The following is a 140,389-nucleotide window of genomic DNA, read 5'->3' on the forward strand; positions in this document are numbered from 1 at the left end:
GGCTCAGCCTGCCCCGGGACGTCTTCCTGTGGGCTCAGATGAAGCCTCGGACCTCTCCGCCGTTCCCGAGGAGTACCAGGATCTCCGAGAGGTTTTCAGTATGGCCCGGGCCACTTCGCTTCCTCCACATCGACCCTATGACTGCGGGATCGACCTTCTCCCGGGCACTATACCATCCCGGGAATGGCTGTATTCACTGTCGGGTCCGGAGACCAAGGCTATGGAGATGTACATCGAGGACTCCCTGGCTGCAAGGGGTATCCGTCCTTCTGCCTCCCCTGCCGATGTAGGGTTCTTCTTTGTGGAGAAGAAGGACAAAACTCTGCACCCATGCATCGACTACCGGGGCCTCAATGACATCACGGTTAAGAACCGCTACCCGCTACCACTCATCGCCTCGGCTTTCGAGCCGCTCCAGGGTGTCACTATCTTCTCTAAGTTAGACCTGCGGGATGCCTACCACCTGGTATGGCTACGGGAAGGTGACGAGTGGAAGACAGATTTCAACACTGCTAGCGGACACACTGAATACCTGGTGATGCCATTCGGTTTGACCAATGCTCCTGCTGTGTTCCAGGCCCTGGTTAATGACGTTCTCCGGGATATGTTGACCCGGCCGTGTACGTCTACCTCAACGACATGCTCGTCTTTTCCCGCTCGACTCAAGAACACGTCAAGAACGTGTCTCCTGGAGAACCAGCTGTTTGTCAAAGCTGAAAAATGCGAGATCCATCACTCCACCATCTCCTTCCTTGAATACATCATCACTGCTGGGAATGTGCAGGTGGATCCGGGAAAGGAGAAAGTAGTGGTGGATTGGCCCCAACCCACGTCCAGAGTGCAGCTGCAACGTTTCTTAGGATTCGCCAATTTCTATTGCCATCTTATCCGGGGGTTAACAGCATCCTGGCTTCCCCCCTGTCAGCACTCACCTCTCCCAAGGTCCCGTTCATGTGGTCCCCAGCTGCTGACCGGGCGTACCTGGTCCTTAAGCACCGTTTCCCCACAGCTCCCATATTGATCCATCCGGATCCATCCCGTCAGATTGTGGTGGAGGTATACATTTCTGATGCCGGAGTGGGGGCCATCCTGTCCCAGCGTTCTGACCTGGACCTTAAGCTGCATCCCTGCGCCTTCTTCTCCCATCGCATTAACGCCACGGAGAGGAATTATGATGTGGGGAATCGAGAAATACTTGCGGTGAAGATGGCCTTGGAGGAGTGGAGACAGTGTTTAGAGGGGGCAGAACTTCCATTCATAGTGTAGACAGATCTCAAGAACCTGGAATATCTCGGCACCTCCCAACTCCAGGCAAGCTCGATGGGCCCCGTTGTTCACCCAGTTCAACTTCACCATCTCCTACCGCCCGGGGTCTAAGAATGTTAAGCCGGACCCGCTTTCACGCTGCTATTGACGCTTCTACACCCTCTGACCCCAAGATCATTCTTCCTACCTTGTGCCTGGCGGCTACCCTCGTCTGGGGAATAGAGAACCATGTTCGTGAGGCACAGCGTTCCCAGCCAGGGGTGGCCCGGCTAACCGGATGTTTGTTCCCGACCCTGCCGGCTCCCCGGTCCTGGAATGGGCTCAGACCCTGGACACTTTTGGTGGCCCACCATGGTTCCGGACATCTCCACGTTCGTCACCGCCTACATTGTCTGTGCTCAGAACAAGTCTCCTCAGCAAGCTCCGGCTGGCCTCCTTCAACATCTTCCTGTCCCTCACTGTCCCTGGTCACATATATCCCTGGGCTTCGTCACTGGTCTCTCACCGTCTGATGGCAACACCACTATCCTCACGGTGGTGGACAGGTTTTCCAAGCTGCCCATTTCATTCCCCTCCCCAAGCTACCTTCAGCCATGGTGCAGCACGTCTTCCAGATCCATGGACTTCCGGTGGACATGGTTTCCGACTGTGGTCCTCAGTTCACGTCCCGGTTCTGGAAGGCGTTCTGCACATTAATTTGGTCGTCGGCCAGTCTGTCCTACGGTTTTCATCCCCAATCCAACGGCCAGTCAAAGCGTGCCAATTAGGACCTGGAGACGACTCTTCGGTGCCTCGTCTCGGCCATCCCCACCACCTGGAGCCAGCAACTCGTGTGGGTGGAGTCCTGAGGTCTGATAGCTGTCATTTATTGGGTAAATCGCCAACGTTTCGGCATCACTATGCCTTCTTCAGGATCATTAATCATTCAACATAAACTTTAACTGCAAAGCTAACATTGGCATTAACTTTGTAGGTTTCCCCATTCAGCTAAAATAAATATTTCTAAAGCCAACTTTAGGACTAGTGCTACCCTCCAGCCACACTGCATGGAGGGTAGGGTGTCAGCTATATAAGATACTTTTCCACATCATTCTGAAAAGCCTTTTGGTCCCCCATTAGCATAAACATTCTCATGGATATTAGCCAATGAAACGCTCTTATTGCACTGAGATGATAGAAGACCCATTATCATGAGCCAGTAGATGCTTGGCAATCCCCAACACCAGGTAAACAAGGATAGACGGTTAAGAACCGTAGTTTGTGGATCAATCCACAAACTACTGATCTGGACACATATTCCATGAACGAGACAAGGTTCTGCCACAGTTGACGTCACTAACATTATCTCATGCACAAACAAACATGAAGACATACTGTGCAATGAAATGTCTGTACAAACCTTGAATAATGGCAGCAGTAGTAGCTATATGATTGTGGAAAACAATGAACTCCTCTAACATTTCCGCCATTGGCAATGACATATGCTGCGTAAAGTCAACTCTCTACAGTAAGTACTTGACATGAAGACAATGGATGCGGGTTCAATGTGAACAGCTATGTCAGAAGGCCTCTGTCAGTCTGGTCTCGATGGAAAGCTGTGCCTACCAGTGCCTGCCAGTGTTCACACTGAAAAATTGAGATATTTCCTTTTATCTTGTCTTTCTTTCTTTGCTTCCAGGACTGTAATTATGTAGGATTTGGAGTGCTTGTACGTTTGTAAAGTGCATGTTTCTGAAGTGATTACTAATCTTCTGCATACTGGTGACTAACTGTATGTGCTGAGTGTTTGATGAGAAAAAATCTGAAGACAAGTCTCTTCTTTTTCAATGTGTTATTTCCCCTTCACCTTAAGTGGATTCTGTGATGAGTCAATTTGTGGAAACAAAACAGAAAAACAGATGAGTACAGCCTACTTACAAGTTGCCTTTAAAAAGCTCTGAGAAAACTGCCTCAAAAGCATGGTCAGGCAATTTTCCCCTCCTTAATTCCAGTCATGAACAGAGAGGCTTTTATTAAAGGGTAATCAATTTTGTAGACATGATAGACTATAGATATTTATGTACTGTATATTTTGGGGATGAAAAAGCGCACTGTGACTTTTGACTGTGTGGAAGAAATCAATCTTAAAATAAAACGGAAGAACGATTAAAAGGAATATTCATTATTATCGAATACTGTGTTACCACTTGCCGCAACACATAATCTCAACCATAGGTGTCAGCAGCTTGAATGTCAATTAGCTCAGTCTCGGAAACAGGAATTCATCCTTGTGAATGATTTGACAACTGAGCTGCATTTTCTCACACTTCGGTAATTTAATACAATAAATATGAAGGAGGAGTAGAATCCAGGTAGAATGTCATTGGTATTTGGAAAAGGTTCAACCCTGTTATCGCCAACCATTCATCACAGCACTGACACCGGTCATAGGGGCTTAGCAGTTTGTGCAATGGATGATCAGATTTTTATGACAATAACCCTTTTTTTGTCTATCCAGCCTGCCTCTTTTCATAGAATGGGCCAACCATATAATTTGAATTCTAATTATATGTGTGCTACAGTCACTGTCTGCAGTGATTTACAGTTTATTTTTGCATTTGTTATCATAAATGTGGTACACACTATACTGATTGCAATTTACAAGACAACAAAAGTATGCCATGAAACAAAGATTAATGCATTGCATTGCCAGTAAATGCAGTAAATATATTGTCAAATAGTAAACTGTCAAAAGATGATAGTTTGTGTGACAAAGATGAAGCTTGTATGTTGCATTTGAATAATTTCATTTTTTTCTCAAATCAAAGAAAACCCCTTTTCTGTCTTAATGAGCTCAATTTATTTTCCAAAACTCGAAATAATTCATGTTTCTCTGATCATCTCCATACATAATGAATGCCACCCATAATGAATTATTTAGCCAGTCATGCTTTTGGACTCAACCGATCCCTTTGGCCATGTGCAGGCAGAGACACAAATGGGTCTTTGATATCTTACAGTAACATGCCGGGGTCTATGCATCATTGCCGGAAAAAGCAAGGCAACATTTACTCAACTGAAGCAAAATAACTAATTGTCTAGAGGGTGAACCTGCAACATTGTTGTCCCAAGTTCTACATAGAATCACTGTGTCTTGTTTTTCATAGATGTGTATGTACACCTTTGTCATGTACACCTTTGTACACCTTATTATGCTGTCTCTTCATCAACTCCCTTTTCATTGGGGTCAACATGTTCATGGGACAAGCCACATGCACTCAATACATGTTACGCGTAATTTATGCTATGCATTATAATCCACCCACTGTCAGTATTACACCAATAAACCACTAAATAATTTTAGTGCTTGTATTGAGCAATGTGAACAATGTGGACTGCAACTCCTTCAATTCCAGTAAATATGAAAAAAAGTCCACCTGATATTGCAAACAACATGAATATACCCTAACAACAATTCACTCATCCCTGAGGAACAGTATTAGCAGCATAATTAACCTGTAATTAAGCAAAGATCTACATTGCTTGTTCTTATTGGTAATTACAGTGATACAGTTTAATCATGTTTACTTGATGTATTGTAACACAGAAATGATAGTATTTTCAAGTCAAATGTACAAGTGGTCTCTTCTAAAAAGAATGAAGCATTATCATACATTTAAACATTTTAATGGCAACTTCCAGCATTGACAAATGTAAAGTGATCGGTTGACAATGTTTTAAAATACATGCAGTAACAGTGCCCCCATGAGCTCAGTTAAGGAATTGACTCTAACGTACAGTGTAAAATGAATACAACTCATGTTCAGTAATGTTCAGTAATGCTCATGTTCAGTAAATATCTGCCAAAAACAAGCCATGATGGGAGTAGAAACTGAATTGAGCCTTCATATTCATTATATGTGTTTGAGTTTATGGTAACAATGTACTGAAACACAGTAGGCTTACATGCCGAGTATTAACCTGTTACATCATGGTACTCATTCTCCCATTAGCAGAACAACTATGGCAGAGACTAGCTTGACACGGTTGTGTAATACCGAATGGTCTGCCAGCTGCCTTCTCATACACTGTTTCTCAGGAGGAAGATGTTGGGAGCAACAGCTGCTCCTCATCCAAACAGCTCTCTACTCAGCTTCAGGTATGGAAACCTTCATCATTCATTGAATTCTGTGTAAAATTCTATTAAATATATACAATCAAGGAAACTTGGGCACCATGGTCCACTTTTACCAATGTTGCAATGTTGATCAATTGCTCCAGGTAAATCTAGCTTGACGATGACATGTTTTGATACTTGGATTTCAAACAGATGAATGACATCTCTTTCCATCTGACATCTCTCTCTCCACGTGACATATCTTTCCACTATATCTAAAAAGCACAATGTGCTGAAAACATTACTAGCCAGTGGAGCGATAACTAGACTGCTGTTGTGCTGAACTCGCTGCGAGAACTGACAGACATTCTACAGAAAAAAAACAGTTAAGAGTCCCGAGCAAAACACAGATCTGCAATAATAATTATGCTGCTGATAAAGACTTTATTGGCTACGAATAAGCTATGGCAGAGCGAATGGCCTCATTTTGCGCAACCCATAATTACATTGGCTTTACTTTGTGTCTTTCTAAAGGTATTGCGTAAGTAGTTATTGTGTTACTGTATATGTTTTCCTCATATAGTTTGCAAGGAGGTTGAGCACAAGCAGTGTCCAGCTGCAGTAGCCCAGAGTAAAGGAGGAAGCGTTAATGTAAACCCATGAGCAATGAGGTACTCCTTCCTGTAACATCACATCCCTATGAGCTAAAACCTCTGGCACAAATATTCAGTATGCTACAATAGGCTATGCCTTTACATAAAACACAAACAGTTTCAAAAAAAAAAAATTCTACAAAAAAAACTTTAAGGAATAAGAAATTAAAATATAAATGTTTGGTTCTTAAATCATTATTTGCCATATTTCATTATAATTCATTACACAGGGCTATGTGTTAAATATTCCACCTGTACAAGCTGTGCACCATCGCCTTTCTGTGGAGTTAAAGAGAACCTTTACAAAAGATTTACAGAGGGGACTTGCTGTTGCAAAAGGCCAGCTTGTTCCCGCCAATGTAATGGGTTGTCCATTTGTGTCTGGTGTCTGTACTGCACTTCTCATACAGACGACTTCTCCTGAAGAACACAAAATCATAAAACATCCTCTAATTCTGTTGTAAGGTCTTAAAAGGCACAGGGCAGTCAAAAACGTGATTTTTCCTGTGTTTTATATACATTTCCACACTATAGGGTTGGAATATTATTATAAAAAATATATATGATATTTTATTGTAAGCTTTTTGAAAATACTTTTGGCGTGTCTGGTGACATCACCATGCAGTAAATTAGTTAATAGCCCAATACGAAGATTCCAAACCACTCTGCCAATAACAGCTAATTTTCAGTTTTCCCCTCCCAACTCAGACCACTCCCAGACAATCCTAGCGAAATTCTTGCTTGAGAAATTGAAATGATTTGATATCGAGATAAAAATGGCTGCATTGGACCTTTAAGTCATATTGAAATAAGGATGATGTTTCAAAGTCAATGCTTTTGAAAACTCCTAAGAATGTGTGTCCCTCTTTCTGTGCAGAATCCTTAAGAATCCTTACTTTCCAACGGAAAGAGTTGCAATGATTTTGAGGCTAAGCTCATTAAGCAGTTCATCAATGAGCTGAAGAGCACAAAAAAGCATTGACGGAGAGCCAGAATACACCTGTCTCGTCTGTGGATAACCATAACAGAGAAGAGTGAGACCAGAGGGGAAAGCTTCAGAGTTGGTCTTTCAATTTGCCAGAGATAAGATTAATTTTCCTCTGCTACGATAATCTTTGCACTATCACTAGCTGCTAACACTCAACATTAATGAGGAGAATAACGAAGAAGCTTGATATCATTGTGCTCAGCAGAACTGAAGTATGGAAGAAATGTTAATGAAATGAGGAGATTAATTTCTTGATGTCAAATGCACTTATTTTCCTCACCACTTTATTTTTCTGACTTGTTTTTCTAATAAATGTTTCTGTAGCAACATTACTTTGTGTGTCAATATTTCTCTAACAACCAGCACCTCAGGTTTAAGTGTCAGAGTGGGTGGATTCGCTGCATACATATTCACTTCTACTTTATTTCTTATCTGATGTGCTTCAAATTAAAATAAAAAATGCAGTTGTTAAATGGTCAGACTACTGCTATCTCAAAGGATTAAAAGAAGCATTTTCAAATCCCAGGTGATGTGAGGATTATGTTAGCAGAATACTGCCAGTACAGAAGCTGCAAACCACTTAGTCAAATGGCCTGATTTGAAATAATCCGGGTCATGCTCTGAAGTCAACAGAACAAAGACTCAAACGGGATTTGAACTCATTAACTATTACATCATAAGGCAATCAACTGACGGTCAATCAAATTCAGGGATAACATGAAAATTATCTGGAGAAGATACATGCCGGATCCCATAATCGTCAATTATTTTAATGAGTCATTGTGCTGGTACTAGAGTACTACATGAACAAGAACATCCTGGTTGGCCACCATGTGTGGTGTAAAATGGCCCCTAGAGGGCAGCAAAGAATACAACAAGCAATCTGCAAACATTTACAGTTTTAATAAGTTAGTCTTCTCTCTCTGTGGACATTAATGACATTTAATGAAATGTATAGCCAGGGATTACATTAGAATTTTGTAGGTGGTGTAAAAGTAACTCATACTATATTTTCTATACATTCAAAATGACATTTCAAGAAATATCACTGACACTGGCGGTTTTGAGGTTGAACACGGCTTATGTACCTGGAAACAGAGACCATTGACCAGCATCACATCAAAAACATGTTCACCACACCTTAGGCTGACACCATCATCTGATTCATTTGTATTCTCATGGAAAAACAACCAGAAAAGTCCACTTTACAGTGGAGTTCTGGATATGTTTTGATTATTTCTGTTATCTGATTCTAACTGCTGTTATTTCTTTCCTATTCTTTTCATAGTCCATATATACATATTTTATTGTCAACCTGGTTCAGTCAGATTTTGCTGTACAATGTGATACTGCAACTTCGATAATTTCCACTAGAGGGCAGTTTTCAGGGGTAAAGAATTACAGTTTTTGACAATTGCTTACACATGATTTCTGAAACTATGGCTCCTTTTCTCTAGACTCTACACACAAAACGTCACACATCTCTTGCAAAACCAAATACTTCATTCAAAATTATTTTAACTCTTCTCAAAATGGTGTTTTTCCAATAAAACTCTACACACAAACCAGCAAACGATTAGCTCTTGTACACGCCAACTATACACGGATGTGACAAATATAAAACACTACAATCTTGTGTCTTTTGCATGTTCCGTGTGCACAAATACATACAGTATGTATGCATATTCAGTATATATTTACACTATAAACAGAAATGCAAGGGGGGGAAATTAAAATGTATTTCTTTCTCAAAACATTGTATTTTCATCAAGATTTCAGGATGAACAGTAACAGACAAAACAAATACAGTAGAAGGTAAACAAAAGGCTTTTCATTTTCCTCCTCCTCCTTGTCGTCCCCCTCTTACTCACTCCTCTTCCTCGTTCTCCAAAATTGGCCTCCATTGTTGTCCAAATCAAGAAAGCCAACCTGAAGCCTATTTATAGTGCTCAAGCTCTGATTTCTAAGTGAAGAAATTAGCTATGTGTTTTCACACGTAAGCACTGGGTGTAGGTAATCGGTAAATGAGTGTGGTATTTGGAATGGCTGTAACGGTTCTCTTGTGGTGAAGGAGAGTCGGACCAAAATGCGGCGTGTAGATTGCGATCCATGTTTAATAAACAAACATAAAACACGAATCAATACAAACACTACAAAAAAACAAAGAACATAACGAAAACCGAAACAGCCCTATCTGGTGCAAACACAGAGACAGGAACAATCACCCACCAACACACAGTGAAACCCAGGCTACCTAAATATGGTTCCCAATCAGAGACAATGACTAACACCTGCCTCTGATTGAGAACCATATCAGGCCAGACATAGAAATAGACAAACTAGACATGAAACATAGAATGCCCACTCAGCTCACACCCTGACCAACCAAAACATAGAAATATACAAAGTAAACTATGGTCAGGGTGTGACAATGGCAGTGTTTTCCAAACGAAACACAAGACCTGTTAGTTTTGAATGATGTGTCTAATGTAGAGAACTGTGTTCAGTTTTACAATTGCAAACTGAGTGTAAAGCAGATAATATGCTTGCAGTTTGGCAGACTTGGTCTGAAGATTAGGTACATGAGGTAATGTTTTCACTGAGTATGCCTCACGTACCACTTATAGTGTGTAAGCGATTGTAAAAAACTGTAATATATGTTTTAAACAAATGCATGGGATTTGCTCTTGTTCTCTTGATCACTATAACCATATCATCCCGTCTCAACACCCTGGTCAATGGCTAAAATCTTATCATGTTTTGGTAACGATATGTTCGGTGGGTAAAGCCAAGACCTTCAATGAGCTGACAGTAAAGTAACACAAAATAAGTACTTAGTAAAATACACAATGTTTTTAAGACTGCTGGTATAATCAATCTCTCTCCTAACCTCTAACATACCTCTGGAATTTGGACACTATGTGAATTTCCTTGAGTATTGGGGAGTCTTCTGAGACAGTTTCTGCAATAAAAAATGTCATGTTACAATAAGAGCTATTGACATAATTTGAGGCTAATAGATTTGAATAGCTCAGAGTGATTACCGATTGCAGGAACAGGATTTCAGAGCTAAGTGCTTCTCTCAGCAGCTCCAGCTCTCCTTCTTTGTGCATCTCCAGCTCCTTTTTAAGTCTATGACACATTTGAAATGTTAAGTGTCTGAAAAGCTAGTCTCTCATTACACACAAGTCAAATGTAACATAAAACAATTATCTAACATGAATTTAAGAGTTGGAGCAAATAGTACAACCAAAAGTTTACCCTACCAGCAAATTGGATCTAGAGATATTATACAATGGGTGGTTCTAATCTTGAATGCTGATTGGTTAAAACCGCATTCCAGCCAGTGTCTATTCCACAAGTTACCACTGGCTAAGTCTATGACATTAAAATTGTATGGTTTGCACACTTACACTTTTAAAAAGACAGCACTAATTAAATTGACATGCATTCAATTTCAAACAATCAATAGCTGAGTAAAAAGCGTGATTAATGAACACACTCAAGAGAAATTATCATAACAGTGAGTGGGCCTCAGCTTCCCCAAAAGCCCCACCCTCAGCACATCCTGTGGACTAATCAGGCCGTCAGTAATGAAGGAGATTTGTGGAACAGAGGGACAGAACATGCTTCCCCCACGTATGATTTAAGAGCAGGAGGAGGCAAACACTTCCTCCCTGGGCCAGATTCTGTATCGATCCGTCCTTTTCATTAAGTTCCTAACATGAGAATCGTAGGACGTTCTTTTTTGACCAGATAATACAGGCAGCAGATCAAAGCCTTAATTCAAGAGATTGGGGTAATGTTGCTTTATTTAAGCATCCTGATCGGAAGAGTACAAGAAAGGCAGGATGGGTGCAGGTCCTTTCAGCACATTTCAAGCAGGATCATTAGCAGGATGAGACAGGAAGACTATAAATGTGCAATGATTTGTGACCCACACACCAAATACCCAGAGTCTTGCTGTTCTGTCAGAATTGACGATAGGATCCTTGTTATGTCTGTAAAACTCAGTCCTCACGTATTTATTGTATATGCTTCCGAGCACATTTTTGCTCTAACTTCTGACTCTATACACACCCCAGGATAAGCCTTGATCTAGCCATAACGGACCACTCTCCTCACACAAACGCTATCCACGAAATTGAACTAGTCAGTGAGGCTCTCCGCAGGCCCCGAACTGGGACCCTCGCCGTGGGCCCCGGACTGGGAACCCTCGTTGCGGGCCCCGGACTGGGGACCGTCGCTGGAGGCTCCGGACTGGAGACCGTCGCTGGAGGCTCCGTGCCCTGGATCATCACTGGATGCTTCGTGCCATGGATCATCACTGGAGGCTTTGTGCCATGGATCATCACTGGAGGCTGTGTGCCATGGATCATCACTGGAGGCTGCGTGCCATGGATCATCACTGGAGGCTGTGTGCCATGGATCATCACTGGAGGCTTCGTGCCATGGATCATCACTGGAGGCTTCGTGCCATGGATCATCACTGGAGGCTTCGTGCCATGGATCATCACTGGACTGGAGAAACACTCAGGAGGCCTGGTTCGTGGAGCTGGCACAGGATATACTGGGCCGTGGAGACGCACTGGAGGTCTGGAGAGCAGAGCTGGCACAACCCGTCCTGGCTGGATGCTCACCCTAGCCCGGCAACTGCGGGGCTAGGGTGAGCATACATTTATTTATTTATAATGTCGCCAACAAAAACAAGAAACAACAACACGACCGTGAAGCTTACGAGGGCTACAGTGTCACTAACAAAGACAACTTCCCACAATAACAAAAGGGAAAAAGGCAACCTAAGTATGATTCCCAATCAGAGACAATGATAGACAGCTGTCCCTGATTGAGAACCATACCCGGCCAAAACATTGAAACCTAAAACATAGAAATAAAGAACATAGAACACCCACCCAAATCACACCCTGACCAACCCAAATAGAGACATAAAAAGGCTCTCTAAGGTCAGGGTGTGACAGCGCAGTTGATTACCTTAAGCAAGTGCTGTCTGTGAGGGGCTTCTGGGTGACCATCAGACTCTCTGCACTTAAGGACTCGGTCATTGATTTAGCCTCACTCAGCTGGCTCTCCAGGTCTGAAATGAACAGCTCTTAATGTAAACATTACCTCCACATACCAGTCTGTTTTTCTCTAAAGAAAATGACACTAGGGGATGGATTCAGTTTAGTCTGCACGTTTTACTGTACGCTGTCTTTAGGATTGTTTGTTTTATCTGGTGGCGAGCATTCAAACGTCTGCCTGACAACAGAGCTGGATCTAATCTACCTTTCATAATATGTTCCAGTCCTTGTAGCTCCAAATGGAGACCTCTCTTTTCTTCTTGCATAGACTTCATCTGAGTATTTGTTCGGCCCATGGAATCCATCTCTAAGACAGGATGGAAAAAACAGTACAAGGGGTCACCATAAAGCCTCAGGGTTGGTCAGAACAGGGCATGGTTAGTGTAGCATCAGGTTATATAATGTAAATATATTATCCATTAATAAACTAGCAATACCCAATGAATATAAAATTACCCTACTTCACATGTTAATATAAACAGTGGCTTCTCTACCTTTGTTTAAAGAGCTAACCTCCTCCCCCAAGTTACGTATCTCAGATTGGGTTTGGCTCTCAAACACAGTCTCCATGTTATTCAAAAGGCTAAAGTCGCTGTTGAAAGTCATGATTTCTTTCATGAAATTCTCCTGTTCCTCCTTCGACGACTTCTTTATTTTCTCCTTCAAACATATGAGCACAGCAAAAAAAAGGTAAATAGATTAATGTAGCCTAGATCTATTGAATAACAATGTACTGTCATGTGGTATTTGTTTAACGTTTGAGTGTGCTTGAATGCCCTTGACAAGAATCACTCACCAAGTGTTTCCTGAGATCCCTCTGCTGTCTCAGAAGCTCCCCTGCCTGCTTTTCAACTTGTACTTGATGCTTTTTCATTAGGTCATGCTGCAGCTTTGTTTCTGATAGATGCTGAGCCTGGAAGGACACACTTTTAGCAGTTCCATAAAACAAAACAAAAATGATATTTTTGTTAGCCTGTCCCATTCCATGAAGTTTGATACGTGATTGAACAGTTAATATATTGAAATCAAGGGAAAATATGTTCTCATTTTAGTAGCTATACTATAGGCACACTGTATTGCCTAGCCTCAACATTCCCCTCACAATATTTATATTTTTTTTTATAAGCCATTCAGACCAAAAAAAGGCAAATGGTACCATTAGGGTAATTACATACTACCTGGCTTCAAATGATATAAGCAATAGTGAAGGTTAATTGTGCTAGTGGAAAGCATTGACAATTACCGTCTAAAATGCATGGCATTCAGGACAATTGGTTACTATGAGTGTTAAAGTTCAAAAATAAAACAGTAACCTTTGTGTCCTAAATATAATGAAGGGAACAGTTAAAGAGAGCTTGAAAGTAAACTGACTGGCTGAAGACAAATTTATGATTGAGCAAGCTAAGTGTCATAGACTATGGAACAACAAACACAAAGTTTGAGCTGTTTCATAAAGAGAGTGTGCTTAAAACACTTAGTGTGCTTAAAACACTTTATCAAACATGTATATGTATGCTATTAACCTACAGCGGCTCAATTTAGCATAATCTTAAATATCAGTAAAATAGATGGAACATATTGGCTGAATGTATATGTGATATTCAGCAGCAGCCTATAGTTCAGAGGTTATTGCATCTCATCTCAATGAATTACTCTTTTGATTTGACCCCTGTAATTGGCAATCTTGTTATGTTCCTTTTTGACATGTACAGGAAGTGCTCAACAATATTATGAAAAGTTAATGAATCTATCTTCCACACATAATTCATTTCAAGCATGTGAAAACGTTGCTTGCTATAATGCTAATGTAATCCTGCGGAAACTAGGAATTGATTTTGTAGTGCCATTTGCAATTGATCCACAGACTCTGATGAGGCCTCTAATAGATTAAGGGTTTTAATCATACAATTTAATCACCTCTTTAATGTGTCTCAATATGTATCAATATACTGCACTTAATCTGTCAACACACTCTCTCGGGACTAATTCATGTAGCTATTTGACTGTACAATCACTGTACAACTCTGTAGCCTACATTCACTGTTCAATGTAGTGTCTGTTCTTATCTCTGTCACTTCAACAATATTGTGTCAGACCATGCTTTGAGGTTCTCTCTCTCATACATAGGTAATGATAACAGCAGATTCACCTGTTCATCAAGTTCCTTGGAGAGACATTCTGATTTTGCTGTCAATGACTTGACCCTGTCTTGACATCTTGCAATAGCAGCCTTGACTGACAGAACATTGAATAGGGAAACACAACAGTGACCTTCATGACAAACACAACCAGTCACATTCTTTCCCCCAATTCCTGCAAAAGTCAATTGAAAACGAAAAGTTGTATAATTTACCTAACATTGTGTCAATAACAGCTAGCTTGATATTAGAAAGGAAATTATGTTTGGCAGCTCACCCTCTTGAGATTGTCGCGTTTTCTCCGATATTTGCTGTTCGGTTAGTAGAATTTGTTGAAACAGAGTATCCAAACTCATATCTTTATCGGATAAATATGCTATCTAGCTGTATTAACTTTTTAATTGTTTATTACATATGACACCAGGACAGCAGTAAAACATACAAGTGTGTTGAGATTCCAGTCGAATTCCCGCCAACAAATGTGCACGTGTTCTATAGCGCGCATGTAGTCCTATTCTAGGGTGCGCGAGCCTATTTGTAGGCATGAGAGGTCAGTTTACTTTTACCAGAAAACCTACTAATATCGTGTAACATTTCAAATGGTCCTCACCCAAGCGGATGTGTTTCTTAAACCCACAGAAATATGTTGAACCTGGGGGTAGCCTAGGGGGCTTTTCATTGTAGCCTACCACAATGAATACATCATGTAGGCCTAAACATACTGAGAAATGTACCAGTGCAGCCATTCTCTCAAGATCGCTTTCATTCATCACAGTTCTGCTTCAATGAACTATTAGTTCTGCCATCCACAGTATTGTTTGACGTTTGTAAGCACAGTTGGCAATCAATAGCTTTAATTCAGTGTCATTTGCTCCTTCAAGATTTGTCACATGGGCCTATAGAGGCTAATTCTTTACTTTACCCAATTTTCTCCTGAGCCCTGCTAGAAAGAATGGTTTGAGCCAGTGCCATGAAGAACATTAAAGTGTGAATGCCTGCCTCCTTATATGACCAGGACTATATCATTCTGACATTCATTTGCTAAATTAATAGTAAATATTGATTGAGGCTTTTCATAAATCCCAGATTGATGTTGCTCACCTTCATGAGGTTGGCAACCTTCCCTTTGAAATTAAAATAGCCAAGTTACCAAATGATATAGGTTTTCCAGACAATTAACTAACACTATATTTTTCCTTCTCAACATGCTTGTAATTTGGTCAAGGAGGATACATATTTTATTTTATTTGAACAAAACTATCATTTGAAAGCTCCCTTTGAAAAAGCCAATTAATTGTAAAATCATTTTACTTTTGGGCCGAGTCTATGCGGTTTTGCAATTTAGGACTAGGCCTATTTGTGTTCCCCTTATACATTCACTGAATTTATGTTGCTATTGTCCAGTATAATTACCCTAAACTGTAAAAAAGACCAGAAAAATATGTTTTTTAAATCCTGTTGTCTTTACCGTGACTTACTGACAGTGAGTCACTGTAAAAATGTACATTATGTTCCAAAGAAAAATGTGGTTTAACAGTACCCTACTGTAAACTTTACAGTAATGTACTTTTAAACAAAGTTTATTTGGAATATTTTTTAATGTTTTATTTTTTACTATAGTTACTATAAAAACAACAGGATATTTTTACATAATTTTCTGGGCTACCTAATAAACTCAGCAAAAAAAGAAACGTCCCTTTTTCAGGACCCTGTCTTTCAAAGATAATTCATAAAAATACAAATAACTTCACAGATCTTCACTGTCAAAGGGTTTAAACACTGTTTCCCATGCCTGTTCAATGAACCAAATACAATTAATGAACATGCACCTGTGGAATGGTCATTAAGACACTACTAACAGACGGTAGGCAATTAAGGTCACGATTATGAAAATGTAGGACACTAAAGAGGCCTTTCTACTGACTGGACAGAACGGACAGCTGATCGTCCTCGCAGTGACAGACCACTTGTAACAACACCTGCACACGATCGGTACATCCAAACATCACACCTGCGGGACAGGTACAGGATGGCAACAACAACTGCCCGAGTTACACCAGGTACGCACAATCCCTCCATCAGTGCTCAGACTGTCCGCAATAGGCTGAGACAGGCTTGACTGAGGGCTTGTAGGCCTGTTGTAAGGCAGGTCCTCACCAGACATCACCAGCAAAAACATCACCCTGGACCCGACAGAACAAATCCTGGACCCGACAGAACTGGCAAAAAGTGCTCTTCACTGACGAGTCGGGGTTTTGTCTTACCAGGGGTGATGGTCAGATTTGCGTTTATCGTCAGAGGAATGAGCGTTACACTGAGGCCTGTATTCTAGAGTGGGATCGATTTGGAGGTGGAGGGTCTGTCATGGTCTGGGGCAGTGTGTCACAGCATCATCGGACTGAGCTTGTTGTCATTGCAGGCAATCTCAACGCTGTTTTTTACAGGGAAGACATCCTCCTCCCTCATGTGGTACCCTTCCTGCAGGCTCATCCTGACACGACCCTCCAGAATGACAATGCCACCAGCCATACTGCTCATTCTGTACGTGATTTCCTGCAAGACAGGAATGTCAGTGTTCTGCCATGGCCAGCGAAAAGCTCGGATCTCAATCCCATTGAGCACGTCTGGGACCTGTTGGAGGGTGAGGGCTAGGGCCATTCCCCCCAGAAATGTCCGGGAACTTGCAGGTGCCTTGGTGGAAGAGTGGGGTAACATTTCACAGCAAGAACTGGCCAATCTGGTGCAGTTCATGAGGAGGAGATGCAATGCAGTACTTAATGCAGCTGGTGGCCACACCAGATACTGACTGTTACTTTTGATTTTTGACCCCCCCTTTGTTCAGGGACACATTGTTCCATTTCTGTTAGTCACATGTCTGTGGAACTTGTTCAGTTTATGTCTCAGTTATTGAATCTTGTTATGTTCATATCAATGTTTACACATGTTAAGTTTGCTGAAAATAAACGCAGTTGACAGTGAGAGGACGTTTCTTTTTATGCTGAGTTTACAAGAAGGTAGGCCTATGCACACTTAGCTTGCTTCTGTGTTTGTTAAATCATCATCTAAGCCTACTCTCGGACAAGCATTTGGTTTGTGGAATTTTATTCAGCAGATTGCATGGTCAGTTAATAGTTATGCATTATGCAGTCCTTAAACGTCTTTTATTAGGCTTACTTAATTCAGAAATGTTACTCGCCAGCTCATTCATGTGCTTCATTGTTTGCAGTCCGGCCGACATGCATTTCCTGTTCCTAGGAGTAGATGACACACCTGATTGGTGCCAATTCATACCCCGTTTAGAGGAGCCAATTTTGCCTCATGGGTTTAGTTTCTCCCTATTTGTTATTTTGAGATTACATAAATATATAGTCTTTGTGTCATTTGAGTTTATAAGGCCATTTTGTTCTATGGTGATTCATTTATTAATGTTATTTCACAGATGTAGGCTGAGAGGTTGATGTGCCTAATGTTACCTCTCTAGAGTTGTGAGTTGGTATGACCCAATCCAGGAGGGCTGTCAACAGGTATGTTGTCTTTTTCAGACTTTCAGTTGGGCGTGTTGCCCTGCTCAAACGTTGAATGCATTAACCAATGGTTGCGTGCAACGTCATTGACTGTGTCATCGACTGACAGATTGCTATAACATATGATGTGGTTAGCTGATATGTAAAATATCTATCCAGAAATGGTCAAATCTGGCAGGTGTCAACAACACCTGGGCAGAGGAATGCGCCCATTGACTTCTGATAGTCGCCTGCCTGTCTGGCAGCCATAATGTTAAACGACATGCTTGTTGCGAGGCCATATTAAGTGCAGCTTTATGGTTAAAAGCTGTAGTTCACAGTAAAAGTTTTTGCAAAGACAGTTTATTCTACATCCTTTCCATCCTTTTTTTTTGTTGGCACATTATTTGGGAAAGGATGGGCTCGTGGTAATGGCTGGAGCGGAATTAATACAATGGCATCAAATACATGAAACACATGGTTTGATACCATTCCATTTGCTCCATTTCAGACATTATTATGAGCCATCCTCCCCTCAGCAGCGTCCATTGCTTTGTAGGCCTATATATTCGAAAGATAGTGGATACATGATAGTTCACTCAGGCCGTTTATTGTTGGAAAAATGATCCGATTCGGTTTGCTTAACGGGGTAGCCCATAGACACCAATGTGATAGCATCTGGGTCTGGTCTGCTTAGTTCATTGACTTCAATTGTACCATAAATCATTAGCGGGTGAGATGTCTCGCTTCCTTTTCCGTGTCTGACGCAAAGCTTGCGTTCCCCTGCTTAGATGTTGCATGCATCAACCAATGATTGCATGCACGTCATTGACTGTGCAGCTGGGCACTAGATTGCTATAATATGTGGTATCATGTAAAATACCTATCCAGGTGTTGTAAGATCTGACATGCGTCAGCAGGGGAACACAACCTTAGTCTTCTCTTTCACACTATCTGTAAAAATGTAAATAGCCCTGCTCTCTCAGCTTCCCACTTGTGTATTAAAGGATTTAGTCCAGTTGATATGGTGGAGTGTAGGGGAACATTCATTTATTGTTGATTGTTTCGGTCAACAGTCGATTGGGTCTAACCATAGAAAATTCCTTTAAAATTCCTTTAAATTCCTTCTGTATTTAGCCTAGTGAAGGACTGAAAACGAATCAATAGGGCATATATTACATCTCACTTAATAGGATGTGTATCTGTGTTATTATATGGTCAACGCTAAAAGTGTAGGCCTAATATAGAAAAATATGTAAAATGAACCTAATAGGCCTAATGAAATATGTTAAAATGTTCATTATCATAAACCACTCCATTTTTGTGATTTGTATAGCCTCCAATTAATTTAGAGAGTTTCATATTACATTCGCCACGTCTAGGCTATAGTGATTGCATTATTTTGCCTATAATCAGATGCATGTTGAAGTTTTTTAAACCAACAGATGGCGATATTCACCCATGTTCACGTTTTATAGCCGATGTCAAGAGTGGATAGAAGGAGCGCACTGCTGGCTCTACACTCTCAGCTATGGTACTGTATGGTACTGTATGGTTTGCACTACAATCAGCAGCACACATCAGATAGACAATTTAGGCTCCGTCTCCTTTTTCATTACACGCTCCAAATGGGTGGCGAAAGCGCATCCTGAGCATAGCAAACACTAAGTCAGCATTAATACACGACGATCTGAATAGATTTTTCAATGTGAAAAAGGAACAGTGACAGGTTTCCGTCGAATTGGTGGGATAGCGTCGCACGTCAACACAGATATTCAATCGATAGTGTACTTGTAGGCTACAGCATATTATCTGTGCGCATGGGGTTGTCTCTTGCTAAAATTTGAGTGTGCTGTTTTGAACGGCCATAGCAGCTTTGGTTTTGACTAAGGTATTGGGAATAGTCACATAACACGTTGTTTAACCTCTACATGTTGTGAACTCTCTGTAACCCCATGAATAATAGAATATTGTAAATTATAATGGTGTAGCCTTGTCCTAGGGAATGAATCAAGACACTATAATATTTTGATACAATTTAATACAGAATCAACAATCAAAACGTTTGCAAATAGTTTCATACGATATGTTTTCACAAATAAGATATTGCGTATGTATTTAGCCTCACATCGACACTGTATTCCAGAAATAAAATGTGTCTGAAAGTTTGAATTGATCTACTTGTCATCACCGAAATCCACGTTGAAACGCAGAAGTTCCACTGCCTTGCCGCTGCTGCCGGATTGGAGTTACTGCACTATTGAGCAGTGGGCTACAGCATCCTCGCGCGCTAAGACACACGCGGACATCCTACGAGCTGGAGTTCCGAGAGCACTCACCGGTTCGTTTTGTCTCCTTGTGATCTCTCATCCAAGACTTTTATTTAGTTTTTAAACGGAATCATTCTGTGGTTGATGGTATCGGTTGTCTGTCGCAAAACATTGGAGTACTTTTGGGTCGGAATGTTTTACGCGTGAAGTCAGCTGGATGTGTTCTGTAGCCTATGTCGGACCTCATCCACCCGATATTTTCAATGGATTTGAATAGAGTGGAAATGCCTTGGGAATAAAATCACAAAGTTTTTTTCTATATGTTCTATAAATTCCATTGTAACAAGGCATCACACGGATACAAACGCAATGATTTTCATCACACTTTATGTCGTGCTGCCTCTTTTAGGTAAGTTTTAGTTTCTCAAGGCCTATTACTTATGAATATGACTAATATATGCTATACATGCCTAGTATGTGCATTTTTAAATGGACAATAATAAGAAATCAGAGGGCAGCTGAGATGAGTACATAGGAAACCTATAGTGATCTTTGTGGAGAGAGATGAGCCACCATAATGCGGACCATGCCCATTGACTACCGAAAAATCAAATACGAGCTCATGTAGCCTAATTGAAGTGAACTGAGTTCTAATTCTGTAATAGACACAACTAAACACAGTGGCATTTTATTATCCGTCTCTCATGTATAGCCTATATACACTACTATAGCCTACATTGAAAAATAAAAAGCATAACATGTTTTACCCGTTTCATATTTAATAACTTTACTTGTCCTCAGCTGATTTTTTTAATATTTCACAAATGTATAGGGTATGCGATGCATTGATCACTATGTGTAGACGAGTAGCCTATATGAGATGTTTGTGTTGTTGTTATTGTCACGGAGTTGCGCACTAAAATACACTTAGTACAGCGTTAATACAGTATGTTAATCTGTAAAGAAGCTTTCATTTGGATTAATCTCTGAATGTGTATTGTGACTAAATCCCGTATAGCCTACAATATTTAACATTTAAACGACAGAAACATTATTAGTATTATCACTATATATTCTCCCCAAACAGATGTATTGTATGCCCAGGAGAATGTCCTTTCTGGTCCCAACCGCCTCGACTGTGTCAAGGCGAGTGAGCAGTGTATGAAGGAGCAAGGATGCAGCACCAAGTATCGGACAATGAGACAGTGCGTTGCTGGGGGGAAGGAGAGAAACTTTAGCATGGTAGCCGGACTGGAGGCGCAGGACGAATGTCGGAGCGCCATGGATGCGCTCAAGCAGAGCCCCCTGTATAACTGCAGATGTAAAAGGGGTATGAAGAAAGAGAAGAACTGCCTTCGCATCTATTGGGGAATCTACCAGACTTTGCAGGGTATGCACTTTGGTATCATTGCAGTAGGCTACAACACAGCAATCACACATTGTCAGAAGTCAATCTGATGTTAATCAATGGTTTAAAAAACAAACATTTCCCAGACCTGCTGTATGAGTAATGTATTAACGGACCATGTAAACTGCTAAAGCAATACCGTTTCAGGGAGAAAACAACACATTATTGGGTGCGTAACTTTCCCGCCCGTGCGTAATGGGAAAGGAGTGGGGTAATGACCTTAAACAAATCTCTTAGAATGAATCGAGTGTAAAGCCCTTTGGCACACGTCATCTTGCAGTAGATCGTACACAAAAACTGTACTGCCTAATGCCAGTGGGGCAGTAGGGGTTCTCAGTTGCTGACCAATATGCCTAATCAACCGTAGCCTAACGAGTAGTAGGGCGTCATGGAAATTGACTGACCTAGATACCCATCTCATGTGTATGCGCATGTGAAGAAATGTCAAGCCATGGTAGTTTACAAACATTTAGTGAAAACAATAACCCACGTGCATGCTCTTTAAATAACATCTATATATCTTTATGTATGTGTGTATGTATGTATGTATGTCTGTCTAGCTGGTTGTCTGCAACATGTACGTGCCTATTAACACTACAAGAGTATGTTAAAAATCACATTGTATTTCAATATTCCTTTCAGGGAACGATTTCCTCGAGGACTCTCCTTATGAGACCATGAATAGCAGGCTGTCTGACATATTCCGACTGGCCCCCATTATTTCAGGTAAGGGCATGGATTTATTAAGAGTTTACTATGGTGCAACTTATTTAAAAGTTCACGAACGGACACTTGGCTTCTTTGTGAAAGTATACAGATGAAATGCTGGCTGTGCATGTTCTTAGTGAAATTGTGTTTCGATTTTTTTTTACAATCCTCACACTTTCCCTCTTTCGCCCCAATGAAATGCATGCCCATTGTTAGTGAATTTGCACGGGGAGCTATAGTTCTGAGTGTTCACTGAGAGCTCAACACGGAGTGTGGTGGTGTGGAGTTGTAAAAATGTAAAAATGCGTCCGGTTGTAGCATAGTTTATTGAGCTTTGTTTAAATTGTACATTGAATTGTGATGGTCATATCAAATCGATCATGAATGCGGGGAGGGGGTATCACATAGGACACCGGTACACGCATTGGTGGAGTGAGTTTATGTTCAATTATGAGCTGCCTCTAGATGGCAATATTTTCCCTTGTTCACGATCGCACAAATGCTATCCATAGAAGCAATAGCGGCCTTTGACTTTACCTTGGTCTTTGTTGTGAGAAACTACAATCCGGTGCTTGTGAGGTGCCATGTTGTGTGGCTGGTGATGGAGAATAAGAGAGCTTGAGATGAGTTTAATAAGCACATAGAAATGTAACACAGAGATTTGGCTCTATTTAGATTTGCAATCGGATTGTGAATATGAAGGGGAGCTAAACTTTTCATACATTTCCTGTCCTAATTCAAATGGCCAAGACAGTAACACTGAGCAAAAGTATTGTTCTTGCCTGCAAAAGGAATCACCTGTTATTATGTCACTTGTGGACATACTTGTGTAAATAATATAGTAGGCCTACATTTCTCAATTACACTAACCTGACCAAAGGTATTTATTTTTATTTATTTTACCTTTATTTAACTAGGCAAGTCAGTTAAGAACAAATTCTTATTTTCAATGACGTCCTAGGAACAGTGGGTTAACTGCCTGTTCAGGGGCAGAACGACAGATTTGTATGCTGCAAGAGCAACAAGAGCATTAGTGAGGTCGGGCACTGATGTTGGGCGATTAGGCCTGGCTCGCAGTCTGCGTTCCAATTAATCCAAAAGGTTTTTGATGGGGTTGAGGTCCGGGGCTCTTTGCAGGCCAGTCAAGTTCTTCCACATCAATTTTGACAAACCATTTCTGTATGGACCTCGCTTTGTGCACAGGGGCATTGTCATGCTGGAACAGTGAAGGGCCTTACCCAACTGTTGCCACAAATTTGGAAGCACAGAGTCGTCTAGAATATCATTGTATGCTGTAGCATTAAGATTTCCCTTCACTGGAACTAAGGGGCCTAGTCCGAACCATGAAAAACAGCCCCGGCCATTATTCCTCCTCCACAAAACTGTACAGTTGCGCTATGCATTCGGGTAGGTAGCGTTCTCCTGGCATCCGCCACACCCAGAGTCGTCCGTCAGACTGCCAGATGGTTTAGTGTGATTCATCACTCCAGAGAACGTGTTTCCACTGCTCCAGAGTCCAATGGCGGCGAGATTTACACCATTCCAGACAAAGTTTGGCATTGCGCATGGTGAACTTAGGCTTGTGTGGGCTGCTCGGCCATGGAAACCCATTTCCCTAAGCTCCCGATGCACAGTTCTTGTGACGTTACTTGCTGACGTTACTTCCAGGGGCAGTTTTGAACTCGGTAGTGAACTCGGTGGTCCCGTTCTGTGAGCTTGTGTGGCTTACCACTTCGTGGCTGAGCTGTTGTTGCTCCTAGACATTTCCACTTCACAATAACAGCAGTTAAAGTTGACCAGGGCAGCTCAAGCAGGGCAGAAATTTGACACACTGACTTGTTGCAAAGGTGGCATCCTATGACAGTGCCATATTGAAAGTCACAGAGCTCACTGGCCATTCTACTGCCAGTGTTTGTCTTGGAGATTACATGGCTGTGTGCTCGATTTTATACACCTGTCAGCAACGGGTGTGGCTAAAATAGCCAAATCCACTATTGGCAATGTAGTGTATATAACCTGGAAGCATAGACAATTATGGTTGTTCCTTTAGTTAATTATTTTTTGTATATTGATCACTAAACAGACAAAATCAAGGGGCAATTTCGTTAAATCATCAATGGCGATAGAGAGACATAAACTGCAGCAACATGATGTGTCCTAGGGCAAAGACCCACATAATGTTTCTAGGACAAATACTCTAATTTCAGAAAAGTGGAAATTACACATCAGCCATTATAGATGCCTGTCAGAATACAGCCAAACATCAAAGCTACATTTCTAGCTTCTTAGGAGCATAGTTCATATCAAGGCAAATAACAGCCCCAGATATTTTCCCCCCTGAGCTACCAGAACAGAAAGATTTATAGGAAAGCGCTCAGCATTTGAAGGTGCTCCTTATTCCCCTTTGAAAAGCTCTTTATGTTGATTGACGGTTGCACATTTCTCTCTTAGCTACGTGTCCCACAGATCATCCGTACTTGCTTATCATGGGGAATTTATGGGCCAGGCAGGGTGAGAGGGACACCTTATGGGTGAGAGGGGTGACAGGACGGGTGTCAGGGAGGTTTAGGTCAACACAGTGCCTTCCACAGGCCCTACTTCCAGGCAGCCCTATAAAATGGCTGTCTCCGTAAGGCTGAGAGGACTCATAGATCAGCTGACTGATTCATAGTGGGGAACAAAGGGAGGCATTGTGAGATGTAATTAATCTGTAATAGGCCCCTGCTTTGGCCCTGAGCCTCATAATCTCCAGTGACACTCTGGTCATTCTCCTCAGACCTTTCCTGATTATAGTGAGGTTTATTCCTGATCTTTCCTACACACTGACCCCCAGGTCCCACTGTCCCCATTCCCACCTCCACTCTGGGTACTGTAGGCCTCTGATGGACTGAACCAGACATAAAGCTAGAACAATATCAGTGAAGCTTATACTGTAGGGTACACAGCTGCCTTAAAGCACACTGGCTGTCCTTTATTAAGTCACATGAGAATAGAATAGAGTAGCATTAGAACTGCAGCTCAAATGTGTGAAGAGGATGTGGAAAGCCCAGAGCGTGATTGCATGGACACACACACATTTGCCCATACATACACACATACTTGCGCACAGCGCGGACATGTGCGTACTGACAGTCACACACACCCTATCAACGATTTTTAATGGAAGAGCTCCACAGGTAAGCAGGCAGGAGCCATCCAGGGCAGTCAATAGCTCAGGAATAAGGCTATATTCCACAATGTCTGGGACAGGGCCAAAGACTCATACTGCACACAAGTACACAGACACACACACATATGCACACACACACGCACACACACACACACACACACACACACACACACACACACACACACACACACACACACACACACACACACACACACACACACACACACACACACACACACACACACACAATAGGTGTGCCATTCAGAGGTTGAATGGGCAAGACAAAATATTTAAGAGCTTTTGAACGGAGTATGGTGGTAGGTGCCAGGTACACCGGTTTGAGTGTGTCAAGAACTGCAACGCTACTGGGTTTTTCACACTCAACAGTTTCCCGTGTGTATCAAGGATGGTCCACCACCTAAAGGACATCCAGCCAATTTGACACAACTGTGGGAAGCATTGGAGTCAACATGGGTCAACATCCCTGTGGAACGCTTTCGCCACCTTGTAGAGTCCATGCCCAGACAAATTGAGGCTGTTCTGAGGGCAAAAGCATGTGCAACTCAATATTAGGAAGGTGTTCCTCATGTTTTATATACTCAGTGTACATCCAGTTCTAAGTTAATTACATTATTTTCAAATATTTTCTCCAGGCAGGTAGAATGCTTTTAGCCTTATGTTGAGTCAGGGTGAGTCACTTCCCACTGGGCAAAAACTGGTTGAATCAACGTTGTTGTCACATCATTTCAAGCAAAAAATCAATGTGATGACTCTGAATTAATGTGGAAAACTGATTGGATTTGCAAAAAGTCATCAACGTAAGGGAATTTCTTTTTTCACCCAACTTTTAAACTTAATCCAATGACATGGTGATATCTTTTTTAATTTAATGTTGAATTCACGTAAATTGACAACTCAACCAAATGTAAATCAAAACTAAACATTGAAATGACGTCTGTTCCCAGTAAGTCAGTCTCTTAAAACCTCATAAATATAATAGCATAATGTAGATTTCTGCCTAAATAGACATACCCTAAAGTAACTGCTACTCATGTGTAATTACTTGACTCTGTATATTTGGAAAGAAAACATCTGGTAGAAGTTACATAGTTCAGAATACACAAGCACACACAAAATAACCTTTTCTTGTTTTTTTTATGTTAAAAGTAATCTTTCATTGACAAGCTATAAGTGAATGATTGATACCCAGAGCTGGAAACAAATCAGATGGCTTCTACAATATTTGAACAATATCCCCCCAAAAATGGGATTGATAGACCTAACAACTAGAAATGAGCAGATGTTTTAGTAAGTGGTGTCAGGTGTGGTCACAGGACGTTTCCAAGTGTCCCTGAACCTCTCCAAAGTGGCTTATGTCTGTAAATTAGATAATTGCAGTGCTATTACATATTTGCAATCCCTACATGCTATTTGTTCAATATAAAAACACAATTTCTACAATTTCAACCTCTCCAAAGTACCTGAACTTTTAGTCTAGGCATATCCACTGTATTGATCCCACATACAAATTACAGTTTTACAAAAACAGTGTAAAAGCAACAGGTATACAAAAAATATATCAAAAAATGTCTCAAACACCAACTTGGTTACACACGTGTCATTCACTAAAAAAAGGTGTAAAAATAGAAAAAAGCTGAACTATTTACAAATTGCATTTGTGTTTGTTTTACATCCCAGGTGTACATGATTGGATTTCACTATCACCGTAGCTTGTGCATATCGTGATAGTCTTTGAAGCAGTCCCTCTCTGCCAGGAAACAAAAAGCAAATTGGCATTTTGGACAGAAGATCTGGCATTTCCCCCTTTTTCCCCCGTGTTTTGTGCAATGCTTGCAGTTCTTCCTTTTGTCTTTTGGCATATGTGTTGGATAGTGGCGCTCACCTTGAGTGGGGGTGTCTTGTGATGGTTGTGAGGTTGCTTTGGGCCCCCAATTCAGCCATTTCCAACACCAGCTGCTCTCTGAAGGCCAACTGGGAGAGAGGGGTTTGACCTTTTGCTTTGGCCATCTGCTTGTGGAGAATGAAAGCATTTACTGTAGCAATGTCCACAAAGTGGTAAGAAAAAGTCTTATACCACTTCCTGGTCTGGTGGAGGACCTGGTAGTAGCCTATCTGAGCATCGGATAGGTCGACACCCCCCATGTTGGCGTTGGAGTCCTTCACAGAAATGGGGACATTCTTCCTTTTTCACCCTCCTTGAGACATGGTCGTTATTGAATGCCTTATGCTGTGTGGTGAGCATGGTTACTTTCCTAGTGTCCTTCCATTTCACAAAAAGCAGCTTGTTAGTCCTGATCAAACCTATGGTCCCCCTCTCGGCTGTTTTTACCCTGTTGTTTACCTTGATCTTCGGGAAACCAATTCTGTTAGGAGGAATGGTGCCACAAGCCCCAATGTTATTTTTTCAAGAGGTCTATGAAAAGTGGATATCGAACCATCAGACAGGGTGATTGACATAGCAGTGGGGGGTGAAGACCTTGACTGGCGGGTGCGCTTGCTGTGGAGGGGTGGCTCCCAAACGTCATCATCCAAATTCTCTGCATCTTCCACTCTGTAGTGAATAAAATACAGGGATATGTTGTTATAAGACACACAGAATTTCAGTTGACTAATTTACAAAACAACATTCATGTAAAGTAAAAACACCAAGCCTAAACTTTATCTGTACAGTGACTCACATAGAAGGTGTCAAGCACACACACAATGCAAAAGGTAACACTTTGGAGACAAAGGCAGAGGTCAGAACCACAAATTAAGAATGGCCATAAGAATTCAGTGGTCTCTCCAAAGTTACAAGGATGAAACTTAGAACAGCAAACAGTGAACTAATACGAAACATAGACAATAACTACTTTGGAATTATATAACATTAAAATGACTTGTTACATAGGTCTATGTAAATTAAATCAAAATCCTCGTAGTCCAAATCGCTCCCCTAATCCGAGTCTGACCAGTATTTATTTTAAAGTTTCTATGTCGGTATACTTATTCATAGCTGTCGGTATACTTAATCATAGCTGTCTTCTTTTTAGCTTCCTGTTCGATATTCTTAGTTTTGACCTTTATTTCCCCCCATGAAAAGCCATATTTTATGCTGAAGCTATGAAATTAAAGTGATTAAATCTGTTTACAATGTAATGTAGCGTGCTTGGTGCGTCTCGTCTCTGAGCCAGTTAACAATAGTTCACATTATGCATAAAAGGTTCTTGGCCTTGCTTTGTCCCACCCAGGTCAACTACATATCCCTGGAAAGCTTATCTCATTGGCTACAAGACTGTCAAGGTGCCATAGTTGCCAATACCCTGTGTAAGCAGGCAAAATCATATTTTTAATGCGCAGCGATATAGTCACTCGATATAGTCACTCGGTTGCCATTAAGTCACACATCATCAGATAGCATTGGCAATAGGCTCATTTCATACTCACCATGTAACTTTAGCTCAAACACAGACCAAATCGAAGTTAACCTAGTAAGATGTTTCCTCTTTGGTGTTAACGTTGTGTAAAATAAATGTATAGACTCTCTGGGCTGGTGATCAGTAACGGTAGGTCACAGGCAGACATCCTCATGATCTGTGGAGTCCCAGCTTTCGGTGTGTATCAATGTGTTCCGTGTTTATTTCATTTATGTTTCACAACGCTAACCAGAATGTAGCTAGCAGCCATCTTGAAATTAGGTAATCGGCTCGGCCTGTCCTTATACATTTGTTTCCCCATATATTGTAGTAGGTCACACCAAAGATTTTAAGGCACAGATCAATAGCCAAGATACTCAGATTTCCGCAGACACCCTGCTTTTGCAGATAGGAGCTACCGTTCACATTTCAGACTGAATTGAATAAAAATCTTCTAATAGGGTCCCCAAATATGGGGACTTTACATTCAAGAGGTTAATGTGGTAGAAGTTGCCACATGAGAAACTTAATCTGAAGAACAGAACAATCACATTTTTGATTTGATTTCCATTTTCCATTTCAGTCACATTGACAAAAAATACTTTAATAACATCTCGACACACAAATGAATAAAATCAGCAGATAGCGAATTGGGCCTTTTTTGATGCAACACTCATTTACCACATCAGTGACCACATCATGCTTTGAGGCTGTAGCTGAGTTATGTGTTTCTTCTTCTTCTTCTTCTTCTTCTTCTTCTTCTTCTTCTTCTTCTTCTTCTAATACAAGTGGTGCAGCTTGTTTCTTTCCCCTCCATTTCCTTACAGAAATCCTAAGTCTCTCTCAGGGAGAACTACCTGTATTGATGTCTGTGTTTCTACTCGATTAAATGGATCATTAAATGCTTCTGGGCTTCCGGTGTCTGCAGAGCTCGTTGCTTCTTATTAGCAAGAAGTGCCATGCTGTTGTCTGTGTGCCAGGTTAGGGTATCGGTAAAACATACTTAGTTTGGAGTGGTTCATGGGTAAAGGGTCACGAAAGCCACAACTGCTTTCATAAGACAGACAAGGTAGGTCATTTCAATCAAGGGAAATGGTTAACTCACACAGAGAGGTGGAATGCTCATGGATGAAGTACCAGACCATTGAATTTGTTTTGTACTCTAATTTGTGTATGTTGGCATGTTTGCATGTGTGTATGGGTGTATGTGTGTATGTGTGTATGTGTGCATGTGCGTATGTGTGTATGGGTGTATGTGTGTATGTGTGTATGTATGTGTGTATGGGTGTATGTGTGTATGTGTGTATGTTTGTATGGGTGTATGTGTGTATGGGTGTATGTGTGTATGGGTGTATGTGTGTATGGGTGTATGTGTGTATGTGTGTATGTGTGTATGGGTGTATGGGTGTATTCGTGTATGTGTGTATGTGTGTATGGGTGTATGGGTGTATGTGTGTATGTGTATGGGTGTATGTGTGTATGGGTGTATGTGTGTATGGGTGTATGTGTGTATGGGTGTATGGGTGTATGTGTGTATGGGTGTATGGGTGTATGGGTGTATGTGTGTATGGGTGTATGGGTGTATATGTGTATGGGTGTATGGGTGTATGTATGAGCGAAAAAGCAAACAAGGAATAGAGGAAGAGCATTCAATGAAATGGTTCCTTTTCCGCCCACCAGTTTGCCATCGTGTGATGCACTGATCCATAGAGAAGGCAGTAAGAACCAATTTCTCACAGATTCAAGTGGACTTCCATTATTCCCAGGCCATTTGCCCCTGCCCAAGAGGCAAGCAGTGGAGTAAATGGATGAATACACAGCAGAGTTACATATGAACATATTCAGGAACACTCACTGGCCTGGAGCCTTTCATACTGACCTATGTGCATACTTTTCTTTTCCTCGATCTTGAGAACTAGAATAACTAAAGGTTTGTTTGCTGTATGCGTGGCATAACATTGGAGGTTGACTCGTGAAAGTGTAAACTCATTGGAGGTTGACTCGTGGAAGTGTAAACTCATTGGAGGTTGACTCGTGGAAGTGTACTGTAGCTTTAAACTGAAGAAAACTCAAATATGTTATTAAATGGTCTGGCTTATCGCCATGGAGATATAGCTACGGTACAATCACTCTGTTTGTAGATAAAGCCCCTTTAAATGTCAGACTATTGTCATTTAATGTTCAGTGCGCCAATGAGAAAAATGAAACCGGGGGGAAAATGTGACACAAAATGGAATAGTGAGTCTGCTGTGCAGGCGAGACTGGCTGGACTGAAATTGCCTAAATGATGAGGTAGTGGTGAAAAATCAACAAATCTGTGAAGTACTACTATGAATGAAGATGAGTTTCTATATCACTCCATTATTTTCTGAGACCTGTAGATGACCTTTCCCTGTTAAGTTTTGTGGTCTGAGCTGATGTTGTATCAGGATGATGATTGTGAGCTCAGCACATGAACACACAACTTGGCATTTCAATTATTTTAATCGAAGGGTGGCTGTATTTGGGATAAAAGACGATTCTGACATTGTCTCCTAATTTCCTTGTCCTTCTTCTCCCTACTTTTCCCTCTTTCCATGTTTTCTTTTCCTTCAGCATAAATCGTTAGAAACGGTGCTAAGGAAAATACTACAAGTGTCATTCGCTGCTCAGAAGCAATATTTTGTCTCATTCTGTCAAACTGGAGCCAATCCTGTGCTCTCTCTCTCTCTCTGAAGTCCTCGACCTTGAGCTGTGTATGTGTGAAAACATCAGTAGTAGTCCCAACCTTGCAAACAGACCACACAACACCTTAAATCCCCGTACTGACATGATGCTGAGAGCCTGTCAACACAGCTCACTACTGTTGGAATGCCACTCTAATAATGAACTCAGATCCCAGCGGTGTATGAGAACAGACTGCTGCTAGGGGTTCTTACAGAGTGAGAGGAGGGAGAGCCCACTGGGCACACACTGGTTAAATCAACTTTGTTTCCAAATCATTTCAATAAATTAATTAGAACCAACTTGGAATAGACGTTTAATTGACGTCTGTGCCCAGTGGGAGGAATGGGAAAGAGAATAGCATATGTTGGTTGGACCCGGGAGTACCTCTGCTCTTAATGGGTCTCCCGAGTGGCGCAGCGGTCTAAGGCACTGCATCTCAGTGTTTGAGGCATCACTACAGATACCCTGGTTTGAATCCAGGCTGTATCCCAACCGGCTGTGATTGGGAGTCCCATAGGGCGGTGCACAATTGACCCAGCGTCGTCCGGGTATGGCCAGTGTAGGCCATCATTTTAAATAAGATTTTGTTGTTAACTGACTTGCCTAGTTAAATTATTATATATATATTTTAAATGGTGTGGTTGGACCCGGGAGTAGCTCTGCTCTTAATGGTGTGGTTGGACCCGGGAGTACCTCTGCTCTTAATGGTGTGGTTGGACCCGGGAGTAGCTCTGCTCTTGATGGTGTGGTTGGACCCGAGTAGCTCTGCTCTTGATAGTGTGGTTGGACCCGGGAGTAGCTCTGCATTTAATAGTGTGGTTGGACCCGGGAGTAGCTCTGAAATTAATAGTGCGTTGGTAGAAGTATTTTGTCAGTTTCAACCCTGGTTTCCAACAACCAACCAAAACCCTTCTCAATGGTATTGCTTTGGTGTTTGACTCTCTGTACTTTCCCCAACTTAAAAAGTTTGTGTGAGATAAAGAGAATTGAAAAGGAGACGTGTTTGAAAACCATCTGCAGCGTTTCCATATCGATATTCCATGTGCCAGCTGACATACAAATGTCATTAAAATGGCTACTTTGATAAAGCAACTCCCTTTGCCACTGTCTGGTTGTTTGTGTCAAGATGTGTCAATCACAGGCCAAGCCCGGGCCTCTGAAGTCTGGGTACAGCGGTGCTCTGTCTGTTAGAGTTGTGGCCTCAGCCTCCTTAGTGAGCATTGACTGAGATAGCGGTTCTATGTTAACGTTCCCTTACTCCCTCCTTCCAATTTTACAAGGTTATTCTGTTACACTAAAGACTTCCAAATCCTCCTAGAGTGTTTGCTGTCGAAGGGAGACATCGCATCTGAAAGCGAATCAATAGCCAGCCATGTTAAAATAGAAACTTGAGGCTGTGCGTACAAGAAACTATTGATTTGTCTTTTCGCCCTAGCTCTTCCGTTGGACTGGATAAAATTATAATCCCTCTGTTGCAGGGTGCACAATGCACATCGTTCTGGAGAATTGAGGAGTATCCACTGGGTTGTCTTGACTCCTCCATTCTTATCGGCCATATTTGTCACGCCTTGGTCTTAGTGTTTTGTGTTTTCGTTATATATTTGGTCAGGCCAGGGTGTGACAGGGGTTTACGTGTTGTATTTCGTATTGGGGTTTGTAGTATTTGGGATCGCGGCTGATTAGGGGTGTTGTATAGGCTTGGCTGCCTGAGGCGGTTCTCAATCAGCTGTCAGGTGATTCTCGTTGCCTCTGATTGGGAACCGTATTTAGGTAGCTTGAGTTTCGCTTTGTCTTTCGTGGGTGATTGTTCCTGTCTCTGTGTAGTGTTCACCAGATAGGCTGTAATAAGTTTCACGTTCCGTTTGTTGTTTTTGTATTTATAAGTTATTTCATGTATCACCGTTTTCTTCATTAAAGATCATGATTAACCACCACGCTGCATTTCGGTCCGACTCTCTTTCGACAAACGAAGAACGCCGTTACAGAATCACCCACCACACACGGACCGAGCAGCGTGGTAACAGGCAGCGACAGCAGGAGCAGCGAAAGGAGGACGTTATGGACAGCAATGGCATGGAGTATACGACGTGGGAAGAGATCGACAGGTGGGCGGCCGACCCAGAGAGAGTGCAGGAGCCCGCATGGGATTCGCTTGAGCAGTGCGAAGAAGGCTATAGGCGAATGGAGTTGGAGAAACAGACACTGCGGCGCAGAGCGAAACCCGAGAGTCACCCCAAAAAATGTATTGGGGGGGGGGGGGCTCAGAGGGAGAGTGGCTGAGTCAGGAGATGGACCTGAGCCAACTCTCCTTGTTTATCGTGAGGAGCTAAGGAGGAGACCAGAACCAGAGCCGGTGTTAGAGGTGAGCGAAGATGAGACTGTGAAGGAGTTAATGGGGAAAGTGGAGTGGAGAGTAATGAGGGAGTTGCTAGCTTGGTGCTATAGATATCATATTCGTCCGACGGATCGTGTCGGGGATTTGATGGCACCTGAGTTAGCGCTCCATACTCGTCCTGAGGTGCGTGTTAGTCGGCTGGTGAAGTTGGTGCCAGCCTCACGCACCAGGCCTCCTGTGCACATCCCTAGCCTTGCACATCCTGTGCCACCTCCACACACCAGTCCTCCGGTAGCAGCTCCCCGCACCAGGCTTCCTGTGCGTGTCCTCGCTCCAGTATCACCAGTGCCCACACCACGCATCAGGCCTACAGTGCGCCTCGCCTCTCCTTCTCTGTCGGAGTCTCCCACCTGTTCAACACAGCCAGAGCCTTCCTTCCCTCCTGCGCTGTCGGAGTCTCCTGCCTGTTCAGCGCAGCCAGCGCTTCTCTCCTCTCCTGCGCTGCCGGAGTCTCCCGCCTGTTCAGCGCAGACAGAGCTGCCAGCCTGCAGGGAGCAGCTGGAGCTGCCAGCCTGCATGGAGAAGCCAGCCTGCATGGAGCAGCCAGAGCTGTCAGCCTGCATGGAGCAGCTAGAGCTGTCAGTCTGCAAGGAGCTGCCAGTCTGCAAGGAGCTGCCAGTCTGCATGGAGCAGTCAGAGCTGTCAGTCTGCAAGGAGCTGCCAGTCTGCAGGGAGCTGTCAGTCTGCAAGGAGCTGCCAGTCTGCAAGGAGCTGCCAGTCTGCAAGGAGCTGCCAGTCTGCAAGGAGCTGTCAGTCTGCATGAAGCAGCCAGAGCTGTCAGTCTGCAAGGAGCTGTCAGTCTGCAGGGAGCTGTCAGTCTGCAAGGAGCTGTCAGTCTGCAAGGAGCTGTCAGTCTGCAAGGAGCTGTCAGCCTGCATGGAGCAGTCAGAGCTGTCAGTTTGCATAGAGCAACTAGATCCGCCAGTCAGCCATGATCTTCTAGATCTGCCAGTCAACCAGAATCTTCCAGATCTGCTAGTCAACCAGAATCTTCCAGATCTGCTAGTCAACTTGAATCTTCCAGATCCGCCAGCCAGCCAGGATCTACCGGAGCCTACTACCTACCTGAGCTTCATCTCAGTACTGGGCTTCCTCTCAGTACTGGGCTTCCTCTCAGTACTGGGCTTCCTCTCAGTACTGGGCTTCCTCTCAGTACTGGGCTTCCCCTCTGTTCCGGGCTGCCCCTCAGTTCCGGGCTGCCCCTCAGTTCCGGGCTGCCCCTCAGTCCCGAGCTGCCCCTCAGTCCCGAGCTGCCTCAGTCCCGAGCTGCCCCTCAGTCCCGAGCTGCCCCTCAGTCCCGAGCTGCCCCTCAGTCCCGAGCTGCCCCTCAGTCCCGAGATGCCCCTCAGTCACGAGCTGCTCCTCAGTTCTGTGGGGTTCTGGGTGAGGACTATTAGGCCATGGTCGGCGGCGAGGGTGGATTATCCCAGGACGCGAAGGGGAGGAACGAGGACATTAATGAAGTGGGGTCCACGTCCCGAGCCGGAGCCGCCACCAATGACAGACGCCCACCCGGACCCTCCCTTTGGTTTTGAGGTGCGTCCGGGAGTCCGCACCTTGGGGGGGGGGGTTCTGTCACGCCTTGGTCTTAGTGTTTTGTGTTTTCGTTATATATTTGGTCAGGCCAGGGTGTGACAGGGGTTTACGTGTTGTATTTCGTATTGGGGTTTGTAGTATTTGGGATCGCGGCTGATTAGGGGTGTTGTATAGGCTTGGCTGCCTGAGGCGGTTCTCAATCAGCTGTCAGGTGATTCTCCTCGTTGCCTCTGATTGGGAACCGTATTTAGGTAGCTTGAGTTTCGCTTTGTCTTTCGTGGGTGATTGTTCCAGTCTCTGTGTAGTGTTCACCAGATAGGCTGTAATAAGTTTCACGTTCCGTTTGTTGTTTTTGTATTTATAAGTTATTTCATGTATCACCGTTTTCTTCATTAAAGATCATGATTAACCACCACGCTGCATTTCGGTCCGACTCTCTTTCGACAAACGAAGAACGCCGTTACAATATTAGAAAATGTAGAGCAGGGATCATCAACTTGATTCAGCCGCGGGTACATTTTTTGATGAGCGGATGGTCGGCGGGTGGAAACAAAATGAATTATAATTTGTAGACTGCAAATTGACCGCAAGAATCCCAAACAGATATGTTTGACTGTCGAAACGTTGGTTATCAGGTTATTAAATTGTTGCATCTGAACTCCTAGAGTGGCTGGCTAAGGATTCTCCTTTTCTTTTTCAAGTGTTCTACTCCGCTAGCCAGCACCTCGCCTAAACAGGTGTTCTACTCCGCTAGCCAGCACCTCGCCTAAACAGGTGTTCTACTCCGCTAGCCAGCACCTCGCCTAAACAGGTGTTCTACTCCGCTAGCCAGCACCTCGCCTAAATAGGTGTTCTACTCCGCTAGCCAGCACCTCACCTAAACAGGTGTTCTACTCCGCTAGCCAGCACCTCGCCTAAACAGGTGTTCTACTCCGCTAGCCAGCACCTCGCCTAAACAGGTGTTCTACTCCGCTAGCCAGCACCTCGCCTAAATAGGTGTTCTACTCCGCTAGCCAGCACCTCGCCTAAACAGGTGTTCTACTCCGCTAGCCAGCACCTCGCCTAAACAGGTGTTCTACTCCGCTAGCCAGCACCTCGCCTAAACAGGTGTTCTACTCCGCTAGCCAGCACCTCGCCTAAATAGGTGTTCTACTCCGCTAGCCAGCACCTCGCCTAAACAGGTGTTCTACTCCGCTAGCCAGCACCTCGCCTAAACAGGTGTTCTACTCCGCTAGCCAGCACCTCGCCTAAACAGGTGTTCTACTCCGCTAGCCAGCACCTCGCCTAAATAGGTGTTCTACTCCGCTAGCCAGCACCTCGCCTAAACAGGTGTTCTACTCCGCTAGCCAGCACCTCGCCTAAATAGGTGTTCTACTCCGCTAGCCAGCACCTCGCCTAAACAGGTGTTCTACTCCGCTAGCCAGCACCTCGCCTAAACAGGTGTTCTACTCCGCTAGCCAGCACCTCGCCTAAATAGGTGTTCTACTCCGCTAGCCAGCACCTCGCCTAAACAGGTGTTCTACTCCGCTAGCCAGCACCTCGCCTAAACAGGTGTTCTACTCCGCTAGCCAGCACCTCGCCTAAACAGGTGTACTACTCCGCTAGCCAGCACCTCGCCTAAACAGGTGTTCTACTCCGCTAGCCAGCACCTCACCTAAACAGGTGTTCTACTCCGCTAGCCAGCACCTCACCTAAACAGGTGTTCTACTCCGCTAGCCAGCACCTCACCTAAACAGGTGTTCTACTCCGCTAGCCTGCACCTCGCCTAAACAGGTGTTCTACTCCGCTAGCCAGCATCTCGCCTAAACAGGTGTTCTACTCCGCTAGCCAGCACCTCGCCTAAACAGGTGTTCTACTCCGCTAGCCAGCACCTCGCCTAAACAGGTGTGCATTTTTTCCGCCTCCAGATTATAATGTTTGACTAAAACATAATCAATTCAAACCTTGCTTACATTTGTTCATGATTACGTGTTTCTCTATTATGTGTGGGAACAGATTTCTTATATTAAAATCACTTGGAGCTTATTTCCTTGTGTTTTTGCAGTCTTCTATGTCCAACAATGAAAAGAAAAAACATTTAAAAAAGCTTCTTTTTGATTTTGTTGCTCAGAAAACTTTCCAAATGAAACCAGTTGGGGAACCCTGATGTGGAGATTGATTATATATATATATATATTTCATTTTTCATTTAGCAGAGGCTCTTATCCAGTGCAACTTACAGTTTTCTCAGTTATAGTAAAAAGCCAGTGCTAGTAGGAAAAAGTAAAGTGCGAGTGTTAGTTCACGAAAGGCAAGGGTGGTTCAAGATTAGATCCCGATGAAGGTTTTAAATATGTTTTTTTATACCGAAGCTTTACATAGCTTCCAGGATGTCTGTTGTAGTCTGTCTGTCTTACTTTCATCCAAATGTCTATAGCTGTCCCTCCAAATCACACGGGGGATTTAGCCACAGGTCGTAGGGTCTTTAGCTGCTAAATGCGCATACCGTTCCAGACATTACTCTCACAGCTGCACCCTAATGGCAGAATAATGCCAACAGCAGCATCGGGTTCCAGCCTTGTCCCTGCGTCTAGCTCTATGCGGCCAAAAAATAATTGAGTTAAAGGTGACCAGAATGGAGTCCTGAGAGTTTTCTGATTGGATATAAAGTGGGAGAGTGATTCATCATAGTTAATTGACGCTCCTGACAGCTCGATTCACCAGGGGCATCACATGTGCCAGCTACCTCTAATGCCTTTCTGCCCAGATGCATGCACATTTGCATAATTACCTATACAGCAAACAGTGAGGTGTCAGTCTAAAGTCAGATAAATGTTGTGAGTAACCACGTTTGATCAAATTGTCAACCCCCCCCCCCCCCCCACACACACACACATTTAAAAAATATTAATTGGTACAATACAGTTAGTGATGAATTGGTTGGGATTCAATTGATCATTATGCAAGAGCATACATACTGCCAGACTCAGAGATGTTAGCCTTGGGTGGAGCGACATTCCTAAGCCCTCAAATGAAGTGAGAGAATATAGATGTTAATCCTTTTTTAAGGCTGCAGCTGTTTTGTTTTCCAGCCGAGAAGGAGGTAATGGTCTGTTTTTGTGTGTCTGTGACTTCTAATCATGGCTGGAAATGCTAGTAGTCCTCTGATTATACAAGACAATGTGCTGCAGCTCTTGTCTCGAGAGAACCCCCGCCCCCCCCCAACACTTTTAATCACATTTTCACTCTGTAAACTTCCTGGAAAACAGACGACCATGAAAAGATGCATATCTCCAGTATCCAGCTGTTTTTGGCTTTGCGACATTCTTGATCTCAAGCATGTTAAATGAGGGCATTGATACTAGATTTGCATCTGTGCTGTGTGCCACTAATATACAAACATCTTCAGATGTTCCATTTGGGTATAGTTTGTGTAAGTCCATCAATTGAACGTACAGTATACTTAACAAATATTTGTGTGTACATTTTTGTTTACATTAAAATACCTATCACATTACACATTTAGTAATGACAGGATGCATTTGAAACTTCACCCACAGTAAAACTTTTGTATGACTTATTTTATCGTGCTTGTGCATTGATAAGCACACCAAAGAACACCAAATCCGGCAATAACGCTACGTAATTAAAGTTGAACATGGCACTTCTAAAAGCCTATTTCACACCATAGCAAGATAAAGTTTCTTTCATGTTGATTTAGGAAAAAATGAAGACGTGGCACTGACTCACCTATGGATTGATGTCTCACCATAGTCTCGAGTTCAGCGTTCGACTAGCCACATGTGGCATGCACACGCAGTTACAAGCCTGCTAGAGTTAGCAGCAGGCATACGAGCAATATCCACAGTCGTAATACGGATGAAGCCTGAGCTGGAATGTGAGGCTAACTGAAGCTGCCTAGCTTTAGAAAACCCTGAGTAGATCTAGCTAGCATCGTAGTATACCACTAGGGTCTTTGATTTGCCACCAGCTACCATAAATTAACAACTTATGAGGGGGATATGAGTGGGTATTGTTGTGGGTGTTCATGGGTAGTATGGGTAGAAAATGCAAAAATACTTCATATACCTGTCTAGTCGCCATTGAGCTGTATCTCATGTTGTGTAATATACACTGAGTATACAAAACATTAAGAACACATGTTTGGTATACTCAGTGTAATTAGCAGGCCAGTGACCTGGGAATGGCATCTATCCTCCATTTCCTTGTTTTTGGTGCTACCAGCTTAACCAGAAACTGGCTGTTGTCAAAAAGCTGTCTCTAAGAACTATACTCCCTCAGCAAAATGCTGCCCAACGCAAGACCTCCTCTCTTCTCCTTTGTATTGTCCCAAACCTTCCACTAACAAGACCTCCCCTCTTCTCCTTTGTACTGTCCCAAACCTTCCACTAACAAGACCTCCCCTCTTCTCCTTTGTACTGTCCCAAACCTCCCACTAACAAGACCTCCCCTCTTCTCCTTTGTATGATACCAAACCTTCCACTAACAAGACCTCCCCTCTTCTCCTTTGTATGATACCAAACCTTCCACTAACAAGACCTCCCCTCTTCTCCTTTGTATGATACCAAACCTTCCACTAACAAGACCTCCCCTCTTCTCCTTTGTATGATACCAAACCTTCCACTAACAAGACCTCCCCTCTTCTCCTTTGTATGATACCAAACCTTCCACTAACAAGACCTCCCCTCTTCTCCTTTGTATGATACCAAACCTTCCACTAACAAGACCTCCCCTCTTCTCCTTTGTATGATACCAAACCTTCCACTAACAAGACCTCCCCTCTTCTCCTTTGTATGATACCAAACCTTCCACTAACCAGACCTCAGCAAGCTGTATTCCTCTTTAACACCTTTCCCTTCCCCACCTGGTGACTCTCCTGCCTCTGACCTGTCCCCTTTACCCTCTGAGTGTGGCCTGTCCCCTGGTCCACTGTACTGTGAGTTCTGTTCACCCTGTGGTCCTGAATGAAGCACATTTCTTGCAGAGGAAGGGGTCATCGGCGACCCCAGAAGCGGCACTGTCACAGTGCCCACAGGGAGGGGGCCCCAAGTCAGGGGCCGAGCAGTGGAAGACCCCAGTAGAAACAGGAGAGCTCATCCCAATTGGGCAATTCTGGGTAATTAACCTCAAGACTTACAGTATGCACGGCAGGAAGTGTGTGTGTAAAGGTGTGTGCACAGGTGCGTGTGTGTTTGTGTTTGTGTGAGAGATAGAGAGAGAGAGAGATGGAGAAATAAATAAAGCTGGGTGGGTGGGGGTTAATAAGGTTTTTCAGGAGTTGATGAGAACCAGTATTATATTACATGGGTTATGTTGATGAGAACCAGTATTATATTACATGGGTTATGTTGATGAGAACCAGTATTATATTACGTGGGTTATATTTATGAGAACCAGTATTATATTACGTGGGTTATAATGATGAGAACCAGTATTATATTACATGGGTTATGTTGATGAGAACCAGTATTATATTACGTGGGTTATGTTGATGAGAACCAGTATTATATTACATGGGTTATGTTGATGAGAACCAGTATTATATTACGTGGGTTATATTTATGAGAACCAGTATTATATTACGTGGGTTATAATGATGAGAACCAGTATTATATTACATGGGTTATGTTGATGAGAACCAGTATTATATCATGTGGGTTATGTTGATGAGAACCAGTATTATATTACATGGGTTATGTCAATGAGAACCAGTATTATATTACGTGGGTTATGTTGATGAGAACCAGTATTATATCATGTGGGTTATGTCGATGAGAACCAGTATTATAATACATGAGTTATGTTGATGAGAACCAGTATTATATTACGTGGGTTATAATGATGAGAACCAGTATTATATTACATGGGTTATGTTGATGAGAACCAGTATTATATCATGTGGGTTATGTTGATGAGAACCAGTATTATATTACATGGGTTATGTCAATGAGAACCAGTATTATATTATATGGGTTATGTTGATGAGAACCAGTATTATATTACATGGGTTATAATGATGAGAACCAGTATTATAATACATGAGTTATGTTGATGAGAACCAGTATTATATTACGTGGGTTATAATGATGAGAACCAGTATTATATTACATGGGTTATGTTGATGAGAACCAGTATTATATCATGTGGGTTATGTTGATGAGAACCAGTATTATATTACATGGGTTATGTCAATGAGAACCAGTATTATATTATATGGGTTATGTTGATGAGAACCAGTATTATATTACATGGGTTATAATGATGAGAACCAGTATTATATCATGTGGGTTATGTTGATGAGAACCAGTATTATATCATGTGGGTTATTATGATGAGAACCAGTATTATATTACATGGGTTATGTCGATGAGAACCAGTATTATATTACATGGGTTATAATGATGAGAACCAGTATTATATCATGTGGGTTATAATGATGAGAACCAGTATTATATCATGTGGGTTATAATGATGAGAACCAGTATTATATCATGTGGGTTATAATGATGAGAACCAGTATTATATTACATGGGTTATAATGATGAGAACCAGTATTATATAATGTGGGTTATGTCGATGAGAACCAGTATTGTATTACATGGGTTATATTGATGAGAACCAGTATTATATTTGAAGGGTTATGTCGATGAGAACCAGTATTATATTACGTGGGTTATGTTGATGAGAACCAGTATTATATTACATGGGTTATGTTGATGAGAACCAGTATTATATTACATGGGTTATAATGATGAGAACCAGTATTATATCATGTGGATTATAATGATGAGAACCAGTATTATATTACATGGGTTATAATGATGAGAACCAGTATTATATCATGTGGGTTATGTCGATGAGAACCAGTATTATATTACATGGGTTATGTCGATGAGAACCAGTATTATATTACATGGGTTATGTCGATGAGACCCAGTATTATATTACATGGGTTATGTTGATGAGAACCAGTATTATATTACATGGGTTATAATGATGAGAACCAGTATTATATCATGTGGATTATAATGATGAGAACCAGTATTATATTACATGGGTTATAATGATGAGAACCAGTATTATATCATGTGGGTTATGTCGATGAGAACCAGTATTGTATTACATGGGTTATATTGATGAGAACCAGTATTATATTACATGGATTATGTTGATGAGAACCAGTATTATATTACGTGGGTTATATTGATGAGAACCAGTATTATATTACATGGGTTATGTTGATGAGAACCAGTATTATATTGCATGGGTTATGTTGATGAGAACCAGTATTATATTTGAAGGGTTATGTCGATGAGAACCAGTATTATATTACGTGGGTTATGTCGATGAGAACCAGTATTATATTACATGGGTTATGTTGATGAGAACCAGTATTATATTACATGGGTTATGTTGATGAGAACCAGTATTATATTTGAAGGGTTATGTCGATGAGAACCAGTATTATATTACATGGGTTATGTCGATGAGAACCAGTATTATATTACATGGGTTATAATGATGAGAACCAGTATTATATCATGTGGGTTATGTCGATGAGAACCAGTATTGTATTACATGGGTTATATTGATGAGAACCAGTATTATATTTGAAGGGTTATGTCAATGAGAACCAGTATTATATTACGTGGGTTATGTCGATGAGAACCAGTATTATATTACATGGGTTATGTTGATCAGAACCAGTATTATATTACATGGGTTATGTTGATGAGAACCAGTATTATATTACATGGGTTATAATGATGAGAACCAGTATTACATCATGTGGATTATAATGATGAGAACCAGTATTATATTACATGGGTTATAATGATGAGAACCAGTATTATATCATGTGGGTTATAATGATGAGAACCAGTATTATATCATGTGGGTTATAATGATGAGAACCAGTATTATATTACATGGGTTATAATGATGAGAACCAGTATTATATCATGTGGGTTATGTCGATGAGAACCAGTATTGTATTACATGGGTTATATTGATGAGAGCCAGTATTATATTTGAAGGGTTATGTCGATGAGAACCAGTATTATATTACGTGGGTTATGTTGATGAGAACCAGTATTATATTACATGGGTTATGTTGATGAGAACCAGTATTATATTACATGGGTTATAATGATGAGAACCGGTATTATATCATGTGGATTATAATGATGAGAACCAGTATTATATTACATGGGTTATAATGATGAGAACCAGTATTATATCATGTGGGTTATGTCGATGAGAACCAGTATTATATTACATGGGTTATGTTGATGAGAACCAGTATTATATTGCATGGGTTATGTTGATGAGAACCAGTATTATATTTGAAGGGTTATGTCGATGAGAACCAGTATTATATTACGTGGGTTATGTCGATGAGAACCAGTATTATATTACATGGGTTATGTTGATGAGAACCAGTATTATATTACATGGGTTATGTTGATGAGAACCAGTATTATATTTGAAGGGTTATGTCGATGAGAACCAGTATTATATTACATGGGTTATGTCGATGAGAACCAGTATTATATTACATGGGTTATAATGATGAGAACCAGTATTATATCATGTGGGTTATGTCGATGAGAACCAGTATTGTATTACATGGGTTATATTGATGAGAACCAGTATTATATTTGAAGGGTTATGTCAATGAGAACCAGTATTATATTACGTGGGTTATGTCGATGAGAACCAGTATTATATTACATGGGTTATGTTGATCAGAACCAGTATTATATTACATGGGTTATGTTGATGAGAACCAGTATTATATTACATGGGTTATAATGATGAGAACCAGTATTACATCATGTGGATTATAATGATGAGAACCAGTATTATATTACATGGGTTATAATGATGAGAACCAGTATTATATCATGTGGGTTATAATGATGAGAACCAGTATTATATCATGTGGGTTATAATGATGAGAACCAGTATTATATTACATGGGTTATAATGATGAGAACCAGTATTATATCATGTGGGTTATGTCGATGAGAACCAGTATTGTATTACATGGGTTATATTGATGAGAGCCAGTATTATATTTGAAGGGTTATGTCGATGAGAACCAGTATTATATTACGTGGGTTATGTTGATGAGAACCAGTATTATATTACATGGGTTATGTTGATGAGAACCAGTATTATATTACATGGGTTATAATGATGAGAACCGGTATTATATCATGTGGATTATAATGATGAGAACCAGTATTATATTACATGGGTTATAATGATGAGAACCAGTATTATATCATGTGGGTTATGTCGATGAGAACCAGTATTATATTACATGGGTTATGTCGATGAGAACCAGTATTATATTACATGGGTTATGTCGATGAGACCCAGTATTATATTACATGGGTTATGTTGATGAGAACCAGTATTATATTACATGGGTTATAATGATGAGAACCAGTATTATATCATGTGGGTTATGTTGATGAGAACCAGTATTATATCATGTGGGTTATTATGATGAGAACCAGTATTATATTACATGGGTTATGTCGATGAGAACCAGTATTATATTACATGGGTTATAATGATGAGAACCAGTATTATATCATGTGGGTTATAATGATGAGAACCAGTATTATATCATGTGGGTTATAATGATGAGAACCAGTATTATATCATGTGGGTTATAATGATGAGAACCAGTATTATATTACATGGGTTATAATGATGAGAACCAGTATTATATCATGTGGGTTATGTCGATGAGAACCAGTATTGTATTACATGGGTTATATTGATGAGAACCAGTATTATATTTGAAGGGTTATGTCGATGAGAACCAGTATTATATTACGTGGGTTATGTTGATGAGAACCAGTATTATATTACATGGGTTATGTTGATGAGAACCAGTATTATATTACATGGGTTATAATGATGAGAACCAGTATTATATCATGTGGATTATAATGATGAGAACCAGTATTATATTACATGGGTTATAATGATGAGAACCAGTATTATATCATGTGGGTTATGTCGATGAGAACCAGTATTATATTACATGGGTTATGTCGATGAGAACCAGTATTATATTACATGGGTTATGTCGATGAGACCCAGTATTATATTACATGGGTTATGTTGATGAGAACCAGTATTATATTACATGGGTTATAATGATGAGAACCAGTATTATATCATGTGGATTATAATGATGAGAACCAGTATTATATTACATGGGTTATAATGATGAGAACCAGTATTATATCATGTGGGTTATGTCGATGAGAACCAGTATTGTATTACATGGGTTATATTGATGAGAACCAGTATTATATTACGTGGGTTATATTGATGAGAACCAGTATTATATTACATGGGTTATGTTGATGAGAACCAGTATTATATTGCATGGGTTATGTTGATGAGAACCAGTATTATATTTGAAGGGTTATGTCGATGAGAACCAGTATTATATTACGTGGGTTATGTCGATGAGAACCAGTATTATATTACATGGGTTATGTTGATGAGAACCAGTATTATATTACATGGGTTATGTTGATGAGAACCAGTATTATATTTGAAGGGTTATGTCGATGAGAACCAGTATTATATTACATGGGTTATGTCGATGAGAACCAGTATTATATTACATGGGTTATAATGATGAGAACCAGTATTATATCATGTGGGTTATGTCGATGAGAACCAGTATTGTATTACATGGGTTATATTGATGAGAACCAGTATTATATTTGAAGGGTTATGTCAATGAGAACCAGTATTATATTACGTGGGTTATGTCGATGAGAACCAGTATTATATTACATGGGTTATGTTGATCAGAACCAGTATTATATTACATGGGTTATGTTGATGAGAACCAGTATTATATTACATGGGTTATAATGATGAGAACCAGTATTACATCATGTGGATTATAATGATGAGAACCAGTATTATATTACATGGGTTATAATGATGAGAACCAGTATTATATCATGTGGGTTATAATGATGAGAACCAGTATTATATCATGTGGGTTATAATGATGAGAACCAGTATTATATTACATGGGTTATAATGATGAGAACCAGTATTATATCATGTGGGTTATGTCGATGAGAACCAGTATTGTATTACATGGGTTATATTGATGAGAGCCAGTATTATATTTGAAGGGTTATGTCGATGAGAACCAGTATTATATTACGTGGGTTATGTTGATGAGAACCAGTATTATATTACATGGGTTATGTTGATGAGAACCAGTATTATATTACATGGGTTATAATGATGAGAACCAGTATTATATCATGTGGATTATAATGATGAGAACCAGTATTATATTACATGGGTTATAATGATGAGAACCAGTATTATATCATGTGGGTTATGTCGATGAGAACCAGTATTATATTACATGGGTTATGTCGATGAGAACCAGTATTATATTACATGGGTTATGTCGATGAGACCCAGTATTATATTACATGGGTTATGTTGATGAGAACCAGTATTATATTACATGGGTTATAATGATGAGAACCAGTATTATATCATGTGGGTTATAATGATGAGAACCAGTATTATATTACATGGGTTATGTTGATGAGAACCAGTATTATATTACATGGGTTATGTTGATGAGAACCAGTATTATATTTGAAGGGTTATGTCGATGAGAACCAGTATTATATTACATGGGTTATGTCGATGAGAACCAGTATTATATTTGAAGGGTTATGTCGATGAGAACCAGTATTATATTACGTGGGTTATGTTGATGAGAACCAGTATTATATTACATGGGTTATGTTGATGAGAACCAGTATTATATTACATGGGTTATAATGATGAGAACCAGTATTATATCATGTGGATTATAATGATGAGAACCAGTATTATATTACATGGGTTATAATGATGAGAACCAGTATTATATCATGTGGGTTATGTCGATGAGAACCAGTATTGTATTACATGGGTTATATTGATGAGAGCCAGTATTATATTTGAAGGGTTATGTCGATGAGAACCAGTATTATATTACGTGGGTTATGTTGATGAGAACCAGTATTATATTACATGGGTTATGTTGATGAGAACCAGTATTATATTACATGGGTTATAATGATGAGAACCAGTATTATATCATGTGGATTATAATGATGAGAACCAGTATTATATTACATGGGTTATAATGATGAGAACCAGTATTATATCATGTGGGTTATGTCGATGAGAACCAGTATTATATTACATGGGTTATGTCGATGAGAACCAGTATTATATTACATGGGTTATGTCGATGAGACCCAGTATTATATTACATGGGTTATGTTGATGAGAACCAGTATTATATTACATGGGTTATAATGATGAGAACCAGTATTATATCATGTGGGTTATAATGATGAGAACCAGTATTATATTACATGGGTTATGTTGATGAGAACCAGTATTATATTACATGGGTTATGTTGATGAGAACCAGTATTATATTTGAAGGGTTATGTCGATGAGAACCAGTATTATATTACATGGGTTATGTCGATGAGAACCAGTATTATATTACATGGGTTATAATGATGAGAACCAGTATTATATCATGTGGGTTATGTCGATGAGAACCAGTATTGTATTACATGGGTTATATTGATGAGAACCAGTATTATATTTGAAGGGTTATGTCAATGAGAACCAGTATTATATTACGTGGGTTATGTCGATGAGAACCAGTATTATATTACATGGGTTATGTTGATCAGAACCAGTATTATATTACATGGGTTATGTTGATGAGAACCAGTATTATATTACATGGGTTATAATGATGAGAACCAGTATTACATCATGTGGATTATAATGATGAGAACCAGTATTATATTACATGGGTTATAATGATGAGAACCAGTATTATATCATGTGGGTTATAATGATGAGAACCAGTATTATATCATGTGGGTTATAATGATGAGAACCAGTATTATATCATGTGGGTTATGGCGATGAGAACCAGTATTGTATTACATGGGTTATATTGATGAGAACCAGTATTATATTTGAAGGGTTATGTCGATGAGAACCAGTACTATATTACGTGGGTTATGTTGATGAGAACCAGTATTATATTACATGGGTCATGTTGATGAGAACCAGTATTATATTACATGGGTTATAATGATGAGAACCAGTATTATATCATGTGGATTATAATGATGAGAACCAGTATTATATTACATGGGTTATAATGATGAGAACCAGTATTATATCATGTGGGTTATGTCGATGAGAACAAGTATTATATTACATGGGTTATTTTGATGAGAACCAGTATTATATTACATGGGTTATAATGATGAGAACCAGTATTACATCATGTGGATTATAATGATGAGAACCAGTATTATATTACATGGGTTTTAATGATGAGAACCAGTATTATATCATGTGGGTTATAATGATGAGAACCAGTATTATATCATGTGGGTTATATGATGAGAACCAGTATTATATTACATGGGTTATAATGATGAGAACCAGTATTATATCATGTGGGTTATGTCGATGAGAACCAGTATTGTATTACATGGGTTATATTGATGAGAACCAGTATTATATTTGAAGGGTTATGTCGATTAGAACCAGTATTATATTACGTGGGTTATGTTGATGAGAACCAGTATTATATTACATGGGTTATGTTGATGAGAACCAGTATTATATTACATGGGTTATAATGATGAGAACCAGTATTATATCATGTGGATTATAATGATGAGAACCAGTATTATATTACATGGGTTATAATGATGAGAACCAGTATTATATCATGTGGGTTATGTCGATGAGAACCAGTATTGTATTACATGGGTTATATTGATGAGAACCAGTATTATATAACATGGGTTATATTGAGGAGAACCAGTATTATATTACATGGATTATGTTGATGAGAACCAGTATTATATTACGTGGGTTATATTGATGAGAACCAGTATTATATTACATGGGTTATGTTGATGAGAACCAGTATTATATTGCATGGGTTATGTTGATGAGAACCAGTATTATATTTGAAGGGTTATGTCGATGAGAACCAGTATTATATTACGTGGGTTATGTCAATGAGAACCAGTATTATATTACATGGGTTATGTTGATGAGAACCAGTATTATATTACATGGGTTATGTTGATGAGAACCAGTATTATATTTGAAGGGTTATGTCGATGAGAACCAGTATTATATTACATGGGTTATTTCGATGAGAACCAGTATTATATTACATGGGTTATAATGATGAGAACCAGTATTATATCATGTGGGTTATGTCGATGAGAACCAGTATTATATTACATGGGTTATGTTGATCAGAACCAGTATTATATTACATGGGTTATGTTGATGAGAACCAGTATTATATTACATGGGTTATAATGATGAGAACCAGTATTACATCATGTGGATTATAATGATGAGAACCAGTATTATATTACATGGGTTATAATGATGAGAACCAGTATTATATCATGTGGGTTATAATGATGAGAACCAGTATTATATCATGTGGGTTATAATGATGAGAACCAGTATTATATCATGTGGGTTATGTCGATGAGAACCAGTATTGTATTACATGGGTTATATTGATGAGAACCAGTATTATATTTGAAGGGTTATGTCGATGAGAACCAGTATTATATTACGTGGGTTATGTTGATGAGAACCAGTATTATATTACATGGGTCATGTTGATGAGAACCAGTATTATATTACATGGGTTATAATGATGAGAACCAGTATTATATCATGTGGATTATAATGATGAGAACCAGTATTATATTACATGGGTTATAATGATGAGAACCAGTATTATATCATGTGGGTTATGTCGATGAGAACCAGTATTATATTACATGGGTTATGTCGATGAGACCCAGTATTATATTACATGGGTTATGTTGATGAGAACCAGTATTATATTACGTGGGTTATGTTTATGAGAACCAGTATTATATTACATGGTTTATGTTGATGAGAACCAGTATTATTGTAACGGTTTTCTAGGTGTGGTGAAGGAGAGTCGGACCAAAACGCAGCGTGTAGATTGCGATCCATTTTTTTTTAAAGTAAACACGAAATAACACAAACACTACAAAACAATAAACGTAATGTGAAAACCGAAACAGCCTATACTTTTCAACTAACACAGCGACAGGAACAAAGACACAAAGGACAATCACCCACAACAAACTCAAAGAATATGGCTGCCTAAATATGGTTCCCAATCAGAGACAACGATAAGCACCTGCCTCTGATTGAGAACCACTCCAGACAGCCATAGACTTTGCTAGATAACCCCACTAGCTACAATCCCAAATACATACACACCAAAACCCCAAGACAAAACACACCACAATACAAAAACTCCATGCCACACCCTGGCCTGACCCAATACATGAAGAAAAACACAAAATACTTAGACCAGGGCGTGACAATTATATTACATGGGTTATGTTGATGAGAACCAGTATTATATTACGTGGGTTATGTTTATGCGAACCAGTATTATATTACTTGGGTTATCTTGATGAGAACCAGTATTATATTACGTGGGTTATAATGATGAGAACCAGTATTCTATTACATGGGTTATGTTGATGAGAACCAGTATTATATTATATTGGTTATGTCGATGAGAACCAGTATTTTTTGCATGGGTTATGTTTATGAGAAGCAGTATTATATTATGTGGGTTATATTGATGAGAACCAGTATTATATTACATGGGTTATGTTGATGAGAACCAGTATTATATCATGTGGGTTATGTCGATGAGAACCAGTATTATATTACATGGGTTATAATGATGAGAACCATTATTATATTACATGGGTTATATTGATGAGAACCAGTATTATATTATATTGGTTATGTCGATGAGAACCAGTATTATATTACATGGGTTATAATGATGAGAACCATTATTATATTACATGGGTTATATTGATGAGAACCAGTATTATATTATATTGGTTATGTCGATGAGAACCAGTATTTTTTGCATGGGTTATGTTTATGAGAAGCAGTATTATATTATGTGGGTTATATTGATGAGAACCAGTATTATATTACATGGGTTATGTTGATGAGAACCAGTATTATATCATGTGGGTTATGATGATGAGAACCAGTATTATATTACATGGGTTGGGTTGATGAGATCCAGTGTTATATTACATGGGTTGGGTTGATGAGATCCAGTGTTATAGTACATGGGTTGGGTTGATGAGATCCAGTGTTATATTACATGGGTTATGATGATGAGAACCAGTGTTATAGTACATTGGTTATGTCGATGAGAACCAGTATTATATTACATGGGTTATGATGATGAGAACCAGTATTATATTTCATGGGTTGGGTTGATGAGATCCAGTGTTATAGTACATTGGTTGGGTTGATGAGATCCAGTGTTATAGTACATGGGTTGGGTTGATGAGATCCAGTGTTATATTACATGGGTTGGGTTGATGAGATCCAGTGTTATAGTACATTGGTTATGTCGATGAGAACCAGTATTATATTTCATGGGTTGGGTTGATGAGATCCAGTGTTATATTACATGGGTTGGGTTGATGAGATCCAGTATTATATTACATGGGTTGGGTTGATGAGATCCAGTGTTATATTACATGGGTTGGGTTGATGAGATCCAGTATTATATTACATGGGTTATAATGATGAGAACCAGTATTATATTACATGGGTTATGTTGATGAGAACCAGTATTATATCATGTGGGTTATGTCGATGAGAACCAGTATTATATTACATGGGTTGGGTTGATGAGATCCAGTGTTATAGTACATTGGTTGGGTTGATGAGATCCAGTGTTATAGTACATTGGTTGGGTTGATGAGATCCAGTGTTATATTACATGGGTTGGGTTGATGAGATCCAGTGTTATAGTACATTGGTTATGTTACGATATTGTGCTTTTGCATTTGTTTGTAGTTGATTTGAAGACTGCTGTGGGATGAAATTGTTCTATTATTTTTTATAATAGGGTTTTGTAACAAATATCAATAAGATTATGACAAAAAGTTACAGTATGTAGACTTCAGTCGATATCATCCAGCCCTAAGATAAATAGTTGTTTAGGTGGTAGCTAAGTCAGGATGAGGGTTGCAGCATCCTTGGGAAATATATTATAGAGCAGATGTGCTCTAAGCTCAAGCCCTGGGGAGCAGAGAGAAAGATTATGGGGAGAGTTGGGTTTTACCACCCTGGACCATTTTACATTCTCATAATATTAAAAAGAGTGTAAATATTTGATATGGTTGTTTAAGTGGCTGTTTGTGGGTAAGGTCAGTGGTGTAGTGGAGGGTAAATTCATGTAGAAGCCGTCTACGCACCTTTTTTGTTTTGCACAATCGTTCCCCAACTATAGCTGAAAATACATGGCAAATGTAGGGAGCGTTCCATTCTTTTTACCACTACATCACAGGACACACACAAACACACACACACATAACACACACACACCAAATACCCATACCCACTCCCAGTGTTGTGCTTGCTCTGTGTTGCTGAAGGGGTGGACATCGCATCAGTGAGTGTTCAGGGGGATCTGGGGGTCTTAACTCACTGTATGAGGTGGCAAAACCCTGGTTCATTCTCACACTGAGCAATTTGGAATACATACAATTTAAAAACACTCATGAAGGCAAACCTGTAACAAATGCATCACATGGTCACGTACAAATGCATCACAATGTAAGGACTGTGGGGGAGGGCATTGTAAGGACTGTGGGGGAGGGCATTGTAAGGACTGTGGGGGAGGGCATTGTAAGGACTGTGGGGGAGGGCATTGTAAGGACTGTGGGGGAGGGCATTGTAAGGACTGTGGGGGAGGGCATTGTAAGGACTGTGGGGGAAGGCATTGTAAGGACTGTGGGGGGGGGCATTGTAAAAACTGTGGGGGAGGGCATTGTAAGGACTGTGGGGGAGGGCATTGTGTGTGGATAAGAATTTTGTTCGCTTAAAATGCTTTTAGATCACAACAAAAATACAAATACAATAAATAACCTGAAAAACTAAACAGGCTAAGAAACGGAAATATACTTTATTTAGTAATATGATACAAGTAATTGTTGACCCTAAAAAATATCATAATAAAACAATAATAGTAATATTATATGTATTCAGTGTATATATATTTTTTTTCACTCTCCCAAAAACAAACCTAAATCTAAAGCTAAACACCTTATTTAGTGTCATGCAATTTGGTGTTTGGTTGTATCGTGGCCCACCTACTCACATTGAATGAATCATTCAGTAACCTCACCACGCTATAAATGAAGGATACAGAGGACCGTTTTCCCTACAAGAGTGACAAGCGCTCTCCATTAAAAACAGTTACTTTCACTCCAGTGTTTGCCGTCTTATACCGAGACATTGTGGGAGTGAAAACAGAAGTGGTGTTTCCTCTGATTTAATGGGATTAAGAGGCAAAACATGTCACACAAATATAGCCAGTGCTAATATAACCAGGGATTCTACCAGTCTGCCAGGGTATTGAAGGTCCAGTGCTAATATAACCAGGGATTCTACCAGTCTGCCAGGGTATTGAAGGTCCAGTGCTAATATAACCAGGGATTCTACCAGTCTGCCAGGGTATTGAAGGTCCATTGCTAATATAACCAGGGATTCTACCAGTCTGCCAGGGTATTGAAGGTCCAGTGCTAATATAACCAGGGAATCTACCAGTCTGCCAGGGTATTGAAGGTCCATTGCTAATATAACCAGGGATTCTACCAGTCTGCCAGGGTATTGAAGGTCCAGTGCTAATATAACCAGGGATTCTACCAGTCTGCCAGGGTATTGAAGGTCCATTGCTAATATAACCAGGGATTCTACCAGTCTGCCAGGGTATTGAAGGTCCAGTGCTAATATAACCAGGGATTCTACCAGTCTGCCAGGGTATTGAAGTTCCAGTGCTAATATAACCAGGGATTCTACCAGTCTGCCAGGGTATTGAAGGTCCATTGCTAATATAACCAGGGATTCTACCAGTCTGCCAGGGTATTGAAGGTCCAGTGCTAATATAACCAGGGATTCTACCAGTCTTCCAGGGTATTGAAGGTCCAGTGCTAATATAACCAGGGATTCTACCAGTCTGCCAGGGTATTGAAGGTCCAGTGCTAATATAACCAGGGATTCTACCAGTCTGCCAGGGCATTGAAGGTCCAGTGGCCCTGCTAAATGTGCTAAAGCCTTGTCATTTTGTTTTGATAGGTGTTGGATTCAGCAGGGAGTGTATTGAGTTCTCTCCACCTCTCAGTGGCTTACAGTTAATACCACTGCCAAGTTTGTGAGAACCAGGGCCCTCAGGGAGGAACGTTCAGATGAATTAAAACTCAAATCCCCTGAATGTTGTTAGTCATTGTTAAAGTTAAAGACTTAAAGACCGTAAAGACTTTTTGGAAATATTAATCACATTATTAAAGCAGATTTATTGTTTTAAGTAATTAGTCATTTAATAGCATCACATCCTGTTGGGTAAGTGTACTTTTTGTGTGGAAGTGTTGTAGCATATTCTGATGAGGTTTTTGCTGTTTTAACCATGTTAATTAAGTGGACATCTCTGTTTTATCAGAGTGGATGATAAATCAAAGTTGCGTACTTTTATATGATTTTGTAATCCTCATACACAGATCATCTAGGGAAATGCCTAGAAAATCAGACCAGTGTCTCTTTCAACACGATTCTAAATGCCATACCTTTCCTTTGTTTTAGACTATTCTCAATAATGAATTAACTTTCAAGAAAATCTCTCACATAGATTCCAGACTGAGTGTAATTATAGTTCTTTGACAATGTTAATATTTGTATTTTTGGAGTGTACATGTTGTACTTTGTCAGGGAAATTAAATTCACCTTATTAGCATAATATAAAGCTAGCTCCAGAGAGAGACTTAGGTCCTGTGTGAATATTCCAAGCAGTTTATACCGGTGGGTTTGTTTGCTGTTAGGCCTTCTGCTCTGCTCTCCACTCTTTCATGTACTGTTTGTTTAGTTTCCGGCCATTTGCGATCGGTACTTAAAACTTCTTATAGCTAGCGACACCCCTCGACAACATTCCGCTGAAAAGGCACTGTGCGAAATTCAAAAATATTTTTGGGATATATGTAACTTTCCTACATTAACAAGTGCAATACACCAAATGAAAGATAAACGTATTGTTAATCTACCCATCGTGTCCGATTTCAAAAAGGCTTTACAGCGAAAGCACAACATATGATTATGTTAGGTCAGAGCCAAGTCACAAAACACACACAGCCTTTTTTCCAGCCAAAGAGAGGAGTCACAAAAAGTAGAAATATAGATAAAATGAATCACTAACCTTTGATCTTCATCAGATGACACTCATAGGACATCATGTTACACAATACATGTATGTTTTGTTCGATAAAGTGCATATTTATATCCAAAATCTCAGTTTACATTGGCGCGTTACGTTCAGTAATGTTTTGCTCCCAAAAACATCCGGTGATTTTGCAGAGAGCCACATCAATACAGAAATACTCATAATAAACATTGATAAAAGATACAACTGTTATTCACAGAATTAAAGATATACTTCTCCTTAATACAACCACTGTGTCAGATTTTTTTTTTTACTTGATGGAAAAAGCAAACCATGCAATAATCTGAGTACGGTGCTCAGACAACAAATCAAGCAATACAGATATCCACCATGTTGGAGTCAACAGAAGTCAGCTCCCATTCCCCCCTCCTTCACAGTAGAAGCATCAAACAAGGTTCTAAAGACTATTGACATCTAGCGGAAGCCTTAGGAAGTACAATTTGACCCCATAGACACTGTGTATTCGATAGGCCAAGAGTTGAAAGACTACAAACCTCAGATTTCCCACTTCCTGGTTGGACTTTTCTCAGGTTTTCGCCTGCCTTCTGTTATACTCACAGACATCATTCAAAAAGTTTTAGAAACTTCAGAGTATTTTCTATCCAAATCTACTAATAATATGCATATATTATCAACTGGGACTGAGTAGCAGGCAGTTTACTCTGGGCATGCTTTTCATTCAAAAGTGAATATGCTGCCCCCTATCCCAAACAGGTTACACAGGATTAAGAGCTGAACAGGTCACCGAGCCTCCCAAAAATGCCTAGAGGACTTGGTGGCACAAAACTAGCCACACATGCATGATTTCCGCCTCTCGACCGGTGACTTTTTAAAAAAGAAAGAAAAAAAGAGCATTCTTGAAGACCTTGTAATAATCTTCCAGATATAGAGCATTACGAAAATTGTGGCTGGCATGGCAACCAACAGTCCTGAGGGGAAAGGCAAGCGAGGTGTATATAGTGGTTTTTCACATAACTACTATTGTAAGGACATGGTAAAGGTTGAGGGAAAACTGCAGCTTTTGACTGGGAACATGTTGATATTCATTAAAGATATGTACTCTATGTCTAACATGAAGCAGCATAACACCATATGTCATAATGCATCAGTCTGACTCCAAAAGTAGTTTGATCATGAAACACCCATGTCTACAGCCAGTGGTCTCTCTATTGAGCAATAGGATGATGGTTTGCCTACCAACAGAAAGCAGTTCGGTATGCAGACGATGTTTTCAGTGCATTTGAACGCATCAAAGTAAAGTTTAAATCCTCATCTGGCGGGGTTGTGGCTGGCCAGGATTTACAGCTTGTACTTCATACATTATTCACACACTCTGATTCACCCAGTTAGAGGGAGGAGGTCAGGGAGAGAAGAAGGGACATTGTGTGTGTGTGCGTGCGTTTGCATGTGTGTGTGTGTGTGTGCGTGTGTGTGTGTGTACTTGCATGCACTTGTGTACAGTATGAGGCTTTCCCAGACATTATGGAAGAGAGCCTTATTCCTGAGCTGTGGTCTGCCCCGGATGGCTCCTGCCTGCTTGCTTGTGGAGCTCTTCCATTAAAAATCATTGATAGGGCGGGTGCGCTCACACCCTCAATAAACTGCCAGCCATGGACGCCCATCACTGCATCACTGTGCCTTTCTGCTGACTGAATGATGGGCAAAGCAATAATCCCCAAATGTCTTCCAGTGGGCAGTGATTGCGTGGCGTGGCTGGTGCATTGGCTTTTATCCGCGTCCCCCCCGACGGCTGCAGTTTGGCAAGACACCACGGGGATATTTGTGTCTCAAGCTAATCTATTAGCTTCCAAGCACCTTATTGCGGAGTGACCTGTTGAGACAGCAGATGAATGAGAATGGAGAGAAGTGGCCGTCAGCCTACTTTCGCGTTTGTTATTCATTCTTACAGGGGAGTGACTCATTTTGAAGTGTCCTGTATAGCAGGAAATACAGTCTGGCAAGGTGGAGTGGGATTCGCTCTGGAGCTTTGGAAAATGTGTATGGACTGCATGCTTAACTTTTAGATTTACATGCAAAGTACTGCTGCTAGGTCTAACTGAGGAAGTCTGAAATGTAAAATGTGCTTAGGACTTTGGTACCAATCACATTTCTTTACAAGTGGAAACGTGGGTGATATCTTTCTAAAGTCACTCACACTCACTTTGAGATTGTTAGTCTTTTTGTATGGAGAAAATCACATCAACAGCTGATGCATATCAGATTAGCTAATTTATTCCAATATCCTGTTGTGTAAGAATATCCATAATATTATTCCATGACCTAAATAGTTATTCCATAACTGAAATGATCTCCCTATGTATTTTTCTCCCGAGTGGCTCGGTGGTCTAAGGCACTGCACCTCAGTGCTAGAGGCGTCACTACAGACCTGTTTCGATTCCAGTCTATATCACAACCGGCCGTGATTGGGAGTCCCATAGGGCGGCGCACAATTGGCCCACTGTCGTCCGGGTTTGGCCGGGGTACGCCGTCATTGTAAATAAGAATTTGTTCTTAGCTGTCTTGCCTAGTTAAATAAAAGTTAAATACATTTAAATATATCTATACTGTATACAGTATACACTACCGTTCAAAAGTTTGGGGTCACTTAGAAATGCTCTTGTTTTTGAAAGAAAATTTTTAAAAAATGTCCATTAAAATAACATCAAATTAATCAGAAATAGAGTGTAGACATTGTTAATGTTGTAAATGACTATTGCAGCTGGAAACTGCTTATTTTAATGGAATATCTACATAGGTGTACAGAGGCCCATTATCAGCAACCATCACTGTTCCAATGGCACGTTGTGTTAGCTAATCCAAGTTTATCATTTTAATAGACTGGTTGAGTATCTGGAGCATCAGCATTTGTGGGTTCTATTACAGGCTCAATAATGGCCAGAAACAAAGAACTTTCTTCTGAAACTCGTCAGTCTATTCTTGTTCTGAGAAATGAAGGCTATTCCATGCGAGAAATTGCCAAGGAACTGAAGATCTCGTACAACGCTGTGTACTACTCCCTTCACAGAACAGTGCAAACTGGCTCTAACCAGAATAGAAAGGGGAATGGGAGGCCCCGGTGTGCAATTGAGCAAGAGGACAAGTACGTTCGTGTCTAGTTTGAAAAACAGACACCTCACAAGTCCTCAACTGGCAGCTTCATTAAATAGTACCCGCAAAACACCAGTCTCAACGTCAACATTGAAGAGGCGACTCCGGGATGCTGGCCTTCTAGGCAGAGTTGCAAAGGAAAAAACATATCTCAGACTGGCCAATAAAAATAAAAGATTAGGATGGGCAAAAGAACACAGACACTAGACAGAGGAAGATTGGGAAAAAGTGTTATCGACAGACGAATCTACAGTAAGTTTGAGGTTTTCGGATCACAAAGAACAACATTCGTGAGACACAGAAAAAATGAAAAGATGCTGGAAGGGTGCTTGACGCCATCTTTCAAGCAGATAGGAGGCAATGTGAAGGTCTGGGGGTGCTTTGGTGGTGGTCAAGTGGGAGATGTGTACAGGCCAAAAGGGCTCTTGAAGAAGGAAGGCTATCACTCCATTTTGCAACGCCATGCCATTCCCTGTGGACGGCGCTTAATTGGAGCCAATTTCCTCCTACAACAGGGCAATGGCACAGCTCCAAACTATAAAATAACTATTTAGGGAAAAAGCAATCAGCTGGTATTCTGTCTATAATGGAGTGGCCAGCACAGTCACCGGATCTCAACCCTATTGAGCTATTGTGGGAGCAGCTTGACCGTATGGTACGTAAGAAGTGCCCATCAAGCCAATCCAATTTGTGGGAGGTGCTTCAGGAAGCATGGAGTGAAATCTTTTCAGATTACCTCAACAAATTGACAGCTAGAATGCCAAAGGTCTGCAAGTCTGTAATTGCTGCAAATCGAGGATTCTTTGACGAAGCAAAGTTTGAAGGACACAATTATTATTTCAATTCAAAATTATTATTTATAACCTTGTCAATGTCTTGACTATATTTCCTATTCATTTTGCAACTCATTTCATGTATGTTTTCATGAAAAACAAGGGCATTTCTAAGTGACTCCAAACTTTTGAACGGTAGTGTATATATGAATTTCATATCATCAGGAGTTAAAAAGTTGTCCCTGCCAGCCATGATATGCAGGATCAACACCAGTGGGAGTCGACCAGCTCCACTAGCGTGTAATGGCATCTCCCTTCCTCAGGGTTTTTTCTCCAACTCAATCTGTCAGAGTTGTGCCACAAATCAAGCCCCGGGCCTCCAATGATGAAGCTCACGACACAGTCCATACCTCCACTACATGTGATCTGAATGTTTTTACCACAGAGGAGATGGGTATTTTCACTCCTGCAGAAGCACACTATCCCAGACTAACTCGTACACGTCCAAACAACACAGCGAAGGCAATAGGGAGGGATTATTTTGTCACCCAACAGGTTATTTGGACTGTAAATAGGGCAAGGGCAACAACTGGGATTTGTTTGTAAATACAATTCAATTTGATTGACTTCACAGGCTTTTTCCATTTTCTCCCCTGCTTCTCTACCAACCACTCAACTTTCAATCTGAGCAATAAATCACTCAAAAGCCACATTTCTTTTAGCGGTTTGCCCTTTGACCAATTGAGTTGGCTACATAAAACCTCCAATAGCATCTCATGTGACAGCGCTTAGGGGCAAATAGGTTAATTGGAAAAGTCCGGCGTGAAGAGCAACAGCAGGGTCTGTTGTGTGAATATGTCAGCGGGAATGAGAGAGAGACATGGCGACGGGTAGAGTTTCACTGGAGGGAAACCAGAGCCTGTTCTACTCTCAGCTCTCAGACAATCCTGCTGGATGAGGTCGGGCATCAGTCTGAGGAACCACCTGGTGGTAGATGCCACCCAGTACAGACCTACACACACCAACATGACTGCTTCAATTTGCCCCATGAAATCGCCTGGTGTACAAACCCTGTGTGTTATACTAGAAACACTGTGTGTTCAAAAGTTATACACCATAAAATCTACACATTCTATGCTTGTGTGCGCACACACTCACACACGCACACGCACCAATTGCCTTTTAATTTTACTTCAAAGTGTAACTGACTGCAGTCATTCCACAAACTTGCCTGAGATGTGAGGTAATGAAATCAAATCAAATCACTTGTTGTCCTTGTCACGTGCCGAATACAACAAGTGTAGACCTTACTATGAAATGCTTACTTACACGCCCTTATCCAACAATGCAGTTCAAGAAATAGAGTTAAGAAAATATTTACTACATAAACTAAAGTTTAAAAAAATAAAAAGTAACACAAGATATTTACATAACAATAACGAGGCTATATACAGGGGATACCTGTACCGAGTCAATGTGTGGGGGTACAGGTTATTTGAGGTCATTTGTAAAGTGGCTATGCATAGATAATAAACAGCGAGTAGCAGCAGTGTAACAACAAAGGGGGGGTCAATGTAAATAGACCTGGTGGCCGTTTGATGAATTGTTCAGCAGTCTGATGGCTTGGGGGTAGAAGCTGTTAAGGAGCCTTTTGGTCCAAGACTTGGCGCGCCGGTACCGCTTGCCTTGCAGTAGCAGAGAAAACAGTCTACATGTATGACTTGGATGACTTGAGACAGTGTCAGGAACCTTGGCCCCAGTGATGTACTGGGCACTACCCTCTGTAGCGCCTTACGGTCAGATGCCGAGCAGTTGCCATATTACAGTATCTATTACAGTGTACATAACATTTTACTGCTAAAGTACAAAGTGATACATCAAAATAATTGTAATCCCTCGCGGGACGCATTTAGTCGGCTGGCTGTTGTTTGCCTATCTCTGGTTGTAGTTTGCCCACCCCTGGCTGTAGTTTGCCCACGCCTGGCTGTAGTTTGTAGCCAACCTTTATTTGGTAGGAAAAAGAGAAGAGAAGCAGTAGGCTGTTTAAATACAGCATGAACTAGAGTGAGGAAGGAGGCAAGGTGCTGTGAACAGCCCTGAGATGTCTGCACTACAGCAAGCAGCAACAATCAAACTAAGCTTGCGACCGAACCACAGCAACGCCAGCCTGGCAGAACTGACAGCCTGAGTATATAATCCTCCAGCAGCACAGTGTAGAGCGGACGCAGCACTGCGCCCAGCCAGGCCGGCTGCCGAAATGTCGACAGGCCTCACACTGCTGCAGAAGCCAAGTAAAGGGAGTAAATGCATAGGTACTCCACATGCACGAGAGAGCCCTCTCTCCATAATGACCGTTTCGATTGGTCCTGGGGTGAAAACAACCTATTAGATTCACTTTGGGGAGATTTGATGTGATGTCAAAAGTGTTAGTGATATTTTGGGGGTAGAATAGGACGATATTAGATGCAGGCATTTTAGGAAGACTTTAAAATACAATGCAAGTTCTGTAAAGAGTTTATTTAAAGAGTATCACACTATGAATCAGTGGGAGTAAATGGTGACTATTTGTCCACTAATGAAGAGATTGAAATGAATGTTTCAAGTTAACCGGGATTTCGGGCTGTGTGTCAGTTATTTGTTTGTTGCATGTGAAGTAATATGTTTAGACTGACGAGTTAGAGGAATAGAGATGCATCTTTTCACTGTTGTGTGAAACACTGTCCCTCTATTTCCCTCTTTCTTTCCCTCTCTCTCTTTCCGTCTATCTTTCTCTGTCTCTCTCTCTCTTTCCCCCCCTCTCTCACACTCACTAGGTTTGTAGTTTAGAAATGAGTTTTTCCCCCGGTGTATTTCCATATAATTAGATTGTTCTCTCCCACCTATTCCATAGTGTTTGGGAAAGATAGTCTAAATGGATAGTGTTTAGAATTTGGACAGATTTAGTCTCTCACAAACAAGTCCACACATACACACATGGACTTTTCTCTCTCTCTCTCTCTCTCTCTCTCTCTCTCTCTCTCTCTCTCTCTCTCTCTCTCTCTCGCTCTCTCTCTCTCTCTCTCTCTCTTGCTCTCTCTCTCTTTCCATCTTTCTTTCTCTGTCTCTCCCCCCCTTCTCTTTCTCTATCTCACACACACAAACACACACACAAATCCCCAATGCCTCTTTTAAGGTTACTAACATCCACTTGTCAGTCAGAATGGGACGAAGTTTGAGCTCCTATAGCCATTAAGAGAGACACTGTTATGGCAAACTCACGTTGGACTATTTGATGTGAGTCTATCTGTACTATTCTGTCATAAAAAAAACACTTCAAAGTAGTTGAGATGAATATGACTCACTAACTCACTTTGACGACAGGAAAACACGCACATCTGGAAAACGCTTACTTGTTGCTGTAATGCAGCAAAGCGTTCTATTTCATTAGCATTTCATTTGCATGTATGAGGGAGGTGGAACGAAGTGGTGAAGCGTACAACCTCTGGGGGAAATGTCTTTTGGAAGCAAGCCGTCCTATAGCAGGACTTTACTTTAACATCAGATGAGTCCAGTTTTCTCCCTCACACTACTCTCTCCAGCCCCAGGTAAAACGGCCATCAAGGTTATCTTTAAACTGTATTTATTTATGTAAATACGTCATTTAATCTGACATAACTTTTAGTTTTCATTTCAATAGTTACTGTAGACAAAATATATATATTTCCTAAACAACACATACTTTCACTTTTGTCAGTCAATTCTGTATATTTGGTGTGACCATAGGTTTGCATTACCCACCATAGGCAGACATACAGTACCATGGGCCTCCTCTTAAAGCTCTATCCTTCTCCCCTCTGTCAAGCAGATTCCACAAAGCATATTTATGTCACGTAAGCATTCATTATAATTTAGAACAAGTTATTTCAGAAAGTGGTCAGCGTGCCTATAACCTTGTGATAAGTGATAGGTGGGAGAATGATTAATAGCAAACCATGACCTAAAGCCAGATAGTGCCTATGTATTAAAACATATCCCTACAATACTCCCAGATTGGGTCATCAATCATTCATAAAGACCACTGTAAGACAGTGCCAGAATTTGCATTTACTCTTATGGTGTGTTTTTCTTCCCTTTATGTCTGAAAGACAATTGCCATGGTGATACAGGTATTGGTAGTCATAGCTGTTTTTATTCTGGTAGAGAAGAGTCTGACAGCCACACCAAGTCTTTTTTTAGGGGTTAGATCAGCTTTAATATTGAGGATAGATTGTAGCTTTCATCAATGTAATTGTCTGCATCATTTCCAATCCCCCATATATTTTTGAGGGGTAAATATACACCTAGTCTTACGTTTAGGACCTCTTGGTTTTTGGCCACAGTAGTAGATGAGAAGCCAGTCAGTGAAAGTTTAGCTTAGGGGTGGGTCTGTATTTTACCAGCGTTATCAGAAGAGGTATATGTTTATTGTCTGTGCCATTTTTGGCCTGTTAATGATCTGAGTCATGAACACAAGACCTCTTGCTTTAGCTCCTCTGGTTTTTCAGCACGGAAGTAGTTCAGTATGTTAACTTAACAGTTTGTTTGGGGAGGGTTTCGGTTATGTATTGTATATGCCATGTGGAGCAGAATGATTTGGCAGGGAATATCTGCCCCCCCCCCACCCACCCACCTCTTCCTCTCTCGCTCTCTCTCCCACAGACACATTTCTCCCTCATACCCATATTTTACACACTGGGCCAGATGCAGGCATTGATTTTTCAGAGTGCTATCTAAGTTGTCAAGGCCATAGAGAAGTGCTTTTGCCAGGGGGAAGTTATGTATGTTATTAAGAAAATGCCCTGGAAAGGAAGGTTATTTTTTTCAGTAGGGGAACCAGATGGATTAAATATCTGGTAGAGTTCAGCCAGTAGGGGAACCAGATGGATTTAATATCTGGTAGAGTTCAGACAGCAGGGAACCAGATGGATTTCATATATGGTAGAGTTCAGCCAGTAGGGGAACCAGATAGATTTGATATCTGGTAGAGATCAGCCAGCAGGGGAACCAGATGGATTTAATATCTGGTAGAGATCAGCCAGCAGGGGAGCCAGATGGATTTAATATCTGGTAGAGTTCAGCCAGCAGGGGAACCAGATGGATTTAATATCTGGTAGAGTTCAGCCAGTAGGGGAACCAGATGGATTTCATATCTGGTAGAGATCAGCCAGCAGGGAAACCAGATGGATTTAATATCTGGTAGAGATCAGCCAGCAGGGGAACCAGATGGATTTAATATCTGGTAGAGTTCAGCCAGCAGGGGAACCAGATGGATTTAATATCTGGTAGAGTTCAGCCAGTAGGGGAACCAGATGGATTTAATATCTGGTAGAGATCAGCCAGCAGGGGAACCAGATGGATTTAATATCTGGTAGAGATCAGCCAGTAGGGGAACCAGATGGATTTTATAACTGGTAGAGATCAGCCAGTAGCGGAACCAGATGGATTTCATATCTGGTAGAGATCAGCCAGTAGGGGAACCAGATGGATTTAATATCTGGTAGAGATCAGCCAGTAGGGGAACCAGATGGATTTGATATCTGGCAGAGATCAGCCAGCAGGGGAACCAGATGGATTTAATATCTGGTAGAGATCAGCCAGTAGGGGAACCAGATGGATTTGATATCTGGTAGAGATCAGCCAGCAGGGGAACCAGATGGATTTAATATCTGGTAGAGTTCAGCCAGCAGGGGAACCAGATGGATTTCATATCTGGTAGAGTTCAGCCAGTAGGGGAACCAGATGGATTTAATATCTGGTAGAGATCAGCCAGCAGGGGAACCAGATGGATTTAATATCTGGTAGAGATCAGCCAGTAGGGGAACCAGATGGATTTTATAACTGGTAGAGATCAGCCAGTAGCGGAACCAGATGGATTTAATATCTGGTAGAGATCAGCCAGTAGGGGAACCAGATGGATTTGATATCTGGCAGAGATCAGCCAGCAGGGGAACCAGATGGATTTAATATCTGGTAGAGATCAGCCAGTAGGGGAACCAGATGGATTTGATATCTGGTAGAGATCAGGCAGCAGGGGAACCAGATGGATTTAATATCTGGTAGAGATTATCCCACTGGCAATAATAACGTATAAGCATTTATGACAGCTGAAGAAGGAGGGATTTTGGTCCTGGCTCTGGCGTGTCTGTAGCAGGAAGCATTCATCCCGGTGCCTCTAAGCCCCAGCATTCATCCAGCAGTGTTTACACCACAGCAGGTCAAGCCTTTACTATTCACTATGGGGGCTTAACCCAGACAGCCCCATCCATCTAGCACAGGGCTGAGTAGTGCTGCCATACCAATGATTAAGTGACATGGCCACAGGCATTAGCAGGCACATGTACACTTGAACATGAAAGTATGCATGGACTGTATGACTAGACAAATCTTAGATTGATAAACACTTGAATAGGCAATGACTGATCACACACACATATGCACTTCCATAAATGGAGACACATACTGTGAAATGACATGTAACCGGTGTCAGATTACCTAGGAGGTTGGCAATGACATCTGTCTTTGACCTCTAGGTTATATGATGATTTTGCTGGGCAGTGCAGTATTTTTTCAACTGGTTTTCATCACTCTTAGATCATGCCTCCTGTGACCCCAGTTGAACAGACTGTTCACCTCATTTGATTCCTTCGCAGTAATCTTTTATATTGGTTGAGATTGTTTTATTACTGCTAATGAGGCAAATTGAAAGCCTAGGCCCCAAGGGTGTATGACTAGGCCGCTGGCGATGGTAAAACAGAACATGTAAATGTTCATAGGTTATTAAACATTGATTTCGCTTGGATTAAGAGGCACTAAGCGCTATGAATTTAAAATGTGTCCTGTAAAGCTGTTATAAGCCGAGTGGAGAGAACTAATGGAAACATTATTTATGTGTACACACAGACTTATACACACCAGGGTTGGGCTCAATTCTAATCAAAGGCAGTTAATTCAAAAAATAAAATAAAAAAATAATAAAAGGGGTATTTATTTTCAATTACTTCTCAATAAACTACAAAGTAGAAGCTATTAATTTCAAAAGTTAAACATTTTTAAAATTCAAATCACTTCCTGAACTGCCTTCAATTCGATTAAAACCCAACACTAATACACACTCACACAAGTACGGCCAGACGAATTACCAGGACGTGTACACCGAGCATGCGCTGACCAACTGGCAAGTGTCACTGACATCACTGACATTTTCAACCTCTCCCTGTCTGTAATAGTCTGTAAAACCAGTCTGTAATACCAACATGTTTCAAGCAGACCACCATAGTCCCTGTGCCCAAGAAGACTAAGGTAACCTGCCTAAATGAATACAGACCCGTAGCACTCACGTCCGTAGCCATGAAATGCTTTGAAAGGCTGGTAATAGCTCACATCAACACCATTATCCCAGAAACCCTAGACCCACTCCAATTTGCATACCGCACCAACAGATCCACAGAGGATGCAATCTCTATTGCACTTCACACTGCCCTTTCCCACCTGGACCAAAGGAACACCTATGTGAGAATGCTATTCATTGACTACAGGTCAGCATTCAACACCATAGTGCCCTCAAAGCCCATCACTATGCTAAGAACCCTGGGACTAAACATCTCCCTCTGCAACTGGATCCTAGACTTCCTGACAGGCCGCCCCCCTGGTGGTGAGGGTAGGTAGCAGCACATCCGCCACGCTGATCCTCAACACGAGGACCCCTCAGGGGTGTGTGCTCAGTCCCCCTCCTGTACTCCCTGTTCACTAATGACTGCATGGCCAGGCACGACTTCAACACCATCATTAAGTTTGCTGATGACACAACAGTTGTTGGCCTGATCACCAACAACGAAGAGACAGCCTATAGGGAGGAGGTCAGAGACCTGAACGTGTGGTGCCAGGACAACAACCTCTCCCTCAACGTGATCAAGACAAAGGAGATGATTGTGGACTAAAGGAAAAGGAGGACCGAACACGCCCCCATTCTCATCGACGGGGCTGTAGTGGAGCAGGTTGAGAGCTTCAAGTTTTCTGGTGGTGTCCACATCACCAACAAACTAACATGGTCCAAGCACACCAAGACAGTCGTGAAAAGGGCACAACAAACCCTATTCCCCCTCAGGAGACTGAAACGATTTGGCATGGGTCCTCAGATCCTCAAAAGCTGCAACTGGTATGGCAACTGCTCGGCCTCCGACCGCAAGGCACTACAGAGGGTAGTGCGTATGGCCCAGTACATCACTGGGGTCAAGCTTCCTGCCATCCAGGACCTCTATACCAGGCAGTGTCAGAGGAAGGCCCTAAACATTGTCAAAGACTCCAGCCACCCTAGTCATAGACTGTTCTCTCTGCTACCGCACGGCAAGCGGTACCCGAGCGCCAAGTCTAGGTCCAAGAGGCTTCTAAACAGCTTCCACCCCCAAGCCATAAGACTCCTGAACACCTAATCAAATGGCTACCCAGACTATTTGCACCCCCCCCCCACCACCACTTTTTTTATTATCTATGCATAGCCACTTTCAATAACCATACCTGCATGTACATAATTACCTCAATTACCTCAACACCGGTGCCCCCGCACATTGACACATTGACTCTGTACCGGTACCCTTGTATATAGCCTCACGATTGTGATTTAATGCTGCTCTTTAATTATTAGTTTTTATTATCTCTTACTTTTGTTAGGTATTTTCTTAAAACTGCATTGTTGGTTAAGGGTTTGTAAGTAAGCATTTCACTTTAAGGTCTACACCTGTTTTATTCAGAGCATGTGACAAATAAAATTTGATTTGATTTGATCCTTGTGTTGGGTACGCCCTACATCTCTGCTTCCCAGAATCACATAGGCTACACTAGTATGCTTTTTCACACTGGCATTTACCACATACAGGCAGGTATACACACAAATGAGGATCCATTGTCTCACACACACATAAATAATCAGTACATGAGCAGATTCCCCAATTAGCCACGCAGTCAGATAAAACGGCACCGAGTGAAATCAAATATCCTTAGGGCCAACATATTTAACACATCCACTCAAGAAGGCAGAGAGAGAGAGAGAGAGAGAGAGAGAGAGAGAGAGAGAGAGAGAGAGGAGTGGGAAATTAAACAGGAATATTTCCATTAGGAACAGACTGTATCCACCTGGAGCCATCACAGTAGTGTAGCAAAGAGGACTGGATTCCCAAGGTCAGAACATGCCTAACGCATTATCAAATCAAATCAAATTTATTTATATAGCCCTTCGTACATCAGCTGATATCTCAAAGTGCTGTACAGAAACCCAGCCTAAAACCCCAAACAGCAAGCAATGCAGGTGTAGAAGCACGGTGGCTAGGAAAAACTCCCCTAGAAAGGCCAAAACCTAGGAAGAAACCTAGAGAGGAACCAGGCTATGTGGGGTGGCCAGTCCTCTTCTGGCTGTGCCGGGTGGAGATTATAACAGAACATTTCCAAGATGTTAAAATGTTCATAAATGACCAGCATGGTCGTATAATAATAAGGCAGAACAGTTGAAACTGGAGAAGCAGCACGGTCAGATGGACTGGGGACAGCAAGGAGTCATCATGTCAGGTAGTCCTGGGGCATGGTCCTAGGGCTCAGGTCCTCCGAGAGAGAGAAAAAAAGAGAGAATTAGAGAGAGCATATGTGGGGTGGCCAGTCCTCTTCTGGCTGTGCCGGGTGGAGATTATAACAGAACATGGCCAGGATGTTCAAATGTTCATAAATGACCAGCATGTTCGAATATTAATATTATTATTGCATTAGTCATCCAATAGCATGTGAAATGCCCTAATCACTTTCACCTGCGGAGAAACACATCCATGGTCAATAAATCCATGTGAGAGACACTACGTGAAAGCATGTATGGTATAAAACACAAAGGACAGATCAATATGAACTGAAAGTTATTTGTAAGACATGCGCTAGTTCAGGGTCATAGTGATGACGGCTGTTGCTTCAGTTGTGTGCCTGTTTAGGTTGCTGGATGTAAAAGAAGATGTCGTATGTAAAAGTATAAGTGTTCATAGCTTAAGATAGTTCTTTTCTTAGACCAAAACAGATTCCACTGAATTAAGAAAGGGCCTAATATGTAGTGTAGCAACTATTGCAGATTACAAATTAATATTAGGATAGGTTTACTCTAACACCATCAAAAGGATTTCTTTGGAAACATTTACAGTTTTAAGTCATTTAGCAGGTGCTTTTTATCCAGAGCAACTTACAGTAGTGAGGGCATACATTTTCATTTTGGCCCCCTGTGAGAATCAAGCCCACAACCCTAGCATTGCAAGCACCATGATCAACCAACTGAGCCACACTTGGCCAGAGGGAGATGATTTCAGTTCAGATGAAAAGGCTGATTAAAAGTAACATCCCTTCCTGGAATTCTCCATGGTCTACAGAGCACTTATAGAAAAGAACATGAGCACATGCAAAGTGTGTGTGTGTGTGTGTGTGTGTGTGAGTGTGAGTGTGAGTGTGTGTGTGTGTGTGTGTGTGTGTGTGTGTGTGTGTGTGTGTGTGTGTGTGTGTGTGTGTGTGTGTGTGTGTGTGTGTGTGTGTGTGTGTGTGTGTGTGTGTGTGTGTGTTTGCGTGTGTGTTTGCGTGTGTGTTTGCATGTGTGTGTGAGAAGACAAACATACTGTACAGTATCCGAACAAAGTTTGGACACACCTACTCATTCAAGGGTCATTCAAGGGTTTTTGCAGCCCAAATAAATGCTTCACAGAGTTCAAGTAACAGACACATCTCAACATCAACTGTTCAGAGGAGACTACGTGAATCAGGCCTTCATGGTGAAATTGCTGCAAAGAAACCACTACTAAAGGACACCAATAATAAGAAGAGACTTGCTTGGGCCAAGAAACATAAGCAATTGACATTAGACCAGTGGAAATCTGTCCTTTGGCCCACATTTAAGTGTTTTGGTTCCCACCGTGAAGCATGGAGGAGGAGGTGTCATAGTGTAAGGGTGCTTTGCTGGTGACACTGTCTGTGATTTATGCAGCGATACGCCATCCCATCTGATTTTCGCTTAGTGGGACTATCATTTGTCTTTCAGCAGGACAATGACCTTACACACCTCCATGCTGTGTAAGGGCTATTTTATCAAGAAGGAAAGTGATGGAGTGCTGCATCAGATGACTTGGCCTTCACAATCATCCGACCTCAACCCAATTGAGACGCTGGGCCAATTGTGTGTCGCCCTATGGGACTCCCAACCACGGCCCGATTTGATACATCCTGGACTCCAACCTGGGACAGTAGGGATGCCTATTGCACTGAGATGCAGTGCCTTAGACCGTTGCGCCACTCGGGAGCAGAGTTGGACAGCAGAGTGAAGGAAAAGCAGCCAACAAGTGTTCAGTATATCTGGGATCTCTTTCAAGACAGTTGGAAAAGCATTCCAGGTGAAGTTGGTTGAGAGAATGTCAAGAGTGTGCGAAGCTGTCATCGAGGCGAAGGGTGGCTACTTTGAAGAATCTCAACTATAAAATATATTTTAATTTGTTTAACACTTGTTTGGTTACGCCATTGATTCCATATGTGTTATTTCGTAGTTTTTATGTTTTCACTATTATTCTACAATGTAGAAAGTAGTAAAAATAAAGAAAAACCCTTGAATGAGTAGGTGTGTCCAAACTTTTGACTGGTACTGTACATACCGTCAGAGCACTGTGAACAGAGGTACACACACACGCATGTGCACACACACACACACACACACACAGCACATCATAGCTGAGACAACAATTTATACTCTGGTTATTTTATAGTAAATATGTTCCGCCACTATAATGTCAACAGTGAATAATGCATGTAATTCTTTTAGAAAAGCCCCAGGTTAATAGACAGCTGATGAATAAATGAAAGAACATTTTACATCAACTTCGGGAAGAGATTCAGCTGTTTAATAATTTTTGAGGCCAATGAATGAATTCCATTGTGTGCTCAAATTGCAGTATGTGGTTGTTTTGAATTTAATCAATTCACAAGGGCTTTTAATATTTATGCCCATCGAGCAATAATGTGTTGGCAACACTTAAAAGTGAATGAATTCACTCACTGTTCCATCATTGTCTTTTTCAATTGAAATAAAGTCATTTTATAATAATGATGTTGAGACAAGCTAAAATATGAAGGTTATGATATACAATGAGCCATGGTGGAAAAAAACACATGAAGTTTCACTTAATATACCATATGTCTTAATATATGTCTTAATATACTGTACAACTTAATATACGTCTTAATATACAGTTGAAGTCGGAGGTTTACATACACTTATGTTGGAGCCATCGTTTCTCAACCACTCCACAAAGTTCTTGTTAACAAACTATAGTTTTTAGGACATCTGCTTTGTGCATGACAACAATTGTTTAAAGACAGATTATTTCACTTATAATTCACTGTATCACAATTGCAGTGGGTCAGAAGTTTACATACACTAAATTGACTGTGCCTTTAAACAGCTTGGAAAATGTCAGAAAATTATGTCAAGGCTTTAGAAGCTTCTGATAGGCTAATTGACATCATTTGAGTAAATGGAAGGTGTACCTGTGGATGTATTTTAAGGCCTACCTTCAAACTCAGTGCCTCTTTGCTTGACATCATGGGAAAATCAAAAGAAATCAGCCAAGACCTCAGAAAAGAAATTGTAGACCTCCACAAGTCTGGTTCATCCTTGGGAGCAATTTCTAAATGCATGAAGGTACCACGTTCATCTGTACAAACAATAGTACGCAAGTATAAACACCATGGGACCACTCAGCCATCATACCGCTCAGGAAGGAGACGTGTTCTGTCTCCTAGAGATGAACGTACTTTGGTGCAAAAAGTGCAAATCAATCCCAGAACAACAGCAAAGGAACTTGTGAAGATGCTGGAGGAAACAGGTACAAAAGTATCTATATCCACTGTAAAACGAGTCCTATATCAACATAACCTGAAAGGCCACTCAGCAAGGAAGAAGCCACAGCTCCAAAACCGCCATAAAAAAAGCCAGACCACGGTTTGCAACTGCACATGGGGACAAAGATCGTATTTTTTTGAGAAATGTCCTCTGGTCTGATGAAACAAAAATAGAACTGTTTGGCCATAATGACCATCTTTATGTTTGAAGGAAAAAGGGGGACGCATGCAAGCTGAAGAACACCATCCTAACCATGAAGTACGGGGTTGGCAGCATCATGTTGTGGGGGTGCTTTGCTGCAAGAGAGACTGGTGCACTTCACAAAATAGATCGCATCATGAGGCAGGAAAATTATGTGGATATATTGACGCAACATCTCAAGACATCAGTTAGGAAGTTAAAGCTTGGTAAAAAATGGATCTTCCACATGGACAATGTCCGCAAGCATACTTCCAAAGTTGTGGCAAAATGACTTAAGGACAACAAAATCAAGGTATTGGAGTCACAAAGCCCCAGAGGTGTGGACTCGAGTCACATGACTTGGACTCGAGTCAGACTCGAATCACGAATATGGTAACTTGCAACTCGACTTTGACTTTAACACCAATGACTCGTGACTTGACTTGGACTTGAGCCTTTTGACTCGAACTGACTTGATACCCTCCCAAGTCCAAATAATAAAAATGATGCTATTAAAAAAATTGTGCAGCGCATCAAATCTTCATTTACGGATTACAGTTTGAATCGGACAGTAGCCAATCAATGACATACGTTAGCCTACTGTAACCACACACAGAGAGTGTGTGTGTGTGTTAAGGTTGGGCAATTGTGTACAAGCCTATATCGCCCGATTGCACCCCATAGCGATCCTCGATAGTCGATCGCAATGGGGGGGGGGGTCTTTCTCATGGCTACCCATGTATTTCCATGGAAATATAAAGTTTATTTGGAAAGTCATAAATATATACATTTTTAAAAGCATTCATGATTTGCGTAAATGTAATATACTAACTATTACTCTTGTTAAAAATATGAAATGGTATTACATTTGGTTTTACATTCAGAAAATTATGTGGATATATTGAAGCAACATCTCAAGACATCAGTTAGGATGTTAAAGCTTGGTCGCAAATGGGTATTCCAAATGGACAATGACCCCAAGAATACTTCCAAAGTTGTGGCAAAATGACAACAAAGTCAAGGTATTGGAGTGGCCATCACAAAACCCTGACCCCAATCCTATAGAAAATTTGTGGGCAGAAGTGAAAAAGCGTGTGCGAGCAAGGAGGCCTACAAAACTGACTCAGTTACACCAGCTCTGTCAGGAGGAATGGGCCAAAATTCACCCAATTTATTGTGCGAAGCTTGTGGAAGGCTACCCGACACGTTTGACCCAAGTTAAACAATTTAAAGGCAATGCTACAAAATACTAAATGAGTGTATGTAAACTTCTGACCCACTGGGAATTTGATGAAAGAAATAAAAGCTGAAATAAATCATTCTCTCAACTATTATTCTCACACTTCACATTCTTAATATAAAGTGGTGATCCTCACTGACCTAAGACAGGGAATTTTTACTTGGATTAAATGTCAGGAATTGTGAAAAACTCAGTTTAAATATATTTGGCTAAGGTGTATGTAAACTTCCATCTTCAACTGTACGTCTTAATACACAACTTAATGTACTTCTTAATATATAACTTAATTTACATCTTAATATGTGACTTAATATACGTCTTAATAAAAGTCTTAATATACGTCTTGATATATTACTTGATATGCGTCTTAATATATGTCTTTATATACGTCTTAATATACATCTTAATATACATCTTAATATACTTCTTAATATACGTCTTCATATACATCTTAATATACTTCTTAATATACGTCTTCATATACATCTTAATATACATCTTAATATACGTCTTCATATACATCTTAATATACATCTTAATATACTTCTTAATATACGTCTTGATATATTACTTGATATGCGTCTTAATATATGTCTTTATATACGTCTTAATATACATCTTAATATACATCTTAATATACATCTTAATATACATCTTAATATACATCTTAATATACATCTTAATATACTTCTTAATATACGTCTTCATATACATCTTAATATACTTCTTAATATACGTCTTCATATACATCTTAATATACATCTTTATATACATCGTAATATACTTCTTAATATGTGTCTTCATATGCGTCTTAATATACATCTTAATATACTTCTTAATATGTGTCTTCATATGCGTCTTAATATACATCTTAATATACTTCTTAATGTGTCTTCATATGCGTCTTAATATACATCTTAATATACTTCTTAATATGTGTCTTCATATGCGTCTTAATATACATCTTTATATACTTCTTAATATACATCTTAATATACTTGTCCACTCTCCAGTGTAATTTCCACACACACATAGCAAACCTATGCAATTCTAATGTGTGTACATTTATTTTGTAAAAAAATGTCATGTGTGTGTGTTCGCTTCGCATGGGTGCATGGGTGTTTGTGTGTGCACACACGTGAATGTATTTTCGTTCCCCTCTGTGTCTGTTCACTCTCCCCCCCTACCCGCTCTTGCCCACCTGCCAGTGCTGATGAATGGCCTGGTCATGTGAGTCCATTTCCCCCAGTGCTCACCTGTAAGTGTTTCTGGAAAGAGAGGGACCCATTCATCCCATCCACACAACAACTCCACACAGATACTTACCACAGACGGCTGGTGGCACCTTAATTGGGGAAGACGGGCTCATAATAATGGCTGGAACAGAATAAATGGAATGGTATAGAACTCATCAAACATGTGGTTTCCATGTGTTTGATTTCATGTCGTTCTCTCCATTCCAGCCATTATTATGAGCCATCCTCCCCTCAGCAGCCTCCTGTGCTGCTCACATACATCAATAGCCCAGCTGGCACTTGCCTAACATGGGAAGCCTGCAGAGCTGGACTTCCACTCTACATCACAGCTTTCTCTGTGTCTGTCTGTCTCTCCAGGAAAACTCAAATCTGCAGAGCAATAAAAAAAAGAAAGCAGCATCCAACAGGTCAGATGCAAGACTATATATTATGTTTCACAGCCGGAGGTTGAATGAGGAAGTTAGTGTCTGGAAAACATGGGACAGTTTTATAAATGTCCATGGGCCAATTATTATTTAAGTGCTTCTCAGTACTGGAGAAGTGAAAATATCAGTCATAAACAGAAGCATATTTCTTATCAGTCAACATTCATTTGAGATTAGATGGCCAGCAATCTCCACTAATATGGTATACTTAATAACAGTGATGAGAATGTTGCTGACTAAATTGTGTAGCAAACACAGCAGTATGTGGTTCTGGACTCAGATCCTGAGTTGTCCTTGACCACATGACATGACAGGGTAAGCCTTTGGGCCCTACTGTGGTTCCTATGTGCGCCCATGCATGGAGCTCTTATCCTTCGTCTTAACAGCAGTAGGTTGGGATGAGAACACCTTCCTTCCTTCAGGGTGAGGAATGTGGAACATCTGGACAGTGTCTCAGTGACAGTCCCCACCGGTACTCTCACCTTTCCCTGTGGTCACAGGGATCACAACAGGGTCACAGGATGGGGTCATTTCCCGAGCAGCTCCGTCATAGCCAATCCCCAGGTTCCGTCGGGAGACAGGACTGTGTTATTTAAACAGAGTGTCAGGGATGGAGCTCTGTTATGGAGTGTGATGGATAGACCTAAGCTTTTTACTGACTGGGATGTTCTGTGTGTACATTCTCATTTCAAACAGATAAGGATCTATATAAAACAAACCTGGTATACCTTCACGGTGAAGTCTGTGTAACATCAGCCACTACTTCATCAGTGTTCATAACAATAAGCCTGCTAATGCATTATATATTAGTCACATATGAATGCAGCAACAGTATCCTACTTATCTGATCTCAAGTGGCAGATGGATTCAAGAACTGGGGATTCTGACTGAAGTAGATGTGGTTTTTGTTAGTAGTGTTTCTTGTGTCTAGGGTGGTTTGGTTTTCCCAGAGGGTCGGTTGTATACAACCGTTCTTAGCCCATTTTAAAGATCAGGTGAGACTTTACGCTGCCAAGTGAGTCTCTCCGCTCATGTACCTCACCATGCCTGAACAACACACAATGCAAAGTGGACCAAGTCAAGCGAGGCCCCTGTCTGTTTGATGTTGTGTTCAAAAGGCAGAGGGTGGTGACAGACAGGAGTGGTTTGAACATAACTGAGAGTAAGAGACCTGGGAAGGTTCCGGCCTTCAGTCACAGCAGGGGGGTTCCTCCTCCAACCCAGAGGGGATCACGCCAGCTTGCCTAATGGTCACTGGAGGAACACTGATCAAAGGAACCTCTCCCTCACCATACGTCACCACACTGTGGCAGGGTAAAGCTCAAACTCTGTGTGAAATAAACATGTTGAAGAGGGTGTTTATAGTTTGTAAGTTTACTGTTTGGCCTTTAAAAGTGGGGCTCTAAGAGAGCTTAGAAAGAAGCTGTCTTAGGTTTTATAATGTGCTTTGTAATACCACCATTTAAAATTCAGGTTGCTCTGTGCCAAGGTCTGTAATTCCCCTCCGTCTTGCTTTTGAGCTTATTCGTAGCATATACTCTGGAACGATTCCACTGTCTGAATGATCTCAAACTTGACCTGCGACATATTGACCTTCCACCACTGCGATGGAAATGGAGTCATAGTTTAACAGCATTGGGTGAGTGTAAAACCACAGAGGCACCATAAAACAACACAACAATTATTTTATCGGTACAGTACTTTACTAGCCAGGGTCATTTCCTGTGTGTCAGATATGAGGTTAGTGGCTGTAGAGAAAGCTCAGCAACTCTCAATCCAGACCCTTATAGAGAAATGCTGCTGTGTTGATATTACTGTTGGAGAGGCCTGCAGATATGAGTGTGTGGACACACTCACACACACGCACACGCATGCACACATGCACACACCGGCCTTTACGGCCGCTCTAGCTCCCACCTCACTCAATGACAGCTCATTCCAAATCAATAAGAGAGAGCCGGTACAGAGCATGATTTCCCCCACAATCAACCAGAAAAGAGGTAGTGAATCAATAATGACTGTCCTTGTAATGGGACTACAGCCTCTAGAACACATTGATGTCCCCAGATCTCATAGCTAGGCTCTTCAGAAAGCGAGAGTTTAGACAGTTGAACCATTATACTGCGCTTGTCATTTCAACAAACGGCTTAGAAAATAGAGTGGCTGACATGTTCAATCGTGTTTAATAATCTCCAGTACTGCTTAGAAATCAGTGATCACTCTGGGGTGTAGGAATCGACTCTTTGAAGTGTGCTACATGAATACAAGTGTTCAATGTGGCCTCTGTTGTAGCTGCATGAGTGAGTGAAGATATTGACCAGGTGATAGGATTGTTTTAGGTTGCTTTGTTGCATTCACATCCTGCATGTTAAGACCAGACAGAGCCAGCATACAGGAGCTCTACAAGACTAAGACGTGACATGATAGGCAACCACCATCTCCCTCACTTCAAGCTGTCGGGAAGGCGAACAGTTCTGGACTGTCCACTTGTCTGAAATGTCATTACCAATTAATACTTTTGCATATCTTGCACAGTTACTTTTGTTTTGTGGATGTAAGGAATGGGAATTAGGTTTTGTGGATGTAAGGAATGGGAATGACGTTTTGTGGATGTAAGGAATGGGAATGACGTTTTGTGGATGTAAGGAATGGGAATGACGTTTTGTGGATGTAAGGAATGGGAATGACGTTTTGTGGATGTAAGGAATGGGAATGACGTTTTGTGGATGTAAGGAATGGGAATGACGTTTTGTGGATGTAAGGAATGGGAATGACGTTTTGTGGATGTAAGGAATGGGAATTAGGTTTTGTGGATGTAAGGAATGGGAATGACGTTTTGTGCATGTAAGGAATGGGAATGACGTTTTGTGGATGTAAGGAATGGGAATTAGGTTTTGTGGATGTAAGGAATGGGAATGACGTTTTGTGGATGTAAGGAATGGGAATGACGTTTTGTGGATGTAAGGAATGGGAATGACGTTTTGTGGATGTAAGGAATGGGAATGACGTTTTGTGGATGTAAGGAATGGGAATTAGGTTTTGTGGATGTAAGGAATGGGAATGACGTTTTGTGGATGTAAGGAATGGGAATGACGTTTTGTGGATTTAAGGAATGGGAATTAGGTTTTGTGGATGTAAGGAATGGGAATAAGGTTTTGTGGATTTAAGGAATGGGAATAAGGTTTTGTGGATTTAAGGAATGGGAATAAGGTTTTGTGGATTTAAGGAATGGGAATGACGTTTTGTGGATGTAAGGAATGGGAATTAGGTTTTGTGCCCGTGTGAAAATGGAACCAAGGAGGCATTGGGAATGTGTCTGCTCTGTGCATGCAGAATAAAATAATGGACATGGGGTTCTGCTGTGAGTTCTACAACGCTGTCACTGAGAGGTTTACCAGACGAATGGACTTCATTTACAAGTAAAGGTAGACCTAAATGCATTTTCCTTTGCAATTTGCAGGCTAGGCTTCTGTTGAATCATGAGAATGGACAAAATCTGGACAACATCTCTTTGAATGCATTTTCATTTTTTTTGTCATTTCGATTGTTGATATGTACATTTCGTTAGAACCTTGATTATTATATATGTGTGCGTAATGATTTTTGTGGCCGCCGCGCATTGAAAGAATTGTAAATCCATTGTGAAAGGCTATGAAGTTTGCGTTGCAAACTATTCCAATGAAATGTGTCCATATATTGGTATTTTAGTGCCACCTATTGGTTGTAACTGTGGATGCCACATCAGTTTAAGGGTGAGCTGAGCTGAGCAGTGAGTCATTTTTACATTTGGTGGTTAATAGCCTATGTCACTCTGGTTGTTGGTGTTATCTGTTGTATGGTAAACTTGGTATATTTATAAATCTGGCTTTGATAATAGCCAGTGCTTACCCAGCCACCGACCTCACCACACGTCACTGGTGTGTGTGTGTGTGTGTGTGTGTGTGTGTGTGTGTGTGTGTGTGTGTGTGTGTGTGTGTGTGTGTGTGTGTGTGTGTGTGTGTGTGTGTGTGTGTGTGTGTGTGTGTGTGTGTGTGTGTGTGTGTGTGTGTGTGTGTGTGTGTGTTTGCGTTGTTCAGTTCCAGGTATGCGAGTGCCACGTTATGTAGATGCCCAAATGAGCACAGCTACCAGGTAATACCTACACAACATGTTTAGGCAATGCACATGTGCAAAATATGAAATCCACTCAATGCAACGAATATCAGTTCGGCCAGGGTTTCCCCAACTTGGTTAGGCAGGGCAGCGAGGCCTATGCTGACCCTGTCCATTAAACAGTCATTGCAGTCAGGAACGTCCGTGCACATCAACAATTTGAGTGGATGAGGATTTTGGGGAGGAAGGCATACCCTGACGCCTTTCCTGTGGTTTTGATGCAGTTTTAGCGAATGTTGTAATTTTGAGCATAAAAACCACCAGAATTACTGAGAAGAAACATTAGATAACAAAAAATATATATATTTTTAAATATTATTATTATATATTTTTTTACCTAATTCACACAAATCTAAGTAAAGGGATGGAATCAGAATATGTACATATAAGCATATGGATGGACCATGACCGGCCGGCATAGACGAGATGCAATAGATGGTATAAAATACAGTATATACATCACGGATGTATATACAAGATATGTAAACGTCATTATTAAAGTGGCATTAATAAAGTGACTAGGGATCCATTTGTTAGAGTGGCTAATGATTTCAAGTCTGTATGTAGGCAGCAGCCTCTCTTTGTTACTGATGGCTGTTTAACAGTCTGATGGCCTTGAGATAGAAGCTGTGTTTCAGTCTCTCGGTCCCAGCTTTGATGCACCTGTACTGACCTCGCCTTCTGGATGATAGGGGGTGAACAGGCAGTGGCTTGGGTGGTTGTTGCAGATTAAAGGAGGATAGATTCTTTACATTTTGAGACAGTTTTATTAAATAGCATATGGGTGTTTAAATATACATCACTAGGCCCAGCCACTTAGCTCTAAGTACATATCAAAGCCCTTCTGCTTTGTGGAGATGCTCTGTGGGCTCTCTAGGCTTCTCTCTGCCTTAAACCCAGAACTGCATTGATGAACTCGAAAAATAGACTATTCTCTTGCCTTTAATCTTGTGTTGTTTCTCTTGTTCTCTTGTCTTTTGAACACACAAGGCTAAGATGAGCTGTCAATAGGAGCAATCAAGCAAAACAAGGTCCTTCAAATAAACCCACCCTTCACCACTTTAGTCTCACATGACCACACTTCCAAGAATCATATTAAATTTCAGAATGACCGTGTGAACGCCAGAAATTGAGGTTTGAGTAAAAGGGTGAATTGTCCCTGAGTTTGTTTTGTTGGATTCCTTTGTACAATAACAATAACATGTTCCCTTCAGCAAACTCGCAAACAAGATATGATACTTCCTGCAGGTCAAATCAGAGGCTTCACTTTTGCCCTAAATCTTACAACTGCACAATTTGAACAGTTGTAAAAATCCAAGGATCTCAACCCCCGTAGTCTAAGGATCTCAACCCCCGTAGTCTAAGGATCTCAACCCCCGTAGTCTAAGGATCTCAACCCCCGTAGTCTAAGGATCTCAACCCCCGTAGTCTAAGGATCTCAACCCTCGTAGTCTAAGGATCTCAACCCTCGTAGTCTAAGGATCTCAACCCCCGTAGTCTAAGGATCTCAACCCTTGTGGTGTAAGGATCTCAACCCTCATAGTCTAAGGATCTCAACCCTCGTAGTCTAAGGATCTCAACCCTCGTAGTCTAAGGATCTCAACCCTCGTAGTCTAATGATCTCATCCCTCGTAGTCTAAGGATCTTAACCCTCGTAGTCTAAGGATCTCAACCCTCGCAGTCTAAGGATCTCAACCCTCGTAGTCTAAGGATCTCAACCCCCGCAGTCGAAGGATCTCAACCCTCGTAGTCTAAGGATCTCAACCCTCGTAGTCTAAGGATCTCAACCCTCGTAGTCTAAGGATCTCAACCCTCGTAGTCTAAGGATCTCAACCCTCGCAGTCTAAGGATCTCAACCCTCGCAGTCTAAGGATCTCAACCCTCGCAGTCTAAGGATCTCAACCCTCGTAGTCTAAGGATCTCAACCCTCGTAGTCTAAGGATCTCAACCCTCGCAGTCTAAGGATCTCAACCCTCGTAGTCTAAGGATCTCAACCCTTGTAGTCCAAGGCTGTTGTTCCGTTTCACTATTTGCTGCTCCCTCGTACATAAACCCTCCCCTTCCTCTCTTTTTCCTTCTTTCCTTCCTCACATGACACTTTCCCATGGAGGATAGCAGGCTATTCATCTCTACTGAGCCCTAGTAGTTCACCCCTCATTCCTTCCTCCCCCTCTCCTCCTCTGAAGGATCCTTGCAGAGCTCCAGCGTTGATGAGGTGGCCACTGCTGCAGTTATATCATGGTAACTTATATTATTGGGCTGTGGCACGGCTCATCCCAAAGGCAGTGCTTCATTTGTAAATTGGGAGGTGGCGGAACGAAAAGAGAGCCCAAGAGAGGGCTGATCTGGGAGGCTCTGAGGTATGGGAATGCACCTTTATAATAAAGCATTGCATGCATTATCCTCGCTTTTACATACTGGCATAGAGCAGTAGAGTAGAGTTGAGGCACTTGCAGAAGTTGCACACATGGGGAACATTTTTTGTAGCCAAGGGTCTGGGAAAAATGTGGCCTTTAAAAACTAATTTCATGCAATTCTACGTCATTTTAGATGACTGGAGACTAGAGAATAATCTTTTTTAACACCTCAATAATGATCAAAATGACAGGCTACTTTGACACTGACAAACTCCAAATCTGATAAATTAAAACGACCTTGTCTTGAATCCATCAATAGCCTAGGCCGAGGTGTGTGGAGACACACATATTGTACAGTATGAGGAGGGAATTATAGTCCTAAAAAAGCTTTCCAGTTTCACTGACTCACCCAGTGATGCACAGCTCACTCACCGCTCATGCCAGAAGCTTATCTCTCTCCTGTTTTAATTTGTAAAACAATGCTGTTCAGGCAATAGGCCTATTTGGATGTTGATAACTTGGTAGCTTACAGAGAGATTTGTCTTTTTTCAGCAGGATCCATTTGCTTTCCAAACTGTGTTTTCCTGTGATTTTATTTGAAATATTGCGAAAGGCCTGTTTTGGCTGCATGCTGTTCACTGACAGATTTGCCTCGTGTTCTCGACTGTAGGCATGCCTTGTGATTGGGCTACACACAATCTACAGCTAGACTATTTATGTTAAATAAGCTATTGATCCTCTGTGGCTAAATTATAGGCCTACTACTGGTGTAGTATTCAGAATGATTTCATTTATTTCTGAACAGACAGCAGTAATTTGGCAAATATATTTCAATTTATCAGGGGTGCTGCGGCACCTCCAGAACCCTTTGCTCGGCTATAATTCTATAAGGAAATAAATGATGAAGTGCAATGCTGGAAAGATGACAGTTACAGCGTCATGTCTATCAGAGCAGAGGAAGCGAGAGAGATCATAAAAAGTTAATCTCCTTCTAGTTCTGTGAGAGATACAGGTGAGCTTCTATCTCTCCACATCATTGGTCACGCGTTGGTCTATATAGGCTACAGTGTAGGGCAAACCATAAATCCGGCCTGGCCCAACACAAATCAATTATTAGAATATAACGTTTTTTAGGGGGCAGCCAGGAGAATTACAGAGAACTAACTCTGATTACTTTTATTTGAATTTTTACATTGTAATCAGTGAAAATATTTTTCATGCCACGAGAGGTATCGGATCCTGAGAAGTCCCAGATCCTGTTCCAGCAGGATCCGGTTAAAATGAAGCACTGCACAGAAGCCCACAAAGCTTGGGGCCAAAGTTCCACACTCTGAGATCAAACTCTGACGAACAGACAAGTTTCACAGTGCGAATTTAATCTGAAAATTAGAGATTATTATTTTGCTGGACACTTGCCTGTTGTCATTATAGTAGTGGTGGTGTGGAGTGTTATGGATGTTTGAATCATTTACTCATCTCACAGAGACCAAAGAGGTGGGCTTGGGTCATTGGTAGGTTTTAATGGCTGCATTTATTGATTTATTTTACCCCCTTTTTCATGGTATCCAATTGGTAGTTCACAGCCTTGTCCCATTGCTGCAACTCCCCTACAGACTTGGGAGAGGCGATGTGATTACCTACTAGTGAAGCTCTTTGTGGTCTGATCTCTCAAAATGACCATACAAGATGTAGGATCTTAATTTGAGCGAATTTGCTATAGCAGGAAAATAATGTTGCAGTAACAGGAAATGTTAATTAGTATGTGGATTATAATTAATGGGCATTGTTGTAAGGGTATGATACAAATAAATGGTAAGGGAATATCAAGTCTGAAACTTCAAAGTGGAATTGACAAACTTCGGAAGCCTTTTTAAAGCTCAAATACTGCAGTGCAGGACAGTTCTCTAGCAACAGGGTGATCAAATTAAGATCCTACATCTGTATATGTGATTGGCCATTATATCTCTTTATGGTTCAACTCTCTTGAGACAAGCAGATATGAATAGTTGAGGTGATTGGTATTATCATCTCTCAGCTCCTACTCAACAGTAGTACATATATTCCTGGGATGTCAGAAATATGGGATGTCTGTTCTTTATGTGTTTGCAGATAAAACGTCCCCCGCTGTAATGTAACGTAACCTCTGCTGTAATGGCCTGTATGAATCCCCATAAACCACCACTCACCTGGTCATGGCTCAACCGGAAAGCACCACCAATCCATGAAGAGACTGCCACTGAACTCGTATATTGTTGCTGTTTCTATATATGACCTAGATTTGAGTTACCTTGGAGATGGAGTCACAGATTACGTAGTTTAAAGATTATTGTATTATATACCTTTGATTTAACATGTACGGAGCTTGATGACATATTATTTATTTATTTTACTTTTTTTTTTTTTTTCTCCCCAATTTCGTGGTATCCAATGGTAGTTACTATCTTGTCTCATCGCTACAACTCCCATATGGGCTCGGGAGAGACGAAGGTCGAAAGCCATGCGTCCTCCAAAACACAACCCAACCAACCCGCACTGCTTCTTATCACAGCGCGCATCCAACCCGGAAGCCAGCCTCACCAATGTGTCGGAGGAATTCACCGTGCACCTGGCGACCTGGCTAGCGTGCACTGCGCCCGGCCCGCCACAGGAGTCACTAGTGCGCGATGAGACAAGGATATCCCTACCGGCCAAACCATCCCTAACCCGGATGACGCTAGGCCAATTGTGCGTCGCCCCACGGACCTCCTGGTCGCGGCCGGCTGCGACAGAGCCTGGGCACAAACCCAGAGTCTCTGGTGGCACAGCTAGCACTGCGATGTAGTGCCCTAGGCAGCTTGATGACATTTCTGTTCAGTTTTTCTCCCTTATAAGTTTGAGACGGTTGAATGGATGTTACCTCACTGGTAAAAAGTTGGAGGGAACTCATAACCTAACTCATAACATTACTTTGAAATGAGGTAGCAGTTCACATATGTGTGATAGTGTCAGTCTAGCCATTAAGAATAAGAAGCCAATAACTACATGTATTTTCACTGTAGAGTGGTCCCTCAGAGCTGCTTTTCTCCTTCTATTAATCCGTTGTTACTTTCCCACCTTCCTTCCCCTAATGGATAGAAAGCAACACACACCCTGAGTTACTCAAACCTCAGCCTTTTAAAAGGAAGCTACACAATAAGTTCAGCTCTTCTAGAACATGGTAACAGAAGCTTAAGGACACAAAATGCTCAAAATGCTACAGAGTTTGTTTTCTGAGTGATCACAATGACCTTAGTAAATGTATGGATTTCTTAACCCTGCTTTTAAAAACAGTCAGACAATGTGATTGAGCTTTGCCTCAACATACAATGACTTTTCTAGTTTTTCTAGATAATGACAGGGGAAGTAATTCTGTCTCAATATGGCCCTGGGCCAGGATGGTTGCCTGTGAAGTCATTAGGTAATCTCATTTAGTAATGACCTCATGGTTCGTTTATGTATCTTTCACATTCACAGAGAGGAGTATTGTGAGAACAACATGATGTGTCCCTGACTTCCTGTGTCATGTCTTTGTTTGTTTGTTTTTTAAGAAAAATAGTTTTGTGCATAGAGATGGATTCCAAAAGTCTGTGCTGTGAAATTAAATAGCGGGGAGGTTTCAGAGGGAAGAGAAAATGTTGTGCCTTTGTATTCTGATCTGATCTGTGCTCTGAGACTCGCTGCCGAGTGTACAGCGGCACATATTCACGGGCGTCAAATATCTCCTGCAATTAGCTCTCCTATCCTCATATCTGCTCTGTCGGTGGGAGCCTTACATGGTTAATATCCTCAAACAGCCTCCTCCTGATGCCCTGCGCTGCCATCATGTCTGCTTAGCTTTCTGCTTCTCTCTCAAACACACTCCTTTTTTCCCTCCCGATCTCTTTCTCTCTCCCTTTCTCTCTCCCTCTCTTTGTTCTTCCTCATCCCGCTCTCTTATCCTCCTTTGTCAGCAGTCTTGATGGAGTCACTGTAGCACTCAGTTCTCCTTATATGGATACTTCTAGAAACCTTCTATCTGCTCTCTCCATATGCCTGCCAAACCTAACAGTTTTTTTCCCCCATCAACATTATTCAGCTCCACCTGCCAGGAGTCTGAGAGTAGGGACTAATCCATCTTCAGGGCAGACTTTAGCACGCTGGATGTTAAATTAAAAACGTATCACCCAAAGAACTGGGTCATATGCACAAGGTATTGAAGACACAGTTTAGAAAATAAATATCATCAATCACAGGCTCCAGTCCACAATGCTTTGTGAATACAGCTCCAGCCTGATGCTGCATCACCATAGCCAATTATAGTGGTGACAGTTGGGAAAGTTTGTTTGTTGTGCAGCTAAAAGTCTCCAAATGTCACTAGTTTTAGGACGCTGTCCCAGAGGAGAACCTTTGGGCAGTCTTTCATCCGATATTTGGACACTGTCAAACGAATGTGATGGATGTGGTCTTTGCAAAGCAGCATATTAATGCATGGTGAGAGAGCTGGATTGTTATTTTCCAATGAAAAGTTACTGTACATCGAGCCCAACAATCCAACAATCGAGATCAATAAACTCAGCCAGAGACAACAAGGGTCCAAAGGTAATGTAGATTTAACATTTGATTTATTGATCATCCATCCATGTAGATTGTGTCACCAACATGATTCTTTTGAATAAGTATTTATGTTGAGCTTATCTCCAATTCATATCCTATTATTCTTTATACCTGAAAAGTTTAAAAGGCATTTGAATATCATTTGAATGAGCTGTTCTTGCATTACATTGACATATAGTCTGTGTTGACAAAAAATACAGGGACTGCCAACCCAAGAAGTACTATAACACATTGTAATTGTTGTGTCACATTACAACATGCAATTTATTTAACACCATGTAAATCTCAGGTGATCTGTGTTTTAAGCGAGGCTGTCTGAACTGTTCTGTAGTGGGCGATATGACCTCGAGTCCCCTTCCAACAGTAATAGGGGCTCAATGTGACGATTGGCCAATGCAGACGAGGTGCCTTCATGTGACTGCATCAAACTAAGGCCTAAATTGAGCCATTTCACATTTCAACTCTGAGCTACAATAAACCTTTATGATCCAAACATGACGGGACAGGCTATCCTATTGTCATTACATTACAGTAGCAACATACTGCCATTCCTTTATCCATTATGAAAGGTGGTACTGAGATTGATTTCAGTACCGTCAGACCATATCATAACAGAAGTGCTCCACGTCTTTCATCTCACACTGCCCGAAAAATAGATCGCAAAAAAACTTTCCTAGGACAATGATCAAAATTACTGTATTTTCACATGATAAAAAAATATAGGAACACATTTCAAGGAATGATTTTGATTTACTTCTAGGCAAGCCAGTTAAGAACAAATTCTTATTTACAATGACTTACTATACGCCAGCCAAACCCAGACAACACTGGACCAATTGTGTGCCACCCTATGGAACTCCTAATCACAGCCAGTTGTGATACAGCCTGGATTCAAACCAGGGTGTCTGTAGTGATGCCTCTAGCACTGAGATGCAGTGCCTTAGACCGCTGCGCCACACGTGTCCTAGGTTACATCTATAAAACGTCCAACTGATATGACAAACTTTGGTATGTTATATTATCATGTTGATTTTAGCCATGCTAGAAGCCTCAAGAAAATCATACGATTCAGACAGATGTATTCTCAAAGCCCTCTTACACTTTCCTACAGATAACCACCCACAATTCATGGTCTGAAAGGGCACCAGTAGGGCTAATTATCGTCCGACATAATATCCCCTGGTCTTACTGCATTGTAACAAGTTCATTGGCACTTTGGTACCACTATTGTAAATCATTATAAAAGGCCTGGAGATATAGTGTTGAATACAGTACATTCACAGCATTAAAAAAAGGCAAGTCAGTTAAGAACAAATTCTTATTTTCAATGACGGCCTAGGAACAGTCGTTCTGCCTTGTTCAGTAGCAGGACGACAGGTTCTGTCAGCTCGGGGATTTGATATTGCAACCTTTCGGTTACTAGTCCAACGCTCTAACCACTAGGCTACCTGCCGCCTGCAGCCTATAATTTGTGTTTGTGTAGTAGAGGCTTGTAATGCGGCGAGAAATAAGCATGATTGTTTGGTTGATATATTCTCATCTATCTCTGTGCGGTGGCTGATGGTTTCTCATAAGGAGTGGGCTGTGGGGCTGTGTGGGCTGGAAGGCTGTGGGGCTGTGTGGGCTGGCGTGCTGGAAGGCTGTGGGGAGAAAGGGGAAAGGGCGGTAGTATTTGTAGACATTATTAAAGGCCCCTCTTAGCCTGCTGTTTCCTTGTGGCTCACTCCCAGAGGAGGTTCTCCTTACCACCTGATCTCCACACAGCCTGGTTGGTCATGAAACAAGTCACAGTAGAAATTAATTACTGTGTAATGCAATATCCGAGAGGAACAGTGTCTGTCCTCGCAACGAGGACCCTCACTCCCACAGGGGACCAGGGAACACAGAGAGTACGAGGGAGGGGAAAGGTCCAACTTGAATGAAGGATAGTGGAGAGAAAGAGGGAAAGAGGGTGGCAAGAGAGTGAGGGAAAGGGGGGAGAGAGAGTAGAGAGAGAGAGCGGGCAAGAGTGTGAAAGTGAGAGAAAGGGAGAGATAGACAAAGATATATTTAGAGAGAGAAAGAGAGATAAGAAAGAGAAAGAGAAAAGATATATATATATATATATATAGAGAGAGAGAGAGCGAGAAAGATAAATAAAAGAGTGAGAGAGAAAGAAAGAAAGAAAGAAAGAAAGAAAGAGAGAGAAAGAGAGAGAGAGAGAGAGACAGAAAGAGAGAAAAACAAAGAGAGAGAGAGAAAGTGAGAGAGAGAAAATATATACAGTTGAAGTTGGAAGTTTACATACACCTTAGCAAAATACATTTAAACTCAGTTTTTCACATTTCCTGACATTTAATCCTGGTAAAAAATTACTGTCTTAGGTCAGTTAGGATCACCACTTTATTTTAAGAATGTGAAATGTCAGAATAATAGTAGAGAGAATTATTTATTTCAGCTTTTATTTCTTTCATCACATTCCCAGTGGGTCAGAAGTTTACATACACTCAATTAGTATTTGGTAGCATTGCCTTTAAATTGTTTAACTTGGGTCAACCGTGTCAGGTAGCCTTCTACAAGCTTCCCACAATAAGTTGGGTGAATTTTGGCCCATTCCTCCTGACAGAGCTGGTGTAACTGAGTCAGGTTTGTAGGCCTCCTTGCTCGCACACGCTTTTTCAGTTCTGCCCACAAGTTTTCTATAGGATTGAGGTCAGGGCTTTGCAGAGGTGGGACCAAGTCATTGTTTTACAAGTCACAAGTAAGTCAAGTCTTAGGACTTGACTTGGGACTTGAGTGCTAAGTCAAGACAGGCAAGTCCGAGTCAAGTTTCAAGTCAAGACCGGCAAGTCTCAAGTCAAGTCTCAAGTCCTACATTTTGAGTTTCGAGTCCATAATGTGCTCTTCACCAAATGTAATATGATTTCATATTTTTAACAAGAGTAATAGTTGGTCTTGGCTGATTTCTTTGATTTTTCCATGATGTCAAGCAAAGAGGAACTGAGTTTGAAGGTAGGCCTTGAAATACATCCACGGGTACACCTCCAATTGACTCAAATGATGTCAATTAGCCTATCAGAAGCTTCTAAAGCCATGACATCATGTTCTGGAATTTTCCATGCTGTTTAAAGGCACAGTCAACTTAGTGCATGTAAACTTCTGATGCACTGGAATTGTGATACAGTGAATTATAAGTGAAATAATCTGTCTGTAAACAATTGTTGGAAAAATGACTTGTGTCATGCACAAAGTAGATGTCCTAACCGACTTGCCAAAACTATAATTTGTTAACAAGATCTTTGTGGAGTGGTTGAAAAATGAGTTTTAATGATAGTTAATACTTGTTTATACAGTATATACTGTATATATAGGGAGAGAGAGAGAGAGAGAGAGAGAGAGGGAGGGAGAGAGAGAGAGAGAGAGAGAGAGAGAGAGAGAGAGAGAGAGAGGGAGGGAGAGAGAGAGAGAGAGAGAGAGAGAGAGAGAGAGAGAGAGAGAGAGAGGGAGAGAGAGAGAGAGAGAGAGAGAGAGAGAGAGAGAGAGAGAGAGAGAGAGAGAGAGAGAGAGAGAGAGAGAGAGGGAGGGAGAGAGAGAGAGAGAGAGAGAGAGAGGGAGGGAGAGAGAGAGATCCATTACAGGGTTTGTAAGTTATAATATTTGCTTCCCTGCCATGTGGGTTTATTGCACTGGGACACAGTCAGGAGAAACAGGGAGTTTAATAAGCGTCGCAGAATAAGGAAAGAAGTAGATGAGTAAATCTGGGGGCTTCCTCTCTTCCATCCCACTCCTCCTCTCATTCATTTCTGCTTATCAGGCACTTTCAGTAGGAGACCATTAAAGTGGCGAGTGGAGTAACTCAAAGCAATGATAATCAAGAAGAGACTGAGTAGACGCTTTATAATTACCACTGCATTGAATACTGCGCCATGAACCGCAACATTGATGAAACCGATCACAAATCATCATAGCTGACGTCTCCTCACACCCATTTAGAAGTTCATCACACATCTTCACACTAATTTTAGTGACTACCAGTATGCACATGACTCACCGCAAATTATCACAGCAGTGTACAACCCATTAAAATCCATCACAGCAATGCCACAGACATCATACTGTCTTTCATACAGCAAAACCAAAGAATCAATCAAATGTATTTATAAAGCCCTTCTTACATCAGCTGATGTCACAAAGTGCTGTACAGAAACGCAGCCTAAAACCCCAAACAGCAAGCAATGCAGGTGTAGAAGCACGGTGGCTAGGAAAAACTCCCTAGAAAGGCCAAAACCTAGGAAGAAACCTAGAGAGGAACCAGGCTATGTGGGGTGGCCAGTCCTCTTTTGGCTGTGCCGGGTGGAGATTATAAAAGAACATGGCCAAGATGTTCATAGATGACCAAAACCCCTTATAATTCATCAGATCTTCAGGAAACTCCATTGAGACCCTTCATCACCGACTTAGCCCCATGACACTAGGTTACTGCAGCAATGTCAATACTCATCACAATGACTAATGAATGACCCTGACACTAATCCCTACAATCTCAGTTGACTCCTTGCTATGGACACTCAATACATCCCATCATATGATTCCCTAGCTCAACAACATCCTCCTTCGTCATTCACTGCCTGCCCACAATAGACTAGAACCACTCAATTGATACTCGATCAAGCACCTGAAAAACTCTCTTTACTTCTTGCATCCAATAATACCATCTCATCAGTGTGTAGCCTGCATCTTAGAGACTGCTGCCCTGCGTACATAGTCATTGAACACTGGTCACTTTAACAATGTTGACATAATATTTTATCCACTTCATATGTACAGTGGGGCAAAAAAGTATTTAGTCAGCCACCAATTGTGCAGGTTCTCCCACTTAAAAAGATGAGAGAGGCCTGTAATTTGCATCATAGGTACACTTCAACTATGACAGACAACATGAGAAGATAAAAAATCCAGAAAATCACATTGTAGGATTTTTTATGAATTTATTTGCAAATTATGGTGGAAAATAAGTATTTGGTCACCTACAAACAAGCAAGATTTCTGGCTCTCACAGACCTGTAACTTCTTCTTTAAGAGGCTCTTCTGTTCTCCACTCATTACCTGTATTAATGGCACCTGTTTGAACTTGTTATCAGTATAAAAGACAACTGTCCACAACCTCAAACAGTCACATTCCAAACTCCACTATGGCCAAGACCAAAGAGCTGTCAAAGGACACCAGAAACAAAATTGTAGACCTGCACCAGGCTGGGAAGACTGAATCTGCAGTAGGTAAGCAGCTTGGCTTGAAGAAATCAACTGTGGGAGCAATTATTAGGAAATGGAAGACATACAAGACCACTGATAATCTCCCTCGATCTGGGGCTCCAGCAAGATCTCACCCTGTGGGGTCAAAATGATCACAAGAACGGTGAGCAAAAATCCCAGAACCACACGGGGGGACCTAGTGAATGACCTGCAGAGAGCTGGGACCAAAGTAACAAAGCCTACCATCAGTAACACACTACGCCGCCAGGGACTCAAATCCTGCAGTGCCAGATGTGTCCCCCTGCTCAAGCCAGTACATGTCCAGGCCTGTCTGAAGTTTGCTAGAGTGCATTTGGATTATCCAGAAGAAGATTGGGAAAATGTCATATGGTCAGATGAAACCAAAATATAACTTTTTGGTAAAAACTAAACTCGTCGTGTTTGGAGGACAAAGAATGCTGAGTTGCATCCAAAGAACACCATACCTACTGTGAAGCATGGGGGTGGAAACATCATGCTTTGGGGCTGTTTTTCTGCAAAGGGACCAGAACGACTGATCCCTGTAAAGGAAAGAATGAATGGGGCCATGTATCGTATGATTTTGAGTGAAAACCTCCTTCCATCAGCAAGGGCATTGAAGATGAAACGTGGCTGGGTCTTTCAGCATGACAATGATCCCAAACACACTGCCCGGGCAACGAAGGAGTGGCTTCGTAAGAAGCATTTCAAGGTCCTGGAGTGACCTAGCCAAACTCCAGATCTCAACCCTATAGAAAATATTTGGAGGGAGTTGAAAGTCCATGTTGCCCAGCAACAGCCCCAAAACATCACTGCTCTAGAGGAGATCAGCATGGAGGAATGGGCCAAAATACCAGCAACAGTGTGTGAAAACCTTGTGAAGACTTACAGAAAACGTTTGACCTCTGTCATTGCCAACAAAGGGTATATAACAAAGTATTAAGATAAACTTTTGTTATTGACAAAATACTTATTTTCCACCATAATTTGCAAATAAATTCATAAAAAATCCTCCAATGTGATTTTCTGGATTTTTTCTCCTCATTTTGTCTGTCATAGTTGAAGTGTACCTATGATGAACATTACAGGCCTCTCTCATCTTTTTTGTAAAAAGTGGGAGAACTTGCACAATATGTGGCTGACTAAATACTTTTTTGCCCCACTGTATATACTGTATTCTAGTCAAGGATAATCCTATATAACTGTACACACCATTTATATTATATTCATGTACTGTCCATACTGTCCATGTACAGTGCATTCAAAAAGTATTCAGACCCCTTCCCTTTTCCCACATTTTGTTACTTTACAGCCTTATACGGAAATGGATTAAATAATTTTTTCCCTCATCAATCTACACACAATACCACATAATGACTAAGCAAAAATTGTTGTTTGGAAAACAAAAACAGAAATACCTTAATTACATAAGTATTCAGACCCTTTGCTATGAGACTTGAAAATGAGCTCAGGTGCATTCTGTTTCTATTGATCATCCTTGAGATGTTTCTTCAACTTGATTAGAGTACACTTGTGGTCAATTCAATTGATTGGACATGATTTGGTAAGGCACACACCTGTCTATATAAGGTCCTTCAGTTGACAGAGCATGTCAGAGCAAAAACCAAGCCAGGAGCAGCATGGAAAGTCCCAAAGAACATAGTAGCCTCCATCATTCTTAAATGGAAGAAGTTTGGAACCATCAAGACTCTTCCTAGAGCTGGCCGCCCGGCCAACCTGAGCAATTGGGGGAGAAGGGTCTTGGTCAGGGAGGTGACCAAGAAACCGATGGTCACTCTGACAGAGCTCCAGAGTTCCTCTGTGGAGATGGGAGAAGAACTCCAGAACCCCAACCATCTCTGCAACACTCCACCAATCAGGCCTTTATGGTAGAGTGATCAGACGGATGCCACTCCTCAGTAAAAGGGGAATGACAGCCCATTTGGAGTTTGCCAAAAGGTACCCAAAAGCCTCTCAGACATTGAGAAACAAGATTCTCTGATCTGAAGAAACCAAGATTGAACTCTTTGGCCTGAATGTCAACCGTCACATCTGGAGGAAACCTGGAAACCCCATGGCAGCATCATGCTGTGGGAGATTTTTCAGCGGCAGGGACTGGGAGACTAGTCAGGATGGAGGGAAAGATGAACGGAGCAAAGTACAGAAAGATCCTTGATGAAAATCTGCTCCAGAGCGCTCAGGACCTCAGACTGAGTTTCACCTTCCAACAGGTTCACCTTCCAACAGGACAACGACCCTAAGCACACAGCTAAGATAATGCAAGAGTGGCTTCAGGACAAGTCTCTGAATGTCCTTGAGTGGCCCATCCAGAGCAGGCTACTCAAGATGGCGCCGACAGACATGACAGCTCTGCTTCTAGCTCCTAAGCAACTTATTATTTGTTGCATTATTAGCCCAGAACGTTTTTTGTGTTATTACATACAGCCGGAAATAACTTTGGGATATCAGTAACTCACCAGCATTACGACCAGGAATACGACTTTCCCGAATTGGATCATTTGTTCGTAGCCCCCAGGGCAATTATCCCAGAGGCTGCTCCAAGATGCTGCCGGCGGAGAAGAGGTATTCAGATTGGACTTCTAGTCAGAATCAGGAGGAGGGCACCGCTTCCAAGTATATTTCTCGCTAATGGAAGGCCAAAAAGATCATCAAGGACATCAACCATCCGAGCCACGGCCTGTTCACCCCACTATCATCCAGAAGGCGAGGTCAGTACAGGTGCATCAAAGCTGGGACCGAGAGACTGAAAAACTGCTTCTATCTCAAAGCCATCAGACTGTTAAATAGCCATCACTAGCCGGCTACCACCCGGCTACTCAACCCTGCACCTTAGAGGCTGCTGCTTTATATTCATAGACATGGAATCACTGGCCACTTTAATAATGTTTACATATTGTTTTACTCATTTCAAATGTATATACTATATTCTATTCTACTGTATTTTAGACAATGCCACTCCGACATTGCTCATCCTAATATTTATATATTTTTTTATTCCATTATTTTATCTTCAGATTTGTGTATTGTTGTGAATTGTTAGATACTACTGCACTGTTGGAGCTGGGAACACAAGCATTCCGCTACACCCGCAATAAAATCTGCAAAATATGTGTATGTGACCAATACAACGATTTGATTTGACTTGAACCCGATTGAACATCTACATCTACTGAATGGAAAGACCTGAAAATAGCTGTGCAGCAACGCTCCCCATCCAACCTACAGAGCTTGAGAGGATCTCCAGAGATGAATGGGAGAAACTCCCCAAAAACAGGTGTGCCAAGCTTGTAGCATTATACCCAAGAAGACTCAAAGCTGTAATCGCTGCCAAAGGTGCTTTAATACTTATGTAAATGTGATATTGCATTTTTTATATATATATACATTTGCAAAAACATCTAAAAACCTTGCTTTGTCTTTATGGGGTATGGCCTGATCACCGACAACGACGAGACAGCCTATAGGGAGGAGTTCAGAGACCTGGCCAGGACAAGAACCTATCCCTCAACGTGATCAAGACTAAGGAGATGATTGTGGACTACAGGAAAAAGAGGACCGAGCAAGCCCCCATTCTCATCGATGGGGCTGCAGTGGAGCAGGTTGAGAGCTTCAAGTTCCTTGGTGTCCACATCACTAACAAACTAACATGGTCCAAGCACCCCAAGACCACCGTGAAGAGGGCACGACAAAACCTATTCCCCCTCAGGAGACTGAAAAGATTTGGCATGGGTCCTCAGATCCACAAAAGATTCTACAGCTGCAGCATCGAGAGCATCCTGACAGGTTGCATCACTGCCTGGTATGGCAACTGCTCGTCCTTCGGCCGCAAGGCACTACAGAGGGTAGTGCGAACGGCCCAGTGCATCACTGGGGCCATTCTTCCTGCCATCCAAGACCTTTATACCAGGCAGCATCAGAGGAAGGCACTAAAAATGGTCAAAGACTCCAGCCACCCTAGTCGTAGACTGTTCTCTCTGCTACCGCACGGCAAGCGGTACGGGAGCGCCAAGTCTTGGTCGCAATAGGCCGCTAAACAGCTTCTACGTCCAAGCCATAAGACTCCTGAACATCTCATCAAATGGCTACCCAGACTATTTGCATTTCCCTCCACCTGCTACTCTCTGTTGTTACACCACTGCTACTCTCTGTTGTTATCATCTATGCATAGTCACTTAATAACTCTACCTAAATGTACATATTACCTCAACTAACCGGTGTCCCTACACATTGACTCTGTACTGGTACCCCCTGTATATTGTCTCGCTATTGTTATTTTGCTGCTGCTCTTTAATTACTTGTTACTTTTATTTCTTATTCTTATCCAAAACCACTACATTGTTGGTTAGGGGCTCATAGGTAAGCATTTCACTGTAAGGTATTTGGCCCATGTGACTAATACAATTTGATTTGATTTGTATTGTGTGTAGATTGAAAAACACTATATATTTTCGAATAAGGCTGGAACGCAACAAAATGTGGAAAAGGTAAAGTGGTCTCAATACTTTCCCGAATGCACTGTACACTGAGTATACAAAACATTATGCTCTTCCTATGATGTAAACTGACCAGGTTAAAGCTACGATCCCTTATTGATGTCACTTCAATCAGTGTAGATGAAGGGGAGGAGACAGGTTAAAGAAGGATTTTTAAGCCTTGAGACAATTGAGACATGGATTGTGTATGTGTTCCATTCAGAGGGTGAATGGGCAAGACAAAAAATTTGTATGGTAGCAGGTGCTAGGCGCACCGGTTTGAGTGTGTCAAGAACTGCAGCACTGCTGGGTTTTTCACGCTCAACAGTTTCCTGTGTGTTTCAAGAATGGTTCAAGAACACCCAAAGAGTCCATGCCCCGACGAATTAAGGCCGTTCTGAGGGCAACAGGGCAGGGGTGCAACTCAATATTAGGAAGGTGTTCTTAATGTTTTGTACACCCAGTGTATATACTGTATATATTCGGGACTGACTCAGACATTGCTCATTCTGATATTTCTTAATTTCTTTCTTTTTACTTTTTGGATTATTTGTGTATTGTTTGTATTGCTAAGTATTCCTGCACGTCGGAGCTAGAAACACAAGCATTTTGCTGCACATGTGATAACATCTGCAAAACTGTGTACGCAACCAATAAACTTTGATTTGATTTGATAACTTTCTGCATGCCCTCTACGCTTGAGTGATTCAGCACTGTCTGTGACTGATATTAATTCACCTTGAGCCCCTGTGTCTCTACAGCAAACTGTTCCCCAAAGCTAGCAGATGGGGACGCATACAGGATTTGTGTGGGAATTTGTTTTTTAATTTCTCCCTTCTGTTCAGACACATCATTATCTATCGATCAGCCAATTATTTACCCTCAGGTTATATTGCCAGTCACCCGCATCAGGGCTGGCACGCCCACTGAGATGCAGGTTATATGGAGGGAGGTCAAGGCTGTACAGGTGAAAAGGTATACTATCCATATGGAAGGTGTAATTACAGTCTACTGTAAGTAGGTTGAAGCCTTGGTTTAATCAAGTCCCTCCATTAAGGTGCTAGAGGGATGGGACTCACAGTCTGCCAAACCTGGCAAGCTACACGTAGAAAAACAGGATCCAAAAGGGTTCTTCGGCTGTCCCCACAGGGGAACCCTTTTTGGTTCCGGGTAGAACCCTTTTGGGTTCCATGTAGAACCCTCTGTGGAAAGTTATATTCAAAGGGTTCTACTATGGGGACAGCCAAAGAACCCTTTAAGGTTCTAGATAGCACCTTTTTTTCTAAGAATGTAGAGTAAGGCTCCTTGTGGATTTGCGATTAACCCCACCTACTGCTTACCATTTAGTCAGTCCTCTCTCCAATGCAGATGTGGATATAAGATGAGAGACAAAAATGAGAGATATTACTGGTTGGTGTCAGAGTTACACCAATAACTCTGTGGAAATACACAGATAGGATAACGATCATAAAGAGACAAATAAAGATGACAAAGATATTTTGGCAAGTCCATTATCCATAACAATCTCTCCAGACGGATCATCCCCCAAATATTCTGCCTTGTTTTCTTATCCTGTGGATTGGAGGAGGAGACAGAGGTCATTACTCGACCTAAAGTCCCGTCGTAATTGAAATTAGGGAGGGGGTTGGAGGTAACAGGCGACATGATAATCAATTTGAGGCTGTATCGGAAACAAGAGCTGCTGGGGTGCTCCAGCTCCCTATGAAGAGACCAGATGGCCCCAGCCGTGTGTGGGCCTGTGAAGGGTGGAAGGGAGGGGAGGGGAGGGAGGGGAGGGATGGGGAGAGACAACGGGAGGGAGGGAAAGAGAGCATGTGCAGGAGGGCTTTTTAGGGTGTGAGGATTTTTAGGGTGTGAGGATTTTTAGGGTTGAGTATGCGTGTTTGCTTGAGAGACAGTGCCATCTGCCAGCAAGACACTTGGGGTTCAGCAGATGTGTTCTCTGACACTGGAGGAGCCGCAGGGAGGGATGAGGAGAGGATCTCGACACACTGCAGTCTACCTCTGTGGGAGGGAGGAGACAGACGGCTGGGTGACTGGACAGCTGCATGGCACATGACACCCACATACGCACATACACACCGTACCAAAAATGCGACACACACACACGCACATGTCCACACATACTAATACATTATACATACTCACATGCTCACACAGATAAAAATTGAGCCTGTTGACACAGATACAGATCTCTTGCCCCAGAGCTCTGGTTTTTGCCATTGGGCCCTGAGGGGAAATGCCCTTTTGGGGACACAGGAGGGGGTGAAGGTCTGGTCAGGGCTGTCCTCATTTGGGTGGTGTCTGGCTGACTGGGGTGAGCTGTTATGGCCAGTGACAGACAGACGGACAGACTGACTGACAGACAGACTTCAGGGCCAACAGGAGAGGCAGCTCGCAGGAAGCTGTAGAGTACTTATTTCCAGAAAGAGTTAATGTGTCTGGTCATTGAGCAGAGTAGAAGAGAGCAGCACAGACCGACAGCGTGAAGGAGAACTTTCAGATTTCAGTGAAAGGTCACCGTGAGCCCCGGCTGGCAGACCAGCCCGGCCAGTCATCTGGGATTGGCCGCAGGGACCGGCCCGGTACCCTGACTACACATCTACGACCTTTAGAGAAGACACTTCCTGTCTACAGCAGTGTGTTAGTGTCTTGACTGAGGAGCGGGTATCCTACTCTAGTCTTCACAGGCTTTAGTATCTACCAGTTTTCTCTCTTTCCTGGAGTTAAGATTATCAAATGAAATCAAAGTGTTTAGAGAGTCTTACTCCCTCTTGGTTTATGGGTGTTGCTGCTGGTGGCAAGCACATACAAGCCTGAAAACTAGCAGACACTGTGGTCCTCGATGACACGAGTGTGACACCCCTGTAGAGCAGAGTTGTGACAACCCCTAGGAGCAGAGTGTAAAGGCTGCCTCTTAGTTTGGTATAACACCACCTCTGTTACCATGGAGAAACCACTGGTCCATCCACTGTCCTCATCAAGAGACGTGTTGAATCTTATTAACACTATTTTCGGAGCACGACACGCACCGCTCATCCCAAGCCGGATTCTACCAACCAACCGCTCCTATTTTTAATTGGCGCTCATTAAAGAAAAATGCTGTTATTGCTCCATTTTCCCAAAAAAGTATCTCGAAACGGTAATTAACGTGGCATCTGTAAGAAAGCTGGCAATTAGCGAGACCTGACAGATGAGCAGGCCGTGGTGCCGGATGCTTTGATGACTCTGAAGTTCGGGAGAGCTGCATATTTGTTTTGCTTTAAAGGCTGCGGAGAGGAGGGGCACTGTTTGATTTAGGGCTAGAAACAGGGTAGCAGTAAATGGGCTCCTTGCTATCAATCAGCAGCGGCCAGGAAGAGATTAATATACAGTTGGCAAGGTTCCTAAATGATTAATTATTATTATTATTATTAATACATTATTTACTGTACATTGCTTATTTTTCCATCCACTCCAGTATAAGTTTAGTCACGTGATGCTTAACTCTCTCTAGCACTCCTGTTCATATTATAGTCAGTTTTATAAAAAGAGTTTACCAACCCAGAGATGATGGAAAATTACTAACCCTGTTGTCCTTTTCATGACAGGCGAGCCCGCGGTGACGAGGGAGAACAACTGTCTGAACGCGGCCAAGGCCTGCAACCTGAACGACACGTGTAAGAAGTACCGCTCGGCCTACATCAGCCCCTGCACCAGCCGCGTCTCCACTGCGGAGGTCTGCAACAAGCGCAAGTGCCACAAGGCCCTGCGACAGTTCTTCGACAAGGTCCCGCCCAAGCACAGCTATGGCATGCTGTTCTGTTCCTGTCCAGCCGGCGACCAGTCGGCCTGCTCTGAGCGCCGGCGCCAAACCATTGTACCAGTCTGCTCCTATGAGGACAGGGAGAAGCCCAACTGTCTCTCCCTGCAGACCTCCTGCAAGACCAACTACATCTGCAGGTACACCAGGATAAACAGTTGTCACAGTGCACAAGATTGTACACAGGCATCAAACATATAAGATGGCTAACAATCACATAGTCTCACGTGTCAGACTCACACCACATACCAACCATTGTCAATGTATGGATAAAACTACATTCCAGTCAACAACAGTTAATTTTCTCAAACCCTTCCCGATAGCATCCTCTGTAATATAAAGAGGTGCTGGAGACAGATTACACATTCTAGCTCGGCACCAAATGGAGGGGTGTCTAAATAAACAGTGTGGAGGTTGCTATCATGCTTTCAGAGGTGTTGAGAAACACCATAAACAAACCTATTAAGATAACTGGAGGGAGGATCTTGGGAGATTGCATGGGAAATAAACCATCACTATTCACTAATGCATGAAGCAAACACTAAATCTACCTACAATAACTGAGAGTATTCAAGTTAAGCAGTGAAACACTCTGCTTTTCTTTCTGAATGCTCGTCTTTTCTGAGACAAGTGATTCATTTAGCTGTCATGTAGCAGTATTCTGGTTAGAATTACTGGGCGGCGGAGTGGATGTGTTTGGGTTAAGTGGCATCTGTTTCATTGGCAGTAATAGAGGCCATATTGAAATGCAGCGGAACGGACTGGACTCAATGAGTGACGTCTGACATTGCCTCTAGAACCACAGCACTCTGTCTGGGATCAAATGGAGGCATTAGTGCAAATAAATTGGGACCATTTGGATTCCAGCCTCAGGGCTGTGCATTCTCTCTCTCTATCAGGCTCTCGCTCTCTCTCTCTTGCTGTCTCGCTCTGTCTAACTCTCTCTCTGTCTCGCTCTCTCTCTCTCTCTTGCTTTCACTCTCTCACTCTCTCTCTGTCTCACTTTCGCTCTCATGCTCTCTTTCTCTCGATCGCTCTCTCTCTGTCTCACTCTCGTGCTCTCTCTCTCTCTCTCGATCTCTCTTGCTCTCGCTCTGTCTCACTCTCTCTTGCGCTCTCATGCTCTCTCTCTCTCACGCTCTCACTTCTCTTTCTCTCCCTCTATTTCTATCTCCCTCTGTCCGTCTGTCTCCCTCTTTATATCTCTTCCTTTAGCTAAATGTTCTTGTTCTCACTCTCTTCCCCTTCTCAACAAATGTGTAACACTAGGTGGTAGTAGGTTTTCCAGCTGTATCATGAGCTTGGTATCCAGAGCTCCTCTCTGTTTGTGGGAGGGATTATAAGACCAGGCATACCTACCTGCTGGCTGCTCCATCACCCTATGAGAGTGGTATTGCTAGAGAATGTCCAGTCATCTGGTGATTTTCAGTACCTATAATGTTCTCTTTGAAGTAGAAAGAAGAATCGATATAAGTTTCAATATTAGACATGTAAAAAACAGAACAGTAAGCAGAATCCATGTGGATGAGGCAAGGTAGACCAACAAGACATGACTGGTCTGGGCCATTGCTGATCTTGTGAAGGCTACTGGACATGCACATGCATGAATCATACATAGACACCATTGGCCTGAACTTGTGAAGACCTTTGGACAGGAACATTAGCTAATCAGTTATAGGCACCATTAGACGTGCAGGAGGAGTGTGCATGTCACGCCACCAATAGAATCTATGCCCCAGTGTCTGAGCCAATAAGAGAATGGAAACTAAGCAAGACAACAAGATTCATAAAGTGGAGTGACGATCTTATGTAAGGGTAAGACTGTATAAAAGCCAAGTACTAAGAATGGAGAGTCAGTTCTTCCATGGAATTGCTCGGCTTTGCTACTTTTTGTAATAAAGTCTGTTTGAATTCACAAGCTCCGGTATCTGAGAAATATTTGATTCAATATTTCCATGACAGTATCACGGAGTGGAATCAACAGCTCTCCCTCTCCTCCAACTAGCCCAGGAACAGATTGATGAGTACTGTGTGTGTGCGTGTGTTTATAAACCGTACCAATCAGTACCATTGCTTTTGCTTTGTCTATTTGACAGTCACAGTTAGTCTTATAGGGGAGATGAGATAGTTCAGAGGTTTCACTGTTGTCTTTCAGGTCCCGTCTGGCTGATTTCTTTGCCAACTGTCAGTCTGAGCCACGCTCCCTCTCTGGCTGTCTTAAGGAGAACTACGCTGACTGCCTGCTGTCCTACTCTGGCCTCATCGGTGAGTTTCTCCCTTGTTTTTATTAGTCAACCTTTCCTCACACACATTGATGGGTCTCACTATGGTCTTTCATTTTCTCACTGAATCCTCATACTGTCCCCTGAATGGCTCTCCTACCTGTTGTTATAGTCATGTGTCACAGTCCCTTCACCCCCCTCCTATCCTCTCTCCAAAGGGGTTATTCCACTGTCCCCATAGGATAAGCCTTTTTGGTTCTAGGGAGAACCATTTTTGGTTCCACTTAGAACCCTTTTGGGTTCCATGTAGAACTCTCTTTGGAAAGGGTCCTACATGGAACTCAAAAGGGTCCTACATGAAACTCAAAAGGGTTCTACCTGGAACCAAAAGGGTTCTACCTGGAACCAAAAAGGTTCAAAGTGTTCATTTTCTAAGAGTGCAGCGCAGCACAACCCAACATCACACCACTTCATCCTGCCCCTCCACATCATTTCATGAAATTAGCTCATTGTTCCAGAGGAAACCAAGGAAGCCAAGACTCATAGTTGCAGACAACGCAGTAGAGCGAAAGAATGAGTGTGTGAATGACAGGAGGTTGGTGGCACCTTAATTGGGGAGAACGACCTCGTGGTAATGAATGGAACAGAATAAGTGGAATGGTGTCAAATACAACAAACACATGGTTTCTATGTGTTTGATGATATTCCATTTACTCCGTTCCAGACATTATTATGAGCTGTCCTCCCCTCAGCAGCCTCCTGTGGTGTGAAAGAGATAAAGAGAGAGGGGGAATGTGGGAGAAGATTTGTCTCCTTTATCTTCCCCTTCTCTCTGCTTCTGTGTGCTGAGGGAACCATCCTAGCTCAATCCATCACATTTTCCTGACTAGCACAGCTGTTACAGATAGTCCACACAGCAACCAACAAAATGCCAATTCATTTTGCCGCAAAACAAAAAGGGCTTGTTTGGACGGATGCCAGTAGGGGAACAATGCATTAAGGGAGCAAGAAATCACTGACTGTAGCTATTTAGTTTTCTACAAAGCTGGAGAAACCTAATTCTTCCCACTGCCTTTGGAAATACTTCATATTGTCACTTTTGAAAATACTCCATTATGTTTTCAGTGTTATGTGTTGATGAGAGAATTGGATGAAAATAGAGCTGGAAGAAAGCTTTTGCTAACAGTTGCAGTATGATAGGGATTCACCATTACATGATGGTTAGGTGCAGTGGGAGGCGGATCCTCTTTCACCATACCTCATAACCAGCCAATGACCAGCCAAGAATAGCAATAGGTTGTGGCTCTGCCACAGAGGATACCATGTCTATAGCAAACCAAACAGAACAAAAAAACTTTCTTTAAAGGCCCAGTGCAGTCAAAATTCTGTTTTACTGTGATTTGTATAATACTGTAAAACAGCTGATTAAACTAACATTGTTTAAACTAACACAGGACCTTCTAATCAGCAGTTTTGCATGGGCAGGAGTTTTGGCTTTACAAAGAGAGTTTCAAACCTCACTGCCAATAACAGCTAGTTTTCAGTTTTCCCCTCCCCACTCAGACCACTTCCAGACAGTCCTAGCTAAATTCTTACTATTCTTGTCCAATTTAATGGACATCTTAAGGTACTTAATTGTTACCCGAAAATGATTTGATATTGATATAAAAACAGCTGCATTGGGTAATTTATTGTATTTCTTCCCCCTCCCAACAGGTACCGTGATGACGCCCAACTACCTGCGCTCTCCTAAGATCAGTGTTGTCCCCTACTGTGACTGCAGCAGCAGTGGCAATGGCAAGGAGGAATGTGACAAATTCACAGAGTTCTTCACAGACAACAGCTGCCTCCGTGAGTGACTGACCGCGCATCTCCTGTCCTCTCCTCTCATCTTCATTCTCATACCATTTTCCTGTCTCCTCCACTCTTTCATTGCAGGTCTCCTGACAATTATTCATCCCTCTCACATTGTTCCTTCCTTCATCCTCCCTCTCTCAAGTGATGCTCCATTTCTCCTGTGAGCTTTTTGGCGAAAATCAGAGAGAGAGGAGGAAGAAACAGAAACAATGATAAGGCTGTGTGTGTGTGTGTGTGTGTGTGTGTGTGTGTGTGTGTGTGTGTGTGTGTGTGTGTGTGTGTGTGTGTGTGTGTGTGTGTGTGTGTGTGTGTGTGTGTGTGTGTGTGTGTGTGTGTGTGTGTGTGTGTGTGTGTGTGTGTGTGTGTGTGTGTGTGTGTGTGTGTGTGTGCGTGCATGCGTGCGTGTGCACATTAATAATAATAATGTTCTTGTGTGAGTGACTAGTTCCCCGGAGTAGCTCTCCTGGATCAGCGATAGCCAGGGCCCAATTTTTCAAAAGTGATTTATCCAGATTTTGCCTATCGGATATGATTAAATGCATAGAAATAGAATGAATAGAATGGTAATCCCCATTCAAGCCAATGATTTGTCCGTTCTATTCATTATTTTTCTATGCATTTAACCCTGTCCGATAGGCAAAATCCAGATATATAACTTTTTTTTTAAACTGGGCCCTGGGCATTGTCTTCTAACTTGGTGGCCCTCCTCTCACATATCAGACAGCTTTAATTAACACCCCCCCCCCCCGTCCCCCCCGCCCCCCCCCCCACCCCTCTCTCTCTCCATCCACTCCCCCGCCACAGCAATTCCTTCTTTAATAAATACAGCTCCTTCACTATCACAAGGTGCCAGGCCTCTGGAGATAGCAGATCCATGGCTGTGGTGCCTGTCTTTGTGCAATCACAGCTCAACTTCCTCTGCTGTGTTATTGGTATGGCATTGTCTCTCAGCCCTTTTCAAAGCCAGTAGGATCCACTATAGTCACGCTCTCACCGACCCTATGGGGAAGTTTGTTTTCACTGTATTATAGAGATAGTGTTATATATAACATTTTGTTCCCAATGTGACAATGTGCATGACACAGCACTATCACAACAGAGCAATTTCTTTAGGGGAATTTCAGTGTCATTGAAGTCTATTTGACCTACTGCTATTGAGAAGGATTTGGGTTTTAGTTTGAGAAAGAAAGCCATTGAGATAGAAAGATAGGTTTCCTCCCACAATGTACCAAAGGTCCAGCATACACATCTGCAATTAGACCAACGTCAGTTTGGCAGAGAGGAAAGGGAGGAGTGTGGACATCCGTCCAGCGTCATATCCATTCATTTCCTGACGTAAACATTTCGCAAGTGAGTAGTTTGCATTCGCCATGACGTTTGTGTTACAGGCTGACAACCACTGACTGGCTGTGGCTAAAATGAGCCTAGATATCTGCGTCCGCATTGTGTCTGCCAGGAAACACAGTCCGCCTTTGTCATGTTTCCGAGGGGATTATTTTGTCCCTACCCAAACTCTTGATTTTTTGGGAGAGCTGTCTGTCTGAAGAGCACCTTCCCTGAATATTTGTTCTCCTGGCAAGAAAATCTGACATGATTCCCAGAACTAGTACTGTCCTTAATAGGAGTGCTTTGCTGTCACTACACGTCTCTGTGCTCCTCTAGACATCCAGGAAGAGCCTGTGAAGCTTGTCCGGGTTAAACTGTGTCCAACTCTCCCTCTATTCCATTTTACATTCATATTTTAGTCATTTAGCAGACGTTCTTATATAGAGGGACTTACAGTTAATGCATTCATCTTAAGGTAGCTAGGTAAGACAACCACGTATCACAGTGTTAGTAAGTACAACTTTTCGTCAATAAAGTAGCTATAATCAGCAAAGTCAGTGCTAGTAAGAAAACAGATCACTTCCTGCAAATCTACACATTTGCTATGAGGGTGAAAGAAAAATTAGCTGATTTTAAGCTCATTTCCTACAATTCTACACATTTTGCCAAGTGACAGACAGAACCATTTTCAGTTTTGTAGCTAATCTCATGCTATTCTACACATTTTGCCAAGGCTTATGACCTCCAGGGAGTTCCTAACTGTCGTGTTCATATGCTATCTGGGGGTGCACCCCCAACGCCTGCGGGCCTGTTCAGTAATCCGGCCCTGAGTGCAAGTGTTGAACATAGACTAAAGGTAGGGAGGTGCAGTTCCCCTTTCTGCTCCATAGACAAGCACCAGGATGATGAAATGGATGTGAGATTCAACTGGGAGCCAGTAGAGAGTGTGGAGGAGCGGGGTGACGTTGGAGAACATGGAAAGATTGAACAGCAGGCGGGAAGAGTTTCAGGGGTTTTATGGCACAAGCTGGGAGCCCAGCCTCTGATCCCCTCAGAGTACCAAGGCATGGCTAAATCCCCTCTCTCTATATCTCTCTGAAACGAATAAAAACTCATTGTTGTGATTGTGTTGTGACTGTGACGTCATGTTGTAAAAAATGTCACAGCATGAAAATTATCCCAGTCAATAATCGAACGCACGTCTGTGTGGATGGCAGATGTTTCTCTCACCCCACCTCGCTCTTGATTTATCTAGCTACAGTAACTTGCAAGTTTAGCTGTAAAGTCGAGATGGCTTGTTCTCAGAGGTATGCATTTTTAACTTGTTTGTATAGCTAGCTCACTATAGTCACGGCCACCATTAATTGGCAGATGTGTGAAGCAAATGTGTATGCCCACAGAACAATTTTTCGAGATCGAGGGAGGGTTTGTGAGAAACATCCGCACGAGCGCAGCCATCCACATAAAGAGTCACGTGTGCAATTATTGAACTGGGAACATTTTCACGCTGGGAGAAATTTCACAATCAGAATACGATCAGAACGATTGGGAACTATTTCACACTGGGAAGATTTTTACATGACATGTGGCGGTCTCGGGGCTACCCATGCAGCTCAGAGGGAACATTTGTCAGCACTAACACACAGTGACAGATATGCTCCCACACAACCGTCAGTGCTGGTGTGGCTCCGAAACTGTGATAGGGCATTGCTCTGGCTCCTTAACCAGGGGGCCAGCGGGAGGGCTCTGTCCTCTTACGGAAAGCTCTTTTGGAAGGCATTAGAAGACAAAGCGTAGCTGCTGATTTGCTTCATCTAATGTTAAGCATACATTGTTCCCAGTTAAGGATCCTCTCCTGCATTTGCCTCTAGGTCAGCAGAGTAAAGTACTGTTGTACTCTTGCACCATTCTTCAATCCAGTACAGTGATGGTAGTTCACTATTTGTCATACAGCTTTATTCAGCCATGACAAAAGGCATTACAGGGTTGTTACATGACCAAAAAAGTTGGAAGTGAGAAAAGAGAAGTAGAGTTACTTCTGCTCGATGGTACATATAGAGTGGTTGGTGGTTCATTTGCTGGTAGCAGTGGCATTGTGAGAAAGAATATCCCAACAGAGAGGTCACACTGAGTAACCGGCAGCATTATCAGCAATCCATAAGTGCCCAGGGGGCATCCACCCTGTGTGCTCCTGAGAAATCACCTAGGAGATCAGTAATGGTCCTATTCTTCTGACCAACAGCCTGAGTGGAACTCCAGCGGGCACATTGGCAAGGCTCCTTTATGCCACGTCTAAGCACTCACTCTTAGTTAAAAAGATCAGAGATTAGTGTTAGCTCTCTCCTATAAAAACCCTCTTATCGGAGGAGACACGCTTTTAAATATGTATAAATAGTATATCCAATCCCTATACTGATCGATTGTATCTTTGTTCTGTATGACTATGCAAAACAAACACCAAAACTCTTAACTATTGCAATAATGTCAATGTTAATTGTTAAATAAAGACTACAGTGCCCGATTTCGGGCAATAGATTTACTGGCAATTACTGATAGTATGTTTACATTATTATTTTATTCATTTCCTACCGTTTTATGTCAGAACACAAGAAACTAGACTGCACTAGGACACCTAGATGGCAGGTAGCCTAGTGGTTAGTGTGATAACATGCGTCTTGGTGAGAGGTGTAGGAGTCAGGCGCAGGAGAGCAGGGATGTCTGAGAAGCGTGTTTAATAATATAGTCCACCAATACAAAACTACGCTCTCGAATAATCAGAAACTCGTGCAAACGCACATAGAAACAAACACAGTTCCGACACTTTACATACACCTGCGTAATAGCGAAAAAACAACAAACATCAAATACACTCGAGCGCAATACACACAAATCTAATCCTGCACGAATTACGGCAGGTAACAGGTGCCCTATATACCCACAGAAATCAAAGCAATTGAAAACCAGGTGTGAAAAGGAACACAGACAAAACAACCAGAAAAAGAAAAATGGATCGGTAGCGGCTAGTAGACCGGCAACGCCGAGCGCCGCCCGAACAGGGAGAGGAGTTACCCTCGGTAGAAGTCGTGACAGTTAGAGTGTTGGCCCAGTAACCAAAAGGTTGCTGGATTGAATCCCTGAGCTAAAAAATCTGTGTTCTGCCCCTGAACAAGGCAGTTAAACCACTGTTCACCGGTAGGCCGTCATTGTAAATAAGAATTTGTTCTTAACTGACTTGCCTAGTTAAATAAAGGTTTAAAATGTTTTTATAATAATACCAATATGGGCGGAACACAAAAGTGTCCGGGTTTGGCCTGTGTAGGCCATCATTGTAAGAATGTGTTCTTAACTGACTTGCCTAGTTAAATAATGGTAAAAAAAATAAAACGAATTATCTGTTGAATAAATGTATCCAGTGGTCTGCTGCGTTATTACGATCCAATTGGTCAGATCCTTGTCACGTTAAAGGGAGGCCCTTAGAAAAGTAGCTCTAGGTCGACTCGCTCGTAAATTCAATTTGGAGAACGCTCAGAGTGTGCTCTGGACGTTCATAAATTCAGAGCGTTGTCAGATTGTCCGTTCGTAAATACCGAGCGTTCAGAGCGCACACTGGACGCTCTGGTTGAGGAGTAGGGTTAATCTGAGCGCTCTGACGTAACATCAGCAGTCAAGCACCCAAGCTAACTGGCTAACGTTGGCTAACTTGCTAGCTACTTCTAGACATAAATGAGAGAACACCTCACTCTGACCATTTTACGTGCCCTAGCAGAGCTGGCTATGCTGTTTTCATGTTATCCAGAGCGCTGATGACTGTATTCGCAGCTGGCAAAAATTTTATTACGCTTTTTAGCCGACGTTAACTGACAACGGCCATATTCAACACGTGTTGAGCGTTCGTAAATTCATCAGTTATTCTGCGCTCTGGCACACTCGGACGACAGTGCTCTAAAATCGGAGTAGATAACTAGAGCGATTTTACGAACGCAGCTTCAAACTTTTTTTTACGTTGGCGAGAAGGGTCGAGAGGGGTGGACACGACTCACTTCTACATTATTCAAAATATTGCCTTCTTGCTAGATTAATGAATACAGCCATAGCAAAATGGGCCTATTTGTTTGGTTCAACAGACGGCCATGCGCACTAATGCCTGTCTGTCAGTGTTTTGGTTGATGTAAATGTCACTAAGTGATATGATATCATGGTTACCCATGTGCTGTTTGCACTTGATGAATGGAAACAGAAACGATTAAGTGGCAGATTGTGCAGATTCCAGGCTGTTTGCACACAGTGTGATATTCCCTGTGTTTAAACATGGGATTTATCTCCTCTCTCCTCTTGGTAAGACAAACACTGCATTCCTGTGCAGCTGGAACAGCCTGCCGGGCCTTCCTGGGTGTCTGGATTCTAACATTGCTCAGTGTTTGCAGAGTAAAGGTCCAGTGTTAAATCACACTCTCGTTTGTCAGCAAGAATAAGACACAGGGTCCAGTTTGTACACTCACACTCTTAGTAAAAAGGGTTCCAATAGGGTTCTTCGGTTGTCCCCATAGGATAACCCTTTTTGGTTCGAGGGAGAAACATTTTTGGTTCCAGGTAGAAACCTTTTGGGTTCGATGTAGAAACGTGGAAAGGGTTCTATATGAAACCTCAAAAGGTTATAACTACAAACAAAAGGGTTCTACCTGGAACCAAAAAGGGCTCTTAAAGGGTTCTCCTAATGGGAACAGCCAAATAACCCTTTTAGGTTCTAGATAGCACCTTTTTTCCTCAGAGTGTAGTCGATGCCTGTAGGAATACACTCATCCTATTAGGAGTGAATTACAGTATGTATTCTCAGGGGCTTGACTGGCAGGTTATGCATGTTAGTATTTCTCAAGTGCTGCTGATTCCTCAAACTCCACTGAAAGCCCTGACATTGAGCTAGAGCTAAATAAGAGCTAAACTCATGTACATTATCACAGCACAAGCATTGTGTCTAAATTCGAAACTAGAAAAGCACCCTTCCAAACTAGAAAAGCACCTCATCAGCCGTGACAGACGACACCGTCTAATGCGTTGTCTCTAATTAGTCTTTGTTGAGAACAAAGCTCCATAAAAGACCTTATCAACAAATTCAATACACTCATCAGGCTGCCGCTGTGCTAGCACAAAGTATTAGTGCACTAGGATAGGCTCAGTGGCACACCCGCTTTCTTCACCGCAAGATAATGAAACCAGCTTTAATTGATTCCCTCACAGCCAGCATTTTAGAGGTGTGGCCCTATACAGCCTTAGACGATTCAAGCCCAAATGAGCTGACAAGTTAAAAATAATAATAAAAAGCATGTCCGTCCTTTTCCAAAGTGTTGGCTCACAGTTTAAATGGATTCAATGACCCAGGGAAGAAATAGTTGAATTATTCTGTGAGCGGTGCATAACGCTGATCCATCTAGCTTCAGATCTGCCTGTCTGCTTCACTTCAAAGATAGACCAGGAACAGTGTATGCACTCTAATGTGTTGGGTAAAAGGCCACATCATCACTTTGTTATTATTATTATTATGGCCTTAGCTAATATATTCATATCCCCTAGCCAAACTTAAGCACACTCACTAGGTTTGTAGTTTAGAATTTAGTTTTTCCCCTGGTGTATTTCCATATAATTAAATTGTTCTCTCCCACCTATTCCATAGTGTTTGGGAAAGATAGCCTAATGATACCCTTTAGGGGAAATGGATAGTGTTAGGGAAAGATAGCCTCAAGATACCCTTTAGGGGAAATGGATAGTGTTAGGGAAAGATAGCCTAATGATACCCTTTAGGGGAAATGGATAGTGTTTTACACCAGTAATGGCTTTATGAAAAGCTTTAGATTTTGGACAGATGTAGTCTCTCCACATATGGACTTTCTCTCGCTCCCTCTCTCTACAACATTGATGTCTAACACAGTGTCTGGTCTTTCTGTAGGCAATGCCATCCAGGCGTTTGGGAACGGGACAGATGTGGGAGTTTGGCAGCCCATGCCACCGGTGCAGACCACCACCTCCACCACCACTCCTTCCCAGAAGGCTAAGGACCGGTCCCCCAACTCACTGGATGTCGCCACAAACACCAATCACCTCAAGGCAGGGGATGAGTCCCTCTACCACTTCTGTGGAAGCTTGCAGGTGAGGTTTCCAACAGCTGATTTCATACCGCATGGACCTCCTGTCCTGGAGGCCAACGGCCAAGCATCTATTTTGAGGGAACTATTTTAGCTAGGCGCTGGATTAATTTAAGCATTATTGATTTGATTTGAGAACTGATACGGCCTCATTTCAGCAGAGCCTGAATTAACTGTAAAGGACTAACAGTTGCTCTGCAGTATAGGAGTCTGAGGCACACAGATGGAAGTGTTTGTCTATCAGTGGTGTACACACAGAGTGGAATCAGTCCTCCTCAAAGACAGAACATTGTCCTTCAGTGAGTCAGTCAGCACGTCCTGCTACACACTGCAATTCAAACAGCATATAGTATATTTTATATATTTTATATACTCCATCACACAAGCATTTCACTCCTACACCTGTTGTTTTATGAAGCATGTGATAATAACATTCGATTTGATTCGATTTGACACAGCATACACACACTCTAGTGCCCTAGAGAATCCTACATTGCCGGCATGTAGGCTTTATTCACCTCAGTAATAAAGGCTTGGTGGTGTCACCGAGTGACAAGGTGACGCGTGGTCACCCACACTGATCTGAATGTCACCGGCTGCCACCCATCTCCCATTAACACAGATGACTGCCTGCCTGACTGCCAGCCAGCCGACCCCTCGCCTGATGAGGTCCTCCGTCCCTGGCTGCGTCCCTGGATGCTCCGCCAGCGCCATTTGAAAGGGCATTCATATGCTAATAGGACAAATTAGAATAGATTACCCCAATTGATCTGGACGGGGGATAAATAGTGTTCAGGTCCAGGGGTGGAGTGGGTTATCTTTGTGATGTTGTCAGGGTGACTCCTGGCTTAGACAACCTGCTGGAGATGGATCTGTCAATGTTACAGACACTGATGTTGTATCAGAGCTCAGAATGGTTGATGGGGCTTTCAGTGATGATTTACATGAGCTGAGGTTAAGATGAACATCTAAGATTGGAACTCGATCAGTGGGAATTTAGTCTTTCTGGTCAAAATACAAAAGGCTTCCACAAAGCAAACTCAGCCACTAAAATGTTTAGAGTTGGGAAGCTCACTGTATTATTGTTGTTAACCAACAAGGCTACTGTTATAGATTCCCACACTCTCTAATCAGAGGAAAGCTCTCACTTCGCAAGGAGTTCCAAACACACACAACACACACACAAATACTTACAGTACTTACACCCAAACACACTGTTAGCCCTGTTTGCACTGGAGCATGTGTTGAGCAGGGACGGCTGTCGGAGGCAGACAAGCTCTTTCTAATCACACAGGGGACGGGCCTGTAAGAACATTCACTCGTCTCTCCTCTCATCATCGATTAGAAACCCTCTGTGCTGGTACTGCCAGACAGCTTTAGCACTCGTCCAATGACTCAGGGCCCCACTAGACTACTAGCCAAAAGACAACTTCTCCCTGTGTGAGGATCTCTATGTGAGCAGCTTGAAATATGTGCTTTTTCCTGCTTCCTTTTGTTAATTTTCTCAAATCTAATTTAGCATCACTGTGTATTCCTCAAACTGCCAGGATTTCTTTTCTTTTACCGTAAGCTTCAAACTGAATTAGGAAGGGTTCTTTTTGTCTTGTGAGAGGGTTTTGCCTCACTTTGCCTCTCTTTGTGGGTATTGAAAGTGGCGCAGGCAGGAATGCCTTTTGTCCCACGTCGGAGATTAAAGTCAGGTGGCTCCTAGCGTGTCTAAGAAGCTGAAACAAAAGGAAGGAGAGTCTGTTGTGTTGCTGCTGAGCCCAGCAGGGCCTGTAGCGCTCCGCAACCTGGGCCTGAAAGTTAAGAGCAGCAAAACAGATCATTCAATGTGGTCCCCAGAAGTGATTCAGTTTTACTTTTGAATAGTTAATGAGTAAAACATATGAATTCAGTCAGCATTTCTGCATCCACATCCCCAGTGGGTGAAATTGGATGCAATGACGTCTTTTGTAATGTCTTGGTCAGGCTGTATACTGATTGTATTAGAAGGTTTTTTACTTGGTAATCTGGTTGCAGGTTATTAGTATTCAACACCTTACACATACATGTAGTCGTAAAGGATGCAAGACTGATTCTCCTCTGTTCCACATGAAGTCCCGTAGATGATGCATGGTGGTATATCTGAAACAATAACCGCATGCCCAGTCAAGCTGATGGATGGTTTAGGCCAACGGGAGAGAAATGAATTGTGGGACAGCTCTGGGTTCCGTTCAGTGAGCAATGACAAACATCTGTCATTTCCCTCTGCTGTGTCCCATCCAGCTCCCACTACAGCCAAATCCACACACCCTCACACTGTCTTCTACACTCCCACATTACATTGATCAGGACTAGCTATCAGTCTAACTGAATGCCCCAGTCATATGGTGTTGGGCTAGGCATTATACTTGCAATTCTGTGTTGCTTTGATGTTTGGTTGGTCGTAATGTGTTTTCTTCACAAAGTACAGTCCTCCAAACAGAGTATGAATGACGGATATTATTCTTAGTGGCAAGACAAGTTTGTAATACTTCAGACACACACACAAACACACACAGTTTTCTCTAGCTCTTACTGAATTTAAAACTACAAGTAGTCTATTGTAAAGCATGAGAGTGGCTGGCTAACATAGGGCACTGAACACAGGCGACTCATGTAGATCCTCACTTCTGTTTTACTGTTTTCCTTCAAGGTCTTTGTCCACTTGAGACCCTGTAAATACCAGATGAAACTGGATAAGCCTGTGTCTCAGGATATTAAATTACCTACAGCAACCTTGCTCTTATTCAAGGCAAATTATAAATAAAAAAGATTAAGAAGAGGAAAATCTCAGAGTTTACTGTGACTGGAGACATATCCTCATACAGTCTAGTCTGGGAAATACAGGAAGTCCCATCGCTTTCAAGTCATCTGTAACAAACTGGATCTAAATGCTGTATAAGGATCAACGGCGACATGTGCTTCAGCAGAGATCCTTCCAAAGCAACAAATCACTGATGTTTGAGCACGGCAACAAATTCAAACGGCACACACTCAGCACACACATGAACACACACAGTAGGGTGGTTTTGACCATATCTCTCCATCTCTCTTGGTTTTACAGGCTCAGAAACTGAAGTCCAACGTTTCAGTCGATGGTGTGCTTTGCGTGGTAAGTGTACAGCATATCTACATAGTTTGATTATCCTGATTACTCTTGTTTGAGGAAAATAATATATTATACTAAGTTTAAGCCAGAACTATCAACTAACAATTGATTATGACTAAGGCCAGGAGTTTTTCCTGAACACATGACCTAACCAGAAAAATCTGTGTGGGTCCTAGTTCATCATTGATCTATGTAAAATTACATGTATGAACAGTAGTGTTGATTTTCAATTACAAGGAAAGACTATGGTAATTACTACTCAGACCCTGATCTCATGCCAAAGGTCACAGGCCTACAGACAGAAGTCAAGGCGACCCCTCTTGCACATGTGCTCATGGTCTTTGTAGTCCTCTACGCTGACGTGAGCATTGCTTATCTAGTGCCTTTTAAAGTTCAGTAAATGTCATTGTACATAATAAAGCAGCATTATTCCATAGAGTGACATTTAAGGAGGCGGTGGCAGGTTCAAACAGCCTGAGAAGAGATGGCCCCTTTTCAGCTCAACGTTTCATTAGTGCGTCAAATACCTTTTTTATTTTTTTATCTCATCTCCAAAGCAACACATGGATATGATAGAGCCAACTGGCATTTTGGTTCTCAAAACAACCTTTTTTTTTCAATCTAATGGGCCAATTTAATCACACACTTTTGTGGTGTTATTAAGACATTCTTATTTGATTTGGATTATGTCAGTTCTCTAATTGTTTATTTTTCTTTATTATAGTGTTTTGCGAGTGTAGCCCCAAGAGAGCATGAATGTGGACAATGTAAATGCAGGGGTTATAGATGCAGCTGGGATTTGTCATATTGCTTCAATTTGACAGTTGGACAAAAGTCTAAAAGCAAGCAAAGTGATGGCACAACTGTCCCCCCGGAAAAAAGCTTTTGATCAGGCCTAAGTTAACTTGTTCTATCGCTCCTCTGACATTCTCTGTCCCTCCCTCCACAGGACCCACAGATCGACGACTCCGGTACCTCCAACTCCATCGCCAGGAATTCAGCCGGTCTGCCATCATCTAATACACACCTCTACTCACTGCTGCCCCTGCTGGTCGCGCTGCTACACTGCACCCTGGCGGCGCTCTACCCCGCGGCAGTCTTGTAGCCATGCTACCTTTCAAAAGCATGGACAGAATAAATTTGTAAAAAGACGAAATGATATTCTCTGTTCCCAGTATACCTGTTGTATTTTTATTTCCCTTCTCTCTGATTATTTTTAAACTCTAGTTTGAAGAGGCTTACGTTGAAGCAGTGTGCTAAAGTGATCTCAATGTAACTCAGTTTCGCTGTGTTTCTCCCGTTTCTGTTTTACAAAGGGAAAAGCTTCTGTGTCGGTCACTGGGCGATCATGAGAATATAGGATGCATTGCTACATTCCAATACACAATGGCGGGTGGCTTTTTGTCAGTTTCTGGTACAATGGGATTTACTGTACTCATAATGGTACGGTCATTAGGCAGGCGCTTTTATCCAAGGGACTTTGTGTGTTAAGGCTGAGGTCTTTGAAGAAGCAAAAAATCCCCATCACTTTGATGGCAGTGGTTTAAATGAGGTAGGCAGCTTTTTAGGTGTCAATATATCTCATCTGTGGTGTGTGTGTGTGTGTTTTGATATGGTATCATTTGGAGATGGAGATGGGCATGGAGTTACGAAGGCCCAGAGGACAGACAGTATAGATGGCTAGACCACCATGGAACCTTTCATCTAGAATGGTCTACAGAACTCATTATTCTGTTGGGACGCCACCATTTTGTCACTAACTCGGCCCTCTGCAGCAAAACACTCATTTCAAGAGCTCACTTTGACATTGTAGCGCATGCAAAAAACACACACGCAAAGACACATGCAGTACATACTCACATGTCAAGGTTAGTTTCTTCCTAACATGTACAATGAGCTATTTGGGGACCATGGCGGATGTACATTATGAAGTCAAACATTATTTTGGTCTATCTTGGTTTGACATATTTTCTCTATACTGGATGAAAGGGGGGGATGGATGTAGGGTTTTCTCCGGTAGACAGACCATTCCTACCTGAATGAATTTATACTCTCTGCTCTGTAAGCGTCGTAAAGCGCTCTGGAGCTGTTGAGAACAGCCATACAGATGACGGCGTTAAGAGTTGTAACAGATCACGTGACAGATGGATTCTCATACTTACCGCTTTGTTGTGTACACTTTAATTACACACAACCATTCAACACACTAGCATCAATTTGCTCTCAATCTATTGTCATGTTGCCTTTACAATAAAACTGTCAATCTTATTGGAACAAAGCCTTGTAAATCTTATACGATTGGCATCTGAGTCAAGCTGATGCAGAACATGTGACTCTTGTACGTAAATTGTAGCATTTTGTATGTCTCCTGAGAATCGCTGAGAAAGTATCAACCTTGTATCATAACCATATGTAACTTCTCAGATGTAATGTGCAAGTTGAAAATGTCAATTCATTTTGAGATACATTTGAAATAATAATTTCCTCATGTGGACTACCCAGCACACAGTCACTTCACACATACATGTGGCATGTGCGGCAAATTACTTTAGCTACTGGACATTTTAAAGCATTTATGACATGCTGCTTGGGTTCGTGTGGCTTTTCAAAACAATGTATATTACATGTTATTTACTAGGCATTAAAATTAGATGTGTGTACTTGATTGAAACAGTAATTGGATAAGAAATGTCTATTTCTATCCTGCTCAGGAGCATTGTGAGCTATTTAGATCAGATTCAAATTCCCCATAAAATACATCACATTAGAGAATAGCATTTTTGTTTTACAGCAAGCTACATATTTTCCCCAGTACATATGATGGAACTATTGTAAATGATAAGATATCGATCTAGCTCTCCTGTTATATTTCCTGAGCCAACAAATATTCTACCATAGTTTCATTTATGCAGTTGCCTGAATATGATATTGTTTTTTGGTATATAACATCTTATTCTTTCTATCTTTTACTATTTGGGCCTTTATTTATTACACTTTGACATCCCGCACAAGTAAGGAGCATATAGGACCGTACACAGAGGTTAAAGTACAAAAAATCACATGGGTGATAGGAATTGCAATAAAGGATAAAGACAAACATTTTATCTATGAGGTCTGAGGCAGCTGGGTGGTTTAACACATTGGTATCTGTAGTCAGATTGCTGATATTTCACAGTGACAGAGGATGAATGTGTTGGAATTTGTGGGTGAGGGAGGATAATAAGCCCACTAAGAGGCAGGTGAAGAAATAAAATACCCTAGAGTATTTGTATTCATTTACATCACATTGGTTGTTGAACTAGAAGAAACTAATTGCAATGTTTATACAGATTGAAAACAAAGAATCCCTAAGCTATCCACAATACTTCTTAGCCTGTGAAAATGTACAATCTAAATAAAATTATAATTAAAATGTTGACTCATCCAACAGTGAGGTTGTTTTTTCTGTTGCTTAGGGGTTGTTTTGTGGCCTGTTATAACTCTGTTTTGCTGGCTGAGAGAGAGACAGAGAGAGTCTGCTTAATTAGACACATGTGTAGCAATTGTCTGGTACCTGTGGATGTGTTGTGTGAGTGGTGGAATCTGGAGCTGTGCTGAAAAGATTGGCCATGTTGACACACAACAGTTTATCTATGACATGCTGAGAGCAGGACATCAGCCTTGGCTTTACCATGTCAGCTAAACAGCTCCAATGTTCCCAGGAAAAATGTTCAACAATGTCAAATGAAAAATTAGCTTCGCGTCATGATTTAAACACAAGAAACTTCTGAAAATGTTTGACTGTTCCCTGGGCCTAGATTATTCTCAGAACACATCTGGTCAAATTCAAGGTAATCCCACCTGAAATATTCTAGGAACGAAACATGGAATGCAAAAACAGATAAATTCAGATGCATAAACACAGAAAACGTGACAGAAAGGAGGGTAAATGTCATGCATGCACTTTTCCACAGGGACGCAAGAAAATAGTATCCAATGGCTGTAGTTATGGCCTTTCCCTGGACGCAGGAGGGGGTTGTTTAGTTGCAATGGGTAGAAAGACAGCCAACGGGGTTGACCTTTCCAATCCCTCAGATTAGAGAAAGCTTCACAATTATTACATCAAGTTGTTCAGTTTCAGTGTTCACATTTTTAGACAGGTGTAGACGATTAAAAATCACATTGTGAACTGATTTTGATCAGATCTTATAAGTGTACAGTGAACTGGCGTGATCAGGACGCATGTAAGCGGCAGGTATAAACAGGGCTAAAATGTCACTGCTGTGGTTGTTTCAACAGTATATCAGTTGTCACCTGGTACTTCATGTAAGTCTGTGTTTCTTGCAGGTATTTTCTTCATCTCAAGATGGACAGAAATAACAAGTATGGGATAACATGTGATACAGACATTGACAGAACGCAGCAGCAGCAGCATCAGCAGCTGAGATAAACGTACATTGAAATGGGTCTGAGTGATGTTGAAAATGAGCACTGAAGATGTTCATGCTACTTTTGTGGCGAGTATCAAGTCTTACCATTAAGTTATTGAACTTGGATTGATATGTATCTTTTATATTAATCCGGTCCACATTTGACATAGTCATTTATCAGACACTCTTATCCAGAGTGACCACCTAGTCAGCTAAGGGATTCGAAACAGCGCCCTTTCGGTTACTGAACCAACGCTCTTACCTGCTACCTGCCGCCCAGACAGTTATATCATAACAAGACATGTTACATTTTGTACATACTGTAGTCAGACATGGGTAATCTCTCGTGGACAGATACACGTAACATTGATCAAGCATCTAACGCAACTAGTCAAGATTTCAGTCCTGGCTTGCTGAGATGAATATGTATTGGGGCGGCAGGGTAGCCTAGTGGTTAGAGCGTTGGACTAGTAACCGAAAGGTTGCAAGTTCGAATCCCCGAGCTGACAAGGTACAAATCTGTCGTTCTGCCCCTGAACAGGCAGTTAATCCACTGTTCCTAGGTAAAATAAAAATAAATCAGTTGAGGTTGAATGGAATGTGTTCCAAATAATACCAATGTTATGTAACCCCACCCCGAACGCACAATATTTCCAATCATATAAAAGCGAAAAATAGTTACAAATGGCTAAAGGTGGATAATGCCTTTTCAGGCAGAAAGATAAAAGGTATAAATGTCAAACAAATGCAATACACAACCTTGAAATGAAAAAGCCCTCTGGCAAAAAAAGGGAACAGTCAAATAAAGATATTGAGCATTAGTTCTCGTAAATGTGGGGAATTAGATGTTTGATAATGAGAATCAAACCGCAATTCACATTGGAGATGTGCTTACTAAGAAGTGTTACCTAATCTATTGGCCTAGACCTTGAGGAGGCTTCAATATAGTGCTGACCTAAAGGAACCTTGGCTATGGAGATGACCTTTAACTGCACTTCAAGAAAACACTGGACTATCAGCAGAAGTACCTGAAGACATCTTTCAGGCAATTAACAAGGCTAAAATGGTCTAAAAAAATTGTATTGTAAGAGACTGGTCTAATGAGGAGATTGGTGAACGTGATGAGCTAGCTTTATAAGGAAGTCGTATTGAAACTCATTTTGTATAAAGCTGGCCTTGCACAGGATATGTCTAATCTAAAAAAGTTAGTATTGGAAGAAGCTATTACAGTAGTTATTACAGTAGTTATGTGTCCCTGGGGAGAGTTAATATTGGAAGAAGTTATTACAGTAGCTATTACAGTAGTTATGTGTCTCTGGGCAGAGTTAATATTGGAAGAAGCTATTACAGTAGTTATTACTGTTATTACAGTAGTTGTGTCCCTGGGCAGAGTTAGTATTGGAAGAAGAAATTACAGTAGTTATTACAGTAGTTATGTGTCCCTGGGCAGAGTTAATATTGGAATAAGCTATTACAGTAGTTATTACAGTAGTTGTGTCCCTGGGCAGAGTTAGTATTGGAAGAAGAAATTACACTAGTTATTACAGTAGTTATTACAGTAGTTATGTGTCCCTGGGCAGAGTTAATATTGGAAGAAGCTATTACAGTAGTTATTACAGTAGTTGTGTCCCTGGGCAGAGTTAATATTGGAAGAAGCTATTACAGTAGTTATTACAGTAGTTGTGTCCCTGGGAAGAGTTAGTATTGGAAGAAGCTATTACAGTAGTTTTTACAGTAGTTGTGTCCCTGGGCAGAGTTAGTATTGGAAGAAGCTATTACAGTACTTTTTACAGTAGTTACTACAGTAGTTGTGTCCATGGGCCGAGTTAGTATTCGAAGGAGAAATTATGGTACACTATTTTAGTTGAGATGAAGACAACAGATACTATTGAGTAGCAGAAATAACCTCAACATTCAGTCTGACCACACTGTCTGTCTGCATTGTGCCTCAGGCCTGACCATTCCCAGAGCACCGCAGCAGGAGAGAGCTATCACTTACAGCAACGCTGTCCCAGTGAAGATCACCATCACACCAGTGGTAAAATACTGTTTAATGAGCTCCCAATTTATGCCAGTCCATCTGTATCCAGAGGCATACACTAGAACTATGCACTGAGTGTGTGTGTGTGTGTGTGTGTGTAATTCCACTTTGATTATATGGGGTATTGTCTGTAGGCCAGAGGCACAACAAATCCCAATTTAGTCCATTTAAATTCAGGCTGTAACTCCACAAAATTTGGAAAAAGTCAAGGGGTGTTAATACTTTCTGAAGACACTGTATATTATTTCAACAACATCTATTACAACCCTGAAATTTAGAGCGATTTGGTCAGATATTGCTCCCTTCATCCAGCCTTACCATGTCAGTCTTTGCACTAAACTGATCATAAAGATTGCTGTTATTAGTGGAGACCACACCCATACTCTGAATAAGTCTGCAAGTAAATTCTGAAACTACTTAATAGGTTTTAAAAACTGAAAAGTTGTCATGTGATCGTCAAACCCTTCAAGTCCCCTTACACAAGCATTAATTCACATCTATAAAAAACATGTCACATGTGGGTTGCTGAAACCCCCAGTTAATGGCATGTGGACAAATGGTTTATGAATACTAATAAATGTTAAGGCTGTAATTATTCCACTGTTTTATAATCCCTAATGAGGCTAGTTTACAACCGTACTGTATGTCCCTTCAAATGATATTGTAAAGATATACTGACCTGGATGAATCTTGCTCACAAATGAACTTGTATTCCACAGTTCACATAACAATGTAACATAAAAAGAAATTGATGTAGTTCTGTCCTTGAGCTGTTCTGGTCTATTAATGATCTGTATTATGTCATGTTTCATGTTTTGTGTGGACCCCAGGAAGAGTAGCTGCTGTTTTAGCAATAGCTAATGGGTATCCTAATAAAGTACCAAAGACCAATGTTATTGTCATGCATGGTAGCTCTTATGGGAAAATGTATTACTAATTGATTCAGATGAAACCCTGTCCAACGGCATGAACCAGTAACACTACTCAGTTTGGTCACACTTTATTTGGATAGTCCATCTATAGATGCTCTTCAGATGGTCAGACTATCTACAAACTACCTGTTGATAAGCAACTGCATGCTAAGGTTATGGTTAGGGTTAGAATAAGGCTTAGGGTAAGGGTTAAGTTTAGGGTTAAAGTTAGGGCTAGGGTTAGTACATAGTTAGTTGAAATGTTACTGATAGTCTGTAGAGCAGATGGAATATCCAAATAAAGTGTTACCGAAAGTCTTGACATAGAAGTCCCCCTCCCACACAGACCCGAAGACCCAGACTTTCCCATCACTCTTCCCAATCTCATCAGATACTAATTTGTCATTATATTCAATTTTTTCCTTTTCTCTTTGTTCTTGGTCTGATGTGAGGAGAAGGCCTCCTTTTGTTGTGGTGAAGAGCATGAAGTAAAACTGGTCAGGTTTGTATGGGATAGAACACAGAACCATTCTTCTGAGGCCACGGGGGTCCAGGGGACAACCATGTGCTTTGTAAGAGGGCCGGCCCTGCTCAGTCATTTACAGAGTGGAAATGACCCACCACATTTGGAACATAATGGCGTAATGATGTAAAGATTAAGTTCTGGGTGTGGGATCAATCATGTGAACGTGGGTCGGTTGACCCCGAGTCTTCACAATGAGGTGAGAGTGTTCGGCCGGTCACAATCCATTTAAAGCAAGGGTGTCAAACATTCGGCCCACGAGGGGGTTAAAAAATATAATTCCAGCATTCTCAAAATGGCTTGACATTAACCAGGTTTCCATCCAACCTTTTAATGTGAATAAAGTTGGATAAAAAATGTCTTGACAGACCTGATGGAAACAGAAAATGTAACAGTATACATACCAAATGTTGACAAAACTAAACATGCTAGAAAAAGTTGGATCATTTTGTGACGGTAAAATTAATCACGTGAGAAATGGTGGTGGAAACGCCATTACAAATATTTATTTAATAACCATCATATCGAAGTAAATTTGGAGTCACACGATGATATGTTGTGTGGTCCTTCCACTATGACTCGGGAAAGCGTGCAGTTTTTTAGGGTACTTATAAAATAAGTTATGATGAACTTCACAGGGTGGTGAAAGATGATGAGCTTGATGCTCCTTTCCAATAAATATCGAGGGTCTTATTCTGGTGACATGATGATCGATGCTCGGTCGCCATTTGACAAATAAAAAAATGTATTGCACTTTTGTCCATAATAATCTCATCATGTAGTTGGCTATACCTGCACTGTATCTGTGAGCTGTTGAGCTGTTGTGAGCTAGAGCGCAGGTGCCTGTACCAGTGTGGACACATTTGCTATACCTATGCAACATTTTCTGTGACAAAACCATCAGTAGGCCTAGAGTTGAAAATGCAATGGAAACCCATTTAACTTATATTTTTTATTCGGTACAAAGTTATTTATATCTGCACTACGTATTTACTATTTACGAGCAGACCTTTATCCCAAACAAGTCAATTTGATGGAAACACAACTATGATGGGAAATTGTACATATTGTTTTTATGTGGATTTTTTTATATTTGCATGAAAATCTATCACCAGGTGGATGGAAACCTAGCTATAGACACCCTGAAGGAAACCTAGCTATAGACACCCTGAAGTAAACCTAGCTATAGACACCCTGAAGGAAACCTAGCTATAGACACCCTGAAGGAAACCTAGCTATAGACACCCTGAAGGAAACCTAGCTATAGACACCCTGAAGTAAACCTAGCTATAGACACCCTGAAGTAAACCTAGCTATAGACACCCTGAAGTAAACCTAGCTATAGACACCCTGAAGTAAACCTAGCTATACGCACCCTGAAGTAAACCTAGCTATAGACACCCTGAAGTAAACCTAGCTATAGACACCCTGAAGGAAACCTAGCTATAGACACCCTGAAGTAAACCTAGCTATAGACACCCTGAAGGAAACCTAGCTATAGACACCCCGAAGGAAACCTAGCTATAGACACCCTGAAGGAAACCTAACTATAGACACCCTGAAGGAAACCTAGCTATAGACACCCTGAAGGAAACCTAGCTATAGACACCCTGAAGTAAACCTAGCTATAGACACCCTGAAGGAAACCTAGCTATAGACACCCTGAAGGAAACCTAGCTATAGACACCCTGAAGGAAACCTAGCTATAGACACCCTGAAGGAAACCTAGCTATAGACACCCTGAAGGAAACCTAGCTATAGACACCCTGAAGGAAACCTAGCTATAGACACCCTGAAGGAAACCTAGCTATAGACACCCTGAAGGAAACCTAGCTATAGACACCCTGAAGGAAACCTAGCTATAGACACCCTGAAGGAAACCTAGCTATAGACACCCTGAAGGAAACCTAGCTATAGACACCCTGAAGGAAACCTAGCTATAGACACCCTGAAGTAAACCTAGCTATAGACACCCTGAAGTAAACCTAGCTATAGACACCCTGAAGTAAACCTAGCTATAGACACCCTGAAGGAAACCTAGCTATAGACACCCTGAAGGAAACCTAGCTATAGACACCCTGAAGGAAACCTAGCTATAGACACCCTGAAGGAAACCTAGCTATAGACACCCTGAAGGAAACCTAGCTATAGACACCCTGAAGGAAACCTAGCTATAGACACCCTGAAGGAAACCTAGCTATAGACACCCTGAAGGAAACCTAGCTATAGACACCCTGAAGGAAACCTAGCTATAGACACCCTGAAGGAAACCTAGCTATAGACACCCTGAAGGAAACCTAGCTATAGACACCCTGAAGGAAACCTAGCTATAGACACCCTGAAGTAAACCTAGCTATAGACACCCTGAAGTAAACCTAGCTATAGACACCCTGAAGGAAACCTAGCTATAGACACCCTGAAGGAAACCTAGCTATAGACACCCTGAAGTAAACCTAGCTATAGACACCCTGAAGGAAACCTAGCTATAGACACCCTGAAGTAAACCTAGCTATAGACACCCTGAAGTAAACCTAGCTATAGACACCCTGAAGGAAACCTAGCTATAGACACCCTGAAGGAAACCTAGCTATAGACACCCTGAAGGAAACCTAGCTATAGACACCCTGAAGGAAACCTAGCTATAGACACCCTGAAGTAAACCTAGCTATAGACACCCTGAAGGAAACCTAGCTATAGACACCCTGAAGTAAACCTAGCTATAGACACCCTGAAGGAAACCTAGCTATAGACACCCTTCAGATGCTGGCTAGTGCGCTAGTCCAGTGTCACTTTGATTATGCCTGCACATCATGGTTCAGCAGTAGCCCCAAACATCTAAAGAATAAGCTACAGACCAGCCAAAACAAGCTTGTAACAATTCTACTTAAACTCCCCCCTCATACTCACCTGGAGGTCAAGCATTTTAAGCAGATGCCACTGAACTGTCATTGTTACAGTACACTTAAAACTTTTCATTTGTGTTTGCCATGCCAGTTGGCCCAGATATAGGTCAAGTTGCCATTTTGTGTTTGTAACATTTTCAAAACATTATCCATGACTAGGGTTGCACATTTTGGGGAATATTCAGGTGGAAACGTTCTGTTGGAATGAATGGGAATATGTGGGAATTAATGGGAATATTTGGGAATTAACGTAAATATATGCAAATTAATATTAATACCTCTTAAATGTAGATGTTTTTTTGCATTGGATAAATTTACCATAACATATGGAGACAGAAACATAAACATTTGACCTTATCATAAGTAGACATAATTGCAAATGATTAAATCCTTCCAATAGAAATAAAATAACATTATAATATTTACAAATTGAACTTTAATTCAATGAGTTGACTCTTCACATGGGATGTTTTCACTAAACAACAAAAGAAAGGGAATATTGAATGATCCCCAATGATCCATCGCATCTCCCAAAAACGTTTTCAACATACAGTGCATCTGTAAAATGATAAGTCTAGAAACTAAAGTTTTGGTTGTCTTCCTCTCAGGCTTCCATGTCTTCTCCGTGGACCTCCTCAAGGTCCACCTCTTGAACATCAGACTCTGAGGCCTCATCTTCACTGTCACTTTCCAACCTTGTTGAGGATGACTCTTTGTCAGGCTCAAAAAGCCGAACATTTGCACTGCTGGCCACCATTTTTTCAACCCTTGTATCGGTCAGCCTGTTGTGTGCTTTGGTGTGTGTGTTCCCAAACAAGGACCAGTTGCACTCTGAGGTGCCTGATGTTGGTGGGATTTGGATGATGATGGAGGCAACAGGGGAAAGAGCCTCAGATCCACAATGTCCCTTCCTCCAGGTGGCTGATGAGATATGTTGGCACGACTGCCATATTGCATCTCTATCCCAAAGCCCTTGCTTGGAAGTGTACTTCACCAGACTGCCAAGAACCTTGCCCTCATCCAGGCCAAGGTGGCGAGACACAGTAGTGATGACACCATATGCCTTGTTGATCTCTGCACCAGACAGGATGCTCTTGCCAGCATACTTGGGGTCCAATATGTACACTGCAGTGTGTATGGGCTTCAGGCAGAAGTCTTCATGCTTTTTGATGTATTTCAGAACTGCAGTTTCCTCTGCTTGGAGCAACAGTGAGGTGGGCAGGGCAGTATGGATTTCTTCTCTTACATCTGTAAGTAGAGTCTGAACATCAGACAGGATGACATTGTCTCCCTCAATCCGTGTAATGGCTACTGCTAGAGGTTCCAGGAGTTTCAGGCTGTTTACCCCACTCTCCAGAAATACATAATCCAGGAGGATCCTCTTGATGGAGCTGTCTATATTGGCAGACTGTGATATGGCCATTTCTTGGGAGAGGCTCCATCCCCTCCAGGACACTGTCAAACATGATGACAATATCACCCCAACACATGTCGCTGGGCAGCTTCAATGTGGTGCTCTTATTCTTCACTTTGCTTGGTGAGGTAGATTGCTGCTATAACTTGATGACGCTTCACATACCTAACCATTTCCTTGGCTCTCTTGTAGAGTGTATCCATTGTTTTCAATGCCATGATGTCCTTGAGGAGCAGATTCAATGCATGAGCAGCACAGCCAATAGGTGTGATGTGAGGGTAGGACTCCTCCACTTTAGACCAAGCAACCTTCATGTTCGCAGCATTGTCTGTCACCAGTGCAAATACCTCCTGTGGTCAAAGGTCATTGATGACGTCCTTCAGCTCATCTGCAATGTAGAGACCGGTGTGTCTGTTGTCCCTTGTATCTGTGCTCTTGTAGAATATTGGTTAAGGGGTGGAGATGTAGTTAATTATTCCTTTCTCACGAACATTCGAACATCCATCAGAAATGATTGCAATAGTCTGCTTTCTCTATGATTTGCTTGACCTTCACTTGAACTCTGTTGAACTCTGCATCCAGAAAAAGAGTAGATAAAGCATGTCTGGTTGGAGGGGTGTATGCTGGGCAAAGAACATTCAGAAATCTCTTCCAATACACATTGCCTGTGAGCATCAGAGGTGAACCAGTTGCATACACAGCTCGAAAAAGACATTCATCAGCCTTTCTCTGACTATGTTCCTCCATTGAGTGATTCCAGGAGGACCATGAGCTGTTGCTATCGATAAGGTGTCTGATTCATAATTTTCACCTCAAATTGTTGTAGAGGGACTTTTGTCAGAGGTTGCTTGTTGTGAGCTCTAAGGGAACTTTATGCACTTGGCTAGATAATTCTGCATCTTTGTTGCATTCTTCACATATGATTGGCACAGTATTCGCAAATGTACACAGCTTTTCCTTCTACATTAGCTGCAGTGAAATGTCTCCACACATCAAATAGTGCCCGTGGCATTTTCCTGTTTAAAGACTAGAATTTATTTTGTAAAAAAAAAAAATCTATTCCATGTACAGATAAATAGTTAAGCAGTTAGATTAAACAATTCCTTTGTAAGATACATGTTTTAAAATGAAACATATATGGAAACAGATGAATGAACACTCCTCAGTAAGCTAAAACCCACATGGTTGCAAAAACGAACTAGCAGAAATTGTTAACAAGTTAGAAATGATTTAAACACACTTTGCTGTAGGCTACTATATACCAGTTAACAACAAATAATGTATGTCATATAAGATACTCACCCAACCAGCACTGTAATCAAAACTGACCAGAAAGCATGTAGTCCTTGGCTCAGACAGTGTAGTGTGGCGTCAATAGCATCTTATTAGTGTGCAAGATCTTGAGAATCAGCTGCACATGTGATGGAAGTATGCACTGTACATATAGAGGGTTGAAATTCCATTGAATTAGGGATAATTTAACCAAAATATGCCACAAGACCGAGAATTGCCTTATGTGTATCCCACAAAAAAGATTCACTGTTATAAGCAAATTTTGATGAATTTAAGCAAAATCCCCCAAATTCCCAAGCTTAACTTCCCATTGAAGATTTTGGGAAAAATTACGGATATTTAGCGGAAAGTTTCCGACCCTTTGCAACCCTATCTGTGACATCTTTGATCTATTGTAAAAACCACACAAATAGCGTCTGGCTATCTGGGGAACAAAAGAGCAGTATTATTTCAACTTGGTCTGGTCCACAGAATTATCACGGACTCGGCAGCCAGGTACCTATCTTACAATTGTTCATTTGTTAGAGATGTCCATCAGCATCATACCATAGCCAGAGATTCTAATATTCACTGTTAGAAATAGAAGAGTATCTGATAACACATTTTTATATACCGGCGCTGTTGAGTGGAACAAACTATGTCAAAAGCTGGCTAATGTGTGAACAGTGTAAATATTTTTAAAGCCCCCGCCACACAGTATATTTAAAACTCTCCCTAATGGAGAAGACAGCATGTATCTCATTGGATGGTGCACTGCTACCTTATACACTACCTCAAATCTTTGAGATCTACACTCCCCATGCCCATCGAAATGTCTTCACAATTCTCTGACTATTCAAGCACACAAACATTAGACATTCAATGTAAGTGTTTGAGGAAATATAACTAGTCTTAAGAAACATTCAAAATCAACACACATTCTTCAACTGAGCGATCAAACCAAGACATCATTCAGGGGAATCTATCAAGGTGTCCGATGTCAGTTTCTTTATGTACTCTATGCTTGTAAATCAATCATATTGACATCCTGAGCATCAAATCAATAAAGCTTGAGACTTGAGGCAACAAAATACGAAGGAGCGATTTCTAAATTACAGTATGAAGAAGCATCAAAATGTTTATTTGCAACTTTACACAATATGCCCATATGAAGAAAATAATGAGGTGAGCCGCTCTTCATTCATACACATTTCAACAGATCGGTGTAAGATACATTACATGTAGTGTTCACCTGAACGGAAAACATCAGATCTCTCACATTTATACATTTCTTATGTACATTTAAAAGCGTAAACCATTTATTAGGCTACGTTTACACTGATTTACAAGACAGAACAAAATGCGACAGAATATGGGATGCTTCGGATAAAAGTGTAAACACAATGAACTTCAAAGTGATACAGAGAAAACAGTCAAACTGTCCAAATGCCAAAAATAAGTAAAAGAAATATAAAAATGGAAACAAAAAAAGATTTCTTCATATGATACTGTGGGATGACGGAACCACAGGACCCACACCCTGACTGAGGTTATCTTCCAATACTTCCAATTCTTCCAATTCACTACTTCCAACACACTACTTCCTTTCTTCCTCTCTTCCTTGAAGTAATCCAAGAGAGTAGGAAAGGAAATTAATGTAGCATTTTGGAACAGGGCCTGAGAATGTTATAGGCTGAATCGAGTTGCATGATTGAAGCTGAGTAAGTGTGTAAAACAAATTAATGGACCTGGATTTGAGGTTAAATTTATTTTTTATTATTTTTATTTTTTAAATTATTTTTATTATTAACATACTGTACAAGAAAACATTAGAACTAAGTACCTTTTATGATCGTATTGTCTTCATCATTTCATTAGAAACACAATCATTCACAATAAAAGATGTCAAAATAAAACAATATGAGTAGTAAAAATTAAAATAGTATTTTATATTCTAAATCTATAATTAAATAAACCTTGAAATGTATAAAGGATATGTGTTGACGGATAATGAGAAATATGTTGAAACATCACAGCTATGAAACATGGAAAGGTCATGCATTTGAATGCCAGAATACATGTCATGCCATTGCGCTTTGACAATGACCTTAACATAATAAACACAGGCAGGTTTAGTTTCTGATATACAAGTTTTCTTTCTTTTTTTTGCTGTTCTTTGCATCCAACTACTTCATTGGCCCGTGACATACTCTACTGCTGGTAGGCTAAGTCAAGGCTCTTGGTGCATACTGTGAGGAACTCAGTGCAGAACCGTCTTTCAGCACAGGATATACTAACTCAGAGTGAGGCCATCATATAGTCAAGTCAAGTTATTCTAGACCCATAGGCTGCTCTGTTTATTTAGCATGGATTGAATTTGGGCAGATCGTACATTAAAAGAAAACACAACAGAAAACACGAGGGAGCTTTTTTCTCTCTAATGTCTTTGTATCAAAATGAGCACATATCTCACCAGCAAGAGACCCGTGGCATTGTTCTTTCAGACTCACGTCACATGACAGTCAAACCTCAAGTGGCGACCTGCTCCTCCTAAACTCTTAAGGAGATGTATCCACAGGGAGGAAGTGCAGACTACAAACTTCCTGGCTGAGAGCCAATGGGATGTGCAGAACACCCCCAGCTGGGCTGGGCAGAGACCCAACCAGGGAGCAGACAAGTCACTCTGGATAAACTCCATTACAGAGTGTGGAGGTGAGGAGGCACACGTAGTGGACACTCAACGTCACAATAAAGGGCTTCCGTTGTCATCGGGTTTACTTCAGCACGCCGTGCTGTTGAGAGACGGGTAAAAAGAGAGCAAGAACTTGTCAGAAAACAGAAGCGTTTGCGGTCCTTTCAGGTGTATTCAGGCTCCCCTTTTGGTCAGGCGTTTCAAACACAGGTCCCCTGATGCGTTACTGCGTGCGGTTTACGGTTCTTCAGGCCATGGTACTTGTCTCTGAAGTCTCCAGGTTTCTGCTGTGAGGTGTCGATCAGGGCACTGGCGATGGCAATGCCTACAAGGAGGAGGGAGAGAGAAGGAAAAATGAAGGTGAGCTTCAAAGTAAACAGCAGCGTGGCAGGTAAAACACAGTGACCAGTAATGAGCTCACTGCCTCCCGCCGGCTTAAACCCAACTCCCTAGCACCACTTCCCCAACTCTAGTCCAAGCCCTCACATATCAGAGTTCAGCAGGATGCAACGACAGCCTACAGGTCACTGAAGCATAGCTCTACACCCCTCTGGGCTGTTATTTCTCTCAATACAACAATCTGATTGGTCAGCTATTTTCTCCAAAAGGCAGACAAGTAGAGAACACAATGACAGCAGATGTTCCTGCGTTCTGTTGGCATGCTGTAATTCATATGGATTTTCAGCATGGCTTGCCCTCTGTACAGCAGTAGGCTTGACTAGTATACTCATTAGGACAGGGACTAAATCTTCTTGTATGCAGCCAAAAAAACCGAAACAGAAAAACAAGGAAAAGCTCACCAATATGGACACAACATGCTTAAGCATTTCACACACCAGTAATTCCTGGGCTATTGCAGAGGGAAAACCAATTGTGTGTGTGTGTGTGTGTGTGTGTCTGTCTGGTCCAGCCACAGTGCTCCCTTCATCGCAAAAATCGCTTCAGTGCCCTTTCCCACAGTCTTTCGCTGCCCGCTGCCACGGACAGAAGGCAGGCCTTCAGCATTGATTATAAAACAAGATGTACGACTTAAACAGGGATGGATGGAGGGATGAAGATGGGGGTGGAGGAGAGAAAAGAGCCTGGGCCCGACACGCTAGTCTACAGTCTGACGTGTCTGGTTGGTGGAACCATCCCAGACCAGATTACCCGTCAGCCCCTTCACTCCAAATCCCAACAAGATCCTTCCAACACAGTTACCTGACACTTTTCTATAGCAATCACTACATGTAACAGTACAGCTAATATGTCTGACCTTGAATACCACGGGATTGAAAGCCACCACTACTACTACACTACTATTTTTTAAACTCTACTTTTATTTTTTTTTATCAAAAACTAAAAACATTTCATGAAAAAGTTGTCTTTCTAGATGCCAGTTGAGGTAACTCAACCGAAGATGAACGCTAACTACAAAATAGCTTTTTGGTCATGACAGAGTACTATTTAAAGCCAATGGTTTCTGGATGACATGAGATATCCATCTCAAATTCAATTAATTGGACAACATAATCAAATCAGGATACAGATGAGTGGAGGTGAAGGGCGCTCCCTACTAATGAAACCTATAAATGGGATTGTTTTGTCAGGTGAGGTTCCTGGACCATTAATGTACAAAGTGCTTCCGAACAGGAAGGGACCCCAAATGCACAGAAAATTAAATCAAACAGGAGAGTGAGAATCCTTGTTGAAACCTTGTCCTAGGTTGATATCTTCACCTGACAATGTGGAAAATGTGGTTGACAATGTAGACCAGATGTGCTAGCTTCATCCCAAAGGCAGTTCCTATAGTAACGAAATTGAATGCATACTGTTTTTCACATGTTAAATAACTACTTATTAATAGTCCTTTAAAACCCCGTCACCAAACATTTCGGGACACATACTATCTTAGACTGGAAGTCAAGGAAAGGTTTGCATAGAGGATCCACTCTGGGTCAATCCGCTCTGGAGACAAGATGATGTTTCTGGTACCCTCCGAACAAAACTGGAGAGGACCCAGCCTGCACTGTCGGCCAGAGAGAGACAGAGAGCCCAGAGGCTGGATGTTCATAGACACAGAACACCATACACTAGCATTTCCTTACATTCCCAATAATGGTGACATCATTCCAAAAGAAAAAAGGATTAAGGAAAAATGTTTAACTCATATCTTTATTTTGTGTGCTTAATCTTTCCTCGACACACTCAGCAGCACGTTAGTTTAATGCGCTCAGGAAAAGCCCAGGCCACCGGACCACGAGGCTGTGATGGGGAACGGGGCACCATTGGTGGCAACACGGCAGAGAGAGAGATAGAGAGATGGAGCAGAACAGGAGAGATAACGGGGCCCTGATTGTGTTTTTTCTTCATTTTCCTCCACTGGCTTGGGGAACGCCAAGGGATTTATCAACCACCTGGGACTGGAAGACGTGTCTCTCCAGGCACCACAGCTAAATGCAAATCGCTAGTCGCTGGGGGTTGAGGGTGCCACCACAGACTCTTACCTCAGACCGCACTTGTTCAATAAATCTCCTTCACACCTCCATCCTGCGCTCTCTCTCTCCTGCTTCCTTTCCCTCTTACTCTCTCTGTCATGGTTGGTCCACATCTCCTCCTGAATAGGCAGATTATCGTTGATGAGAAGGGGATTGCTGTGTTTGTATTGAGACTATGTTTAAACCCCTGAGAACATGCTGGTATCTGGCAGGCATATGTCCATACATTTGTCTATCTGTCAGTCTCTGTCCCTTCAGCAAATTGGAGCATGTCTGTCGGATATTTTATCCATGTGCCAATCCAGCTCCAGCTGTAAATCTGTCTGAGAAGCCCAACTTTTAGAAGTACACACCATTCCTCAGACATTTTATTAAGTTGAAACCAACTTCCCTACATTCAGTGGAAGTTCCTCACTAAGCAGCTAGTCCCAGTAGGTTGGAATCAAAGTTAGCACATTCCTACAATAACTCCCCACTCAACTATTAGTCTGAATGAATTATTAGGTTTGGTTAGAGCCATCCCTACACTGACTTAGGCAGAATAAGAAGGGAGTGTGTGTGTGTGTATGTATGTGTGTGTGTGTGTGTGTGTGTGTTGGTGGAGAGACGGAGGTGCACCTAGTCTCCTCGGCAGAGCACTTTAAAGCAGTGTCACACAAGGGCTTAGAGAAGTGGACTTCGAGAGAGGCCTGTGGAGAGGAGGGTGTTTGTGGGTATGTTTGTGTACATGTAGGCAGATTGTCTATACCAGATAACAACCTATACAACAAAAACATATACTACTTGTAGCAGAAACTACAGTTGAAAGGTGACATTTCGTCCCTGGTGTTATGTATGGATATCGTCGGTATATGTGCCTTTTCCTATGAAGATGAACCCGGTATCCACCTGTGCCATCCTGGGAGCCTCAGCTCTGCTGTTAGCAGCATTACAGAACAATGTGTTAGAGCACTGGACCAGATAGGGCTGCTCTACCCAGCACAAAAACTCCAGCACCCCAACATCCACACACTTCCCAAAATCAGAAAAAGCGTCAAGATTCTAAGAGGCGGTTTACTATGGAGTTTTAAACCACCACATAAGGAGAGAGAGGAGACTCAGTTTGAAACTGGCGCTTTTAAATATTAAAACAAGGACTGCATGCAGGGGATGCCTTTCACTACACAAACAATTGTATACATTCCTCTTCCCCGCTTCTAGGAAGGGGGTCAGATAATGGTGACGCTACTAGGGGAAGGAACGACGAGAGAGCAGACGAAAAAACAAAGAGAGGTAAAAATAACTTGTGCTCATGAAACATTCCTCTTGAAGTGAGTCCACAGAGAGCGCTGGGAACGGGCTGAGCGCGCCTAAAGTGACTTCACTTCCACACACACTCAGATCAATGGTGGAACAGCTCTGATCCTAGAAGGGCCTCTCCAGAGAGAGAGAGGAGAGAGAGAGAGAGAGAGGAGAGAGAGAGAGAGAGAGAGAGAGAGAGAGAGAGAGAGAGAGAGAGAGAGAGAGAGAGAGAGAGAGAGAGAGAAGAGACACAGAGAGAGAGATAAAGACAGAGAGAGACAGAGAGAGAGAGAGAGGAGAGAGAGATAAAGACAGAGAGAGACAGAGAGAGAGAGGTGAGAGAGAGATGTGAACGATCTGAGAGACAAGGCAAGAAGGGCATTCTATGCCATCAAAAGGAACATAAATTTCAACATACCAATTAGGATTTGGCTAAAAATACTTGAATCAGTAATAAAGCCCATTGCCCTTTATGGTTGTGAGGTCTGGGGTCCGCCCACCAACCAAGACTTCACAAAATGGGACAAACACCAAATTGATACTCTGCACGCAGAATTCTGCAAAAATATCCTCCGTGTACAACGTAGAACACCAAATAATGCATGCAGAGCAGAATTAGGCCGATACCCACTAATTATCAAAATCCAGAAAAGAGCCATCAAATTCTATAACCACCTAAAAGGAAGCGATTCCCAAACCTTCCATAACAAAGCCATCACCTACAGAGAGATGAACCTGGAGAAGAGTCCCCTAAGCAAGCTGGTCCTGGGGCTCTGTTCACAAACACAAACACACCCTACAGAGCCCCAGGACAGCAGCACAATTAGACCCAACCAAATCATGAGAAAACAAAAAGATAATTACTTGACACATTGGAAAGAATGAACAAAAAAACAGAGCAAACTAGAATGCTATTTGGCCCTAAACAGGGAGTACACAGCGGCAGAATACCTGACCACTGTGACTGACCCAAAATTAAGGAAAGCTTTGACTATGTACAGACTCAGTGAGCATAGCCTTGCTATTGAGAAAGGCCGACGGCGGCAGACATGGCTCTCAAGAGAAGACAGGCTCTGTGCTCACTGCCCACAAAATGAGGTGGAAACTGAGCTGCACGTCCTAACCTCCTGCCCAATGTATGACCATAGAGAGACATATTTCCCTCAGATTACACAGATCCACAAAGAATTCGAAAATAATTCCAATTTTGATAAACTCCCATATCTACTGGGTGAAATTCCACAGTGTGCCATCACAGCAGCAAGATTTGTGACCTGTTGCCACGAGAAAAGGGCAACCAGTGAAGAACACACACCATTGTAAATACAACCCATATTTATGCTTATTTATTTTATCTTGTGTCCTTTAACCATTTGTACATTGTTAAAACACTGTATATATATATAATATGACATTTCTAATGTCTTTACTGTTTTGAAACTTCTGTATGTGTAATGTTTACTGTTAATTTTGGTTGTTTTTCACTTTATATATTCACTTTGTATGTTGTCTACCTCACTTGCTTTGGCAATGTTAACACATGTTTCCCATGCCAATAAAGCCCTTGAATTGAATTGAATTGAATTGAATTGACAGAGAGAGAGAGAGAGAGAAACAGAGAGAGACAGAGACAGAGAGAGAGAGACAGAGAGAGGCAGAGACAGAGAGAGAGAGAGACAGAGAGAGGCAGAGAGAGAGAGAGAGAGACAGAGAGAGAAAGACAGAGGCAGAGAGAGAGAGAGAGAGAGAGGCAGAGAGAGAGAAAGAGAAAGAGAGAGACAGAGAGAGAGAGACAGAGGCAGAGAGAGAGAGAGAGAGAGAGACAGAGAGAGAGAGAGAGAGAAAGAAAGAGAGCGAGAGAAAATAAAGCAAGGGAAGGAGGGTGAAATAGTCTGTTTCATTCAGAGAGGACTTTATCTACCCATTCTCTTCCTTTCCCTCTAGTGTGTAGTGTGCATTTGCACTCCTAGCGATCTCTCTGATCTTCTCTGACCCTTTTCTCACAAACCTCCCAGAACTTCCAGCGACACACACATGAAAGCGTAGTACTCAGGGAAAAACTAATCTACACAAAACTGTATTGTCCAGCATCATCATACATACTATACATGTTTCTAAGTGATAACACAGTGTGACAATTCTGACTATTTTCTACATCCCAGAATAATCCTCTCCACATTAACCAGACTGGGGCTATGTCGTTAGTCTTTGAAGTTAGGATGTTACTGGGTTAACATCTGACTATATATGCACTTTTAAATGCGTCTAGTATTTTAGAATATTCAGAGGAGAGTGATGGTTCCTGGGCACATGACAAGGTAGTTAATGTATCACACACTGACACATTCAAACACAAACTGAAAAACACACCTATGCACAAACACCCACCCACATGCACTCACATACTAACTGGTGTAGGCATCTATCCCTGACCAGTCTGCCCACATCAGATGGGATGTGATAAATAGATGGGATGTGCTAAACAGATGGGATGTGCTAAATAGATGGGATGTGCTAAATAGACGGGATGTGCTAAATAGACGGGATGTGCTAAATAGACGGGATGTGCTAAATAGACGGGATGTGCTAAATAGATGGGATGTGCTAAATAGACGGGATGTGCTAAACAGATGGGACCAGCTAAATAGATGGGATCTGCTAAATAGATGGGATGTGCAAAATAGACGGGATGTGCTAAATAGATGGGATGTGCTAAACAGATGGGACCAGCTAAATAGATGGGATGTGCTAAATAGACGGGATGTGCTAAATAGACGGGATGTGCTAAATAGACGGGATGTGCTAAACAGATGGGATGTGCTAAATAGATGGGATGTGCTAAATAGATGGGATGTGCTAAATAGACGGGATGTGCTAAATAGACGGGATGTGCTAAATAGATGGGATGTGCTAAACAGATGGATTGTGCTAAATAGACCGGATGTGCTAAATAGACGGGATGTGCTAAATAGATGGGATGTGCTAAACAGATGGGATGTGCTAAATAGATGGGATGTGCTAAATAGACGGGATGTGCTAAATAGATGGGATGTGCTAAACAGATGGGACCAGCTAAATAGATGGGTGGGCTAAATAGATGGGATGTGCTAAATAGATGGGATGTGCTAAATAGACGGGATGTGCTAAATAGATGGGATGTGCTAAATAGATGGGATGTGCTAAATAGACGGGATGTGCTAAATAGATGGGATGTGCTAAACAGATGGGATGTGCTAAATAGACCAGATGTGCTAAATAGATGGGATGTGCTAAACAGATGGGATGTGCTAAATAGACGGGATGTGCTAAATAGATGGGATGTGCTAAACAGATGGGACCAGCTAAATAGATGGGTGGGCTAAATAGATGGGATGTGCTAAATAGATGGGATGTGCTAAACAGATGGGACCAGCTAAATAGATGGGATGTGCTAAACAGATGGGATGTGCTAAATAGACAGGATGTGCTAAATAGATGGGATGTGCTAAATAGATGGGATGTGCTAAACAGATGGGATGTGCTAAAGACGGGATGTGCTAAATAGATGGGATGTGCTAAATAGACGGGATGTGCTAAATAGACGGGATGTGCTAAATAGACGGGACGTGCTAAATAGATGGGATGTGCTAAACAGATGGGACCAGCTAAATAGATGGGATGTACTAAACAGATGGGATGTGCTAAACAGATGCGGCCAGCTAAATAGATGGGATGTGCTAAATAGATGGGATGTGCTAAACAGATGGGATGTGCTAAATAGACAGGATGTGCTAAATAGATGGGATGTGCAAAATTGATGGGATGTGCTAAATAGATGGGATGTGCTAAACAGATGGGATGTGCTAAACAGATGGGACCAGCTAAATAGCCATTTCCAGTGTCCCATAAAGCCCCTGAGGCATTCCAATCCCTTCCCTCTTCCTGGTTTCACAGCACTGCTTCAGGACTTACTGCAGAGTGACACTTCCATTACTATAGTTCCATGTATGATATGCATATCAAATTCCTAATCACCCCAATATTACCACATAAAACTGTCTGACCACTGCACTACAAAAAGAGGGCTAGCAATGTTAACCAATCACCGCACTTTGACTGCATGAAATGATTCAATCAAGCTCAACGTCAACTAACTTTTCACTCGTCCCACATTTCTTAAAAAATTTGATGAAAATCGCAAATTGACATGCAAAATGTCAGAATTACCACAGCAAAATCAAAATCAAGCATTTTTGGCCGCAACTATCACAAAAAACTGTGTGAAACCCTCAAGGGACTGACTGTACAGTATGCATTTACCCAGCAGCAGTAGCCAGTACCGTAGCCTGCACTTACTGGCTGAACTTATAAGCTGCTACTATTTTCCCAGTACTGGTGGCTTTTAAGGCTCCTCTAAATGTAATATAAGCAGCTTTTCCCAGCATGAGAACCCGCTGCCTTGCAAAGTGCTTAACTTCTACCGTCTTTTACAGGCTTCCTGCTGCAGTCACTTTAACACCTGCTCGTATTTCAGCTAGTTTATTATACCTGCATGATGAGCTGACAGCACTCTCTCAGAAAGACTTGGGCTTCAGGGGAAACAGGAGAGAAAAAGAGAGGAATAAAATAAGCGAGAAAGAGAGAAACTGAAAAACAAAGAAAGCGAGAGGCAGAGAGAGAGAGGTGAATGAGAGATAGTGAGATATAGTGAGTGAGTGAGAGATATACTGAGTGATATAGTGAGTGAGTGATAGAGAGTGATAAGAGTGAGTGAGAGTGAGTGAGTGAGTGAGTGAGTGAGTGAGTGAGTGAGTGAGTGAGTGAGTGAGTGAGTGAGTGAGTGAGTGAGTGAGAGAGAGTGAGTGATAGAGTGAGTGAGTAAGTGAGTGATAGAGTGAGAGTGAGTGATAGAGTGAGTGAGTGATTGAGTGATAGAGTGAGTGATAGAGTGAGTGAGTAAGTGAGTGATAGAGTGAGTGATAGAGAGTGATAAGAGTGAGTGAGAGAGAGTGAGAGTGAGTGATAGAGTGAGTGAGTAAGTGAGTGATAGAGTGAGAGTGAGTGATAGAGTGAGTGATAGAGTGAGTGAGTAAGTGAGTGATAGAGTGAGTGATAGAGTGAGTGATTGAGTGAGTGATAGAGTGAGTGATAGAGTGTGTGTTAGAGTGAGTGATAGAGTGAGTGATAGTGAGTGATAGAGTGAGTGAGTGATTGAGTGAGTGAGTGATAGAGTGAGTGATAGAGTGAGTGTTAGAGTGAGTGATAGACTGAGTGAGTAAGTGTGTGATAGAGTGAGTGATAGAGTGAATGAGTGATTGAGTGAGAGTGAGTGATAGAGTGAGTGAGTAAGTGTGTGATAGAGTGAGTGAGTGATTGAGTGAGAGTGAGTGATAGAGTGAGTGATAGAGTGAGTGAGAGTGAGTGAGTAAGTGTGTGATAGAGTGAGTGA

General features: G+C 41.7%; 3 protein-coding genes across 4 annotated transcripts in view; 1 reads left to right on the forward strand and 2 right to left on the reverse strand.

Moving 5' to 3' along the window:
- Positions 1 to 11,991: 11,991 nt before the first annotated feature.
- On the reverse strand, positions 11,992 to 14,688 carry LOC109890013 (coiled-coil domain-containing protein 172). The gene is made up of 6 exons (XM_031821871.1): positions 14,500 to 14,688; positions 14,234 to 14,319; positions 12,881 to 12,997; positions 12,579 to 12,744; positions 12,290 to 12,391; positions 11,992 to 12,098 (listed from the first exon to the last, which is right to left on the reverse strand). Exons 1-6 carry the CDS (start codon positions 14,576 to 14,578, stop codon positions 11,992 to 11,994), a joined length of 657 nt encoding a protein of 218 aa, XP_031677731.1. The 5' UTR covers positions 14,579 to 14,688.
- Positions 14,689 to 19,769: 5,081 nt separating this feature from the next.
- On the forward strand, positions 19,770 to 118,467 carry LOC109890012 (GDNF family receptor alpha-1). The gene is made up of 9 exons (XM_020481958.2): positions 19,770 to 20,404; positions 21,083 to 21,385; positions 22,046 to 22,129; positions 100,152 to 100,503; positions 102,519 to 102,628; positions 104,302 to 104,436; positions 111,710 to 111,909; positions 114,994 to 115,041; positions 115,988 to 118,467. Exons 1-9 carry the CDS (start codon positions 20,365 to 20,367, stop codon positions 116,141 to 116,143), a joined length of 1,428 nt encoding a protein of 475 aa, XP_020337547.1. The 5' UTR covers positions 19,770 to 20,364; the 3' UTR covers positions 116,144 to 118,467.
- An 11,152-nt stretch (positions 118,468 to 129,619) lies between these two features.
- The window catches only part of LOC109890014 (attractin-like protein 1), a 313,206-nt gene continuing 302,436 nt past the window's right edge, over positions 129,620 to 140,389 (reverse strand). For both annotated transcript variants that reach the window (XM_031823665.1, XM_020481961.2), the window contains one exon: positions 129,620 to 131,528. In XM_031823665.1, the coding sequence (XP_031679525.1) occupies positions 131,404 to 131,528 (125 nt within the window). In that variant the 3' untranslated portion in view covers positions 129,620 to 131,403. The remainder of the gene's footprint in view (positions 131,529 to 140,389) is intronic.

Source organism: Oncorhynchus kisutch, linkage group LG4, assembly GCF_002021735.2.
Source record: "Oncorhynchus kisutch isolate 150728-3 linkage group LG4, Okis_V2, whole genome shotgun sequence".
NCBI classification, from domain to species: domain Eukaryota; kingdom Metazoa; phylum Chordata; class Actinopteri; order Salmoniformes; family Salmonidae; genus Oncorhynchus; species Oncorhynchus kisutch.

Bases quoted from the DNA above. Each gene is read 5' to 3' on its own strand.
- LOC109890013 (XM_031821871.1), bottom strand. From the start codon at position 14,578: ATGAGTTTGGATACTCTGTTTCAACAAATTCTACTAACCGAACAGCAA. The intron at 12,392-12,578 runs GTAGAGAAGCCA...ATCCTGTCTTAG, and splicing joins GGTTAGCTCTTTAAACAAAG to AGATGGATTCCATGGGCCGA. The intron at 12,099-12,289 runs GTAGATTAGATC...TGTTCATTTCAG, and splicing joins ACTGGAACATATTATGAAAG to ACCTGGAGAGCCAGCTGAGT.
- LOC109890012 (XM_020481958.2), top strand. From the start codon at position 20,365: ATGATTTTCATCACACTTTATGTCGTGCTGCCTCTTTTAG. The intron at 20,405-21,082 runs GTAAGTTTTAGT...CTCCCCAAACAG, and splicing joins TGTCGTGCTGCCTCTTTTAG to ATGTATTGTATGCCCAGGAG. The intron at 100,504-102,518 runs GTACACCAGGAT...GTTGTCTTTCAG, and splicing joins AAGACCAACTACATCTGCAG to GTCCCGTCTGGCTGATTTCT.